Source organism: Lontra canadensis, unplaced genomic scaffold (genome assembly GCF_010015895.1).
Source record: "Lontra canadensis isolate GAN:19392208 unplaced genomic scaffold, GSC_riverotter_1.0 scaffold22, whole genome shotgun sequence".
Taxonomy (NCBI): domain Eukaryota; kingdom Metazoa; phylum Chordata; class Mammalia; order Carnivora; family Mustelidae; genus Lontra; species Lontra canadensis.
Genome location: NW_022631016.1, coordinates 14938924 through 15083102, shown reverse-complemented (window position 1 = coordinate 15083102; position 144179 = coordinate 14938924).

Here is a 144179-nt window from a genome sequence, read left to right as displayed (position 1 = left end):
TTGCTTTCGGGAGCTTTTGCCCCTGAGCGCTTTCCGTAGAGTCCGGAGGACGGGAATGAAGATGGCGGCCTCCCAGTCTCTGGCCCAGAGGAGCTGAGAGTTCGGGGTCCCGCTCCTCAGTGCTCCCTCAGAGAACAGCGCCCAATTACTCCCGTCTGCCTGGCCTCTGGTCGCGCTTGGAGGAAAGCGCTCAATCGCTCGCACTTGGAGAAAAGCGCCTGGTCACTTCCGTGTCTGTGGCCTCCGGCCACACTCCGAGCTCTCCCAGCCTGCGACCTGTTCAAGGTAACCCCGAGCTGAGAGCTCACTACTCGGCTCTGTCTCTGTAGCCGGCTTCCCTGCTCTAATACCTGCGAGCTCTGCAACACTCAGACACCCCCAGTCCTTTTGTGACCCCACGGGACCTGGGGTTACTCTTTCCCCACATGGGCTCCCTCCCGGTTTAGCCTCTGGAGCGATGTCCCTCAGTGGAACAGACTTTTAAAAGTCCTGATTTTGTGCTCCATTGCTCCGCTGCTTGCCGGGAGCCGGCCCCTCCCCCCACAGTCTATCTTCCCGTCACTTTTGAATTCACTTCTCCACAGGTCCTACCTTTCAGAAAGTGGTCGATTTTCTGTTTCTAGAATGGCTGTTCTTTTTCTCTTTGATTTCCCGTTGAATTTGTAGGTGTTCACAATGGTTAGATAAGCTATCTAGCTGATCTCCTGCTACCTTATGTCATCTCAGCCTGCTATTTCTCCGCCATCTTGACCTGTTCTGTCTGCAGTGAATTTTTATTAACATTTTCTATTACACACCCCATACTGGCATTTAATAATTGGATTCTATAAAATGCATGACTCTGCTTCTGTGTGTGTATGGAAATTACTTTTTCTGTTCTTTTCTCCTGAACTTCTCCTTCACACTCTCATTTTCATCAGTATCCTCAAACTGTCCTGAATTGTAAGATAATTTAATTCCTTCTTCAGTAGGGAAAGATACATCACATGGATGAGGGTGACTTGGTTTGAAAATTAAAAAAAAGAAGAAAGAACTTACCTTCTTCTTACCTTCCTCTCAGACACCAGCACTTTCTCCCCCCTAAATCCCAAGTAATGATCCATACCCCAGAGTTCACAATTTTAATCTTTAAATACATCAGTCATTTGTCAAACTACATTACCACTTGAATTGTATGTGTATTTAATTAGTTACGTAAATAGTTACGTGTCAACCTAGATGGTTTTATATACACATTTATATGGATATATATGAAATAGGAATAGTAGCATGCCTAACAAAATGATTATTTATTCAGTCTCGATTACTTGTTTTATTGCAGTCTCTTAAAGTTGTATGTGTAGCTGATAAGATCTGGAGTTTTAATAGCAAGTGTATCGACATGTGAAGTCTTTTGGTATGTTCCCCAGCCTCCTTGCCTCAAATCTGTATCATCCATAGAAGACTTTTCCTGAAGAAAGAATGGTGGGCATAGGGGGTTACATCCAAGCACCTTTGACATGTTCCCTGATTGAATCCTCTCATAAGAATGGCTTTGCTTCAGTTTTGAACTTGTTGAGCAGAAAAGGAGCAGAAAACATAGTTTTTCTTTGTCATATTTTTCCTCAAGCGATTCTTCCAGCTGGAGGCAGAGATCCACAGACCTCTCATATTTTGCAATGAGTTGTTTCAAGCAGCTTTTACATTTCATTTGATGTTATACCACATATCGCTACTTTCCTTTAGTGGTAGTATTTTCCCATACTTCCAACTATTCAGAAAGCTACTGATCTCACTGGGTAACACGAAAGATTTTCCACCAACTGTTGTCTTTGCTCTGCAGAAAGAATGGAAAGTTAATAACTGTTTGAAACCATATTACCTGACATTGTAGAAGTCAGTGTTTATATTAAATGATGCCTTTTCAAAGAGTGAATGCTACTTTGAATACCTGGTATTCTACTCACCTGCATGACACAGGGCTAGTTTCTAAATAATTCTGAATTTTAGTTTTCTCATCAGGAAAATGGAGTAACAGATCAATTGCAATTAGTGTAAATATTTGAGGGTATTCCTTTGAAGGGTCATTGAGAGTAGGGGACATACACATAGTGCTACCTGAAAACTCCTGCTCTTGGCTTCTTTAACCAATTCCAGGTGGAGCCCAGGCTGGGGGTAGAGCTGGGGGATATAGAACATGCAGTTGTTCTGCCTGTCTTTCCTCCTCTTACTTCTCTTTATGTTGTTGTGGTTTTGTGTTGTGCATTGTAATTTTTCTGGGTAAGGTTTTGTTGACCTTTCCAATTTTCTTGAATACACTTATTTTATTTTTATTATCTTACCCAGATACCTTTTTCTCGTGTACAATATATCCCCTCATTTTGCTCATTCAGCAAAAAAAAAAGCTCTCCCATAAAGATGTTATTTGTGGTATTTTAATATGTCTTAATAAGAAGGACAAAGAAAGATACTTCAAATATGGAAGAACTAAAAAACCGACTTATTGGGAAATAAAAGTCTAGTCAGTATAACAATAAATCAAAAAAGATCTTGAGAGAGGAAAAATAAGGCAAAAAAAGTGAATAAAAACTATACTATTTATAGTTAAACCTAAAGAAATTATATAATAATTTCAGCTGAAATCTAAGAACTATGAAAAAGAAGACAAATTAAAAACATGATTTTAGGGGGCGCCTGGGTGGCTCAGTGGGTTAAGCCGCTGCCTTCGGCTCAGGCCATGATCTCAGGGTCCTTGGATCGAGTCCCACATTGGGCTCTCTGCTCAGCAGGGAGCCTGCTTCCCTCTCTCTCTCTCTCTCTGCCTGCCTCTCTGTCTACTTGTGATCTCTCTCTGTCAAATAAATAAATAAAATCTTAAAAAAAATTAAAAAAACAACAACATGATTTTAGCTTACAAATAAAATCACTAGTTATTCTAACACATGAGATATTGTGACTTGGAGATGTAGAATTTCATAAAAGTATTTTCTTGACAGCCATGATTAGTATTTACTTTAGCATTTTGATTAAAAAAAAAAAATCTACCACATACTAGAAATGGAGGAAGTATAGACATTTTAGAATTACTTGCTGGATCAATAATAAAATAGGGTAAAATAATAGTAATAATAAGGAAAGCATATTAAATAGTAAACATACAAAAAATATTGAGTAGAATTGGGTTAAGAGGAATAGATCAGTGATAACCATGAATAGGTTTTGCTTTTGATTAAGTAACAATCAAAACCCTAAAAAACTGGGGTGCCTGGGTGGCTCAGTTGGTTAAGTGTCTGCCTTCAGCTCAGGTTGTGATCTCAGGGTGCAGGGATTGAGCCCCACATCAGGCTCTCTGCTCAGTAGTGAGCCCGCTTCCCCCTCTCCCTCTCTGCCTGCCTCTCTGCCTACTTGTGATCTCTGTCTGTCAAATAAATAAATAAAATATTAAAACAAAAGAAAAAACAAAAACCTAAAAAACAAAAACAAGATAGATGCCGTATAAAGCAAAATCTATGTTAAATAAAAATATAGTGAAACTATGCAATAGATGAAAATAAAGTAATAGTTGTATATAAGTATTTTGAAAAGGAATAATCACAAGATATCACATTCCTACTAGAAAGGCAATTAGTAGTTTTGCACTATTAGTATTTTGAAAAAAAAATACATATATATGTAGATAGACATTCACACATATAGACATTCATATAAAGTTAAATTTCAAGGCATATACATAAAAAATGCAAAAAATAAAAAGTTCTATATTGATATATCCTAAACTGTTTGCAGAAATAAAAGAGAGAAAATAATAAGGAGCCCCATTTTTTGTTCTAGACACAACTGTATTCTCATTTTTACAATGAATATGTAGGTGAATGTTACTTTCACATTTTCAAAAGTTTATTTAAAAAAAATAAGTAGAAAGTTAATTTAAACAAAAGAGACCTTTAGGGAATTTGTTAACTCTTAGAATTTATCGTTTAGGTTATGACCTTATCTAATAATGCACATTGATGTGATTGTAATATCATTTCAGTTTGGTTTGATATAATTTAAAATGATATGCAGAACAAAAGTAGAAGTTTACTATTCTCTACTTGTCCTTCTTGGTAGTTGTTAGTTTTGAGGAATAATCTGCGATCATGACCTGAGCTGAAGGCAGAGGCTTAACCCACTGAGCCACCCAGGTGCCCCGAGATCTTAAAAATACTACTAGTCCTGTCAAAAAGTCAAATTTGGTTTCTCCTTCCCCTTCCTCTGCCTCCTCCTCCTATTCCTTTTAGCTCCGCATTTTATTTTCTTCTATTTTCTTTAATTCTTTTCTAATAACATTTTCTATGTTCTAAGGTTAATTTGTTGCATTTTTTTTTAACTTCAGGACTTTTTATATTCAATATTTTCTTTTTTTTAAAGATTTTATTTATTTATTTGACAGAGAGAGAGAGAGAGAGACAGCAAGAGAGAGAACAAAAGCAGGGGGAGTGGGAGAGGGAGAAGCAGGCTTCCCACTGAGCAGGGAGCCTGATGGGGGCTGGATCCCAGGAGCCTGGGACCATGACCTGAGCCTATATTCTTATTTTTTAATTTCACATTTAAGAATAAATTATTTCCATCTACTGTTTTATTTACATAAGACTAGTTTTAGATATAGTGTTTTCATTACATTCATTTCAAAATATACAAAATGATATTACATTATTCATTTGTTTGTTGTTTAAAGAAAATTGTTTATTTTTTAATAATACATTGTACTCTCATGAATACCAGATGTTTCCAGAAATAGCATGTATGCCTCTGATAATGGGCTAAATAATTTCAAAATATCATGTAGTTTGTGTAGAGTTTCATGAATCACTTTATAGTGGCATATATTCAGTGATTTTTTATAAATACAATATAAAAAATATAGTTATACAATAAAAAGCAAGGTGATATATAGCAACGGAAAGGCACACAATGTCAGATGATACCATTTGTTAACTTATGTCCCTCTATTGTTTCTATATTTTTTAGTCTCATTGCGTTCTTTTTAAAGATTTTATTTATTTATTTGTCAGAGAGGTAGAGAGAGTACAGGCAGGCAGAGTGGCAGGTAGAGGCAGAGGGAGAAGCAGGCTCCCTGCGGAGCAAGGAGCCTGATGTTGGATTCGATCCCAGGACCCTGAGATCATGACCTGAGCTGAAGGCAGCCACTTAACCGACTGAGCCACCCAGACATCCCAGTCTCATTGCTTTCTTATCAAAAACTTGCATTTGACAATATTCCTCAGGTTTTAAGGAAAGATTAAATTAGATATTTTATGTAAAACTTTTCTCCAGCTATAAAGCATTATGAAGTTTTAATATAACAAAATGATGTGTTTCAGAAAGATGAAAAGCTTAAGGTCTTAGTAAGTACCATACTTTGGTGATGAATACTGAATTCTTGGTATCATGGCAAAATATAATCCTCCTGTTATATAATGTGGTTCACAAAGTATAGACTGAGACATAAACACAGCACAGGTCTTTACAAGAAGGAATTGCCAGAAACTGTGAAGGGTTTGAGGTTTTATCCAATTTGTAACCTGACAAGCCAGCTTCCCAGTTTCAAAGTGTTAGTGAAAAACACAAGGCACCTGGGTCTGAGACAAAGACTGGTACTACTCACAGAAAGCAGCAGCATCATGTTCCCATCAGCACCCCTTGCCCCAGCTCTCGATTTACTTGGGGCAATGTAGAGGACTCCAGCCGAATGCTACCCACACAATAGGGTTGGGTCACAGCTGAGGAACTCTATGTTCGGGAAAACCCCAATTTAGAGGTGGGCTATATGCAAACCTGCCCCGTATTTCCTGGAAGATAGCCATTATTTTGTATTATCCTCATCAGGAATCAAAAATATGTCCTCTTTTCCAGAAAGAGATGTCATATCCATGTTCCAATGTTATTTGCTAGACAAACATCCTTGAAATAAATAGTCTGGAACACAGACTATCTAGGCTGCTTCACAATATTTTCAGAAATACTAGAGATCCCTTAAGAATTGTCCCTCAATGAAAGTATTCAGTACACATCTGTGCCCATTAATAACACTCTGATCATTCTTACTAAAAATCTTATCTGTAATTTTTTTAGAAAGCATAAAGATTAATGCAAATTCTGTAAGGAATATTTGGGAACTAAGATTTTGACATTTATTTCTGTTTATTAGTAAGTATAACAATCTTGGATATGAATTAAATGACTAGAGAGTCAAGAAATAACCACATGATTCATAACAAACAATGACATTTATTTGTAATTTCTAAATGAAATGACATTCACCATTTCTCTTGCACTACCTTCTCATCTTAGAACAAGCTCACATCATCTATGACATTTCATCTCACAGAGATGGAATAAAAACAATCTAAATGAATGTCTTCTACTTGTAAAATCTGATAAGTAGTAAGTACCAGATAATATGAGTTACACATTTTCAAAAAAGACTTGATGGCTTAATAAGAGTGTTTTGGACATACTTAGTACATAAATGATTAATTCATGTTAAAATATAAACCACTGACAAAAGCTTGTCACCAGTCAGTATAATACTGCTAATTGCCCATTTCAAGGAATTACCAAGTGCAAGAATTTCCCTGACATTTTCCTCAGGCAAGGCAATTGAGAGAAATCTATTTAGTCTCTTTGCAATCTTCCTTTAATGTAAAAGAACTTCATTTATACCCTCTTTATGTAGTAATTCCACTGATCCTCAAACTGGCTTCCTTTCTTTAATATGCTGTTAGAAGTTCATAATTTCACTTTCAAGACCACTATCTAGTGATTCTATTTATTTTTATTCTGCTTGACTCCTATTTTTTTTTTCCATATGAACAAAGAGATCCAAAGAGAGTTACCAGAAGAAAGAATCTCTGATATGCTTGCAGAGTACAGCCGTGATTTATAGCAGATATGATTCTGAGCTTGACCTTGTGTGATGGCAAGTGTTTTAACTGAAAAGTAAATTAAGTGTTGCTTGCAAATTCAAACTTGAGTGGGTTGTAGACTTAAATTATTAGAAAAGGGGATTCATTTTAGACTAAAAGACTATGAAATATCCCATGACATGTAGATCACCCAAGGATTTAAGCCATAATTTGAATGACAGTATTAATGGGGGAAAGTTTTGAGAGATGTATCATGGGTGTAAACTGAATACAGATTAACATAATCTCAGATAATTCAATTTTGATGTAAATCTATAGCAATATTATTTATTAGGTGCATGTGGTTTGTTGTTGTTGTTGTTGTTTTTGTTTTGTTTTGTTTTTAACAAACCACCATGTTCAAGAACACCAAAAAGCTACCTCAGAAGTGATTTATGTAAAACAGACCTGGGACATTTACTTGACAGTAATAATATGAGCCAACAATGTGCTAAGAAACATAGCTTATCTCGTTAAAATTTACATATCACTATTAAAAGCATAATGTGATAATTTAAAAATATATATAATCTTTGATAAATCTTCAGGGGTTGCCAACTCTGGAAAACAGCATTGCCCTCAGTTCCCAAGATTGCAATTTTTCTTGAAAAAAGTATGCAAAACCAGTGTTACCTAGCTGAAGCCCAGAGTAAAGAGACGAGACTAGACTTAGTGTGAACTACCCTCCTGAGTAAAATGAGGAAGTTATAGAGAAGCAGTTTCCAATTAAAACTTAAAGAGACTTTTTATTCTAATGGTGAGAAATCCAAACATTAAAACAATGGATCGGATTGCTTACTGAGAAGTTACCATCAGCAGAGATATTTAATATACTCTAAATTACTGCTTGCCAGCATCTCGTGACCTCCCTTGCCAAAAATGGCCTTTTCAACACTGATATTCTATAGTTCTGTGGCAGTTGATATGTAGATTTTTAAAATTTCCTTCTTTTTATTTTTTTTCACTTCAACAGGAAAAATATAAAACAATATTTTTCGAAACAAAGCTGAAGATAATTGCAAATCGGAAGAGAAGGATATTATGATCAGTAGGATGGTTCAAAATAGGGTTATTAAATTAATTCACTTTTTGCATTTGGATTGATATTCTTATATGACACTAATATTACATTTAAATAGTCAAATTTCAGTCTGCCTTTTTTTTTAAGTTATCAAGAGAAAATTAAGTTTATGGAGGATAAAGTATTTTAACAATGAGTTTTATGTTTTGGTGAGTAATATTATTTATGACTAAAGATACTTTTAAAAGCTGGGATGTGTAAGGCTAAGCAAAGAGGTACATAATGCCTTGAATAGCAAGGTATGTTCTCAGGGAGTGATGTCCGCTGAGAGCATAAACTCTTCCACCTCTCTTACAGAGGCTAGTATCTTCATTTCTACATCACTGATTTTCTGTATGCACAGCTCTTGTTCCTATCAGATCAGTGCTACTTTGTCCAAATTTTCATAGACAGAACTTGCTATTTTACAGAGAGCTAGGATGTATATACTGAGAAAAACAGCAAGAAGCTAAATCAGAAGACTTTCTCTTTTATGACACTGGATTGATAAATCAAAAATATACTTGTTTCAATTGATGGTTTTATTACTTATTTACTGCTGTACATAAAAAAAAAATCTCACCTTTTAACAGTTTAAGAAAGCAAACACTTATTATCCCACAGTTTCTGAGGGTGAGAAATCCAGGTGTCACTTGGTTCCCTCTGGCTCAAAGTCTGTTACGGTTTTATAGTTATAGTGTTGGCAGGGGCTATGGACACATCTAAAAGCTCCACTGGAGGGAAATTGTCCACTTTTAAACTCACTTTCAGAACTGTTGGCTGGTTTTAGTCTCTTGTTACCTGGACATCTGCACAGAGTGATTCCATGACATGGAACGATCCTGCAACATGACAATTGGCTTCCACCAGGAAGAGAGAAAGAGGATCTGAAAGAGAGAAAGAGAGATAAACCAAGATGAAAACCTGAGTATCAGGAGGTAGGGATTACTGGTAGCCATCTGAGTGTCTTCTTACCACAGGCTTCTATCTTTTAATTTCTGGATTCCTACCTAAATTATTCAGGGTCTGCATACAGGAATACACACCTCTCTGTGGAATTTATGTTTTATTAGCAACAGATGAATCGCTATTCATGAGTTCTTTATCAAGGGGAGCATGACCTTATTACATTGCAATGCTCATCCAAGCTAATAGGTTCAACCATCTCTTATTAAGATACCCTGTGTTGTCATTGTCTGATATTATTCAACAGAACACCAAAATTTGCATTTGACAAATAAATATTTATTTTTAATAATATTTATTGTCATTATTATGCATGGGTGGGTGGCTCAGTAGATTAAGCCTCTGCCTTCAGCTCAAGTCATGATCTCAGGGTCTTGGGATCAAGCCCCACATCAGGCTCTAAGCTCAGCTAGCAGAGAGCTTCCCCCTCTCTCTGCATGACTCTCTGCCTACTTGTGATCTCTCTCATTGTCAAATAAATAAATAAATAAATATTGGGGGGAGGAGTCAAGATGGCGGAGAGGTAGCAGCTGAGACTACTTCAGGTAGCGAGAGATCAGCTAGATAGCTTATCTAAAGATTGCAAACACCTACAAATCCAACGGGAGATCAAAGAGAAGAAGAACAGCAATTCTAGAAACAGAAAATCAACCACTTTCTGAAAGGTAGGACTGGCGGAGAAGTGAATCCAAAGCGACGGGAAGATAGACCGCGGGGGGAGGGGCCGGCTCCCGGCAAGCGGCGGAGCAACGGACACAAAATCGGGACTTTTAAAAGTCTGTTCCGCTGAGGGACATCGCTCCAGAGGCTTAACCGGGGTGAAGCGCACGCGGGGTCAGCGTGGCCTCAGGTGCCGCAGGGTCACAGAAGGATCGGGGTGTCTGAGTGTCGCAGAGCTTACAGGTATTAGAACGGGGAAGCCAGCTACAGAGACAGAGCCGAGGAGTGACTCTCAGCTCGGGGTTACCTTGAACCGGTCACAGGCTCGGTCAGCTCGGAGCGCGGCCGGAGGCCAGGGTGACGGGAGCAATTGGGCGCTGTTCTCTGAGGGTGCACTGAGGAGTGGGGCCCCGGGCTCTCGGCTCCTCTGGGCCAGAGACTGGGAGGCCGCCATCTTCATTCCCGTCCTCCGGAACTCTATGGAAAGTGCTCAGGGAACAAAAGCTCCCGAAAGCAAACCCGAGCGGATTACTCAGCCCGGCCCCTGGTAAGGGCGGTGCGACTCCGCCTGGGGCAAAGACACTTGAAAATCACTACAACAGGCCCCTCCCCCAGAAGATCAACAAGAAACCCAGCCAGGACCAAGTTCACCTACCAAGGAGTGCAGTTTCAATACAAGGAGAGCAGCGGAATTCCAGAGGAGGAGAAAACAAAGCACGGAACTCATGGCTTTCTCCCCATGATTCTTTAGCCTTGCAGTTAATTTAATTTTTTTTTATTTTTCAATTTTTTTTTCTCTTCTTCTGCTAAATTTTTTTAACTTTTACCCTTTTCTTTTTTAACGTTTTTAAACTAGTTTATCTAATATATATATATATTTTTCCGTTTTAAATTTTTTCATTATTGGTTTTCTTTTTTTATTTGTTTCTTTCTTTTTTTTTTTTTTCTTTTTTTCCTTCTGAACCTCTTTATATCCCCTTACGCCCTGCCCTCCATGCTTTGGGATCTCGTCTGATTTGGCTAAAGCATATTTTCCTGGGGTTGTTGCCACGCTTTTAGTATTTTTTTGTTCCTTCATATACTCTTATCTGGACAAAATGACAAGGTGGAAAAATTCACCACAAAAAAAAAGAACAAGAGGCAGTACCAAAGGCTAGGGACCTAATCAATACAGACTTTGGTAATATGTCAGATCTAGAGTTCAGAATGACGATTCTCAAGGTTCTAGCTGGGTTCGAAAAAGGCATGGAAGATATTAGAGAAACCCTCTCAGGAGATATAAAAGCCCTTTCTGGAGAAATAAAAGAACTAAAATCTAATCAAGTTGAAATAAAAAAAGCTATTAATGAGGTGCAATAAAAAATGGAGGCTCTCACTGCTAGGATAAATGAGGCAGAAGAAAGAATTAGCGATATAGAAGACCAAATGACAGAGAATAAACACGCTGAGCAAAAGAGGGACAAACAGCTACTGGACCACGAGGGCAGAATTTGAGAGATAAGTGACACCATAAGATGAAACAACATTAGAATAATTGGGATTCCAGAAGAAGAAGAAAGAGAGAGGGGAGCAGAAGGTATATTGGAGAGAATTATTGGAGAGAATTTCCCCAATATGGCAAAGGGAACAAGCATCAAAATCCAGGAGGTTCAGAGAACCCCCCTCAAAATCAATAAGAATAGGTCCATACCCCATCACCTAATAGTAAAATTTACAAGTCTTAGTGACAAAGAGAAAATCCTGAAAGCAGCCCGGGAAAAGAAGTCTGTCACATACAATGGTAAAAATATTAGATTGGCAGCAGACTTAGGCAAAGAGACCTGGCAGGCCAGAAAGAGCTGGCATGATATATTCAGAGTACTAAATGAGAAAAACATGCAGCCAAGAATACTATATCCAGCTAGGCTATCATTGAAAATAGAAGGAGAGATTAAAAGCTTCCAGGACAAACAAAAACTGAAAGAATTTGCAAACACCAAACCAGCTCTACAGGAAATATTGAAATGGGTCCTCTAAGCAAAGAGAGACCCTAAAACTAGTAGATCAGAAAGGAACAGAAACAATATACAGTAACAGTCACCTTACAGGCAATACAATGGCACTAAATTCATATCTCTCAATAGTTACCCTGAATGTTAATGGGCTAAATGCCCCAATCAAATGACACAGGGTATCAGAATGGATAAAGAAAAACAAAACCCATCTATATGTTGCCTACAAGAAACTCATTTTAAACCCGAAGACACCTTCAGATTTAAAGTGAGGGGGTGGAAAAGAATTTACCATGCTAATGGACATCAGAAGAAAGCAGGAGTGGCAATCCTTATATCAGATCAATTAGATTTTAAGCCAAAGACTATAATAAGAGATGAAGAAGGACACTATATCATACTCAAAGGATCTGTCCAACAAGAAGATCTAACAATTTTAAATATCTATGCCCCTAACATGGGAGCAGCCGACTATATAAACCAATTAATAACAAAATCAAAGAAACACATCAACAATAATACAATAATAGTAGGGGACTTTAACACTCCCCTCACTGAAATGGACAGATCATCCAAGCAAGAGATCAACAAGGAAATAAAGGCCTTAAATGACACACTGGACCAGATGGATATCACATATCTATTCAGAACATTTCATCCCAAAGCAACAAAATACACATTCTTCTCTAATGCACATGGAACATTCTCCAGAATAGATCACATCCTCGGTCCTAAATCAGGTCTCAACTGGTATCAAAAGATTGGGATCATTCCCTGCATATTTTCAGACCACAGTGCTCTGAAGCTAGAACTCAATCACAAGAGGAAATTTGGAAAGAACCCAAATACATGGAGACTAAACAGCATCCTTCTAAAGAATGAATGGGTCAACCAGGAAATTAAAGAAGAATTGAAAAAATTAATGGAAACAAATGATAATGGAAACACAACAGTTCAAAATCTGTGGGACACAACAAAGGCAGTCCTGAGAGGAAAATATATAGCGGTACAAGCCTTTCTTAAGAAACAAGAAAGGTCTCAGGTACACAACCTAACCCTACACCTAAAGGAGCTGGAGAAAGAACAAGAAAGAAACCCTAAGCCCAGCAGGAGAATAGAAATCATAAAGATCAGAGCAGAAATCAATGAAATAGAAACCAAAAAAACAATAGAACAAATCAACAAAACTAGGAACTGGTTCTTTGAAAGAATTAATAAGATTGATAAACCCCTGGCCAGACTTATCAAAAAGAAAAGAGAAAGGACCCAAATAAATAAAATCATGAATGAAAGAGGAGAGATCACAACTAACACCAAAGAATACAGACAATCATAAGAACATATTATGAGCAACTCTATGCCAACAAATTTGACAATCTGGAAGAAATGGATGCATTCCTAGAGACATATAAACTACCACAACTGAACAAGGAAGAAATAGAAAGCCTGAACAGACCCATAACCAGTAAGGAGATTGAAACAGTCATCAAAAATCTCCAAACAAACAAAAGCCCAGGGCCAGATGGCTTCCCCGGGGGACTTCTACCAAACATTTAAAGAAGAACTAATTCCTATTCTCCTGAAACTGTTCCAAAAAATAGAAATGGAAGGAAAACTTCCAAACTCATTGTATGAGGCCAGCATCACCTTGATACCAAAACCAGACAAGGATCCCATCAAAAAAGAGAACTACAGACCAATATCCTTGATGAACACAGATGCAAAAATTCTCACCAAAATACTAGCCAATAGGATTCAACAGTACATTAAAAGGATTATTCACCACGACCAAGTGGGATTTACTCCAGGGCTGCAAGGTTGGTTCAACATCCGCAAATCAATCAATGTGATACAACACATTAATAAAAGAAAGAACAAGAACCATATGATACTCTCCATAGATGCTGAAAAAGCATTTGACAAAGTACAGCATCCCTTCCTGATCAAAAGTCTTCAAAGTGTAGGGATAGAGGGCACATACCTCAATATTATCAAAGCCATCTATGAAAAACCCACCGCAAATATCATTCTCAATGGAGAAAAATTGAAAGCTTTTCCGCTAAGGTCAGGAACACGGCAGGGATGTCCATTATCCCCGCTGCTATTCAACATAGTACTAGAAGTCCTAGCCTCAGCAATCAGACAACAAAAGGAAATTAAAGGCATCCAAATCAGCAAAGAAGAAGTCAAACTATCACTCTTTGCAGATGATATGATACTATATGTGGAAAACCCAAAAGACTCCACTCCAAAACTTCTAGAACTGGTACAGGAATTCAGTAAAGTGTCAGGATATAAAATCAATGCACAGAAATCAGTTGCATTTCTCTACACCAACAACAAGACAGAAGAAAGAGAAATTAAGGAGTCAATCCCATTTACAATTGCACCCAAAACTATAAGATACCTAGGAATAAACCTAACCAAAGAGACTAAGAATCTCTACACAGAAAACTATAAAGTACTCATGAAAGAAATTGAGGAAGACACAAAGAAATGGAAAAATGTTCCATGCTCCTGGATTGGAAGAATAAATATTGTGAAAATGCCTATGCTACCTAAAGCAATCTACACATTTAATTCAATTCCTATCAAAGTACCATCCATTTTTTTCAAAGAAATGGAACAAATAATCCTAAAATTTATATGGAACCAGAAAAGACCGCGAATAGCCAATGGAATATTGAAAAAGAAAGCCAAAGTTGGTGGCATCACAATTCCAGACTTCAAGCTCTACTACAAAGCTGTCGTCATCAAGACAGCATGGTACTGGCACAAAAACAGACACATAGATCAATGGAACAGAATAGAGAGCCCAGAAATAGACCCTCAACTCTATGGTCAACTAATCTTCAACAAAGCAGGAAAGAATGTCCAATGGAAAAAAGACAGCCTCTTCAATAAATGGTGTTGGGAAAATTGGACAGCCACATGCAGAAAAATGAAATTGGATCATTTCCTTACACCACACATGAAAATAGACTCAAAATGGATGGAGGACCTCAATGTGAGAAAGGAATCCATCAAAATCCTTGAGGAGAACACAGGCAGCAACCTCTTCGACCTCAGCCGCAGAACATCTTCCTAGGAACATCGCCAAATGCAAGGGAAGCAAGGGCAAAAATGACCTATTGGGATTTTTATCAAGATCAAAAGCTTTTGCACAGCAAAAGAAACAGTTAACAAAACCAAAAGGCAAGTGACAGAATGGGAGAAGATACTTGCAAACGACATATCAGATAAAGGGCTAGTGTCCAGAATCTATAAAGAACGTAGCAAACTCAACACCCAAAGAACAAATAATCCAATCAAGAAATGGGCAGAAGACATGAACAGACATTTCTGCAAAGAAGACATCCAGATGGCCAACAGACACATGAAAAAGTGCTCCATATCACTCGGCATCAGGGAAACACAAATCAAAACCACAATGAGATACCACCTCACACCAGTCAGAATGGCTAAAATGAACAAGTCAGGAAATGACAGATGCTGGCGAGGATGCGGAGAAAGGGGAACCCTCCTACACTGTTGGTGTGAATGCAAGCTGGTGCAACCACTCTGGAAAACAGCATGGAGGTTCCTCAAAATGTTGAAAATAGAACTACCCTATGACCCAGCAATTGCACTGCTGGGTATTTACCCTAAAGATACAACCGTAGTGATCTGAAGGGGCACGTGCACCCGAATGTTTTTAGCAGCAATGTCTACAATAGCCAAACTATGGAAAGAACCTAGATGTCCATCAACAGACGAATGGATAAAGAAGATGTGGTATATATACACAATGGAATACTATGCAGCCATCAAAAGAAATGAAATCTTGCCATTTGCGACGACGTGGATGGAACTAGAGGGTATCATGCTTAGCGAAATAAGTCAATCGGAGAAAGACAACTATCATATGATCTCCCTGATATGAGGGAGAGGAAATGCAACTTTGGGGTTAAGGTGGTAGGAGAAGAGTAAATGAAGCAAGATGGGATTGGGAGGGAGATAAACCATAAGTGACTCTTAATCTCACAAAACAAACTGAGGGTTGCTGGGGGGAGGGGGGTTGGGAGAGGGGGGGTGGGGTTATTATGGACATTGGGGAGGGTATGTGCTATGGTGAGTGCTGTGAAGTGTGTAAACCTGGCGATTCACAGACCTGTACCCCTGGGGAAAAAAAATATATGTTTATAAAAAAGAAAAAAAGAAAAAAAAAAGAAAAATAAATAAATATTTAAAAAATATATATATATATATTAGGGCCCCTGGGTGGCTCAGTTGGTTAAACAATTGCCTTTGGGTCAGGTCATGATCCCAAGGTCCTGGGATCAAGTCCTGAATCAGGCTCCCAGCTCAGCACAGAGTCTGCTTCTCCCTCTCCCTCTCCCTCTGCCCTTTCACCCATTTGTGCTCTCTCACACTTGCTCACTTTCTCTCAAATAAATAATAAAGCTTAAACAAACAAAAAAAAATATTAATCTATTTTCTTGAGTATCTATTTCTTTTTTTTTAAAGATTTTATTTATTTATTAGACAGAGAGATCACAAGTAGGCAGAGAGGCAGGCAGAGAGAGAGGCGGAAGTAGGCTCCCTGCTGAGCAGAGAGCCTGAGGTGGCACTCAATCCCAGGACCCTGAGATCATAACCCGAGCTGAAGGCAGAGGCTTAACTCACTGAGCCATCTAGGTGCCCCTTGAGTATCTATTTCTACTTATTTTCTATTTTCACACAACTGAAATACACTTAGTCCCATTTTTATTAATACGTTTACTCTCCTTTTCAGAGAAACTGGGAAATTTAACATTTATCACAGGATATCAGCTCTTAATAATAATAATAATAAATAAATGCATAATAATAATAATAAATATTATTAGAAATAAATATTTATTTGTCAAATGCAAATGCATTTTTAGTTTTGTTCTAATTCTCACTTCAGTTCCAACAAATTTGTCTCTTCATACCTTGTACTTCCTTGTAACCTATGTTCAGTATATGCTAACTTGTATAGTTTGTATTCCAAGTCTCTGACTAGATTTATTACCTGTTATTAATTTTTCAACTATGATTGGACTAAATTCCAATATTTTGCTTTAGAAACTGACATATTTATTATATATTCACCTTAGTAAATAGAATATTGTTGCCTGTTTAATATTGTTATTAATAATATCTGTAAATATTCTCATAATTTGCAAAGCTTTATTTAACACTGTCATATTTACTAATACAATAACATTTAGAATTACATATTTTCATTTTATGATTAAGTAAATTGACATCTGAGGTTAAGTGATATCTGTACTGTGCAGTTTTTTAAATGGTAAAGTCAATACTTAAATCTAGATTTTGTCTATTGGATACCTTAAAGTCTATGTAAGTAAATGACTACATTGCATAACATTAGAATAAGGAAAATTATAAAATAGTAAAGAAAAGTCACTTTCAAATGTTTTTTCTTCTTTTAATAAGCCAGGAACATCTAGGAGAAATTTGTTACAGAGAAAATTTGGTTTAAATAGGGTATCCAAAATGATACGCCATTATATTAATTTTGGTAGACATAGTTCTTACATTCTGTACTGCCAAATGCAAGGTACATAGTGTTCGTGGATATTCTGCTGAGTTTTGGAATGCTGGATCTCTCCAAGTGTTGGTAGAACTGTTTCTCATCACATTCTGTGCCAGGACTCTTAGTATGGTATCTACTTACGATACTGCTAGCAAGACCAAAGCTGAGGCAGGCGTCCCAGGATAAACATGAAGAAAACACACTGGCCTAGTGAGCAGTAGATGATTTAAATTGCTCTAATCAATTCAATAAAGTGGGTATTAGAATGTGGTATTTAAGCAATAAATAAATATTTTGAAATCGTGTTTTATATATACTTCTCAAATGAAATTCTTGGATACAGAGAGATAGTTCTGATTTATTTTATTTAGAACAGAAAAAATCTGTAACACCATTTTCACTTACTGATTTTATTTCTGAAGCTTCTATATACAAAATAACACTACCAAAATTTCAAGGTGCTAATTTCATTTCTTTGATTACATTGCATTAGGGTATTATACTTGGGGGAACATTGCTGAGGGAAATAAGGGATTCATTTATCTTCTAATATTCTCCCTTTTTCTCTCTCCTCTATGTGATTATTTTCAATAATAAAATATTAGAACTAGACAGTATTTCTGAAAAAAAAAGAAACAATTTAGCTTAATTTATTTCTATAAAATAATGAGAAGATTAACTTGTATTTAGGATCCACTCTTTGCCAAGAGTTCTACATGAGTTATCCTACATTTTTTTTTACAGTAGCTTTGCCGAGTAGATATATTTTATGTTAGAAAAATAAAATGTGCTTAAATAATTTATTTCTAACAAAGGTAATAATTAGTATAGCTGGGAGTTTGGTATCTTCCCTTAATTCTTCCTTACAGTTTTTAAGAGTATACCATAATAAGGAAGTGATGGTTGCCGTAAAGGGGTATCCATTGCTTCAGTTTTGTGGGAATTAGCTTGTTTGCTTTTTCCTAGTGAATAATACATTTTTAAATTTTGAATTTATCTATAAATTGGGCCATGCCAAAATAACAAATTAAGCAAAATGTTCAGGATGGAAAATTTGAGTTTAAAATTGAAAATGACATTATTTCCTGCCTTAAAATCTACTTATACGGTTGCTTGTGGCTGGTTGTGGCTAATGAGATAAATAAATTGAGTAGAAGTAAAATACTTACATATTACTAATATTTGAATAATACTTTGAATTCATACATTTATTCATCTCACATGAGATGTTTTATTCAGTCTTCCTTGGTCTCTAATGACCTTCCTCTCTGTACGCCTGCTTCTTCCACTCTTCCTTAGTTACTCTTACTAATGTGTCAAATCCTTGCATTATCAACTCTGAAAACTTTAATTCTCCTTTGGAGGCGGATCTGTTCTTTTTCTTCCATCTGTTTCATTACCAATAACAGTTATCTTCTCATCACCATGCCTCCAAAAAACAACAACAACAAACAAAAACAACAAACAAAACAACAATAAAAAACCCAAAAATTAAAAGGAAAAACAAAACAAAAAAACAAAACCTCCACATTTTTAGCAACATCCAGACTTGCCTATTTCTGTTTGTGGAAGTAGTCCTATATTGGATTTAGGCTAATCAATTTCTGCTCCATTATACCATCTTCTCTTCTTCCTTATGACTTACCCCCTCCTTTCCTTGAATTGCATCATTCTGGCTCTCTTCTATTGTATCAGAATTGCAAAATATAGTTAAAATGTAATTGATTCAAGTGCATCTCACTATGATCCCACTTTCTCTTCTTTCCTCTAGTACCAAGTTTCCAAAAGGGTGGCAGATCCTCACCACATAGTCATTCCTTCGATTACTCCAATCTGAAGATGATCTCCGCTGCTGCATGAAGGAATTCTAACCTAGATCACCAATAAATTCTTCATTGCTTAATCTTAATGCAACTTTCATTTCTCATATTAATGACAGCCTTTGCAACGTTTGACTTTTTTTTTTTACTATTCTTTCTCCTTGGTTTTCATATTTCATATTATACTTGATTTTTTTTCTATAGTATTTCTTCTCAAAGTTTCTGTTTTTGTGGATTTTGACTACCCCTATTTGTCAGAGTCTGAGTTCAAATAATGTAACACATTTTATTTAGGTTAAAGAGTTTATAATAGCAAATGTCTGTTTTCTTCTTTCAGTATTTGTAATTTTACTTTTATTTTTCTGCTTATGTGATATGTCCATAATACATTATTTCTTTTAATTTAGACGATTTTCCCATAGATTAAAAATAAGCAAGTATATATTTTATGTTTACCTTCTATTTTTTTAAAACCATTTTCAGCACTATTAACTTTAGCATAGTTCAAATTTCCATTTGTTTATCCTATTCCTTCTTCCTGAAGAACTATTGATAATATATTTGTAGTTTAGAGCAAGTCTCCTGCTAATGGATTCTCTTAGTCTTCCAAATATTATTTCATCTGAGAAGGTCTTTAATGTTCACTTTTAAAAAATACTATTCAGACATAAGTGGCATATAATAAATTACATATATTTAAATTTATAATATAATAACTTGACATGGTATCACCAATTAAATTATCATCACAAAAAAGCAAGCATATTCCTCACCCTCCTTTAATCAGGCAACCACTGTTCTTTTTCAAGGTATTACAGTTTCTTTTTTTAATATTGATAAAGTCCTACAAAGATTTCCATACAAATATATACACACACACATATAGTGAGATACACATGGAAATATATATACTAATATTTCCCATATATTATATATAATCTTTCCTATAAATATAATCTTCATATATATGTACATGCATGATTATAATCTTAGCTTTACATTTAGATCTACAGCCAATTTTAAGCTCATATTTATATGGCATAATCTCTGGATCAAAGCTTTCAGTATGGCATATGTATAGGTCTTTATTCCATCACCATTTGTTGAAATAATTATCCTTTCTCCACAGAATTGCCTTTAAACATTTATCAAAAATCTGATATATATATATATGGGACTTATTTTGGAGTTCTCCATTCTGTTTCCTTATTCTATTTATATTTGTACGAATACCACATTTTAAAAATAAGTCTAGAATTTTTAATAAGTCAGAGAATGTTATGGGCACTTGGGTGGCTCAGTCTGTCAAACGTCTGCCTTTGGCTCAGGTCATGATCCCAGTGTCCAGGGATCAAGTCCTGCATCAGGTTCTCTGCTCAGAGGGGAGTCTGCTACCCCTCTCCCCTTGCTCATGATCTCAGTCTATATCTCAAATAAATACATAAAACCTTTTTAAAAATGTCAGAAAATGTTGTTCCTCCAATTCTGTATTTTTCTTCTAAGTTGTGACTATTATAGGTCTTTTATAACCCACATGGATTTTAAAAATTGCTTGTCAGTTTAGTCCCCCACCAGAACAGTTAAAAGTATTTGATTTTGGGAAAAAAAGTATTTGATTTTGTATGGCATTGACTTGAATCTAAAGATTAATTAGGGAACAGTCAACATCTTAACAATATTGAATCTCAATATATCTCTCACTATATACATATTTTTTTAGGTCACTGATTTCTTTGCCAATAATGTATAATTTCAAAATACAATTTTCCCCATATTTTACCAGAATTTCTCCCAAATACTTAAAACTGTTGTTGCTATTGTAAATTATGTTGTCCAAAATTCAAATTTTGTTTCTTACTGGTATTTATAGTATAGCTGATTTTTGTACTCTGATATTTTACCCAACAACCTTGCTACATTTACTTATTACTTCTAGTAACTTTTTTTTCTTGTAAATACAATTAGGTTTCCTACAACGTTTATGTTATCTGTTAGTAAAAACAGTTTTGCTACTTTATTTCCATTATGGTTGCCTTTTACTTCTTTTTCATGTCTTATTGTACTGACTAGAATCTAATGTAATCTAATTAGGAATGGTAAGAAAGAACTTCCTGTCTTATCCCAGAGCATGGGGGTAGATGGGAAGCCTTCCCTCTTTCACCATTATGTGTGATATTATCTGTAGATTGTTTTAGATATTTTTCATCAGGCTGAGGAAGTTTCTTTCTATTCTTCTTTTGATTTTTTTTTTTTTCAGTGAAGCACGAACGTTGAATATTTTTCAAATGACTTTCTGCATCTGCAGTTAAGTAACCATATGGGTTTTGGAAAAGTTGTTTAAAATGGTGAATTGCATTGATTAATTTTTAGGTATTATATCAACTTTAATTCTCATAATAAACTGTATTCAGGCATGATGTATTATCGTTTTATATGTGATTGGATTTAATTAGATAAGTTTTTTCAAAAAAGCTTTCTTTTTGTTTTCATGAGGTATCCCTTGGTGGATGTACTGAATACAAAAGTAGAGTGGGAGGAACATAAATTGAGAGCACTTAAAAGAAGCAAAAATTAGACTAAAACAAATATATCCTTGAATTGACAGAATAGGATATTTGCTGTATACCTTGGCTCCATATAAATTATGTAATCAACACAAATATAAGAAAAATAAAATTAACATTCATTGATTGATTCATCAAAAATATTTTCCTGCTGAAAACCAAGTAATAGAATTATGAAAATATGCAGTATTGTAAAGGCTAAAATGATGTATATACCATAGTTAGAGGAAATGTTTGTTCTTTGCTCATATTAGAGCACTAATATAGAGCGCTTAATACTAATGAATCAAAGTGTTTTATAAAGATAAATTATAAAGTTAACCACTAGAAAATATGTCGCAAACTAAAAGTTAAAAAATGTATAAAAAAGAAAACTGCATAAAATCTTAAAGTGAGTTAAGATCAAACATACTGTAATAATCAATAAATTTAAAGGTTTTTAAACCATCCATTAAATTCCTGTTCAGGGGGTGTCTGCTTGGCTCATTTTGTTCATTAATCAACTCTTGATTTTGGCTCATGTCAAGATTTCAGGGTTGTGAGATCCAGCCCCACAGAAGGCTCTGTGATCTGCATAGAATCTGTTTGTCCCTCTCCCTCTGTTCCTCTTCCTTCCCCCTCCTCTCTTCTCTTTCTCTCCCTTCTTCTCTCTTAAATAAACAAAATCTTAAAAAAAGAAATTCTGTTCAGACTGAATAACATAACTAAACTGAAATTTGTGTCTTATGTAAGGGATGTACCTAAAACAAATTAATTCAGAAAATAATAAAATAAAAGAATGAGCAATGATATATTAAGTATAGACAAAATTATATTGGAAAAGGAAATTTAAAAAAGGAGGAATAGCAATTTTCATATCAGGTGTCAGGTCAGTGCACCTGAAATGACATATAATGTCAGGTGAATACAAACCACAAAACATAAATTAAAACAAAGAAGAATTACAATACTGACATTTTGCAGCATATACAAAAAACAAACTACTATGAACTTCTAAAAAGAATAAGGAAGCCCTTTGTGTAAGGTTTTTGAAATAATTCCAATATATGATTTTAAATGGAAAACATGTTAAAAAATGTATAGATAGCAGGCTGTCTTTGCTAAAATTTAGTAAATTCACCACATACACTTATTCTGTGATGGATATAATATTTTTTTCATAAAGGCTAGCATATTATATTTAGATTTACACCTGACTATTTTGTTTTTTAAGAATAGATTTTAAATGCATGTAATTTCATTTGGATTGAGGCATAATTTGAAATAATTTTAAGTACATAATCTATGTCCTATATTAAATATGTCCAAATTTGAAGTGAGCTTCAATTCATGAGAATCAGAAATTCCCTCTACAAGTAAATATAATTTTGTAGTTTGATATTTCAAAAACCATTTTTCATTTTGCTTTGAAATACCCATTCACTGTTATAAAAGCCAATATTCTTTCATATTTATCTATTTTTACAGCCATGGCATTTGTTTTTACTCAGTGGTTCTCGTCTGGCAGTTTAGTATATAAAGTATAGTAAGCCTTTATTCCAAATTGCTAACTTTTAGTTTTTATGCTGTCATATCTTCTTAAAAGAAAAATGGTGCCTGGGTAGCTCAGTCAGTTGGGCAGCTGCCTTCAGTTTAGGTCATGATCTCAGAGCCCTGGAACTGAGCCCCACATCAGGGTCCCCGCTCAGCCGGGAGTCTGCTTCTCCCTCTGATTCCCCCGTCTTGGGTTTTATCTCTCACTCTCAGTCTCTCTCTTTCAAATAAATGAATAAAAACCCTAAAAAAATTAAAGGAAAATTCATTTTTAATGTCTTTAAAGTAGCACTAAAGCAAAAAATATATTTGGTATTATTAAATTGTTTGATGTTTAACATCATATATATATTTCTTCAAGTAATTATTTAGTCAGTGTACATTATATTACTATTTTATTATCCAATGTATATTATTTATATTGTTTATGCTACTATAGTTAGAAGCAGAAGATATTGACAGGTTAATCTGTAAAATTAAAAAAAAAAAGTTGGAGGTCAAACATTATAGAATCCAGGAATTGTGCAGGATTTTAATTTTTAATCTTTGCATTCATTACTTAAATTTATGGGAGGCTGAAAGTTGAAAGGGTGACCTTTCTCTAATTTCACTTCTTTCAAAACTTTTGTGAATGTGACTGAATAAAGAAGGATTAAATTGTTTGTAAAATCCAATTTATTCCTCTCTAGCAGGTTCCCAGAAACACTAGGCCTGAGACTTTAAAGTCATTTAAGAGGCTTTGTAATTTGGATCTAACTACAGTTGAATAACCTTAAAGAAATTAGTAAAATTCTTAGAAAAAAAGAATATATGTGCCTGTGTGTCAAATGGAATCCTGGGCATTCTCAAACTATCTTCCTCCCACCCAGCTTTTGTCTGAATTCTGATTTATTGAATCCAACTAGTTCTTCCTGCCTCCTACCATCTTTCCCTTCTCCCTCTCTCTCTCTTCTTGCTATCTTTCCTTACTTCCTATTCTAGGCCCTAGACAATACATTGCTTTAAATTGTGAACAAGATGGAGATGGTCCTCATCTTACAGTTCCCCTTTTTTGTGAGCAGATTTAGGATCCGATCCACATCAATGTATGTATGAGTACGTATGTCTGTTTATATGTGTGTGTGAGTGTGAGTGTGTGTGTGTATGAAGAGAGAAACAGAAAGAGGAGAGAAAAAAGATTTGAGAATGAGATTTTTTTACTTTGATATTCTTTTTGCATGATATGACATATACTATAAAAAGCAATTTTACAAAACCTTTATCTCCAGCTAAAAGCAATCTACTTGGAGCGAAGTTAGTATTTTGTTTTCATTAAAAGAAATTAATAGATATGAGTCATTTTAAAAAGCGTGATGCTACTGATTTCACAAAGCATTTCCAAAGTTTCTTCTTTATTTTTTGAGGGCTCTATAAAAAATATGTTGAACATGGGGTGCCTGGGTGGCTCAGAGGGTAGAAGCCTCTGCCTTCAGCTCAGGTCATGATCCCAGGGTCCTGGGATTGAGCCGGGCTCTCTGCTCAGCAGGGAGCCTGCTTCCCTTCCTCTCTCTCTGCCTGACTCTCTGCCTACTTGTGATCTCTGTGTGTCAAATAAATAAATTAATTAATTTAAAAAAATATGTTGAAAATATAATCATATCCCATGCCTGTTTTTAAATGAAAACCATGATTCTGTTAAAAAGATTGTGATTGAGATCAGACAAATATGCATATAAGATATGATATTTTCCGAGTGTTAAAATAAATTATATAATTATAAATAAAAATTACATTAATCTATAGTTATAACATAAAACCAAAAAATGCTTAAGCTTGAATTATTCAACATACATTAGGTATTTTACCATAATAAATAAACTCTGCATCTCACTGGATTAAAAGAGATCCATTTTTTTCTTGCTCACACACTTCCATCAATATTAGATTGGGGCATCAAGGGAGTGGAGTTAGAGCGGAAGGGAACATTACTCCACCTTTCTTCGTGAAGTATCAAGCCTCAGGTGCCTGCCACTCCATGCATCCATGATTTCCTATGCAGGAGAATTAAATTAATGGCAATTCAACAGTGGCTTCTCAAGGTTCCATCTGGGAAATATATTAGCATTTCTGCTGACCTTTCATTTTTCAGGGCAAATCGTGATCACACCAAACTTCAAGAATTAAGTGAAGTACAATTTGACCATGCACATGGAAGATGGAAAGAATTATATTTTAAGAACAAAAATGACTATCAGAACAATGATATAATTGTAGACCTTGGAGTATCAAAGTTCAAGGTATGAGGGAGGCACATGTTGATAGCAGTAGATGCAGAATTCAGCTGAAGATAGTTAAAGATGACATATGGGCTGAGAAATTCCCATATATCCTGACTGCATTAATAGATTTTTGTCCAAATGACAAATCATATCTCATAGTCTCACCACCCTTTCCAAGTTCTAGCAGGTGTGGGCCAGGAGCCTTCAGTTTGGATAAAAATTGATAACCTCAAACTCATGAGTAGATAGCATTGTCTGGGCTTAGTCTTGGATCTTAAAACATGCATCTGGTGTCAGTACTCATCACATATGTCTTTATGAAGGAGCCTTTGCTATGACGATTATCACCCTGGGAAGCAGAATCATTACTAAATTCCAGTCTAGACCAATGAATTCTGTATCTCATAAGCATTTGATACATCTTTTTTCCCAAAACATTTTCCCTGCATCTAAACTTTAGTAACAGGCATGGTTATTACTTCAAATTGCACCCACGCCTATAAATGTCACCATCTTTCCCAAGGTTTGATTATCAAGAAAATATCCTATTATTGCCACAAAATGGGGTTTGTCCTATTTGTATCCTGATAAAGTCCAGTGGTTAAACTCGGTATTATTTTAATTAACTAATACTGTGTTGGCTATCTTCCATGGGACCCATTCCTTCAGGCTTGTATCTCTGAATCAAAGCTATTTCCAATTATTGCCTGAATTTGGTTTTTGTGGCTACTGTAACCAGTTAACACACATGGTTTAAAATGACAGAAATTTATCCTGTCAGAGGTATGGAGCATCACCGAGCAGAAATCAAGGTGTTGACAAAATTTGGGCACGTTTTCCAGGGCCTATACAAGAAATCCAGTTCCTCACAGACAACCATTTTATTTGCTAATGTCAGTTTTTAGTCTTTACCATGCACAGATTTATTTTTATATATTTACAATGTTTTCATAAAATTATTGCACATTTAACATTTAAACATCATAATGATGTGAAATCTATTGTATTATGGTCTTTTTTTTTTCTTCCTATGCCACTCAAGCCATTACAATTTTGGTAAATGGTGTTGAGACTTCTCTCTTGTTTCCTCTCTCATATGTATATATATGAATTTGGGAGTAAATATAGTATCATTCTATATTATTTTCTCTCATCTTATTTCTCACTTAATAAAATACTATGAAAATGCCTGTTGTGTGTAAATATACACCTTGTACACAGAATTTGTACATGTATTTTAATATATTTTCAAATGTATATTTACATATATGTGACTTATTTTTAATAGCAGCATGATATTCTCCATTAAAATGTATCATTTTTTACTTAACCTTTGCCTGTTAATCAATATTCCAGAAGTTCCCAGATTTCTACTATAAAAGATGCCAAAATAATCACTGTATAACTTTATATAGTGATGCTTTCATCTCTATAGATTTCTCATATAAAGTGGGATTTTTGACTGATGGATATATATTTTAATTTTAATTACTATTATCAGATTGCTTTTAAAAAGTACTTTACCAATGCACATTCATAACAGCAGTGTGTGAGAATGCCACATTTCTTATATTCCTACAAGCACTGGGTTTTATTATTTGTTTTTCTTAATGATAAGGAAATCCATTTCATTATTATTTTTATTCAATTTTTTTGACAACCTCTAAGATTATCTTTCCTTCAATCGACTGCCAGCTTTGGGATTCTCTTTGGATATCCTCTTTCATGAATTCAAATCCTTTGACAATTTTTTTTTAATCACACTGTATCTTTTTCTTAATTAGTAGCAGGTGTTTGGACAATATAACTATCAAAACTTTATCTCTGTTTAATACTTGCCATTTGCTTTGTTTTGAAGTTGTATAATGGAATAGGTTTAAATTTAGAAGTATAAAACTTTGCATCAGTGTTTTATATTTTTTTACCTCTGGATTACTTATCTCCCTTTGTGTATGCATTTATCCCACTAACATTCTATATTCTTGATTCTTTTTAAATATTTTATCTTTCATGCAATTTATATTGATCTCTCTATACTATGAAGCAAAACTACAAATATATTTGTCTAGATTCATGGCCTATTTTTTCAGCAAAATTATATATCCCATAGAGATGACATACCATCTTGTCATATATTAAATTTCTATACATACTAGAATCTAATTTTGGAAACTTCATTCTGTTTCTGTAAACTATTTTCTATTATCACTAAAATGTTACACTCTTTTTGCTAAAATTGCTTAGTGAGTTGGTTTAATATTTGATGATAAAAATCTTTTCTAACTATCCTACCTTTTTGGTACTTTTTAAAAAATATCCCTCACTTTTCTTTTACCACAAGACTATAAAATAGTTTTATCTAATTAAAAACAGTCAGTAAACATCTAGAGATATATACTCAAAATACGTGTGCTTATCTCAACTTTACTCTCAGCCTACAAATATTTTCTCCACAAAGTAAACTAAAAATATTTTTTAAATGGCTACCAAAATACCTATACTGTATAGCCTTCAACTTCCTCTTTAAAGATTGGGTTAATTTTGTGTGAATTCTTAGAGTGGACCAATACAATTTTTAACCATTACAAGTTAACAAATTTAACTATTATAACATGTTGTAAGAGCTCAGAAATCATTTATAAAACAATCCATTCCAATATTTTGTTACTCTCCTGTCATTCATTATATCAATGACTGTGAATTAGTTTTGCCATTCTCTATTTTGTGCTGCTTTTTCTATTCTGTTAATTCAGAAATCATCAATTTGTTCTTCCAGCTTACAATTTCTATTATATCTCTCAGACCTTGTAGTGCCTACTATTTTTTTCTGGAACAGACCATACTAAGATACCTTGGAATATATTGGAATTGAGATCAGGACACCAAGAGGTACAAAGCAAACAATGAGTTTCACAAACCTACTGTTCTTTTTCAACAGTAATACTTTACAATAGCCAGATCTTTTTCTGCATTGCTTCAGTCTTTTACCAAACGAAGAAAAGTTTAACTTTTTCTTAATTTTCTGAAAGTCCTTAAAGTTCAGAGCTATCCTTTAACAATGACCAAGATGATCATAGGAAAGGAGATAAGAGAAGGTAACTTTCAAGTCTAAACTGAATCCTTTTAGGGAACACTGGGTGACAATACCAAAATTTAAGGGAATTTCAGATCAGGTTATTACTTGTAATATGGCATCAGTTTTAAATTTATAAGATGGACATTCACAAAATCCTTTTGAGAAGCAAAAATGTAATTTTTTCTACAAATTCCCAAATATGAAAAAGAGTGAGCCAAGTGTTTTCCAAAACAAACAAACAAACAAACAAACAACAACAACAACAAAAACCAGACTTAAAGAAAAAAAAGAAAAAGAATCTCCAGATGTGATTCCTTAGAACAGATATGGAAAGAACAGTGTGCTTGGCATAATTTATTCCAGAACAATTATGACTGACAATAAAATGTAAGAATTTTATTTGACTTCAGGAAGTACATTAATTGGTTAGAAATAAGTATATTTTAGGATCTAAAAGAAATCACTTGCCTTCAAATATCAGAAATATTAACCAACATATGGAGCAACTTGCTATCAGCAAACTTTGGCACCAGCATCATGTATTTCAGTGTCAATTACAAAAACAGAATATGGTTCTTTTCTTGTGAAAGAAAATTCACCAACATTAAGTTTCATAATGCTGTACACAGTTTCTTAGTAAGCCAGACCATTCATCACAGTGTGGTGACATGTTAATATTATACACTGACAATAATTTCTAAAATGGCCCCTTGAAATATGAATTGGAAAGGAACCCCTGTGGAACTCTGAGAGACGGTACTTATGAGTTAACCGTTATTTTAACATTTCACAGTTCTAATCATTTCACCTTTATTGATGCCAGGGAGAAAGGGGACTCCTGAGAGCAGAGGAGCAGGAGACAATTATTAAGAGTCATGATTTACTAGTTCCCCTTGCTCTGCCCAAAGGAAAAAAAAAAATGGTACAGAGTGTCAGTACACATCTCGGGTCCCATGGATTTTCTACAGCAGGTACTTCGAGGTTGGAAAGATGATGTCGTACAGATAGAAGATTAGAACATTTGCGAACAAAGGTTATATTCAACAACTGTATTAATTAGAAAGTTTATTTGCAGATGCTCCCTGTTCAGCGATAACCACCCACACTCAACTACACCAATCATTCCAAGAGAAGCACACCACACACAGATACTCCCACACAGGAGACTGTCATAGTTGTGATTTCATCATCTGTGTTGCATTTCTTCCTTTATGTGGAGAATATAAGTTTTTTTAAACTTATCGATTTAAAAAACTGAGGTAGAAGTCAGAGTTTAGTGGTTTTGATGTGGGGAACAGGCAAAAGAATAATTAAATTTCATTACTACTTACAGCCCACTGACAGTTCATTGAAACAGGCAGAGTGACCTTGCCCCAGGAACTCAGCTCCCTCGATGTTGACACTTCGCTAAGAGCAAAAGGCAATCTTAACAGATAGCCCAGGATCCTGTGAGTCTACCTTTAACATATAAAAATTCCTTTGGAATCTTCCTTTATCTCTACCCCTCCCCCAAGATACATGTTGGCAGTCATCCCCCAAGCATATGACCCATCAATGTACATCTGAAGGGTCTCGTGGCCAAGGATTTTTAGAGAGTAATACATGACCTTTTCCTAACAATAGCTATTCCCCTCAAGGTCCTGGAAACCTTGTTCCAAAATCCCTTAGAGACTTAGACTATCTCTAATCCCTTCACAACTGGAAAGTATATCATGGGCCATTCCTCTTGACCCCGGTTCAGTCCTTTCTGCCCACAGGTCCTCTCCCTGTGCTTTAATAAAACCACCTTTTTGCATCAAAGACCTCAAGAATTCTTTCTTGGTGTCAGTTCTGAGCCCTAACATCTTTTCTATCTTTCTACATCAGTTTCATTTTCTGCCAGCTCTGTATTGATCACATCATATATCTTATTATGTGTTTTGTTATCTTCAGAAGACCAATCCTATGCTTAGTTTCACATATACTGTACTGTTTAGACATACTCTTACTACTTTCAATTTCTCCATGTGGACAGAATATAAAAAAAAAAGAATCTTTCTTTCTTTCTTTTCTTAAAGATTTTATTTATTTGCAAGAGAGAGAGAGAGTACAGTGCGAGAGTGAGAGGGAGAAGCAAACACCTCACTAAGCAGAGATCCTGATGCTGGGCTGGATCCCAGGACCCTGAGATCACACATCAGCGGAAGTCAGACACTTAACTAAATGAGCCACCCAGACTCCCAAAAAAATGTTTCTTAAACAGAGGTTTTCAAATTTTCATCAACTTTAACCATATATATACATAAGCACACATACACACATATATGTTTATATATTTATATGTGTGTATGTATATATATGATTTTATTTAAATTTAAGTTAGTTTATATATAGTGAATTATTAGTTTCAGTTGTAGAATTTAGTGACTCATCAGTTGCATATAACACCCAGTGCTCATTACATCACATACCCTCCTTAAGGCCCATCACCCACTCACCCCATCCCCCATAATCATCAGTTTGTTTCCTATAGTTAAGAGTCTCTTATGGTTTGCCTCCCCCTCTGTCTTAATCTTCTCTTATTTTTCCTTCCCTTCCCCTATGTTCATCAGTTTTGTTTCTTAAATTTAACAATCTACATGGCAAAATGCCTGAGTTCCTGTGTCAAATGTGTTGCCAGATTGCTTGGTCACAAAAGAAATTGCCAACATTTGCACCAGACAAGGTGCAGTGAGACAAGCTGCCCCCTCCTTCCGAGTGCTAAGCCCTTCCCTGCACCTCCTCTGGTTCCTTATTAAGGGGCTCTTACACTCAGTACCCTTGTGACTTTTTCTCTTCCTCTTCCCTTTAATAGTTGCTCTAAGGGAACCGAAATGAAAAAGAAGAGATAATTCATTTTCAGTGCAGGCATTTGCCCAAGAGCAGCATTTCATAGAACTCAGAGCCAAAAGTCCAGGTTAAAACACAGATTTGAAGCTGAAAATACTCTGAGGGAGTTAAAAAAAAAAAAAAAAAAAAAAAAAAAAAAAAAGTTTGCCTCTCCTCAGTTAAATGGAATGGAGGATTTTTTTTTTTTCTAAATTACAGGAAAATATCAGAATAGAGAATTTTGACATTAATTTTCTCTTCATTGGGTCTTGCATTTTAAAAGGCAACAATTTGTATAATATATGAGGATGGGCCTATTTTCTGTGCCTTTTTAATTAGTAGTTTCTTTGATTTACCAAGTATAAAGTATCATAATTATCCTCATAATGACCCCAAACTATGTTGCATTAACTTATTTTGGAACAAGTAAATAAAGCAGAAAATAATAACAAATATGCTCTAGCTTTACATCATGAGCTCCGAGCAGACTTCTCTACTGAGTCATAGACCTTGTCTACACATTTCCACTGACAGTGCCTGTGGGTATTTTCAATGTAACATTTCTAAAACGACTTCCATTGGTCATTTTCCTTTTTTTCTTTACTTCTAAAGCTCATTCAGAGGCTAGTATTGTCCAATTTTATTTTCTTCTTTCATCAATAGCTAAAAGCTAATCTTTTATAAAGGATCATCGATGTCTTAAGAAGGCAGACAGTTACATCTTCTCATTAAGGTTAACATTCCTTTAAAGAACGTACAGCCCAGGCAAATAGACCCCACAAATAGATACAAAAGAAGGGAGGTTATTGAAGGAGTCAAGGCCACGGGGCCCCATGCAGGCCTTTCTCATTTGCTTTTTCTCCCTTAGATGTTATTCTTGGACATCAAGTGTTTTTGAATGTTTTGAAATACGAGAGTTGCTACGTCAAATTTAGTCTTGAATAGTTCCGTCCAACAATACTCTTAGATTTGTATAGTTCTTAGGTTTAGAATTATTCCATGAGGTTTACAAGGTAGGCCTATTCACATGAATATCAGTGTGAGATCATTTTATGAGAAGTTACAGAGAAGAGAAGGTGCTGTCTCTGTCAGAGCATTTATGTACCTATAAATATTCCTGCAAATGTCCCTTTGAAAGTTCATTCAGTGGAGGTGGTAGCAGCTTGTTTACAAAAATCTTGCCTACATCCTGATAAACCGAATCTGCAGATGAACCAAATGGGGAATCAAATCCTCCTAGAAAGTATTAAATTACAGTGAAGAACTTATTACAGTACATCTAATCTCTATTTTGAAGATCGTCATTTCTTTAAAGCATAGCCGTAAACCAAATTAACTTGAACTGATGCTCCAAATGAGAAGCTGTGTGCATGTGCTTAGGCCTAGTAATGTCTTCAGCTCTGGGTGAAAACGCCCACTTAGGCTAACTCATTTCCACCTCTGCCTCCTCATGTAAGTTAATTATGTAACGAGGGTAAAACCTTGCAAGCGATCTGAGAATGTTTATATTAGTATACACAGCATCTTATAAATTCCTGCAGTCTTCTGATCTCCTATCATTTGTGTGCTAATGTAAAGCTTGCTACTCAGGTCTTCCAGTTAGTGTGATTTTTAAAAAAAAATTATAGAACTACTCTGATGCATTAGACAAAATTTGCAACTTACATTGTTTTCTGTTTTAAAACTTTTATTATTTGAATTATAAAATTGAGTCTTTCTTATTATAAAATTTGTGAGTTCAGAACCTTATTGGGAACAAAATCTAAAACTCTTACCCATCCTTTGAGAATTCTTTTATTATCAGTTGGTAGAGTCGTAAACTTTTCTTGTGATTTTCTCTTTAGAACTACCTACCTATCTCCTTCCCTCCCTTGATCCCAGCTTCTTTCACACTGTCTTCTTTCCTCCTACCCTCCCCCTCCAATCTCTCTCTCTCCTCTCTCTCCCTTCTCTCTGTCCTTCTGTCTCTCTCCTCTTGCTCTCTTTCATTTATCCTCATCTTATATACCTTTCTCTCACAATCTGTTTCTTTCTTGGACTCTCTTTAGTCATCTATCTCAGACTCATTTGTTAGTCCTCTTTCTCTTTGACTCTACACACATACTCATGCACATACATGCACATGCACAGTTATTTTTTGTATTGAAAAACTGCAGTTGCCTTCATAAGAATCCCTAACATTTCTTATTTGGGTTATATCTAGATTTTTTTTTTTTTTCAGTTGTTGCTTTTAAGGGGATATTTCTACCCAATATGTCTTCTGTGTTTTCTGATATACATGAAAACTACTGTTTCGTATATGCTTGTAGTTCTTACTTCTGTGTAATGCTCCTTACATTGGGTAAACTTAACAAAAGAAAACTAAGTATGTTGATAGTAAGGAAGTTTATTTGTTCTCAATTTCAAAGAGAGTGTTGGTTAGCATGGTCACCATGCTGAGGAATATTTGTTGTTTGCTTGGGGCAATTATGAGAAGCAAAGAAAGTAGCTTCTATTATTAATATATTGATTTGTTCACTTTGTTTTTTATAGATGTGGATTTGGGATTTTATTTGATATGTTTCAGAATTAATAAATCTCTTTGGAAATTTTTATTAGCTGTATGATAAACATGTTCTCCTAATTCTAGTAAAAATACCATTTGACTTTAGGTTACAATTCTTTTAGAAAATTCTGTTAAGCTGATTATTGTCCTATATAGGACTTTGCATAAATATTCCAAAGTTTTATTTGCATTTCTACTTTTTATTTCTGAAAATTTATAGTGTTCTATTTTTATTTTTATTAAATCAGGATTTACTAATATATAAAACATTCTGAAATACTTTTTTAAAAAATATTCTAAACTACGAATTTAAAGTACAAGAGAATTTTTCAGCAGAATACCATTTAAGTTGATACTCCCATGGTGTTTAAGACACCCTGTGATTCTCTGTTTAAATTAGGCTAATTAAACACACAAACAGACATGCACACACACATCTAAGGTAAAATGTATTTAAAATAGGTATTGAATGTGTTGTATTGATTGATATATATAATTATTTTTTCTTTTTAAATTTTGCTTTTACCAATGTTTGTTTTTTTCTCCTTCCCTGACTTTTTTTAGGTTGATCCAATTTCCTTTGTTCCTATTTTCCTTTTCAAAATTAGGCAATCTTTTCCTCCTCCCAACAACTGCAATTCATTAAATGCAATTTCATTAAAATATGTCTAGATACTAATATATTTCCCATCCTACCTAAGATTCATTTCTGTATTAAAATCTGGGAAGTTGTCCAGCATTTGTGTCTTTGAATAGTCCCTCTTGCCCATTTTCTGTTCTATCTTTCCATGTAAATGAGAGAGTTCCCAAGATGAAAGCTGGTCTTTTCTTTTCTTTTTTTTTTCCCGATTTCAGAAACATTAGCCCATCATTTCTATGGTGTTCTATTATGTAAAAGTTTGTCAAATAAGTCCAATCCCAACTCAAAGTATGACTATTACATAAGGACATGGATTATTTATAGATTTATCTATAAATAATTAACTTTATTATATTTGAAAAAATGTGAGTGAGCCACTTATTTCAGAGATAAACTCATATCATTAAATACTTTAGTTATTGTGGGCAGTCTCTCCAACCATCCCTAGTTTATCTGATCAAAATTTGTCATGATGTTTATCATAAAAGAAAAAAATAAATTTTAAGTATTTTTATTTATAATATAAGGTTTCGTAGGTGGCAAGTAAACCCTATAGCATAAATCATTCCTGTCGTGTCTTCGTCTTTTAACAAATCTGATCTCTCAAAGGCTGGGGAAGTTTATTATTCTTAGTAAATATCAGATATTCACCAAGGTATACTTATATTACTAAAAGTATTTGATTTACTTAATATGATATAATGCATTTCACTTGAGGTAGAGTAATTTATCTAGATTTTAGGGTTTTTTTTTAGTCAACTTTCCAGCCACACCCCCTCCTGCTCTCATTTTCAGAAAAAATAAGAAAAAGAACACAAAGCAGAAGCTGCTTGACAGTAACTTTCAGTTTTCAAAGAAAACCATAGACTAAAACTTTTGAGGGAAGGAATTTAGATGAGTTTAGTGCTGTATTTCCAGCGCAAAGAATATACAGGACAAGATTTGTTGGGCTATTAACTCAAATACAATATTTGAATGAGTGAAGGAATGGAAAAAGGTTTAGCAGACTCAGGAGGATGAAGAGAAAAGGTGGCGTGACCTCACACAGTGTGAATACATCTTGGATGTAGAGTGTGGACCCTGGGGTTCTGAACAATGATCATATCAGCAATAACGTTGTTTGTTTCAGTTAAAAATATTTCAGACTTCAACATTTTCCACAAAAGTTGGATAGAAATAAAACCCACAAAAAACTAACAAACAACCCCAAAAGCCTCATAATGACTGAGATTAAATTTTACTTAAGACTATTGAGACACTGACGTTGGTTGATTTTGTTTGGTTTATTTGTATGTTTAATTATTACTTTTTGCCACAACCTCTTAGCACTTTTGAGTTTTCGGTCCAGACACCACATATATTACGCACATTGGGTTTTATCCTAAATTGCTATGATTGCAAAGAATTATAGGCAGATTACCCAGTTGGTCATATAATGTTACTATATTTGGGGACAAGATCATGACCTTCTTTGACTTAAAAAAAAAAAAAGTACCGTTGTTAATAAATGTGTAGAATACTAAACATGTCCTTTTAAATGTATTTTTTTCAGATTTTATTTATTTATTTGACAGAGAGAAAGAGAGAGATCACAAGTAGGCAGACAGGCAGGTGGGGCCGGGGCGGGGGGAGGAGGCTCCCTGCTGAGCAGAGAGCCCAATGGGGGGCTTGATCCCAGGACTCTGGGATCATGACCTGAGGAGAAGGCAGAGGCTTAACCCACTGAACCACCCAGGCACCCATTTTAAATGTATTTGAGCCTATCTTTTGCTTATTCTTAATTGTGGATGGAATAAATACAAAATTAAGAAGGATATCATGATAAGAGTGTTTTAAGACTGTGAAAACTTGGGGCACCTGGGTGGCTGAGTGGGTTAAAGCCTCTGCCTTTGGCTCAGGTCATGATCCCAGGGTCCTGGGATCAAGCCCCACATTGGGTTCTCTGCTCAGCAGGGAGCCTGCTTCCACTTCTCTCTCTGCCTGCCTCTCTGCCTACTTGTGATCTCTGTCAAATAAATAAATAAAATCTTTAAAAAAAAAAAAAGACTGTGAAAACTTAGGTGGTTGGATAAATTCCCTATTACTGTTGTCACAAGTTACCACCAGTTTAATAGACCTTAATGTTCTGTGGGTTAGCAACCTCACTGGCCTAAAATCCAGTGCCACCTGGACTTTGTTTATTTTTGGAGGATTAAGGGGAGAAACCTTCTCCTTACCATTCCCAGCTTTCGGAGACAGCTTCCATTCCATCCTGTAATGCTCTTCCATCTTAAAGGCAACAAGGGAGGTTAGAGTCCTTCTCATATGGCATCCCTGTGACATCTGTTTCTGCCTTCATGTCTTTTCTGCCTCCCTCTCCACTATAGACTTTTATGGCTACATTGGGCCCACCTGAATAATCCATGATAATCTCCTTATTTCTTTTTTTTTAATCCAAAATAGAGTTTACCAGGGCAATGTGACATAATGGCATAAAGCACTAAGCCGTTTGACAGGACATCCTTTTCAAAAGCGGGCACCCGCATATAGTCATGTAGCTTTCCCACTAATTGAATCCTAAAGATTGAGTAAAATATTCTTTCTACAACATGCTCATTTTCATTTATTATAGAAGTTTTCCAAATACACAATTCACCTCCCCTTCACCACCTTCTGGCAGGAAGGACATTCCACCTGAAAACCTACAAATGGGGTCTTGTGCCTATTTGATGGTCAGCACCCCTCAGATATTAGTCTTACATCTGCCCCATGGCCATAGCACCAGATTCACTGACCAGACAGGGACACCAACCGCGTACCTGCCTGACAGTGCCTTCCTGGAAAGGCTCTGTTCTCAAGGATCCCTGCATTTTGTTTTTTTAAGATTTTATTTATTTACTTGAGAGAAAAAGAGAGTGAGAGAGAGAGCATGAGATGGGAGAGGGTCAGAGGAAGAAGCAGACTCCCCGCTGAGAAGGGAGCCTGATGTGGGACTCAATCCTGGGACCAGGATCATGACCTGAGCCAAAGGCAGTCGCTTAACCAACTGAACCACCCAGGTGCCCCCTCCGCATTCCCTTTTAAAAGCCATATAATCCCCCTATCCTATGCCCAGAATTTTGAGTGCGAGCTCATCTGGGTCTGCCAGCATAAAATAAACCCAAGTTCTCCTACTACTCCGAGTGTCACTTGGTCTCTTGCTGGTCTGATTTTTATTTTTCTGCAACAATACCACTCTAAACCCTTTGTATAAATTAACCAACTTCCTGTTCAAAATTATAAGGTAGGTATTGTGTTGTGCACTCATTTAGAATTACAGAAAGATCTGCTAATTTGTCAAAGTTCCTAAGGTTACTAAGCAGTAGATTCAGGATTTGAATCTGAGTCATTTGGACCTAGGAGTTTCACTCAAATATCTATGGGATAAAATCAAGCTTCATGGCCAGCAGAGAAGACCAAGGCATAGACAGGGTGAGGCAGTTTTCTCCACCCTAGAAGCAGAGTCAAACAGGACAACCTGTCTCTCCAATCCAAGCCCAAGTTGCATGTTCCAGAAAGGCCCAGGTTTTCCTCCTCTCTGCTTGCATTCTTCCTTGAGCCCATCTCCTGCCTTTACCAGCCCTTACTCTGGGCTGCTTTTCACTCCCTAGGCACTTCTACCCTATTCCCTTGAATTAGACAGTCCTGAATCAACCATTTCACAGAGCCTTACCGTCTGAAGGCCATCTGAGCCCTGTTGTCCCCAGACAAGGAGCACATCAGCTACCTCTCCCAAGCAATGGGTTTTTTCAGTATGCTGGGTTCTGATAAAGTATTAGCAACTTTCTCTAGCTTCACCTCCTATCATGCTACCACAAAGGCGACACTTCCATTCTCTGGTAGCACCTGCAAGCTATATCACTGTCACCATCCACCTTCCCACCAAAACAGAAGAGCACCTCACTCCCTTTGAGGCTGGATTTTGCATCTTGAGGGTTAGTCTGGTCCAGCTTTTCCACTCACCAGTCCAGATCCTGGACCAGCTGCTCTGCCTGTGATGAATTGGAAACAGTGGCCCAGAGAGGAATCCCTACACCCCTATAATATCCTTTTCTTTCCTTGTCTCCACAAATCCAAGACCATCTAATCTCTCTATTTTAAAGTTAGCTGATTAGCCATCTTATTTCCCCTTTGTCATGCAATCTAACATATTCACAGGTGCTGGGGATTACGACATGGACATTTGGGAGAGGGTGTCATTCTGCCTATCATCGTGGCATTAAGATAACTTTAGGTTAGGAGGCATTAGTCAAATGCTCCCATTTAATGAAAATATGCATTTATCAACATTGAATTTATATTATTTAAAATGAACATCTTATAATAATGATGTGACTTGAAAAACAACGTGAAGTAGTCATTTAAGGAAAGCTCCCTAAGGAAAGATGGGACCGAGAAAATATACAAAGACTCAGACTATTGTTAAAGAACAATGCATTTGAATCTCGAATATGTGTGCATGTTTGTGGGTATGTGAGAGAGAACATACAGGGAAAAAAGAAGAGAAAAATAAGAGCAAAGGAGAACGATGATACACTATTTCATGATATAATTTTCTATTTAAGATAATATTTGTTCCAGTGAAATCTCTCTGAGATTTCTTCAGGGAATATTTGTTTAGACATGCAATCATTCACACCATTCCTTAATGGCCAATTTCCTTTTACTTAAAAGCCACCTTTGCAAATTTCTAACTAAAGATGATGACAGTGTTGAAATTATATAACTCCCTTCTTTCATTTGCATTTTCTCTTTCCTGTATGTCGACACCAGTGCACCGTCACACTACAACCAATAATTTTCCTTTTCTAAAGTGTTTTCTTTCAAAAGAAAATCAACAGGAATTTTTTCATATTCTTACTTTCTTATTCAAATTGGTTTACTGTATTCCCTTTACATCTGTGTGTGCATGTGTGTGTGCGTGTGTGTGTGTTTTAATATAATGTACTTCATGATGCTGACCTAACTTGGAAGAAATTTCATTCACGTTTGTTCATAAGGCTTTGACTTTGATTCCTTCAACATTTATTCCTTTCCTCAGTTTTAGAAAGCTGGTCTATTAGTCATAGTCCTTTTTGAGCTAGAACTAGTGGCAATACGTCTCTGAACTTAACATGACAAGGCAGGTTTAATCATCTCTTGCCCTTCGTGTATCATACTTTCCACTTATCATGCTAAGGGAGCTGTACATGTCCTAAAATCCCTACATTATTAACAAGTCCCAGGGGCACTATGAATCAGTGCTGCCTTGACTCAACTTCCTGATATGGGTTTATGAACCCCTATTTGCAATTTTATCCCAATTTTCTACTACAAAACCTTCTAGAGTTCATCCAAGTTAGCTGTGACTTATTGTGTTGCCTCTTGTATTTTGTATGATAGTTAACATATTTATAACTTATTTTATAATTATTTTGATTAGTATCTTCCCTCCTGCTGAGACTGTGGACTCATAAAAAGACTGCATCTTTTGTCCAACCCTGTCTTCCAGGTTTTAGCCGCATGGCTGGAATAGAGAAAAGCTCAAAATATTTTGAAGGCTGACTCCTATTTCCCTTTGCCTGCTTACCTAGACTTTGAGTAGGCATTATGCAAGTAGAACTCAATAAACCTTTTTGTTTACTTATTATTATGTATTTTCTAGACCCTGTTAACCAGTATTTTCCAAAAATTATGGCGTGATTCTATGTATAAGCTCTAGTCCTATAAATTCAACTTAATTTTATGCCACAAGAAGGTAACAGAACTGGAAATAACACAAGTTTTGGACTCTGTGACACCTGAGTTGGAATCCTATCTCAGGTCAGTCTAATCATATGATGTTGAATACTGCACTTAACTGTTAGTAGCTCAATCTCATCCTCCTGTGTATAAGAAACTGAATTTTGTTTAGATACAAGATGATATAGCCCATATGTTGGATTTCTTTTCAATAAAAATATTTCTTCACATTTTTGGATATCTACCTCTTGAGTCAGATCTTTCTGTGTTGCTTAACTTACTGTTCATATTTATAAATGCTATTATTTTACTATTTTTTACATATTCCACACTAAACTTGTGTAAGTCTTTGCCAACATGTTTTAGATTTTTTAACTAAATCATTATCATATTTGTTGATTTTAGGGGCTATTTCTTTTCTTCTTTTGTTTTAGAAAAATGTCATTTACAAGCTCTTTTGAGTGGGAAGTTCCCTTTTGTTTATTTGTTTTTCCTTCTTTTTCCATCTCATGGTCGCCTCCAACAATTCCCATTTTGAAACATATTTTATGTTTGGAGATCTTGACCACCATTTCCAGGAACATTGCTGCTTGGCTGAGTTTCCAAGGACAACCGTTCAGCCACCCCAAGTAAAGATGTAGCTTTGTAATTATCAGCTGCAGCTAGGGGAGTGGTCTCAGTATTGGTCAGTCCCTTCTCAATGAATGGACTGTCACTAGGGTAGGCTTTAATCTGTAAGTTTCCTCTTATTCCATTGCACCTCACATCTTCCTAGAGAATCTAAACTCCTGGGCGTATGGATAGATTAATTTCTGGATTCAAAAAGGCCAAAAGGGTATGCCAGCAGGTGCTGCTCGTAACCCATAATTTCATTCTATTTAACCTCTGTAAAGATGTTCAATTTTTAAATATACTTCTACCTATTCTTCTCTTTATAGTAGTGGTGGTGATGCTGTTAGTGGTGGTAGGACACAGCACAATGATCTGAACAAAGAAGTCAATTAATATCATTTATTGAGATCCTCTTTTCCAACCAAGCATCATGCAGAAATGTCAAACTCACATTTGCACAAATATGAAAGCAATACATTTCCCCCTAAATTATGCAATTATTAGAGCAATTCATGTATCACTGCCTAGCATTATCATACTGAGTTATGGAGCCTGGAATCTTGAACTTGCCTTAAACATCTCTTTTTCCTTCTGCAATGCAGCAAAAATGTAACCAAGTACAGAAGATCATAAATCAGTTATTTGTTTTATTTATTTTTTAAAGATTTATTTATTTATTAGAGAGAGAGAGAGAGAGAGCGCGCATGTGAATGACTGGGGGGAGGGGCAGAGGGAGAGAGACTCCTCAAGCAGATTCCCCGCTGAGTGGGAAGCCCATTTTGGGGTTCTTGCCTAAGATCCTGAGATCATGCCCTGCGATGAAATCAAGAGTCATATGCTCAACCAACTGAGCCACCCAGACATCCCTGTTACTTGTTTTATATCAAAACATTTCTTAATTCTTTATTGCTGTTATCTAATTCAGGTTCTCCTCATATCTGATGTCATGCTGCAAGAGTTATTTACAAAGTAAGGCTATATATTGACTTCATGTCAGTATTTTAAAGTAGATAATATGGATCCACTGAATTTTTTGAGGAAGAAAATATTAGCTAAATCTCCTGGTTTTAGAATAGCATAAAAGATAGACAGCCTCTACTTATAATTCCCTCCAATGTCTACTTGCATGTTGTTTACATGCATTAGCAAGATAAACTTGCAATCCAGGAATGTGTGTTGACAGGCCCTCTAACTGTTCAGAATGGAGTGGGCAATAAATCATAACTGATTTTCCTATTACTTATCATTATAAAGATGGCAGACATATTTATTCTTGTGGACATAGGATACAACAGACTCTGTAAATGTTACAGACTACAAAGAGTGGGAAAAGACTAACAATTTTCAAATTGTTGTGAATTGAGTTCATCCTAGTGAACAATAGATAAGTAAGAGTATTTTTTAATCCAAATGCTGAAGATACACAAATATCAGTTTGGAGATCATATGTAATATTCTCCATAATAAATGTGTATACAAGATTTAAACTATGACTTCTCTAGCATTTGATACTGAGATGTTTGTCCAACAAAAATGCCACAATATACAGCAGTGCTCTTCAAAATGTCATGTGTCTGTATTTACATCTATATATTTTTATCTGTATCAGTACATGTGCATTGTGCGTGTGACCTTAATTTTCATAACCTTTGCTAAGGGCAAAAGCAAATCGATGGAGACATTTTTAGAGATGAAAAGCCTGAAGTAGAGAAGACACTTTCCACAGAAAACCGTGAGAAAATGTATTGTTGTTTCCTAAAACAGCAGCAACAGGATCTAAATTTTGACTGACAAGATACGCATAAACACACTCACACACAAGATTGTTAGTATGATTTGGTTTGAAGGAAAGTAGGTCTACATTTTTAGTGGTCAAGCAGCTAACCTTCAGGAACTATGGGTAACAGTCATTTCTTACATACTTCTTATTATACACCCAAAAAATAAATTTTAAAATTTTCACGTTGGTATAGCCAGTCTCTAAAATTAAAAACTATCCTCTCAAAAATTTCCCAAATACTGTAAGGTCTCTGAGGGGGTATATGGACTCATGTGAGTTGAGTAAATCCCGGAGCCTTTACTTCTATTTTTAAAAATTTCTACTTGGGTTATATAGTAAAACATAAATAATATTGAATAAGCAATAATCAAATGGTGGTGATTACTGTCAATGTTTCTACTGTTAAGCCAACAGTATCCAAGCAGATGGAGCCCACTGTTATTCAAATTTATATGCCATTTCTTATATAATGCCTCATAACTTATTTTTGAGCAGAATTATATCAAACCATTATAAAATTGGTCCAATTCAGTTGAATATAAAATGTCTCCCTCCAAAATGAGTCATAAAATTATTAAATCTGTTGTAAAACCTATAAGATGGAATTGAGGGAGGAGGTGATACTGAATTTTATGTGTGTGTGTGTCTGTGTGTGTGTGTGTGTGTGTATTGCATGTATATAGATTATATATATGCACAAATATAACATGTACATTATATACAAAGATATATATAGATGTAATATACATGTGTTGAATTTTAGAGTTTTAATATATGCATCCCTCTTCACATGCATACAAAATCTCTAAACTGCTTGTTGTGTATCTGGATTCAGGGAGAAGGATTTTAATATTCCTTTCACTTGATGAATCTTTGTTCTGGGAAACCAATAAAGATAGTCATAGTGATATACAATTTCAATATAAAGGCCTTTAAAAAATAGAGAAATTAGGGGCACCTGGGTGGCTCAGTGGGTTAAACCTCTGCCTTTGGCTCAGGTCATGATCCCAGGGTCCTGGGATGGAGCCCCGCATGGGGCTCTCTGCTCAGCAGGGAGCCTGCTTCCCTCTCTCTCTCTGCCTGCCTCCCTGCCTACTTGTGATCTCTATCTGTCAAATAGATAAAATCTTTAAAAAAATAAATAGAGATATTGGGGCACTGCATTCATTTTGGATAGTAATTTTTAAATTACCTAAGTTAAACTATGATCTAAGGTGAAGTATGGTTAGAACTTTTCATATTGGATTATTTTTGGTGAAAATGCACTTATTTCTAGGTAATGGGATAAGATATATAGAGGAAATAGCTATAATTCTGTGTCATGAGTTTTATTTCTGAATATACTTGAGTCCCTAAACAGAATGCATTATTTTTGTTGAGGTTTCTGTACACAGCTACTTCCAGGGAAGATTACGTTGTTTGAAAAAGCAGCACAAATGACCACCAGCGTATCTATACATTAAGACTGATTTCTGGGGGTGCCTGGGTGACTCAGTGGGTTAAGCCTCTGCCTTTGGCTCAGGTCATGATCTCAGGGGCCTGGGATCCAGCCCTGCATTGGGCTTTTTGCTCAGCAGGGAGCCTGCTTTACCCTTCCCCTCTGCCTGCCTCTCTGCCTACTTGTGATCTCTCTGTGTCAAATAAATAAAATCTTAAAAAAAAGAAAAGAAAAGACTGATTTTCTTTTCTGCCAAGAGGATCAGTATCTATTTAAAATGACATCTAATGTTATCCAATTAATTAATACTCATGGACTAGAAACCTAATGGCATTTGCCTGTTGATTTTTTTTTTTCTATCTCAACCCACTCAGAAATCTATAGAATTAAAGAACAAATTCAAAAGCTTGTTTTTGCTCTATGATATCTCCTGTGGGTATCCAGGAATTCAACTCATGTGGGGGTAGATGCTTGAAATACCTTGTGGCATTTTCTAAGAGATATTTTGACAGAGGTCCATTTAGAAATAAATACAGAGGGTGATTTTACTTGAAAGATCACTGGTGATTAAATAGGCCACAATGAGGGGCTCCTGGGTGGCTCACTCCATTAAGCATCTGCTTTTAGCTCAGGTCATGATCTCAGGGTCCTGGGATTGAGACCCACGTTGGGCTCCCTGTTCAGTTGGGGGTCTGCTTCTTCCTCATCCTTTGCCCCTCCCCACTGCTCCTGCTCTCTCTCTCTCTCAAATAAATAAATACATAAATAATATCTTTTAAAAATAAGTAAATGAGTAAATACGCAACAATGAAATGTCAATGTCAGGAAGAATTGTGCATCTGTTTGGGTGGTAAGTGGTGTTCCCAGACGTGAACATGAGTGGATGTACAGTACAGCTTCTATTTTCTACTTGTAGAATATAGCCTCAGATGGTGTGTAACTGTCTGCTGTCTGCCAGTTCTGACTCCATTTTTTTCAAAATCATCTTTTGGTACCTACTATCTTACTTCATTCCCATTTCTCTCCAGTGTAATCCAACATCTCCATCCCTTCACTTTCTTCAGCAAGTTTCTCTTGTTTAGCCTTAGTGAGAATGTGGGGGTGTGCAGGATTATTCTTTGCTTTACACTTTCTAGTTTTATTGTTAAGGTCTAATCCCTTCTCCTGATATCTCTGAGGACTTTAACTCTCTAGATTCAATGTTGTCAATCAGAGTCTCTTTTCATATCCTCATAATTCATATTTTAATTATTCTGGAGACTATATTTGTGCCTCTGAATGGTTAAGAGAAGATTATCACTAAGAGTTGAAAAGCAAAAAACCCAAAGCTTGATATTTCTAGCTCTATTACTTATAAATTATGTGTAAATTCTACACATATTTCTCAGAAAACAATCAAACTCCATGCAAATGATGACATTATTCAAGAGTGTATCTGATGGATAATATCTTATGTAGGTTAAAATTTTAATAATGCAATAACTTATTTAAGTGCTCTCTGGCTTATCTATGTATTACAAGTGCTCTCTGGCTTATCTATGTATTACTTTATGTAATTAATATTTATTAAGGACTTATTATATGCTAAGTCTTGTGGATATAGTAATAAAAAGACAATAAAGGAGTCTGTTCCCATGAAGCTTACTTTTGATTAAAGGAGACTTAAAAAATAAGTAAACAAAGATTATAAGTAGCTTCATTAGAGATAAGCATAATGGAGAAAATAAAAGAAAACAATAGAGGGTGACTGGAGGAAGGATCATTTGGATTATGTGATCAAAGAATTGAGGGTAAGCCACACTTGAGCTAGAATTTGAATGCAAGGGCATTCAATGCAAGGGCAGAGGAAATAGTAACCAAAATATCTTCAAGAAAAAATCAGTTTTGTTTGTGTACTAGCTTGCTACGACTGCCATAATAAAGTACCACACACTGGTGGGCGTAAATAATAGAAATGTAGTGGTTAACACTGTGAATGCTAGAAGTGTGAGAATGAAGTGCTGATAAGGGTTGCTTCCTTCTGAGAGCTCTGACCAAGAATCCATTCCAGGAATCTCCCTTAACTTCTGGTAATTTGCTAGCAATCTCTTGTGTTCCTTCACTTGTAGAAAACATAACTCATCTCAGCTTTCATCTTCACAGCACATTCTCCCTGTGTGCATGTCAATGTCCAAATTTCCCCCTTCATATAAGGACACCTGTCATATTGGATTGGGGACCCACTTATTCCACAATGATTTCATCCTAAGTAGTAATAACTGGAATGATTCTGTTTCCAAATAAGTTAATATTCTGAGGTTCGAGGAATTGGGATTTCAAGATATGGATTTTATGGAGACACAATTAAACCCACTAAAGATTGTATAAAGTAAGTTTTTGTTGTAAAACAAAACATCCCAAAACATAGTGGCCTTAAACAATAATGATTTATTTCTCCCATGAATTTATTTGTTGGCAGTTAGATCTAGAATCAGTTGGTGGCTAAACTACGTTCTTTCATGGATTTGTGTTCAGCTGGTGGTTTAGTGGAGCTGCTGTACTTCTACAGTTTGGCTAATTATCGGTTGATGTGGCAAGTGAAACTAGGCTGAATGTCTTTTATCATCCATCAGGGTTGCCCAGAGTTATTCACATGTTGACATCAGGTCCCAAGAGTAACAAAAGAGAATGTCCAGTGTGCAAGTGCTTTCCAAACCTCTGCTTGTTTTACACTTACTAATGTCTCCTTGGCCAAAGTAAGCCATGCCTAAGTCCAGTGTGTCGGGAACTGGATTTCAACTCTTGGGAAGACAATCTGCAACATGATATGACAAAGGTCATGATGCAAGAATATGACAAATTTGTGGCCATTTCTGTAATTCACCACAGCTTATCTAAAGACCAGAAATAAAATTTGTAGGGATTTCTATATATTTCAATGGAATCATTTTTAATTTGGTAATATAAAAAGAAATTTAATATTTTCATTGTGTATGTGAAAGAAGTGAAAACAGAAATGACAAAAAAAAAAAGCCAAAAATTAATTCCCCTATCCTCACTTCCATAACCCTTTCTCCCTGTGCCCGTGGGAGATGACTTCCATGATCTGTGTATTTTTCTTCATACAATGCACATAATTCATCTGGGATCAACCATTTTTCCAAGCCAAAAAAGAATCAAAAGTTTAAGATTCTAACTCTCAAGACCATGACAGAATTATAGATTTAATCAATACAGTGTCTCTCAGTACTATGGGCTCACATTTGAACAGGTTTTGGATATTGGATATTTATCTTTATCCTCTTTTAACTTCAGTGAATTACCACGAAAGCTTCTGCTTATAAATTTGCCCCTTTACTCTAAAGCTATTACATTAAGAGTTGAGGGTTATTTAATTGACTTAGTCTTTAATTTCAAAAAGAGGATTCAAATTCTTTTTACACGTAATGAAATCTTTTGCTTACCAATGACCCAGTATCTACCCATTCCTTCATATTTCTAAGAGTAGCCTGATTCCCTGCTGGAGAATTATATTTTCCCTTTTGAGGAGATTTTTGAATGCCCTCACATAAATAAAGGGTGAGAATTAAATTAGATCAATCTGACTCATTGCCCTGGGATTTTTAATCGTGAGATAAATGATTTAATGATGAAGCAAATAAAACAGAAGTTCATTACTTGTGGAAACTCCCTAATGGGATTATTGAGTAATTTCTTATGCATAGCTTTCAGAGCTTCCCAATGTTGCCTTTTGCTAATCCTGGTTCTCCAGTCTCTTTGATTCTACAAAATACCTGATATTTTTCTAACCAATTGTTTTTCTACTCAAGTTAACCAGGGTAAATTTCCATTACCTGTGTACTGTTACAAACTAAATGATTAGGGTTTACATATTAAGAAAATATAATGCCTTTGAAAATTCTACTGCTTCTGTCATGTTGAATAATATAAAATTATATTTAAATAGTGATTAATTTTTATTGAAAGCATACTCATTATATAAAATGTAAACATCATCTGGTCTTGTTTTTACTTCCAGTTACATGAAAAGCCTTACTGATTTCTTTTAAAATTTCAGCTATCATGATTAAAAATTTCCATAAGAATATAAAATATAATTTAAAACTTATTTCTATTTCTTGTCACATTGTCTATATTGTATACTCTTTACACTGAATAATGTAGTTAGGTTGAATATTTGAGCAACTAATGGAAATGATTTGAGAATGAGTATGCTGTAGGCAGAGGGAATGGATGCAAATAGAAGAAGTTATATTCTATATGAAAAAGTCTAAGTTATGAAATAGGGGAAAAGTTTTTATTGGAAAGTGATATAGCTGAGAAATAACTTTGATTCAAAGATTTTTTGATGTTTAACTAATAGTGACCAGGAAATCAAGTACATATGTTAATACTCTATCACAATGTCAAAATAAATAATTGTAAAAAAAAGTCCTCAATTTAAAAATAATTTTAAGATAACAATAAAGGAAAAATCTACAAATATATTTAATTGTTTTGCTATGTTATTTTTGTCTACATTTGACTTCTTGATTTCTCTATTTCTTTCTTTCTTTCTTTTTTTTAGATTGAGATTGAGCACAAACTTGTATACAACCTGGAGAGTAATGGAAGAGGCAGAGGGAGAGGAAAGAAATAATCTTAAACAGGATCCATGCCCAGGGTAGAACCCAATGTAAGCTCAATCTCATAGCTCTGAGATCATGTCCTGAGCCAAAATCAAGAGTCCAACACAACCAACTAAGCCTCCCAGGAGCCCCTTGACCTCTCTATTTCTAAAATGTTGTATGTGTAGCAAATAGTTATATGATGTTTATTCAATAAACGTGCATGTAGCCAGCATTGAAGGGGTACTACTCAGGTGCTATTGGTCTTTAGCATGTTTGTCATTGCACTGATTTCAAATGCTAGCGTGTGTGTCTCTTCATTGAAGCCTTCACTTAGTGGCAGAAATCTGCATACAGCAGGTCAGAGCAGAAACCCACGCATACAACAGGTCAGAAATATCAGAAAAAAAATTTTTTGAACATGCCTTAACCTATGATCAGTGGAGAAATATCCTTACTTTCTTCACCCACTGGATGGAGAAACTCCAAGGCACATATTTTGGTTTTTCCACAGGATTAAGCTCCAGTCATTCATGGTGCTAATTTCCTTGGTACCACGTTGTTAACTACCTGTACCTCTCTTTTCACTTTATGTGTCCCCTACTTTTTTCTTGGAATGACTTCCAAAATAAACTAATTGTACCTGAATCTTTCTCTCAAGATCTGCTCCTGAGCAAAACTAAATTCAGATGAAAAGAAAATGTTTTGTACTATTTGATTTAATCTTGCCAATAATTGTTTGCCATACACAGTAGAAATATGTTTAACATTTATTTAGTATATTATAATTTATACACAGCATTCCTTATATTGTGACATTTGATACTAATTTCTTCATTACTCCTCTTTGTAATACATACACTTATAAAACTAATTTGCCCTGTAATTTTCCAAAATTGCAATTTCATCCTCCTATATTTTTATGATTTACTGTGATGTGAATATTCATCTCTGTTCTGTTCAGACCCAAACTTCAGTCATCCATTATGATTTTATTCAGGTAGAAGTGGATTACTAATCCATTTTTTCAGTACTTGTTGGTGTGTGAATGTACTGAAATACCTTGTAGTTAATTCAAATTAAAGGGAAAGTATAATTTATATATATATATTTTTTTTAATTACATCTAGCAGATTCTAGGTCAATAAGTCAATATTTCTAAGGCAATATTCTAAGTCAAGTCAATAATTTCAAGTGGGCAACACTTCAGTTCGTGAGTTCACTATTAGAGTTTTGATTTGTGAACTTTATTTATCTGTTTTTTTAAAGATTTTATTTATTTATTTGACAGACAGAGATCACAAGTAGGCAGAGAGGCAGGCAGAGAGAGAGGGGGAAGCAGGCTCCCTGCTGAGCAGAGAGCCTGATGTGGGGTTCGATCCCAGGACCCTGAGATCATGACCTGAACCAAAGGCAGAGGCTTTAACCCACTGAGCCACCCAGGTGCCCATGAACTTTATTTTTAATACTTTAAGTTTATTTATTTTTATTGTCCATTCTCATAGGATTTTCAGTCCTATTATAGCACAGATCAGATATTGTTGTAAAGACTGTTTATGCACATTGCATAGTTGGTAGATGAAAGCTTCTAAAGAACAAAGACCACAAAAAGTGTAAAAAATAGAAATTAAGAGTTTTATTGTCTATATGCTTGACTCTAGAAAATCTGGTACTATATATTTTATAAAGAAGTCAGGGATGTCAAGAAACAGATTGGAATATGTAGCTTGGGAACTTGGAATAAAATTTAGAAGATTGGGCTCAATTTCCATATAATTTAAAAACAGTGTCTTCTAAACAGCCACAATATAAAATGCCAAACTTTAATGCCAGACTTAGTGACTACAGATTTTTATTAGGACCAGTTACTATTTCATATATATTTTGAAAATATTTATAATGAACATAAAAACCAGATATTAGTACATAATTCAGACAACTCTAAATGACTAAAGTAGTTTTCAATGAATTTAATATAACTATATTTTAGAGTTATATATATAAGGACCAGTAACTCAAAATTGAAAGAATACTCTTTCTTTCTGACATTTTCTTAAGTGGCCCCTCTTGTTTATACTGGTAGTCAGTTTTACCTGATCACCTTAGCAGTAGTAATAGCTGTTTGCTGAGCAGTGGTAGAAACAATAAAATTGTCTATTTTAAATCAAAATAATTACTTAGAAGACTGGGTCATTTGTACATGTGGTTCAGTGCACCTTAATGCCTGGCCAAGGTGTAAAATAATTACGGGCAAATTCCAGTCCAACATTGGCCCTTGTATGAGCCCTATCAGAAAGGGGTACTCTTTTCAATTAGTGCAAGTTTTCTTTGTTTTCCATTCTTTCCATAACTCACTCTCTTTCTCTATGTATGTATGTGTGTGTGTATATATATATACATATATATATTTAATTTGCAGGAAGGTATAATAAATAATATAGAAGCAGGGGTCACTTCAGGAGATATTTAAGAATGAGTCAACATTTTGTAAGGAAATCTAAAAATAAAGCTGAAGAGAAATTCTGCCTACTATAAGGAAATATGTGGATTTACAATGTCAAATATCTGCAAGGCAGAGAAACTAAGGCTTCAATTTTGAATGGAACATATATTATCGAACATCTCTAACAGACAAATATAAAACACTTTAAAAATTACATCAGTTGGGGCTGATGTACCTGGGTGGTTCAGTGGGTTAAAGCCTCTGCCTTCGGCTCAGGTCATGGTCCCAGGGTCTTGGGATCGAGCCCCGCGTCGGGCTCTCTGCTCAGCAGGGAGCCTGCTTCCCTTCCTCTCTCTCTGCCTGCCTCTGCCTACTTGTGATCTCTGTCTGTCAAATATATAAATAAAATCTTAAAAAAAAAAATAAAAATAAAAATTACATCAGTTCCTGAAATTAAAGATAAGAGAAACCATAATATAAGAAAATGAAAACATTTTCTAACTAGGTCTAAGTTCCTCATCTTAAGGCCAAGCAAAAAGAAATGAGTGCAATGAAGTGAGACTCTGATGAAAAGTTAGGTTATTACTTCTTTCAAAGCTTCAAGATATTTATAATAAAAAAACACATCTACTTGGAGATTAAAAAAAAAAAGAAAAGAGATCAGTCAACCATGTACTCAGGAAGAGAGAGAAGTGCTGTTCTGTTTAAGATATTCTTAATGATGTGGAAAACTGATATAAAAATTTTCTGATTTGCATGTATTATTAATTTGTTCTAATATGTTCCTTTTTGGTAACCTATAGATGGGTTTATTTTATGTTTAGATCTCCTACAACATTGTTCATACGTTTTTTTTGTGAGCTATACTTAATTTTTAACTTAATCAAAAGCCAATAATATTTTTAAAAATATAAAAAAATACATATAAAATAGGGGCACCTGGCTAGCTCAGTTAGAAGAACATACAATCCTTGATCTTGGGGTCATGGGTTCTAGCCCATGTTGGATATAGAGATTACTTAAAGTAAAAAATTAAATTAAATTTAAGGAAAAAACCTTTAAAATTTTTAAAAAATAATGTAAAATATAAGATGTCTGAAGATATTGTTAAACCAACACTTCTGCTAGTTTCTAAGGCTCACTTTTAGAACACTAACTTGAAAAAGTTTCTGCTGAGAACTAAAAGGCATTTTTCAATCACTTCTCATTTAAGTCGCTATTAAACATATGCTAACACTGGAGGAATTTTACATTGGGTTGAAAATTAATAAATGGTGAAACAGGATAAACCTATTTTTCTTTACTAAAAAGCATATCATCCTGCATTTAAAAGCTACTTCAAAAAAAATCTTAGTATTCCAACTACATGATAACTACAAATTGAAATAGGAAAAACAAAAAACAAAAGAAAACTAGAGATATGCGTTTTGACCAGCCATTTTTTTTTTAATATTTTATTTTTTGTCAGAGAGATAGAAAGAACACAAACCAGGAAAGTGGCAGGCAGAGGGAGAAGCAGCAGGGAGAGAAGCAGACTCCCCACCAAGCAGAAGCCTGACTCAAATTTGATCCCAGTACCCTGGGATTATGACCTGAGCTGAAGGCAGATGCTTAACCAACTGACTGAGCTACCCAGGTGTTCTGACCAGCCATTTTTTACTTACTTGTAATATTTAGATACATCTTATCCTTAATAATACCACCTTCCTAAATTTCCCATGTTGAACATTAGAGTCCATTATGTTTTATCTTATAATTGATCATAATTCATAGAAACTAAATATTTACCAAAAAGGTAGAAAAGTTATTAAAAGTCCTTGTAGGAACTCATCACCAAAAATATAACTTCTCTACTGTTAAAAGCAAGACAACGGGTCCAAACTGGAGTCGCTTATACTAAACCCCATTATCACCAATCCAAAACCACTTAATTGTGGTTTCTATTCTCCCAGAAATGCTATCTTAAACCAGTCAATCTCGGGAATTGCCTGGACAGTAATTAGGTCATCTGCCTTATAGATCACCGCCAGTCTCTAAAAGAAAATAACCTTGCAACAACCAACCTGCTTTTTGCCTAGTATAAATTCCTTGCCCCAAAGTTTTCTGTTTATGTCTTTCATTTTGTTCAGCCCCTCAGAGCTTCTCTTTATCTACTAGATGGAATACTGCCTGAATTGAAATGATTTTTGCTCAATAAATTAATATTTTTAATATACCTCAGCTTATCTTTTTTAAAAGATTTTATTTATTTATTTGACAGAGAGAGAGATCACAAGTAAGCAGAGCAACAGGCAGAGAGAGATGGGGGAAGCAGGCTCCCTGCTGAGCAGAGAGCCCAATGCAGGGCTCCATCCCAGGACCCTGAGATCATGACCTAAGCCGAAGGCAGAGCCTTACCCCACTGAGCCACCCAGGTGCTCCTCTCAGTTTATCTTTAAACACAAAATGAAACTGACCTAGATTGAGCAATATTTTCCCGTTATTCATTAAGAGGTACTATAAAATGAGTACACCATGAGTTAGAATTTAATCAATATGGAGCTATAGACATTGCCTTTGCATTTACCTGGGGAGGTAATGCAAAAAATGATACAGGGTGAAACAAAGATCTGTTGCCTACAAACTAAATCACCACCACCACCAACAAAATGATTGAAAATAAAACTTTTGAGATATAATTTTAAGCGTTGGAAAAATGTTTAATAAATGGATATTAAAACATTGAGAGTAGAAACACAAGTAAAAATAAAAGGTCATATGCTATAAAAGCTGGAAGAGACCATGCACTTTGAAGGTGTATTTGTAGGAGAGGTTCATACTAGTTGGCATAATCAGAAAAAAACTCCATGAAGAAATTGAGATTTGTTTTAAATTTGGAAGAATGGATAACAATAAAAGATCTTAGAAAAATAAAAGAAAAAAGAGGATCTGTGAATTATGAGTCCTGGAATTGGAGTGATTGGGGATTTTGTTTCAGAGTGAGGAGGAGCCACCACAAACAGAAGGTGAGTTATTTACCTTCCTTCCCCTAAAAGTCAACAGCGAAAGATACCCAGAGTCAAATCTAACCACACAGAAGGCCAGAAGCTATTAGCAAATAAAAAAGAGGAAAGTCCAATTAATAGTAATTCAAAAGTGTAATACGACCAATGTAAAAAAAAAAAAAAAAGTTATTTCAAACTAAATTCAGGGAAAGTGAAACACCACAAAATTATAGTAAAGGAAATGAAAAAAGAATAATTTAAGTTAAATATAATATTTTAAAAGAGGTAAAAAATAAACAAACATAGATAAATGAATTAAGTATTTGAAAATGTTACAATTTTTAAAATAAAAAAAATTATTGTGGGATACTCTGGTTTAAAAAAATACACTTCTTGGAGATTCACAGACTTGTACCCCTGGGGGAAAAAAAAATATATGTTTATAAAAAAATACACTTCTAACTAATAAATTTGCTGGCAAAAGAGCAAAAGATTATGGACAGGAATTTTACAGAGGGGGATAAAACATTTTAGAGAACAATTTGGCCATACCTAGTGAAACTGAAGATGTACATTGCACACAGATGTTAGGTATTAGAATAATCATAGCAACTTTGTTTATAAAAACAAAGTACTTGAACCAAAAACACTGTCCCTTGTCATTTGAATAGATAAATTATGGATATTCATAATATACTGAATGTATTAGTGCAAAAACATGTTAAGTGGAAAATACAAGTAATCAAGGAGACAAGCAAACTTATCCATATGAATTTTTACAGCACTGTAAATTATATGACATAAAGCTTAAGGATAGATACATATTTGGTGAAAGAGAAAAAGGTCTGATTAATAGAGAATAAAGTGGTTATTACTGAGGGTGGGAAAATGTAATCAGATGATGCCAAACTAGATATTTCAAAATTATTAGTAATGATTCTTTCCTTATTCTGAGTTGTGGATATGATGTATTTGATTAATAAAGAAAATCTGGAGCTGTAAAAAGAGGAAATAAACTTTGATTACACATTTAATATACATCAAGAGGCATCTAAAATAAAAATAATGAATTGAAAATATATAAGGTGTATGATGATTATAAAATGTTATGCAAACTAAATGAAAAAGGGAATTATAGAATAGGAAATTTATAGTCAAATAAATCAAATATCTAATGATCAGGAGAAACTTGCCCATATTCCTAAATCTGAAAAAAAATGGAACAATGAGATGTATTTCCTTACCTATCAGAATAGCAAAAAATGAAAAATAAGATACTGACTTCTTTCAACAATATAGGAAAAAGAGGAAGAAATATGAAATATGAAAGTAATTTGAGAAAGCCATTTAGCACTATTTCATTTAATTATACACCCACCAAATATGAGAGTCAGTATTATCACTCCTGGGAATCAAATATGAAGAAAAAAATTTGCTGAGTTATAATGAAAATGAGATACAGGACATTGTGTTGTGTTTTTTTTTTGTTTATTTGTTTGTTTTGTTTTGTACAGTTTCTGGAATCCATTACTTGCTATTTGTGCTTGGAAAATTTACTTACCCTCTGTGTTTCTCAGTTTCTTTATCCGTTAAATAATTGTAGTACTTTTTGAAATGATTATAGTATGTCATTTTAATGTTAATTGAGAAGAATATCTATGAGGATATCATATATATACACGAGGTTGTTAATATTGAACCTAGAGATGGGAAGTTTATCTGTAAATGTGGGTGTTAATGATGTTTAGAAAACACAGTAACTGTGAATATGTAGCATCAGTACATGTGAATATGTAGCATTCACAAATGTTATATATTTCAGTATGATCTGTACTTATGTAGACCTGTGAAGTAATGAATAAAGGGATTGTCACTAAGAAAGAACAAGGTAAAAATCATTAACAAGCTTAAAACAAAGTAAAGAAATAAAAGTTTAAAATTTTAAGATGTGGAAGACTATCCAAGATATTCAGAAAATATCAACACAGATCTGCTTTGTTGAGTGATGTGTTTGTGTTTTATATATATATATATATATATACACATATATATATATATTAATTTTCTTTAAGTTGCTACTTTCTTTTCATTTACTCTACAGTTTACTAATAGTCCCCCCCACCCCTGATAGCCTCTTAACACCTCTCAGTCTAGTCAAGTAAACACATCATTTAAGTGCTCCTTACATTACCTTCTTCAGAAAGACTTCTCTTTTTCATGCAATGTTTTTTTTCTTCATTTTTATGACATACTTTTTAGAAGAAATTTTCAAAACTATTATTAATAAATAAACTAATAAAAATTGCTATTACCAAACAAGTGGTAATCCACTAAATTGTGCTAGAATGGACTCATAATGCTTTATGAGGCATTAAATCTTCAAGATTTCATGTTGGTAGTTTGAAGTCAGTCATATAGAGTGTATTTGTTTTCTAAGGCTGGTGTAACAGGGAGCAACAAACAACAGGAATGTATTGTGTCACAATTCTGTAGGCTAGAAGTCTGAACTGGAGTGGTTGGTAGGGCTTTCTTCTGAAAGTGCTGGGGAAGAATTTAGTCCAGGCCACTCACCTAGGCTCTGGTAGTACCTTGGCTTGTGGCAGCATAATTCTAATTGTCACATTTCTCTCTGTGTACATATTTGCCTCTGTGTTGAAGATTAAAGCCATTTTGAAAAGTCACTCATCAACGTTTCATTAAATTATAAGTCTGTCATCTGGTCACTCGGTTTTTGTCCCAGATGCACCAAAGATTTGGAGACCAGAGACCAGAATGGGGAATTAGAGTTTATTGAGTAGGTAAGTTCAGGACACTTTCAAGAGTGAAAGTGGTCCACTACCTGAGCAAGAGTGGCAATGGCCCCAAGTAGCTCTGGCTTGATCCTTTTAAGTCTGCTTTTTGTACCTGTAAATGTGGTTTTGATTGACAGCTGGTGAATATATAACATCGGGGCTCTGCACATGCATCCCTCTAACATGCATTCTGTTATAATTGTATTTATCCATGCATTGTATATTTATAAGTGTCTAATGAGCTTCTGTTGTGACCTTAAATGTAGTCAAGGACAAGTTGCACCTTTTGTGCACATGTTCAGATCTTAGACGTCCCCTTGTGGCTTTAGAGCTAGTTTTGTGATTAAGTTTTTCCTGATCTATTAGCCCTTGGAGGTGGTTCTGAAAGTATCGCTGTTAGCCCTAAGGGGTGGCCAGCATCTGCTTTATCCCTCCTCACTCATGCTTAGCTGCCTAACCAATCCACTAAACATAAGACTGTAATCTCATTCTTGGGAATCAAGTTTTCTGATGAATACCATATATATTGGTAGGATCCACCCTAGTGATGTCATTTTTAGGGGCACCTTGGTGGCTCAGAGGGTTAAAGCCTCTGGCTTTGGCTCAGGTCATCATCTCAGGATCCTGGGATTGAGCCCCACATCAGGCTCTCTGCTCAGCGGTGGGGGCTGCTTCCTCCTCTCTCTCTGCCTGCCTCTCTGCCTACTTATGATCTCTGTCTGTCAAGTAAATAAATAAAATCTTTTAAAAAATGATCTCATTTTAACTTGATTACCTCTGCAAATAATCTATCTCAAAAAAAAGGTCACATTCTGACATCCTTGAGGTAAGGACTTCAGCATATCTTTTGGGGAACACACAATTCAGTCTTTAACAATGAGAATATTTACACCAGGGAAATTGGCAAACATTACACATAATGGCTTCTTTCCTATAGCCAACTATATTTACTGGCATGCTACAGCTATATGTGTTATATGTAATAAATAGACTATATGAAGCTTTTGCTTTTCTCTTGGGAAGATAGCATGAGAAACAGAATGAAGTAAGTATTAAGAATTCAAAGCCACTGAACTCCCCTGATAATAGTTAATGGTATTATTATCATTATATTTTTGTGGTATACCTGGGGCATCAGATCTTCCTTACTTAGAAAATTTTCAAACAATTCCTTTGAACCTATGATCTTCTATTCTAATTTTAAGATAATTGTTTTATTTTTAAATATTAATTGTTCCTGAATTTTAAGAATTTAGTTACCTGTTTTGTTGCTGTTGTTGTCATTTGTTTTGTTTTGTTGTTCTAACCATCTTAAGCTTTAGAGACAGAGTCCAGTGAAGTTTATTAAGCTTGGAGTTAATAATGATGGGTTAATGTAATAGAATAAAATAGAATTAGCATAAGTCAGCATAGCAATAAAGTATGCCATTACTAATTAGATTTATATTTGTATTGCTACTCATTTTGAATTAACATAAATTTTTAACTAAATGCTTACCAAATAAGTTGTTGATATGTTAGAATCAACACAATCCTCCTTTCCCCAAAAAGGCACTATTTCCAGGTCATTACTTGAATAGATGTCATGTTCCTTTACTTCTTTCAAATTATGTAGCAGTGGAAAAGTTTAAACCTTTTAACATTGATCATACTCAAAAAGATTGCATTTTCTAGACTTCTTTTTGAAATATACATATGAAGTAGTTAAGCTGGAGGAATACTTTATGAAAATATTGCTTATACACTGTTTCTAAAGCCTCCAACTAAGGAGTGATTGACACAAAATCCATTGTTTGTTGAACTATAAGAAGGAAGGAAGACAAGGAATAAAATATATATTCTCCTATGGAGAATGAAATTAAGTATGACTGCCAGTTTCCTATGGGCAGAAAATAAAAAGAATTTCCTGGTATGTGTGTGTCTCCTTTTCCATTTCATTTCTTCACACCCATCTTTCAATTGATAGGAACTTGTTTTTCTTTTATTTGTGGAGAAACCTATATTTTGAAATGAATCCCCTAAAAGTGAGAGTATATAAAAATGTGTTAGCAAATTTACAAATAGGACAAATAATTTATTCATCTAATAAATACTGAAAAAGCATCTTCTGTTTGCTAGTCCCTGTGCTAGTTCTGCACATACCAAAATAAATTAGATCATCTTGTCTGTGAGAAACATACCATCAATCTATAAAAATAGAAAACCAAATAATTATAATATTACATATAAAGAAATAAATGGAATCAGATACAATAAGTTTTATAATTTTCATAAATTAAATGAAACCAAGGATTCAAAAGAAAGCAAAGAAATTAAAAACTAGATAAGTCTCTTAACTAATCAAAAACGAAGTCTTAAGGCAAATACCATGGTGTGGGTCATGGTGGCATTCATTCTTCTGAAAAACATTTTAATAAGTGATATCCTATTAAAATTATTTACCTTAAATACCATTTTAATTCACTTGGGCTTCTCAGTTTTGTACTCTAAAAATGCAGACACAATGGAAAATATTTCATAAAATCATGTTTTTCGTTTTTTGTTTTCTAGTAAGACATCTCTTTTCTCAACTGCAAGAAACAAAGATGGACTCAAGGAGTATAAAGTAAAAGTGTTTTATAGTAAGTGTATCCGTAAAAGGAAACTGGAAAGCCATAATCAGAAGACACCATCTCTGGGAAATAGGTGACTGCTCATTCTTGTTCTCTCCTTTGTCTCTCGCCTTCTCCCTCCTTTTCATTTTTATGAGATTATCAATAGTTCTCTACTGAAATTGCAATTTCTCCCCACACTCCTACTTAGTTGTCCTTTATTTACTCAGCCTCCCTGATACCCATTGTCTGTTCTTCTTGCTACCTATAGTTTACACACACCTATAAGGGCTGCTCTGGCCTCTCAATCAATCGAGACCATCCATCTCCATCTCACTGCCAGAACATGTCCCCATTATATCATAGGTCAGATTTCAGGAAAGAGAACAGGATTTATCCAAGTTCAAGTACTCTGACCCTTTTCAGTATTTCATCATGCTTCTGGACTAAACAGCCTTCATTAGCATGGAACGAAGTTCTGAGAACTAGTAGATACATTCTGAATACATTGCAGTATGATCTTACCTTAGAAATATGAGAATATCTATAATACTATCAGCATAAACTTAATTTTTTACATTCCAAGGTATGTTTGGGGAACTTCAAAGAAGTCGTATTTGAGAGAGCATGCATTCTTATATATAAAAGTTTCTACTAGACCATAAAATCTGTATGAGTGGACCTAGTTTTATAATTTATCCCAAAACTCACTGAGAACACATGTTCCTTACACTAGTTTAGTTAGATATAGAGAATATAAAGGAAGCAAAGTGACTCAGAGAAAAAGGGTTACACTGGAATGCCCCACAACATATTAAGCATACTTTCCCAGGCACTTTATATCCTACCGGTCCCCTCTCATCAAAAAGACAAACCTGAAGCAAGTGCAGACCTCTTCAGCTTAGGGAAGTCCATTATAGACTTCTTTATGTACCATGGTTTTCACATATTCCCTATGGGTCCATGTGCCAAGGCCAAATTTGCCAGCACATGCTGAGTCTGGAGGTCAAACTTCAGACAATAACTAAGTACCTGAACAGGTTTAAAAAAAAACAAAAAACAGCCAAAATCACTAAATCCAGGACTTCTATATTGATGCATGGATAGATTTCATGGATTTTTCGAACCCCTTAAAAAAATACTTGTACAAAGGTCTGAGCATATATCCATTTATCTGGGTTTGAAAAGATAAAAACTTCCATCAAACTTTCACGGTACAAAGAAAAAAAAAAACAGAATCTACATTACATGTTGCAGGAGTTGACTTAAGGGTTTGTTTTAGACAGCCCTAAAGGAGCCAAGAATGAATTCAGAAGCCCACAGAGCTTATTAGACATTGCTTTCTGGAAGAAACACAGGCCAAGGTAATAACTAGCCAACACTTCTTATTTCACAGATGCTAGTGATCAAAATGGATCAAAATCCATCTAGAGTTAACACTGCTGTGTTCAATATTAATGTAATTTAATTGTACATTAGAAGTATTTGCCTATGTTGTAGACTTTTTACTTCCATAAATCTGCCTTTTTCCTCTGAAGGTAATGTCTTCTTGACAGTAAATTAATCCCTTATTCACAAAAGGCTCATTAATATTTACTTCTATGCTCATATTGAAGCATCATTTAATAATGATGTTTATATCTTTAGAATTCTCTACTCTCCTGTCAAAAAAAAATAATGTCTATCATGTTGATTTGTTTCTAACATCCACAGGTTAATGATCAGAGGCAACATAGGCCATACAACTTCTAGTTGTTGAAACTATGAAACTATTTTCACTGAGGACTATAAAGCAACATAGATTTTGTCTGTTTGAGTTGCCTGTAAATATATAACTCATTATTCTTCAATTGATTAAACTCATTTGGGAAAATTTTCGGACATGAAGCCTGACAAAAATGATTGATTACATTTTTTCATAGAAGACATATTGATGCATTTCAAGAAGAGAGGACATGTGTATTACATTGAGCATGTTTGTTATTTAGGATTTTTTTTTTTAAATTTTTAATGGATTAACATATTTTAATTAAACATAAATTATTAATAGCTATCAAAGCCTTGACAGCTACTTATATATCCAAAGTTCATAGCATTTTTGGGGGGCGGGGGGCACCTGGGTAGCTCAGTCATAAAGCATCTGTCTTCAGCTCAGGTCATGATCCCAAGATCCTGGGATTGAGCTCCATATCAGGCTTCCTGCTCAGTGGGGAGTCAGCTTTTCCCTCTCCTTCTGCCCCTCCCCCCATGCTGGTGCTTGCATGCCAGCGCTCTCTCTCTCTTTCTCTCTCATTTGCTCTCAAATAAATAAAATAAAATAGAATAATTTTAAAGACTTTATTTTATTTATTTGAAAGGGAGGAAAGAGAAAGAGAGAGAGAGAGAACATGAACAGGCAGGGGGAGAAGCAGACTCCTCACTGAGCAGGAAGGCTGACCTGGGGCTCGATCCCATGACCTGGAGATCATGACTGGAGCTGAAGACAGACACTTAAAGGACAGAGCCATGCACGTGCCTCAATAAAATCTCCATCTAAATAGACATGTTGAGAGTCTAAATTAGAGCATTCTATATTTTTGTATAAGTTTTATTTCAAATAGGTGTGTATATATGAGTGTTTTAACAAATTATAATTCATTGAGTAATTTCTCCAGAAAGAGTGCTCTTACTATGTCATTTGACCAAAATTTGGAAGTAGAGTTTTCTTAAACTTATAAATGACAAATTAGAAAACACATTCACAAAAAATGTATTCAACATGCATATGGCAGTGTCCTTAGGATGTGATTTGGTTATTTTATAAATCAATGAATTTTTTATTAACATATAATGTATTATTTGCTTCAGGGGTACAAGTCTGTGATTCATCAGTCTTATACAATTCAGAGCACTCACCATAGCACATACCCTCCCTAAAGTCCATCACCCAGCCACCCCATCCCTCACATCCCCCTCCCTCCAGCAAATCAATGTATTATTTATTTATTTGAGAGAGAGAGTGAGCAGAGGTAGAGAGTGGGGCAGTGGGAGAGGTAGGGGGAATATCAAGTATCAAGAATTCCTGCTGCGCTCAGAGCTGGATGTAGGGCTTGATCCCAGGACCATGAGATCATGACACAAGCCAAAACCAAGAGTCAGACCCTCAACAAACTGAGCCATCCAGATGTCCCTAAATCAATGTATTTTTTTAATTTATTTTTTTAAGATTTTTACTTGAGAGAGAGAGATTATGCACAAGTATGGGGAGGGGTAGAAGGAGAGGGAGAAGCAGACTCCCCGCTGAACAAAGGGCCTGATGGGGGGCTTAATCACAGGGCTCTGAGATCATGACCTGAGTTGAAGGCAGCTGCTTAGCCAACTGAACCACCCAGGTACCCCCATTTTTACAATTCTTAAAATCCATAGCCATTTCCTAAAATTTGATGTTTGTAATATATGCAATACCAGACATTACAGCATAGAATAGTTGATTATATTTAATATAAATAAATTTAAAATTAAATTAATTTTCAATATTTCATGTGCCAAGCACTGTGCTACTGTGCAATATAATGCCAGGCCCAAGAAGAAACTGTACAATACGGGCTCTCTCCAGACTTAACACACCTTCTTTACAATGGTGCTTTCATATCACTTATTCTGATGACCACAAATTTTACATACATTTAACTTAACATTAAAAACCAAAACCAAAACAAAACAAAACAAACAAAAAAGTAACTGAACAGGCCAACCAGAGACTCAGCTTATTGGGATCAACAAGGGTCAAGGCTGAGATTCACTGGAAACACGGGCTTTCATGATCACAGAGGAGGAAGTAAAAGAACACAGTGACCAACAAGCTGATTCATTAAATTTCTGTCCAGAGGGGGTATATTTTATTGACATATATATTGCATTGACTAAGACAAAATAGTCTATTTTGGATAAATTACTTCAGAAAATACTAAGAGTCCTTCTATTTAATTAAAATAATTAGCTTTTCTTTCCCCATTACTGAGAAAAGATAGCAGTAGTGATTTCCGTGAATGTCTACCTATAGTAAAGAATATGAACAGAGCCACAAAATGGACTATTAAGATTATTGCATTTCATTCATAATTCTCTAGTTTGGGTCATAATTTATAGATATTACATAATTTTAGAAACCTGACTTAAATTCTATAGTTTTTGGTTTTCTTACCTCTCAAATGGTACTACTTGTATCTGTCGCATAGCGCTGTTGGGAAAACCCCATGAAATGATGTGTGCAAAGCTGGAAACTCTAAAGATGCAGAAATTTCAGGGATGGTGATAAATATTATGATTCAGATGTTATATGTCTGTTCTTGTAAGAACAAGACCAACTTAACTTGAGAAATTTGATAATATTTAGCTGAATCTTACCAGAAAGAAAAAAAAATTCACTTCCAGCTGAAATATGTATATATATATGTATACATATATATATACACACACAAAAAAGATTATTTGGTCTGCAATGTAGAGATGATGTGGCCCATAAATGATTGTGTGATGTCGTAGGAAGGCATAACCGGCCATTATTCTACCAGCTTGTTTCTCTACAGAGACTAAAATCCTAGTGAAAGAAGTATTCAGAGTTCCATAATGGAATGATCGGAAACCCAAAAGACTTAGAATGGCACTGAATGATAAAGACCTAAAAAAATGACTGAGGCAATGAAGAAAGTGCTTCTGAGAATAGATGTAATATTTCTTCATGTCACCTGGTAATCACTTCACCGAGATGCATCACTTTCATTCCAGTGGAAATTCTAGGAATGACAGTGAGGAAAAAATGAATCCTATAAAAACATTTTCAGGCATATAGTATCAGAGAGACTAGCTAGCTTTATTGTCAGAGTCAGAATAATCAATTTTTTTAAACTGTTGCAAAGTTCTTTGGGCATGGAACTACAGATAATATTAGATGTGTGAGACCCAGTCACTGCCATTAGAGATTTTTAACCCTACAGATGGAAATAAAGTTTAAATATGTCCAATTATAATTTTTAATACTTGCCAGCTTCTAGTTGAGTTATGTATATTAATAGTACACATTCATATGTGAAAGATATCACTGTGTAAGAGAGGACTTTTCAATCAGGCATTACTTCAACAAATATTTTTGCATATCTACTACCTAAATGTTTTAGACTTTAGGATCACAGTGATAAGAGCAGCCCATGTCTTCACAGAACATGTAGAGTGATGGGTCAGACAATTAAAATAAGAAATACACAAATACATAAAATAATTATAAGTATGGGTAAGAGCTACACCTGAAACAAACAAAAAGATACAAGTTAATATGAAAACAAAACAAAACAAAAAGAATCATTAAACGGAGTGGCCAATAAGAAAGCTTTATCTGCAGTAACAGCCTATGTTGTTGCACTCAGATTTTTCTCTCATGAGCTTGTAAATTGGCAGTTACTTGGTTGGGAGTATAACCCAGAAGACTGAGCCAATCAGGGTTGGATTAGAAGTATAGCCAAGAAGATAGAGCCTATCAGTCTTCTTTAGGATTTTGGCTCTGATCCATTTTGAACAATGGAAATATTTATTGGGGTGCTACACTAAGGTAATCAAGTATCTTAACAAACAGCATAGTAGCCATTCTTTTGAATTCATTTTTTTCCTGAGTCTTAGTCTTATCCTGAGCCTTATCAGGTCTGTGTAAATAATAGCACTTTTTCAAAAATTTTTTACACATAATTACGAGTAGCAGTTCATTTATCTAATCCTATAAATTCCATAATTTCCAGGCTCTCTACTTCCCTTTTAATCCTTTCTTGCTCATAGGCCAGTGTTAAGTGTGTATGTATGCACTCATATTTTTTGTAGTATTTTATCATAGAAAGCTAATCAACCAACACTCATTGCCAACATTTTATTAATTTCCAGGCTTAGTAGATATAATAGTTTGGATGTTATAGCCAAAGTTGAGTCCCGGTAAAAATTTCTCTTTGGTCAGATTTGGTAAGTCAAAGAAACTACTAATTAAAAGAGAGAACAGTGAAACTAGGGACACCCTAAGCTTAACTAGGGTGCCATATTAGGTGAGCCCATGGAAACCAGTCATGTTTAATGAGTACTCATGAAGCACTTATTCCCTTGGTATTCCCTGAGCTGGTGCTAGATTTTACTATGAAAACTGTCTAGTCGACACTGCTTTCCATGTTTCTGACTCTCCTGTATGGCAGTAATGTCTTCATGGAAATATACTTTATTTGTCCACAAAATATTAATATAAATGGCCTGGAGGTAGCTAGCTTCACTTAGTGGTCTAGAGCTCTTTTGGACAGACAACAGTTGGCCAAATTTGTACCTAAGCCCTTCTACTTCTTAACCTTTTATAAATTCTTTTTTAGGGGCACCTGGGTGGCTCAATGGGTCAAACCTCTGCCTTCAGCTCAGCTCCTGATCTCAGGGTCCTGGAATTGAGCCCTACATTGGGCTCTCTGTTCAGCAGGGAGCCTGCTTCCCCCCTCTCTCTGCCTGCCTCTCTGCCTACTTGTGATCTTTGTCTGTCAAATAAATAAAAATCTTTTAAAAAATAAAATTCCTTTTGTAAAAAAAATATTATTCAAAATACAAAGGAGGAGATATGCTTGGGTGTTTCAGTCAGTTAAGTGTCTGCCTTCAGCTCAGGTCATGATCCCAGTGTTCTGTGGTCAAGTCCTACATCAGGCTCAGCAGGGAGCCTGATTCTCCCCCTACTAGCTCTCTCTCTCTCTCTCTGACAAATAAATAAAATCTTAAAAAAAATACAAAGGAGGGGAAGGTAAGGTAAACTTTAATAAAAATTTTAAAAGCAAAATTTTAACCTTATTATTAATAACACAAAGTTGATATTACTAAGAAGTAATTTCATACCATGATAAATGTGGGATATACTGGTTTTTCTTTAAAATATTGACTTTGAAGGATGTTCATTACAATACTGAGAAGTCTGAATTTGACTTTTTTTTTTAAGATTTTATTTATTTATTTGACAGACAGAAATCACAAGTAGGCAGAGAGGCAGGCAGAGAAAGAGAGAGGAGGAAGCAGGCTCCCTGCTAAGCAGAGAGCCCGATCCGGAACTCGATCCCAGGACCCTGAGATCATGACCTGAGCCAAAGGCAGAGGCTTTAACCCACTGAGCCACACAGGCACCCTGAATTTGACTTTTTAACCATTGAGTAATTCCTGAGAAATATTTAGATCTTACACCTCAAACTGACAGAGACTATGTCTTATATACTTTTGTGTTTATATTTAGTACCACGTACCTAGTACAGTGCTCGGCCCTATCAAACAACTGTGGATTGGTTGGACAATAAAGGATTTACTCTGGAAGGAAGACAGCACAGCCATGTGCTTCTGAATGTTTTGAACAACTTTAAAATCCCCTACACCCTTCATCTTGGCAGAGTTATGTTGAAAACTCTCAGGGCCCTTGTACAAAAGACAACAGACAGGTGCTGTCCAGCGCTTATGCCTTTAGCAATGCTCCTTACATAACTTGTCCTGAGACTTTTACTGCATGCTATTTGGAGCTGGTGAGCTGGGAAGCTGGGGTGCAGGACTTTCAATGTCATGGCTTTGAGCAAAGTCTTGGGTCCCTGAAAGTCATGTTCGCATCCCAGTTTTGTCTCTCATTACCTGAGGACCTCAGGCCACTTATTCTTAGCTCCCGTATCTCTGACCCTCAGTTTTCCTAACTGTGAAAGGTGGATAATCACATCTACTTCATAGGATTATAAGGATTAAATGCCTCAGACCTTTTATACGTCTTCTCTTGTGTTTTTCTTGTCCCCATTGACTTACATATTTATTTATGGAGGACAGGGGGAGCAGGAGAGAAAACAGAGGTTTTTGAAGTGCGAAAGGAATGAGTTTCTTCATCTGAAGAAGAGTCATTACTGAACAACCCCCACGGGCTGACTCATCACTTTTCTTGGGGTGCCCACCTTCCAGAGCCGTGGGGAGACTTCAGATACTTGGTAGAGCTAATATCTAGGGAGAAAAAGGCATCCACTGCAGTGTCAGCCACTCCAGCCTTATTTCTAATCCTGCATAGATTTCATAATCCATCATCTCAAAAATGTCTTTCCAAAGGGGCTCACCCCCCTCAGCTACATAATGGTCACTGTGTTCTTCCATTAGATGCTATAGTGAAGCCAGATTGCTTCCTGAAAGAGCAGGTCTGCTGTATGGTCAACTACAGCTGAGGTATACTCTCCAACAGCTCCAGTGCTGATCAGAAACCAAACTAGAAGATCACACCTGTGCCTGCTAGCTGAGGCTGGTTTTCCTGAGGGTGTTTTACTTGGTGGCTGGAACTGGCTTGGAGAGTGGTCTGGGGGCAGTGAAGAGTCATTGAGAAGGCTCAGGTAGACTATCAAACTCATATCCTTCTTTTCAGGTGAAGTAGGCACTGCTGATCATGTGCCAAAACTTCAAACATGGTATGCTTGGCTTTGATATAGTCCACAAATGATTCAGTGACTTCCACTGTCATCAGACTTCAGGAATTCAAGACCTTCCATAATCTAGCCAATGTACTTTCATTTTCTATGAAAAATAAAGCTCCTTAAAGGAAGGGGCTTCTTATCTTTTCATCATTCTAACTCAATTGCCTACATTAGTATATGGGATACTATAGGTAATCAATCAGTATTTTTAAAAATGAGAAAAAGGAGAAGGAAAGAAATAAAGAAAAAAGCAGAAAGAAAAATTTAAAGAAAAAACAAATACATCATTGAATTAAACCATTTCAAAGTGTATATGGAAAAATAGGTTAAAACATTTTAACACTTGAAAATACTATTTTCAAAAAGTAAATCTAGATTGAATTTTCCATGGTTAGTGCATATTACATAAGTATAATTGAATTGATATGGAATAAGCTAAAAGCTAAACATGTGAACAGCCAAAGAGTTGAGAAATCCCAAAATAACATTGTATAATGCTTATAATAAAAGAAACCATATGAATGTATATAAAAAACATTTCTGTTTTTAATGGACAAGAAGACAAGAATGACTCAAAAAAATAATCAAAAGAACTAAAATTTCTATGCTTGTATTCTGCCGAATTTCTATCTTAAAGAAGATTGTTTGGGGTGGGGCAGAGAGAATCTGGAAAATCTTCTGGAGTCTCACTGCAGAAGAGTGGAAAAATTTCCCAACTATACAAGCATGGCTATAAAATATATCTTCCTTTTCTGACCAAAATGTGTATTAGGAAGAAAAAGAAGGGGGGGGAACCCAAAGAAGGGGGGAAAAAAATCCAAAATTGAACAAATATAGAAATGCTACCCTGAAACTTTAAGTGTATAAATAATTTTTCATGCTTTCTCTAGTATGATAATTATATATAAAATAAATTACATGCATTGTGGATTTTTTTAGTTTCTATCAATTGAATAATATTTCTACAAATCCAATACATTTTAAAATATATGGCTTTAGATGTTCAATTTAAAAGAAAATATATTTGAAGAATAGTATTTGAATGAATTAAAACCTAAAGAAAAAAGAAACTGATGGAAAGACTAGTAGAGACCTTGTACATAAGACTGTGAATTGACATTCCAGGTTTAATCTTGTTTTGATAGTTTTATCTTTACATTAAAAGTCATTCTAATTTCCTTGGTTGAGAAGACAGCCAAAAGGCAACTGAGCCACAAACTTCCCAATTCAATTGTCTTAATCATTGTTTTTAATTTAAATTAAACTGAATGGTTGGAATAGAGATTTGTAATGAAATTTGTCTGATCATGGGCACCGCTCTTTCTAATCCTATAAAAAGAAAGAATGAGACTAATTTCTCTTAATATAGCCATGAGATAAAGACTTATGCTTCTTTTAACTGTATTACTGCACAGAAAGGATTCAAATTTTGACTTAAAACTTGTCTATTGCATACTATTAATTAGGACTTAATGTGCAGGTTCATTAAAGATATGCAGCCACTGGATTTATTTTGGCTTTTATTTTAATTGCAGTAGCTATAATATAAAATCTATTATCCTGCTTTTTTTTTTAAGTACAATATATCTTTATGTAGTTTGAGTTAAAAAATGATTGGGAATGCACGTAATATTCCAATTGGTCATGACTGGTTATGCAAATCCACTTTTATCTCAAATATTCTTAAAAGTAGGATCATATTTTAGATCTCATTAAATTAAAAATTAAAAGGCACAAAACTATCAACCAAGAAAAATGGTTTTTATTCTCTAGTTTCATCTTGATAATAGACATTTATTATTCACTTTCTGTTTTAAATTATAGCGTGCTGACTTGAATCTGACAATAGGCTTTATTTAATTTGGTATGTGTTTCTGGAGGTAACTATAACATTCTTTAATACCTACTGAGATAGTTTCTCATATGACGAAACCCTTATTCCTAGATCTGTACACTATGAACCAGGTGCTGATGTGGAGATTTTAAAAGTGGAAATTAAAAAAAAAAATCTTGATTGGAATTCAGGTAAAGTCATCCTGCACAATTCTAACAGCATACAAACAGGCAAGATTATAAATGCATTGTAATTGCAGCAAAGTGGGATAATTATATCAAGAAAGACTGTTCTCCTGTTGTATTGATTCCTATCAAATTTGTCACTGGATATTAAACTTTAAGGGGTGGTCATTGTCAGTCACTTTAATTCCCAGTTTAAATAAGTGCCTGCATTATAATTTTCAATTACATTGACATTATTCATTGTCTGGGATATCTTCAGAGGAGAATAAACCTGTATCTCTAATATTCCTTTCCTGGAATTCAGGAAGTGGAGTCAGGTCATAAGAGGTGTTCTACCAACACCACTGGGAATAGGGCACAAACCTGAGGATTACTAATTATAGATGAAATTTCAAGAACTCCTTGGAGTTGAAAAATTTTAATTATTTTTGCTGTTTCATCAGTTGTTTTAACTCAAAACTGAGGAAAAAACAAAATAATAATGAGACCATTAACACTAAGCATAGTGTTCTCAACTGCCAAAATAAAATAAGGGAAACTTTTAAAATATATTAATATAAGAAAATAAACTTGGTGTATGATAGAAAAATGATTATCTAAAATAAACTTTAACAGAAACAAACATCATTTAAAAAGCAATCCTTTTTAAGGGACTTTCAAAGAAAATCTAACTATCTCATTTCCTACATGGTAAAAGCTCAGAATTTAAGAGGTACCTGGCTGGCTCAGTTTGTTGAGTATGTGGCTCTTGATTTCAGGGTGTGAGTTTGTGCCCCATGTTTGGTCTAGAGATTACTTAAAAATAAAATCTTAAAAAAAAAAAGCTGAATACCATCTCCTTGGTAAACGATATCAGCTTACAATGTTTTCTTTGAATGTCTATCAAGTTTGTGTAAATAATTTTGGGCAGATTAAATAATGCATAATAGATTATGGAGATATATATATATCCATATTTAATATCTCCATCTTTATATGTCTATTTACAGTAATAAATTCTATTTACTACTTACAAAATTCTTCTGCTGGTCCTTAAGCTTGAAGGAATGATAATTACTTTTAACTTGTTGTGAAGTAGAATTTTAGATAGATTGACCTGGACAAAAATTTGGTTATTCTTATAACTAAAAATGTAAAAATGACCAAACAAATTCAGAATCTACTCAAGATATATTTAAGAGTTGGGGAAAGAGTAAGACATGGGGCAAATTAGAAGGCAGTGATTAGAGAAAACTAAGCCTGTTTACATATTGTCCTGCCCTTGATACATTCTCTACACTACTTATATTTCTATAGAAAATCTTAGATAACTGGAAATTAGATTATTTTTTGAAAGCTTCCATATGGTTACTCTTGTTTGGTAAGTTAATGTCCCTAAGGAAGAAATAGACATTTGTCTCAGTTCTCATTTTACAGGGAAGCATTTTCACCTACACTACTATAAGTTATTAACTCTTATAATTACCCATTTTTCTTGAATATTAAAGATTAATATGCAATCTTCTAAGAGAGAAAAAGTGCAAAAAAGTTCAAGATGCCCAGAGGCTAAACTTCCTTTTCAGTTGGAGTCTTGTGAGATGGTATTAAAGAAGGGAAGAAAAGCATTTTTCCTCTCTCTGGTTCCTTCCCCTGTTAAGAAAAATGCTTCTTCTTCTAGGGACAACTGGGTGGCTCAGCCTGTGAAAGTGGCTGACTCTTGATTTCAGCTCTGGTCATGATCCAGATCTTGATTCAGCTCTGGTCCTGGGACTGAGACCCCATTTGAGCTCCACCTTCAGCTGGGAGTCTGTTTGAGGATTTTCTCTCACTCTTTGTCTGACCCTCCCCAACAATGCATACACACGCTATCTCTTTTTCTCAAAAAAAAAAAAAAAAAAAAAAGTTTCTTCTTCTGAGGAAGTATCCCTGGAGCATTTTTCCAGTGTGGAAATTGCTGTTTTGATGGCTCAAATTAAATGGTCTTTATTTCATTCAGCTTTGAGTTATCTTCAGCAGGTATAACTCTTCCATACCAATTGTTCTGATTCCAGTAAGCAAGTCCCTATCTTCATTTGCGTAAGTCGTTGCAGAAGCTGTACTCAAAGAATCATATTGTTTGGATTATTTTGGTTTTCAGTTGGTTGCTCCAGGCAAGCTTCTGGAGACTGATACTTTAAGAATCCAGATCACGATAATCTGAGCAATTTCCTTCATGTCAGATTTGTGCTGTTTTCTCAATAAAACTCTACTTTTATGTGGATGAAATAAATAAGTAGATTTTGTGTTAAAAGTATCACACTTACAACTTCTATAATTATATATACATTCTATATGGCTTTCTTTGCTAACATGTAGCCAGATCGTGAGTTGAATTTAACTTAATTTAAATTAATGCAATTTTTTTTTTTTTTTTTAAGCGACTGAGCCACCCAGGTGTGCCTGGATAAGTCTTTTAATAGAAAAACACACGTGAAACAGTAGCAACATAATCTCTTGGCAATCCAGATGGCCAGGGGTTCAGTTCTTCACCTTGGGAGGTGGCCTGTACACACTCACCACCAGGGCGTGGTCTCTCTCATACTGCTCTAAGGTCAGCTGCTCCTGGGGCTTCATGTTCTCCTGCTGCATTTTCTTCACTTCAGAGGCAAACACAGCCTCAGCAGAGGCTGTGGAGTCAATGCAATTTTTTCAAGGTTTGAAATAAGATTTTTTAAATTCATATGTGACACAATAAAAAATTATCTCAGATAATCAGTCTCAGAAGTTGCAAATGTGCTCTGATGGATAAAATATGTTTATGTTTGAATGCCTTGTGTACTGAAGTGCTGTTTCCAATAATTTCTATGGATTTATACTTTCTTTGATTGTTCAATTTTATATGTGAAAATAACCTCATAAAGACCCTAAATTTTGCAAATTTTGATATAATCCCACTTTATTAACCTATTGGAAAAGATTAACAAAAACAATTCTGTAAACAACTGATCATCTACAATGCCATCCTCTTTACTGTTTCAAGTTTTCTATTTTCCTCTGTAGTTAATCTAAGCTAGGCACCCACAAGTTTCCTTTATAATCAATGTCTCTTCCTATGGAGAATTTTTTTTATCTTTTCTACATACCTGCATTATATTTTTTTCCACATAATCCCACTCTTTGCTAAACATATTTAATTGGATGTATTAAAATCCCGAATTAACATTTTGGGCACCTGGGTGGCTCTGTTGGTTGAGCGCCTGCCTTAGGCTCAGGTCACGATCCCAGAATCCTGGGATCGAGCCCCACATCAGTCTCCCTGCTGGGCGGGAGTCAGGAGTCTGCTTCTCCCTTTCCTCCCCACTTGTGCTCTCTCTCGATATCTCTGTGTATGTGTCTGTCTCAAATAAGTAAATACAATCTTAAAAAAATCCCAAATTAACATTAAATAAAAAAAATTTTCTTACTTGTTAATATATTGCTTCATTCAAATTAAAATAGACAACCTATTGCTTCAGGCAGTGTGGTGGACAACATATCAAAAGGAACCTGACATTATACACTGTGTCAGATTCACTCTGGCAATGGGACTGTTTTACATGTATGGTGATTTTACTTAAAACCACAGACCCATGTGTTGTATAATCACAGCTCCACAGATAATACAATCTGGTCAGTTTGACTCATCTCCATAATGTATTAACACTGGGTTATGAAGGCCATATTCTATACTTACACCTATAATAATTTAAACAAAGTGCTACATTTACAATTAGAGATTAAGATACACTGTGATCACTCGTAGCTTTTGCTCTTACATAGAGAAACAAGGAATTTGAAGAAGACAATTTGTATCACAAAATTATAATTAAATCTGCAAAATATATCACATAAATTTTGAAGTATATTAATGTAAGTGTTTTCATAAGTTTTTTTTTCTTTCCTTTTTTACATATAATTAGTGGCTTTGGAAATTTTTCATTTTTTTATTAATATTTTTATAAACATATAATGTATTTTTTGCCCCAGGGATACAGGTCTGTGAATCGTCAGGCTTACACACTTCACAGCACTCACCATATCACATATCCTCCCTGATGCCCATAACCCAACCATGCTCTCCATACCCCCTCCCCCCAGCAATCCTCAGGTTTTTTTGAGAGATTAAGAGTCTCTTATGGTATGTCTACCTCCCGAACCCATCTTGTATCATTTTTTCCTTCCAACCCCCCAAATCCCCCACTCTGCCATTTAAATTCCTCATATCAGGGAAATCATATGATAATTGTCTTTCTCTGATTGACTTATTTCACTCAGCATAATATCCTCTAGTTCCATGCACATCATTGCAAATGGCAAGTTTTCATTTCTTTTGATGGCTGTACAGTATTTCATTGTATATATATACCACCTCTTCTTTATCCATTCATCTGTTGATGGACATCTAGGTTCCTTCCATAGTTTGGCTACTGTGGACATTGCTGCTATAAACATTTGGGTCTATGTTCCCCTTCGAATCACTACATTTGTATCTTTAGGATAAAAACCCAGTAGTGTGATTTCTGGGTCATAGGGTAGCTCTATTTTCAACTTTTTGAGGAACCTCCATGCTGTTTTCCAGAGTGGCTTCACCACCTTGCATTCCCACCAACAGTGTAGGAGGGTTCCCCTTTCTCCACATCCTCTCCAACATCTTTGGTCTGGATGTTTTCTCTGCAGAAATGTCTGTTCATGCCCTCTGCCTCCTCTCTCTCTGCCTGCCTCTCTGCCTACTTGTGATCTCTGTCTGTTGAATAAATAAATAAAATCTTAAAAAAAAAAAAGAAAAAAGAAAAAGAAAACCTTTTATAATTTCTAAAAAAGGAATTGATAATACAAGTTGTTTGGATAAAGAAGAAAAAAAAAGAAAAAAAGGAGAGAATGTGCTCAGGCTGGAGACTAGAACAAAGCTCCGTGCTAGATTTAGGGTATATTTTGATTTATTAGAAGAAATTGTATCCCAAATTAAAACAAAACAAAACAAAACCTATATGTATACAAAAAATAAGGTTAATTACAATGAAGGATAAAATATCACTATAATAATGAAGGTTTAAAAAGATTTTTTTAGAAAGGTATTGTTAAGATATACTAGTTAAAAAACGTTAAAAGAGGAAAGAGGAAAAATTAAAAAAAAATAGAATAAGAAAAAAATAAAATTAAAAAATTAATTTAACTTTGCAAGACTAAAGGATCATGGGGAGAAAGCCATGAATTCCATGCATTGCTTTCCCCTAGCTAGTTTCACTGTTCTCCTTGATCGGTGAGCTTGGTCTTGGCTGGATGCTCTTGCTGATCTTCTGGGGAGGGGCCTGTTGCAGTGATTCTCAAATGTCTTTGCTGGAGATGGAATTGCACTGCCCTTGTCACGGAATAGGCTAAGAAATCTGCTTGGATTTGCTCTCAGAGTTTTTGTTCCCTCAGTGCTTTCAGTATAGCTTTGGAGGATGGGAATGAAAATGGCAGCCTCCCAATCAATGGCCTGAAGGAGCCAAGAGCTTGGGGTTCCACTCCTCAGTGCACCCTCAGAGAAAAGGGGTACATCACTCCCATCTCCCTGGTCTCCAGCCATGCTTTGGGCTCACCCAGCCTATGACCAAGCATTTCTGTCTCTGGCACACAGCCCTGTTTGGAGTCTCCAAATCCAGCAGATTTCTGCTGTGCTGCTCCCCCAGAGAAGGAAGATGAGTCTCCGTGGATCTGCCACTTCTGGGTCCCTGCTTAAAGATCAGTCGCCCGGGTGTGCCGTGGATCATGGTTTAAGGTGACCTCAAACTGAGAGCTCACTTCTCAGCACTGTCTCTGTAGTCACCTTCTCCAGTCTGATACCTGGGTGCTCTGCCACACTCAGACACCTCCGGTCTTTCAGTGACCCTGCAGGTCCTGAGACCACACTGTCCCTGAGAGGGCTCCACCCCCACTTAGCCTCTGGAGCAATGTCCATCTGTGGAACAGACTTCTTAAAGTTTTGATTTTTTTTGCTCTGCTGCTCCACCACTTGCCAGGAGCTGTCCCTTCGCTCCATGTCACTTTGGATTCACTTCGCATGTCCTACCTTTCAGAAAGAGGTTGATTTTCTGTTTCTAGAATTACTGCTCTTCTTCTCTTTGATCTCCTTTTGAGTTTGTAGGTGTTTAGAATGGTTTGATAACTACCTAGCTGAACTCCTGAGACTTGGTGTCATTTCAGTCCACAATTCCTCTGCTCTCGTGCCTCTCTGCCATGTTCCACTATTTCTAAACACCTCTTTTTTTTTCCAGATTCTATTTAATTTGGCAGAGAGAACAAGAGAATATAAGAAGGGGGAACAGCAGAGGGAGAGGGGAAAAGCAGGCTCACCTCTGAGCAGGAAGCCTGATATGGGGCTGGATCCCAAGACCCTAGGATCATGACCTGAGTTGAAGGCAGATGCTTAACCAACAGAGTCACCCAGGCTTCCTGCTTTTGGATTATTTGGAACATTCACAATTATTTTTGGAAGCCAAATTCACATTTTTACACTATTTAAAGCATCATTTTATTTTTTTTTATATATCATGTTTTTTAATCTCTGTATCTGTGTAAGTTTGTGTCTGGGTGGGTCTGTACTTGTGCTTGCATGTCTGGATATGTGTTTGTGTGTCTGTGTGTGTATTAGAATTACTTAAAATACATACCCAAAAAGAATATACATAGTCAATTACTAAAAGAAAAAAAAAAAACACTTAATGATGAAAGCTAAAGTAGTGTTCAAAAATAAATTTTAAAATGTTTAAAAATATTTGTACTCTCAGTTTCCTTTGTAAAAAACATTCCCAGAGTAACTATTTTCCCTTTTCTGTGACTGTTGTATATTTCTTGGCAGAACCAGTAATCTATGTTGAGAGTTCTTTTAATTTAAACTAGAATATGTCAAATAATAATTTCTTCATAATCATTTGGAAAGCCAACATGCAATATAAGTACTTTATGAATATCACCACCCCATTATGCTTTTCCTTCAATCTGAACTTTCTTTCAACTTGAATTTTGTGTGCAAACTAAAAGACTGAAAACTAATGGGATTTGCACTGTGGTTGGTACCTCAGAGCACTGCTTTTAGAACTGGCATTCTGTGGAAAATGATGTAAAAACTTATTATGCAACAAATTATACAATTTAAATAAAGTAGCAGCTGGCCATCACAAGGATTTTATATGAGAATCATAGCAAATATTGCATAACTTTAAGGAATCAGATTTCCAATGGATTTGTTATCAGCTATGGAAGATTCACTGTGGCGACTCAATTACCACTACTTAATTTAATTGGCATTATTCAATGATTCATAGATCAGGCAGTATTCCATCTAGCAAATAAAAAGGAGCTCCACCAAGCTGTAGAAAAGGAAAAGTTTTTAAAGATAGAAAGAAGGTTAAAAAAAGAGGAAATGATTAGCAAGAAATGCATTGTTTTAAGCATGGTCATTTTCCAAAGGAGAATGGAAGGGTCTATCAGGGGATTACCTGCTAGTATTGACCAGGTAATTCCAGGTTGACTGGTTAAAAATTCCTGGGAGAAGCTGAAACTGCAATTAGGTTAAGCATTAAGCCTTGGTTTGCTGATGTGGGGCTTAGTGCAACTGACTCCATTTTGAGATTGTTATCTGCTTTTTAACATCATGCACAGATGATCAGAAAATGGTCTTGGAGAAGTCAAATAGTGTAGTCCTCAGAAAAACTGTGTATTATCAGTTTAGAGCTTGAAAGGGTGACATTCTAAAGAAAAATATTATTAATCCAAAGCCTCAGAAGTAACAAATAATTACTTCACTCAAAGCAATCTGGACTAACTAAAGTAAGGTAAAGGAGAAAGACAACACCAGAAGGGAAAGAAGGAAACATAACCTGAAGAGTACTGCACATTGTGGTAAAGTGCTTAGATTCTACTCTTAGAACTGGGAACTGCAAAGCTTAGTCACTTCTTTAGATTGAGAAGTTTTACAGGATCTTTGTTCCTTTAAAATTTTTCAATCTGATCTCCTACTCTTTAAGGGAGCAAGATAGGCAATAATTCCAGTCTCATAAGGCCTTCCATCTCTGAAAACTATTTTCTTCAATTTTTGCACAGAAACTAGCCAACTCATGTCTGCACTCATCTCTATCTTGTAATAACCAATAATAGTCACTACACACTATTATTTTCAGGTTTTGAAATCACTTCACCAGTGTCCAGAGGCTTCAGTTTTACCTTTTTTTTTTTTTTTTTTTCAATTTCCTAACATGAATCTCCAAGTTTTCAAAATTCAATTTCATTTTTTTGGTCTCCCATCTCCCAAATACCATGCCATATATTTTAAGTTTTTGTCAATGGGTGAACCCAATAGTATGCTGGCAAATATTTAACAACCAGATATCCATAAAATAAACATAAAAACCTTGATTTGGGGGCACCTGGGTGGCTCAGTCGTTAAGCATCTGCCTTCAGCTCAGATCATGATCCCAGAGTCCTGGGATCCAGGCTTTTGTCAGACTCCCTGCTAGGTGGAAAGCCTGTTTATCCCTCTTCCACTCCCCCTGCTTCTGTTCCCTCTCTTGCTGTGTCTCTCTCTGTCAAATAAATAAATAAAATCTTTGGGGGGGGGGAAATGAAAAGCCTTGCTTTGTAGCACCTGAATATTTCTTTGGTGTTAATGCTTCTACTATGGATATTTGAGGCAATGATCCATCTACCAATGAATGCAGAGTTGAGTTCTCTTGACTTATCAGTAGAAGGCCCAATATGAGACACACTTTCTGTACATATATATATTTATTTTTACAACTTTCTGTATTAGCAAAGGTAATAACAATAGATACAATTCTAATCCAGGTTGTATTTGCTGTTTGAAATGGTCCTATTAGTTTTATATCTTTTAAAATTTAACTTTGCAGTTCCTCTGGGTGTATTTCTTAATATTTTAAACTTACTTCTTTGACCAAGAGAATGTGCCAGTTCTCAGCCTCTGTCTCAAGCATCATTGTACACTTTTATTCTCTACTTTATGCCTATGCCTTCACTTTGAGAGCAAGCTCAGACCAGCAAGCTGAGGGATTTTAGAAACATGAGGAAGTCAGTTGAGTCATCAGCCAAGAATAAGCATGGTCCACAGCTCTCAGAACCCACTACCCAGAAACAATAGCAAGCCTAGCTGGGACCAAATTGACCAAATTGAGCCCAGATCGGTTGAACCACACCATCTCTGTATAGACCAACTATTTGACCCATTAAGGATTGCCAACAATCCCAAATGTGATATCCACATCATGCACTACAATGGTCTAGAACTGAAGCTTGTTTTTTTTTTTTTTTTTTCCTCTCTTTCTGTAAACACACACACATACACACCTCAAGCACTTTCTTGATAATTTGAGGAAGTTTATATTTGTTAAAAGTTACTATCATCAAATCTTATTATTTAAAGCATTTGAACAATATTCCTACCAGATTTTTTTTTCTTCTACTGACTGTTAACTGAAGTAATAGATTAATTTCTCAACATCAACTTGGCTCCTTTCATTGTCTTGCCATTTTCTTCTCATAACTTTGTCCTAAACTTATTTGGTGGCATTCAAATGATCTTCCCAAATAAGAAGAATGTTTATTAATGGAAACGCCTCTTCTCAAGTACCCATTCAGGTTCAGTGTGCAGATGCTCAGTGAAGAAACAAAACATAAACAAATTAAAAACAAAACAAAACAAAACAAAAACAAAACTCCTTTCCAAAGAAGTTTACCTTTTACAACATAGCTATAGATAGACATGGGTTTTTGTCTTTGCAAAATTTCACCAGATTTCCTTGCTCTTTAAAGCAAAGCACATAATTTTCATTAAAAACCACTACAGATATGCCAACAGGTTTGTAAATAAAGACAATGGTAAGAACTACAAAAACTCTTGGCAGGAAAGATTTGGTCAAAACCCCCATTCCTACACTAAGAGACTTGACCAAAGGAGCACAGCTTCTAACAACCCAAGGCTGTGTCCCTAGGACAACTCAGCCTCCCTTGAGTTCCTGCTTGGGAAACTTTAAGGCTGCTGAAATAGTTCACTGTTTATTATAGTCAACCCCTGACTATATAGTCTATATAGACTAAATAGTCCTCAGACATATTTCTTAGAACATTTACTCTAGAATATCTACACTTGCAATCCTTTTTCTCTTCCTTAATGATGTATAAGTATACACAGCAATGCGAGAATGTCTTCCCTAAGGATCTGGAAGCTATCTCTTATAAAGATAATTATCAATAAAGATAGTTTCTTATTTCCCAGTCTCTATGGGAGGGTAGGAACTTACCATGGGAAAAGTGCCAGTTAGACAGCACAGATGGTCTTATTACTTTGAACAACCCTTCTACCTCTTTTTTGTAATCTTCACTTTCTGGACTCATTCTGCTGACTTGATCCCCTCCCTAATCCCTCATCTTCCCTTGAAAACACCCAGTCACCTCTGCACAGGTTAGAGCTGAGCTCAGTTGCACTCAAGTTTCTTCCCTTCTCCAGAAATACTGAGTAAAATCTGTCTTTCATCCTTAACTACTGTCTGGTTTTATTTTTCTTTGAGAGTAAATAGTGAATATATGAAGTCACAACTTAGTAGGAACAGGAAGAAAATGGATACAATAACGTAGCCATAAGATAGTCACACTTGTATCTATCCATGCCCTGTTTACCTATTTTTGTAGATGTTTTCACTTCTTGTTCTCTTTAAAATATCATTGTTTTTGAATATCTTAATAATATGACAATGACTGTCACAAACCTGGTCATCTCTAAGAATGACTACAGAAAGGTAAATGGAGAACAGAAATGTTGCTGATTCAAGGATTTCAATCAATATTGAAATTTCAATCCACTTCACTGGGATATTTCGAGTGCAAGTGGATTATTCTTTATATTTAATCAGTCCAGTTTTCCATCTGAGTACCACACAGCTTAGTAAATTAGATGCATTTAGTATCTGAGACCTACTGGTTGCTTAGAAATAATTTTCATATCAAAAACTAAACTTAAAAAAAAGTTTTCTACTAAAGTTCCTTAAATAATAAATAATTCCCTAAAAATAATCTTATATGGAACACTAATATTTGAAAATTGTGAAATGTCTCAAGAGTTTGCATTAGGGAATGTGGTGATCAGACACCCAAGGTGACTCCCAATAATCCTTGCCTTTGGTAGTAGCACTTTTGTGGGATTCCTTCTCGCTGAGTGTGAGCCAGATCTGTGACTTACTTATAACCAACAGTATAAGCAAACAAGATGGCATGACACTGCCTTCACTTCTTGATGGTAAAGGTGATAGGAAGTAACTCCCATTATTAACTTTTATAAGGCTCAAACTTGCTAGTAATTTATCTATTATATCTATCTATCTCTATCATCTATCTATCTATCCATCTGTCTGTCAGCTGTGGGAGAGTCTGCATTGTATGAATGGAGGTCTTTGTCTTTGGATTCCCCCAACAGAAGATTTACATGGGGATCTGTGCTCCTATGAAGACAGACAGAAGGAAAGTAGTAAGTACAAAGCAGTTTATTAAAGCAAAAGTACACTCTCAATGTGGGAGAGTGGGCAGGTGCTGGCTGATGGAACCAGACCCTAGGTTATTTTGGGATTGGATATTATTGGGTCTCTCTGGGCTGGGAGGACCTCTGACACACAGTAGGGCAGTCTCAAATGGAGGCTGTTTCCAATTATTTGGGAAACTCCCACACATTGGGAAGGGGAGTGTTTGGCCCAACAAGGTTTGTAACCTAACCTTCCTGACAGCCTTTCTCCCTCTGCCTGGGAAGGCTGCGCATGCAATGCAAATGCATTCAAATGAGTGTAGGGGTTATCCTGGGACAGAGGTGGAAGAGCAGAGCACAAGTTGTGCACCTGAGCTCTTTGGTCTGTCAGCTCCAAGGTCTCTGAAACCACAAGGTCAGGATATTATGCCTGTAAGGACCTATTTAGCAAGAGGCTTCCATTAAAGTTAAACTGTCCCTGCTTCCCTTCCCCCAGGGGATTCACTTAAAAAACAAGTCCCAGAAACCAGCTTCAGGTAACAAAAGCCCAGACATAAGGGTGGGTCAGGCCAGGTGGAGACATCCGATCAGTAGGGGGTTGCTACCAAGGAGTAGGGGGCCCCCACGCTTTGGGAACCCTTTTTGGCACCAATCCTAATCAAGGTGTAATAGGCTGGTTCAAATGTCTACTAGGGTAAATTGTAATTCAATTGGTCACCTAGCATCACTATGGAGTTTCCTGTGTGTGTTACAATCTCATTGGTCACCTGTGTGTGGCCAGGCCCAACCGCATGGTCTTTGCCCTTAAAAGCTAGACTGTGAAACAGAGAAGGGTCGCCCTCTCTTGTAAGAGGTGCAGCCCTGAACATTTGGTTAGATTCTTGATGCTTGGTGCAAAATAAAGCTTTGCTTGACCTTCGCTTTGTATCAGTCTCGCTCCTTTAATCACGGACCCATTATTGGGGCATAACAATGCCCTCAGTCTTTAATAGGTAGCTTATTTATCAACTTTCTTGCCTCTAATTCACATTTCTGTCATTACCATCCAAAGACTTAGGGCTCTGCATCTGGGCATTCTTGCATTCTTTCAACTGTTCTTATCTTTTTTCTTATTTTTCTTCTTATTTCTTATCTTTCTTCTACATGGCTTATCTATCATCGATTTATCTTCTATCTATCATCTACCTATCTATCTATAACTTCTCTTAATATCTTTGAAGAAGCAACCTGCCATGAATGTTACAACCACAAGCTACTGAATGTTGCAAAATCATCAGAACAAGAAAGAAGATCATTCATTAGTAGATCTTTAAAACAGAAGCTTCAATTCTGGTTAACACATTCATAGCAGCATAGTGAGAACCTAGCTAATATGCCTGGATTTCTAACCCATTATAAGTTTGAGAAAATAAATGGGATTGTTTGAAACTGCTAAGTTTGAGGTAATTAGTTATGAAGCATAGAGAACTAATTATAGCATGTCTCCTCCCAGAGAGAAAGAACATATTTTAGTTAACTTTGAGGATGTCTGGAAAACTATTATCTTACCATCACCCTTTTTAACAAACCCACATCGTCATAACTTTCTGCAGCTTCTTTAATCATATTGATTTAATTAGGTTTTCAAAGACTGTTTTTTCTTCATATTTCTGATATTTCAAATATTTTGTTTTGCTTATTAAAAGTTTATACAAGCTTACTATTTTTTTTCAGATTCATTTGGTAATAAGATATTTTATGATCGATAGTTTTACTAGTAAATGCATGAAAAGCAAATGACAATTTATAAATTGTAACTCTAAATTAGATTTCCAATTTAAAAATCAGAAATTGATTGATACAGTAAAGTTGCATTTTGGGGGGTAAACAATATTGTTTCATTTCTAATTTCCTGGTCATATAGTTCGTATAAATCTCTTAACTGGCCATTAAATATTAAATGTGTGTGTGTATAAATAGCAGAGCTAGAGTGAACCTATGTCTGACTCTAAAACCCATGGTCTTAGACATTAGTACTATTTTATCATCCTTATATTTATATTCTTTGTCATGAGTATGATAGAATTAATGTTATTTATTAATATTAATAAAATTTGTATTCAATTATTTTAATTAAAAACAATTATGGTTATTTATTTAAATAATAGTTATTGAGCAGTAATATTTATTTATTCTTTTATTTGGAGGGGTGGTGAGGAAGAGAGAGAAAGAGCATGTGCAAGTGGGGGGGGGGCAGAGGGAAATAATTTTCAAGCAGAGTCTTTGCTGAGCTGGAAGCCAGATGTGGGGCAGATCCCACAACCCATGAGATAATGACCTGAGCTGAAGCCAAGAGCCAACGCTCAAGTGAATAAGCCACTGAGGCTCTGAAGAATTATTATATTTAAAGTGCTATGTTAATACGTGCTGGGGATGGAAAAATAAGCAAAAAAGATTGGTTTCCTGCTCTTACAAAAGTTAACATTGTATGGGGATCAAAGATAGCCACATTAATCAAATAGTCATTCTAAAAATTGGTTTACAAATTGGTATATAAAAGCTAAAGGGAAACATCTGTGGCTCATTGATAAACTATGCATTGTTTAAACTACATTCCTCTGAGTTCTCTGATTTTGGTTCAAAGAGGATCCTGGGCTTTCTTTGTTTTTGAGCCACTTTGTGGTTACTCAAGTGGTAGATAACTGATGTACTTGCAAATAAATGTCTGTAGACATGCAAATAAATTCTTCCCAGAGGAGAGACTACACTTTACTCCCCACTCCTCTGTTCTACTTCCTCACCTGAGGGAAAAATGGCAGTCAGCCATTAACAAAATTTTTCCAGTAAACTTTGTTTGGCAAACTGTTTTACCAAGCCCTCCATGTGATTCTGATGAACAGATATGTTTGGGATCCTTTTCATAGGTAATGGAGGCTATTGGTGAATTTCACACTAATTGTTTTGATGGAATTTGAAAATTAGACCCAAATTGTACTGCAAAGAAGACCTAGTGACGAATGATAACATGGCTGTCAGGAATAAAAACAATTGGAACTTTTCTGGCTTAAAAGAAGGGGAGATAAGATAAGGGAAGGGAGGGAATATCTAGTTAAGGATTAGTTGCTTGATGATTGTTGTTGTTTTAAATAAGAGCTATTTAAGGATAGTTAAAGGCAATAGGAAATGATCTAGTCTGAAGAAAACGACTGAATATAAAATAAAATAAATGTATTATAACTTAAAATTATTCTTAAGAAGATTGAAGAAGATGAAGTCCAAAGTAAATTTTCAAGTTGACCATTAGGTGAGAATCGCCATTTGCTTTTAGTGAAGATTTGGCAAACTTTTTCTGTAAAGTGTAAATATTTTAGGCCTTGAGGAACAGTCTTTGTTAAAACTTTGCCATTTCATCATGAAAGCAGACATCAATAGGTAAGAGAATGGACATTGTTGTGCTTCAATAAAACTCTACTTGCCAAAGTAGGTACTCATTTTGGGCCCATGATCTAAGTTTCCAGCCATTACTGGAACAAGGAATAGAAGATATTGAGCTATAGGAATGCTCCTGTGTTGGTATATTTGTAAAATAAAGATGGAAGGGTTGGTGTTCTCTGATTGTTACTGTAACATCTGTAATTTAGATGACAAAAGCTATTGATCTTGTATTTAGGAGGCATAATTACAGGAGAACTGGACATGTTTTAAAGTAATTTCAAAGCATGAGTTGATCTGGAAAAATCAGTAGAATTTCTTGGTGAGTTGAGGGCAATCTGAAATGTGCAATCAAACCTTCACCAGCTCTGTTGAAACTTTCTTTAATAACTATGATCTGCAAAAACATAGAAAGTTGAGTTCAGCAGAGTTAAGACTATTGCAAGTGAAGTGAAAACAAAACAAAACAAAAGATGAAAAGGGGAAAATGGATTTTTGCAGTATTTTCAATGCTGTTATTGAGCTTGTGATCTATAAAGTCTATGCTAGACAGGGAAAGAAGGAATTCCAACTGAATTAAGAGGTATAGAATAGCAATGGACTTAATGTGTCCATAAAGTAGAAAAACAATTCTAGTGGTATAAAACTGAATTAAAACAAACAAACAAACAAAAAACCACCTCATTTACAGTGGAGTCAGAGAAAAAAAAAAAATAGTGAAATCAGGAGGAAGAAAGGGGGCTGTTATGCCCTACAAATCCTTATTAACTGCAACCCCGTAAAGGAAGAGACATTTCATTCCCAACAGCAAAAAGCCTGCTTCACTATTCTAGTAAGAAGGAAGAATTTCTTCTAGCTCAGCAACAAATTAGCTCAGCCAATTAGAAAATTAGCAACAAATTAGCTTAGCCAGTTAGAAAATTCCATAACTCAGCCAATGAGAAACCATTACTACCCAGAACTCTCACATTCCCCCGTGGACTTTCGTTCAAAGCAGCCCCTCCCATCCTTCTCCTTTTCTTTATAATGCAGCAGTTCCTCTCTTTTGATCTCAGGGCTCACCCATGGTTTGTGGTAGCATTCATGTCCTAAACTGCAATTCTTCTGCTCTTCCTCAGTAAACATATTCTACTGATAAAATTACTGGCTATCTTACTTTTAAGGTTGACAGTGGTAAACACTGTGAAAAAGTGAGAAAGGTGTGAATTCCGGATAAATAATTCCAGGGAAGCCTGCAACTGGTCTATGAATATTTTAATTTAATTTATTTTTACTTGGAGGATAATTTAAATTTTATTTTTACTGTATTTTATGTGATTTAGGTAACCTTTTTTATTTTATTTATTTTTTTAAAGATCTTATTTATTTGAGAGAGAGAATGAGTGAGAGAGAGAGCATAAGCTGGCGGTGGGGGAGAGACTCAGGGAGAAGCAGACTTCCTGCTGAGCAGGGAGCCTATACAGGACTTAATTCCAGGACCCTGGGAATGACCTGAGCCAAAGCAGGCACTTAATCTACTGAGCCTCCCATGTGCTCTAGTAACTGTCTTTTAACCAAATATTGCCAAGCTATTTTTGTATCCTTTGATACATGTTTATGATTATGTTGGACACCTTCAAATAGCAGTGCTAATAGGAAAAGAATCAGTCAGACTTAAATCATGAATGAAGCTTTTGTTCTGAGTGAAATACAAGTGGTGAGAGGTCATACTGTACTAATGAAAGTTTCATGGAAGTTTCATTAGAGAAAAGAAGTGAAAAATTAAGAAATCACACATTGACTAGGCTCCATTTACTCAAAATAACCTGAAACTTAATGATTTATCTTTGATTAAGCAACATAAGCATTATGTTAAATTTTAATTTAAAATGCATTATTTTTGTAGATTAGTCTGTATTTGTATGATTATGTGTTAATATGACAATGTTCTGATGGTTATGTGGTTAAAAATTGTTACTATTTGGTTACACATATCTCAGTGATGTAATTAAAATGATTTAACTAAAAAAGAGGGTCAAGTTTGAGCAATGATGTTACAGGTGATATAAACATTTTAGGTAATTTAAATATAACAAATATTAGTTCAGATGATAATTATGGGTCATAGGGTGAATATGCACATTTTTATGTAAATTAGGAAAAATAAACCCTAAAATAATTCAAGCGTGCTTCTTTTGGTACATACTACCATTCTTGGCTACATTCAAATCCCTTTGGAATGCAAAAAGCCCTAATGAAAGCTATGATTAACTAGTTACATAGTTCATAACTGAGGTCTAATTATAAGTTTAGACATTTCCTTGCCTAACAAAGAAAAAGTCATAGCTGCTGACAGCTGCACAAGTTATAAAAGCTGGGAAATGTCTAAGTAAGGGAATTTAAAACATCTGTGACATTGTCAGGGTAAAACCCTGCCGTTCCTCTTAGGTGAGGTGAGAGAAGATGTATCATTAAGTACACAACAAGACACATCTTTATGTGCGAATTCACCAATTCTCATAGGTTGTAAAATTATAACTGCCAATTTTTTAAACAAAGCCTACAACTCTTGGAGTTTTAAATAGAAAGTAATGTATTGCAATCACAAAACATTCACAAAACTTTTCTGGGGAAAAACTGTCTTCATACTGTTTTTTATTTCTTTGTATGATATAACTAGACTCCTCCAGTTTGCAAAGACAGCCACATTAAAGAGCGAAATTTAGACGTTTCTCTGTGACAGTTTGATAAGGTAAAAATATTTTACTTTAAACATTAGGTGTTAAATTTCCAAACTTTTGATTGAAAGACATAGAGTGAAATTTAATAAAATTTTATGTTTTTATATACAATTATCTATGTATCTATACACACACACACACACACGATGTTATATAGATATAATTGTATATTTTATAGTCAGATATAGCCAGTCAAAATATGTTTTATGATCAAATGTATATATATATGATAGTACTCATATATAAAACTATATATTATATATATTAATATATATATTAATATATTATATTTACTATATATATTAATTGACTATTATGTACAACATGTGATTACTTAACAATATTTGACTATACAATATAATCATAAAATTAAATATATGAAGAGAGATAATGAGAACTTTGCTACTTGGTTTTCATGTTAAGTTTTTATCACTAAAAAAAAAACAAATTATCTGAGCAGGGAGAAGCCCTAAGATTGAAATGGTTTCACTTTAGAGCTTTTGATAAATTCACTCTGTACAATAAATTAGCAATTTGTAGAGGTTTCCACTATGTGGCTTGATTTATACATCCATTCAAGAAATGAATATGTAACAGTTAATATGCAGCAGGCACTACTTTAGGCCTGTTGTTCACGGTTAGGAACAAAATAGATAAAACCTCATGAGCCTTTCAGTCCAGAGGAAGTGTTCATTGGCCAATGAAAAATGTCAACCAATGATACCCTTTATTTTACTAATCCTAAAATGCATCTTTTTGGTTTTGTTTTGCATTTTAATATCTCTGAACTTAGGATTCATTGTTAGTTTAATAGTACTTTTCTGTTACTACGGTCCAGGAAGCCATTTTTTAGTAGTAGAAATAGAAGTAATTATCACTGTCTACGGGCGCCTTTAGTCAGGCAGTTCATATGGGGCTATGTTAGTGGAGTCATCTTTTGCATGACAAAATTTCTCAGTCCTTAGGGGAAAGGAATTTGCAAACATAGCAGTGCCTCTCATATTAATTAATGTTTTTAATTAGGCTAATTAAGTAACATAAAGGAAAGGGGATTTCCTTCCAACTTATAAATATGGTCAAGGGATGCATGCAGGGATCTGGGGAAGACAGCAGGACTGGAATTGGCTTAAGTTGACAGGAAGTAAAAATAATGAGGCAGTCCTTTTTGGTGTAGACATTGGTACCTATAATGAAAGAATAAGCTCATGTAAGAGCATGTGTAGCTGTTACTGCTGGTGGTAGATCTTGAAAGGTAACCCCACAGACATTTCTGTATACAAGATATTCAGGATTATTTAAAGAAGGAATAGGAATCCTGATTATTGATCACTTCCGCTGAAGTTAAGAAAGCACCAACACCAAACTTGCAAAATGTGTGCCAGCGGTTTCATTTGAAATCCAGGAAACAATGATTCAAAACAAACAAACAAAAAAAAACTTTGGAAAAATAAAAAATGTCTTTTTTTCTTCCGCATTTGTCAATTCTCTAAAAACATCCCATAGAAAAAATGGACGTCAATAACTGAATAAAAAGACAAAAAGTTGGACTGTGAATTCAAAGAAGACTTAGGGATACCTACACCAATTTATTTTGCTTACAGTTACCATTTTTTATATGTACAAAAGTCATAAATGTTGAAAAAAATTCAAACTGTTCTTTTAGAAAGTTCAAAATTAAAATTATGAGCTATACAAAAACAATAATTCATAGTTTGAAAAAGTTGCTGCTTTCCTAGCAATATATAGAATAATTCCTGGCATTCCAGTCAGATAGAAACATAATGGGGTGTCTGGATGGCTCAGGGGGTTAAAGCCTCTGCCTTCGGCTCAGGTCATGATCTCAGGGTCCTGGGACCAAGCCCCACATCTCTCTCTTCAGCAGGGATCCTGCTTCCTCCTCTCTCTCTGCCTGTCTCTCTGCCTACTTGTGATCTCTGTCTGTTAAATAAATACAATCTTAAAAAAAAGAAAGAAACATAATGAAACACGTGATAATTAAAACATCTGCTTAAAGGAAACAAAGTACGGGATAAAACTCTGTAAATAAGGGAATACTTTGTAAAGATTGTCAGGCAACATTTCTGATGAAGTGACATTTATTTTGAGATTTGAGAAATTGAATAGTTTGCTTTGCAAATACATGTTTACTATAGAATTTATCCAAATTGAGCCATTTCTGAAGGAAAAGGGGCACTTTTAGTAATTATGCTGGGATTGTATACACAGAACCAGTGAGTATGGTCGCAGTAAACAAAGCAGGAGGAACAGAGGCAAGGCAGAAGAAAATGTAAAATAATGAGGAAAAGGTTGGCATGTAAGAGTACCTTAAGAATGTTTTGGGCTGAGCTATAATAGAATTGGAGTACATGCTGCTGAGATAAGATATAAATGATAAATGGGACAAAATGAAACAGACTCTATTAGCCTAAGGTGGAGTCCATATTTTATTCCAAATGCAGTTACAATGTATTTAAGTTGAGGATAATATTGTCTGATTTAAATATACAAATATATCTCAGGGTATGAATTAGGAGACTACTGTGGTAACCTGTTTATGAGAATGACCAAGGTAGTGACAATGGAAAGAAGGTAAAATGAACATATTGTAGATTAAAAAAATAAAATAACTACTTTTTAAATATGTAGGAAGTAGTGAGTCTTGGATATAATGGCTGAGGGAGAGAAAGAAGTGCAAAGTGGCTCTAACTTTTTCTTGCCTGAATAATTGGATGAATTCAGACATAATTTTCTGATACATGATTAGTTTAAGGAGGAACAGGCTTGGATAGAGAAGTCAGAATTTCTACACAGTTATGTTTGCAATGCATGGGAAACAGCCATGTGGAGACAGCAAATAGGTTAGATAAAGGGGAATGAAGCTCAAAGAAAAAGTCTAGATGAAAGAGGTAAACTTACAAAACAGCATATTGTGTTGACTAAAGCAATATGATGTTTATTTCGCTTAAGGAGATGGTATGAAAAGATAAGAAAACCAAGATCTGAGATACACCGATGAGATATGGAACTGAAGAAAAGGGTCTGGCAAAGTAAGATGAACTGCACTATCAGTAGCAAACTGAAAAACACCCTGTCAGGGCACCCAACAGAGGTTACTGTGAACTGCTGTTGTAACATTGAATAAGATCAGGTGAGAGGAATTGCTGCCAATGGGGATTTAACAGTAATTATTGAAAAAATAAATATGGTAGAAGCTGCCTCCAGCCAGTTGTGGACAGATAAGTAAAAGGCAGATTCAGAAGTTGAAAGACCGTAGGTTGTGATTCTTCCAAGAAGTATGCCTATGAAGGGAAGGAGAGAAATAAGGGGGAAGATGGAAAGCAACTCAAGATTCAAGAGGGAGAATTACATTTATTGTTGCTATTATTTTATTTTAATGATAATGTCCCAGGAAGAATCTATATTCTTGTGTAGGAGCTGGAAAGATGCATTAGGGAGAACTTGATTTAACATATAATAGCAAGAGGCAAAGCTCTTGAGAAAGTGACAAAATTCAGGTATAAAAACGGGGATTAAAAAAAATGGGGACTGCTTTCAGATTGCTGAGATCTTTTGTGGTATCTGAGAGTGAGATATTACCTTGCAGACCTCCAGCTGCCAAAACTATGATTGAACAACTGGGTGGTAAGGACAGGATTAGAAAGCAAAAGGAAAGAGAGAGAGAGAGAGAGCAAGAAAGAAGAAAGGAAGGAAACAGAAGGAGGGAAAGAATGGAGGGAGGGAGTGAGGGAGGGAGGAAGGGTGTTTGGGGGGTGGGAGTTAGGACGTAAATGTAAAATTTCAAAAAAAATTGTCAGCATCAATAATACATGAATTCTAGGAACTGGAGGTTGCTGGAGACTGAACATATAAAAGCTTTAAAGTTTTTGAGAAGTTAATCAATGAGAGAAATTAATGTTATTAATCAAAACAATAAGATTTCAGGTGTCCCGAAATATTGGAAGACTGATTTTCAAAAGACATGAATGTATGCCTCTACAGGTAGCCATGGTGATGGTGGTGGTGGTGGCGGTGGTGGTGGTGGTGGTGGTGGATGGGAGCTATCGGTAAAAGTCAATCTAAGTAACAGATTGCAACTCAAACTGATTATGCTGGCCTCTGGCTTTTCCAGGGACAATATAGACTTGTTCTGCATTGACTTACCCATCACCCTACCACTGCCCTGGCCCCTCAGTGAGGGAAGAAGATACAGGAATTAACCATCTATCTTGCTTTTACAAATTGAAGGAATCTCTCCCATAGCTTATCACAGTCATGTTAGGAAAGAAAATGAATGTCAAGTATATAGAAGCCAATTAGCATCTAAAACTATTAACATCAGGTGTTGCAATGTACTTGGCAGAACAATCACCCATGGGAATGAGAGGTAAACAAGAGGGTAAGTACTTTAGAATGTTTTCCAAGAAATTCTGTTATAGCCTCACCTCTCATCCATGGAGAACTTACCTCATTTTTAGTAATTGAGCTCATTCATAGAAGGCAATAATGCTTTCTTACAAAAAAAATTTGATTGTTACTATCAAATAAACAATATTCAAATATTGCACTCAAATGGGTTAATAGTATATTCAACCCAGTTGTATTTTCTATCTTCCTCTAGGGTAGAAAATCATCGCATTTTCAAATTTTATATTTCTATTACATAAAGAAGCATACTAATCTAGTATGGCACAGCTAAAACTTTCGTTGAATGGTAAAAGTAACCCTTTCTTGATGATGCCAAGTTATTCTTTTAGCTATAGTAATAGCTACCTGTCACAAATTGATTGCATCAATACAGACTGGATCTGATTCACTGGTTAAGAGTGAAATTACCAGAAAACTACAAAGTCAGTTTAATTATTTTAACAATCTTAGTCACTAAATTGCATTGCACTAAATTATTTAGGTTAAGAATGATCTATTTCAAAACAGTTGCTATTATTTTTTCTTGAGATGGAAATTAATCATTCGTGGAAGCTCATCATACAGCTCTTTTGAATTTAATCTGGTATTGTTCAAAATCAATTATTGACTTTTCTGATTTAGAAAGTTGAAGAGTTGAAGAGTGATAGGCAAACACTATAGGTTTTTAGAAATGTTATTTTTCCCCCTATGGTTAATATTCAGGAAAATATTCAGAGAATCTGGTTATGTAGAAAGGTTCTCCGAGTGTCTATTGTCTGGAAATAAGACAGTAATGCAGAAAGATATCTTTCCTGCTGTTTTTAATCAGGATCCTCTCAGTATTGTAATAAAAATAAGACAGTAATGTTTGTTATGTATACAAATAAAACCCCTTAGATTGTAATCATGGAAATGAATATTGACTTGTCAAACCATAGCCCATGCTACCATATATGACAGTGGGAGACTGTGGAGTTTACAATGTACCATGACTAAGTGAAATTCAATTTAATTGGAAATATGTGTAAATTTTATTATATTTTATGAATATTTGAACTGATAATGATGAAGCCTTTTGACCTAACCAGAATTAAATTATAACAATTGTAATATCTCAATCCCACCCCATGTCAAATGAACCAAACACTTAGAACATCTGTTCTGCCATAAAAGAAGGCTAATTGCTGCAATCTCAATGACATTCGAGTAGAATTGCCAGATTCCAACAGAGAGCAAAGAAAGGATAAGCAAGTTGGAAGAATTAGTATTCACTAAAGTAAAAGCCTTCATTTTTTTTCTAAAAGAAAAGTGTTCAAGAATTCTGCAGTGAACTACTTTATAATTTTAAGGTGGTTAAACATAGCTGGAGTATTTATTTTCTAAATAAGTATATAAATGAATGAATAAATAAAAGACACAGCATGGCTTCTGGCATTTCTTAAGGAGAATTACAGGGTTGGGGCACAAACCCCCATCTAAATACAAACATATAGACATTAGGACAAATTCTGCTCTATTTTTGACTCTTGCCACAAATCCCATTTTTGATATGTAGATTTTCACTGGGTCACTCTTCCCCTTGCCACTCACTAGCCTTGAGGAAAAGTGAATAATCCGCAGTTCAGCATAGAAGATACTTCACAATCTAACTTAAGCTGTTCATTCCAGACGGTTGGCATCTCCTCACATTCCAAAGCATGGATTCTTAGATTTTGGATAGATAGATAATAATAGTATATAATAATAATAATAATAATAATGATAATGATAATGATAGATTCCTATCATTATTCTGTATGCATCGTACTTTCTCTGCCTCATGACTTCTTCTAGAGTTTGTCTAGTTCCTACCCATAACTCTCATAACACTTTCTACTAAAATAATTCTCCTCAAACCTTTTCCCCACAGCCTAATTATGGTCATTTATATAGTCTATCCCATGTATATATGCCTAAAGTTCCTATATATGCCTACAACTTTCTATTGTAATTATACACAATAATTACTTCTGTCTCTCCTGGTTGATTTTAATCTTCTCTTGAGCAGAAACTGTCGTATTCCATTGTATAACCTTAGCACCTAGCACAAAAACATACATTCAATGGACAAATATTTGTTTATTACATGAATGACTTCAGTTCTGAAGGATCTGTGTGTGCTAGGAAAAGCATACATAGTTTGGTGTTATATCATCTTAAATTAAATTTTCCACTCTATCAGTGATCAGTTCTGCTACATTAGATAAGAAAGGTAGTTTCTGATTCACAGGTATTGATTCATCTCCAAACCTGGATAAATAATGAGTGGATCTTGGTAGATGGCTGGAAGTTGGGATAATGTTATTTAATGTAACATACTGACTCAAGCATAAGGAAAATAAGTAAACATTATTTTTCCTCTATATCCATTACTAATGTCAACTTGGACTACAAATGGAAAAAAAAAAAAAAAAAGAACGTTAAAGGGAAATTTGACCTCTCAAAAATGAATGAGAAAATTAAGTGATGAGTATTCCTCTCCAGTTGCCTTAACTTGTGATTATTCAATCACTACTTTGGGATCTGTTAAAAAGATAGTTATAAAATCCTCATTTAGTAGAAATAAGATATTTATAAAGTAAGACAGTTTTAAAGTTTCCAATAGTAAAAGATTAAAATGCCGTTAAACTTATGGACATTGAAAACAAATCTCTAGGCTCTTTTGGTTTATATACTACTTCAAAAGCCTCTTTAATATATCAATGATAATGTACAAAAAAATAGTATGTGATATAATGAGATTGATTTTATTAGGAAAAAAAATTAACCTCTACATTGAGTTTGATAAGAATTGATTAATAATGTAAAATTTTTGCCACACTAATACTTTTGCAAGACTTTTAAAGTCAGAGGCAACACAGAACTTTGGCCTGGCATATGATGCGGCTGTTTATAAATAATTTTCCTCACTGTTGGGTGCCAATAGACTCAGGACCACTCAGCCAAAAAATTACAAAATTACTACCTTTTGTGATCATTTTTGTCATTTAGGTTTTTAGAGAACCTGCAGCAAGTACAAATGCTATTTTGACAAAGAATGTGTGTTTGGCAGAAGCCACCATCTTGGATTTGAAATGCAGTTTTTGAATTGATTCTTTAATTTTTTTTTTTTTTTAATTTCCAAAATAGGTCCTGATTTCTGTGGATGATTGAAAAGGTTCTAAGAAGTTTCTTGGAAAAGAAAATATTTTGCAGATTTTTTTGGAAAGTGGTTTTGTTTTTCTGTAATTTTTGTGGAAAGAAAATTCACTGATAAAAATGTATTTCTATGTTAAATATAAAGTTACCATATACATCAGCAATTCCACTCCTAGATATTTACTCAAGAGAAATAAAAATACCTGTCAACATAAAAGTCATACACAAAGGCCCATAGCAGTATTATTCATAATTTTCAAGTAATGGAAACAACCCAAATGTTCATCAGTTGATGAATGTATAAAAAGAATGTGATGTATACATACAATAGAATATTATTTGTAATAGAAAGAAACGGAATACTGATACATGCTACAAAATTATGGTATGTGAAGGGAGCCAGTCACAAAAGACTACGTAAAATTCTATTCACATAAAATTCCCCTATTTTGTTTACATAAAATTGACAATTCTATGGAGACAAAATGTAAAGTTATAGTTGCCAGGGATTAGAGATTAGTGAGGAGAGAAAGGAATGACTGATAACAGTTATGTAATTTCTTTTTGGTGTGTTGGAAATCTTCTAAATTAGATTGTGTTAATGGCTACACAACTCTAAATATACCAAAAAGCACTGAATTGTGTACTTAAAAGAGGTGAATTACATTATGCAAATTGCATCTCAATAAAGTTGTTTAAATATATATATATATATCTTTCAAAGTGTAAAGGGGTTTAGTATGCTGAGTAGTAAAACTGTTTTATATTTTAACAAAAATCTTGAAAAATTAATATTAGCTTTGAAAGATAACAGTAAGTCATCGGGTTAGACATCTTTATTCTAAAATATTCAAGTTTTAATATTTTTCATGAGTCTATCCTTATGAATATTAAAATATAACCTCTGCAAATAAAAACTGGTGACTAATTTGAAAGATACAGAAGTTTAAAAGCTTTAAATTTTATTCAAATATTCCTATAAACTACTTAAGGTTTTTTTTTTTTAAATACATAATGAGGTTATTTCTAAGTAGGTTTTTGCTTCATTGGAGTAATTGTTAAAATAAGCAAATGAAATTCAAAGAAATAAAATTGGCTATCAAAAAAAAAAGTTTGCAGGCCAATAGAATCTATATCCAACCACATTTCTTTAAAGATTTTTTTTTTTGGTCTGGCCTCACTCTTTTACTCTTTATTCTATGGCAAACTGGCTTTGTTCCTATACATCACTAAAGTTTATGGGTGTATAATCACGGACAGTTTACTAGATCCATTCAAGACCAAATCTTTTCAGTTTTTGCTGGAGACATATTGGCATCATCTCTGTCAGGAACTCTGATGTATTTTATTTTCTAGGAGGTCATTTTTATGGTTTCTGCTAGTCCTAATTGTCAGTTATTTGAAGAAAGCTCAATTTGAAGACCCTGGGTTTGTCTGCTCATTCAGTTTGGACCCTGAGTGTGTGGTGTTTCTCTGGTCTTGTAGGTGTTAACCCCATAGGAGAGTCTTTCCTCCCTAATGATGATCATTAACCTGAATTTACTTTACTTTTATTTCCATACAACCAAATTATGTGTTCCTGTGACATTCTTTCTACTGCTGGCTTCCTACCCGATCACTTTTTTTGTTCCTAACAACTTATCCACCTTTCATCTTTTCTAGTTTAAAATTTATTTTATGAGCAGTCATTCTCACACCAGAATTACTAATGGTTGAAATATCCTGAGACATGGCACATAGGACTCCCAGGTTATGATAACCGGTGAACTTGAAAAAGAAAGTTTTCTTTCAACAGAATCTATGTATAAATTTTGATCCAATAAAATTCCTCTGAGCTTTCAAGAGAAAGGACTCTGTGGTGTAAAAGTTGACTTATTGTGACTACTCTGGCTAAGCTCTCTATGGGTTTTCTCATAGAATGAGTTATTAAGTAAAAATAAACAAATGTATATACATATTTGTTTTAAGTATCATGTCAATAATTTCTGTGGAACTGGTAGCACAGTGTTTTGAAAACTGTCTCACCCAGGCAAGAGAGATGCATTTCTCCCTCTCTTCAGGTCAAGCATGTTAATGATGTTAATGCATCAGTGGAGAAAAAGAGTGGTCTCTTTGGAGTTTATGCTGCATAGCAAGGAAAGGTTGGTGCATAGCTACAGTGTTTAAACAGGAGCCAGATTAGGGAAAGCTTTAGGTAATAAACGATTAGGCATTCAAGCAAAATAATACTTTCAGAATTTCATAAAGGAATTGAAAGGTAGGTTTTTATTTATTTATTTATTTTTATTTTTATAAACTTTATTTATTTGAGAGAGAAAGAGAACATACAGCAGGGGTGGAGAGGTAGAGGGAGAGGGAGAAGTAGAGGTGAAGGAACATTCTTAACCAACCAAGCTACCCAGGCACCCCATGAAGGTGGGTTTTTGTTTTTGTTTTTTAATTTTTTTAATTTATTTTCAGTGTAACAGTATTCATTGTTTTGAAGGTGGGTTTTTAAAAAGACCTCAAGACCCAGAGTCAGAAACCTACTCTTCCAAGTGTAATTTTTGTTCTCTGTTTAAACCCAAAGGCTGGTATGAGCAGGGGTTCATAAAGAATCCACAGAAACTCCACTTTCACCCATGAAAACTGCATTATCTGCTGTAATCTCAAATTGGGAGTCTCTCCACTCCCTTGCCCAACACAAGTGACAGTGAGTTTGTTTTTTTTTGTTGTTGTTGTTGTTGTTGTTTAGATTTTATTTATTTATTTGTCAGAGAGAGAGGAACGAGAGTGAGCACAGGCAGACAGAGTGGCAGGCAGAGGCAGAGGGAGAAGCAGACTCCCCGTCAAGCAAGGAACCCGATGTGGGACTCGATCCCAGGATACCGGGATCATGACCCGAGCCAAAGGCAGCTGCTTAACCAACCGAGCCACCCAGGCGTCCCACACAGTGAGTTTTAATAGCATTCTTTTAGCCTCTTTCAAAGCGCGAAATGTCTCTCTTTCCCTCTCTCTTTCCTTTTATTTATAGCATCTGGTAACAAAACAAAATTCAGGTACTCTTCTTTGGCAAGATTTTATGATCTCTTGGTCACCATGACTCACTTGCTTAGGTTTTGAAAACTGACCTTCTCTCTACCTAAACGACACACAGTCTTGCATTTGTGCTCCAGTGATTATTTGGATGATTTATCTGTTTTAATCATTTCTTAGGGAAGCAACAACCTCCAAATCACAGTTACAAAACACAGCTTCTTTGGTTTTCTTTGTTGGTTTTGAGATCGCAGGTGAGCTATAGCTTTTCTGCAATCTTCTCCTCTCTAAGGAGTTTTGTACTTTAACGCAGACCAAAAGGCTGCGCACACCTGAGTTGTGCTGTTCTGGTCCTAGTGCAGGAACAAAATGAAACAGAACCAAATCATGTCAGTTCATTGAATACTTTGGTACGTATCTGGAGAAAATTATGTCTGCTTGCATACCATTGGTCAAACTGTGTATGGATGGTTAAGCACAAGTCCGTAACATATACGCAGTCTCCAAGAAAGCGTGGCACAGGTTGGAAGAGAACAAAGAACCGAACAGTTAATACATTCTACCATAATTCTACCCCTTTGGCCAAAACATCTGCTTTCTCTTAGTGCAATTAAACCCATCCTTTCTGAAAGATGCCAAGTGCCTCATTATTGTAATCAGACTTAAAATTTGGAGCTGATGATACGCCTCAGGTCAGGATGCAGTTTTACTTGATCCAACATCTGTGAGCTGAAAAATAAGATAGTGCTTTTTCACATCACACACACGCACACATGACACATGCTCACACCACAGAACAGTGAAACAGTAATAAGACAATGACAATAAATTATCACATCTGGAAAAGAGGAAAGAATAGACACCTAAAATTCACTGGTCAATAGCAGTTCAGAAGACCAGGCAAACGTTGTGAAGTCCCCCTAGTCTTGAAATATGGAATATCCCTCGATGACCTTCTTGTTTACCCTAGGAGGCACTCCCTGAGGCATTGTTCTCCATGGCTCTGATCTGTGGAAAGGCATTCCTTTTTTATAAGCCTCCTGGGACACTTTTGAAGAGGAAAGAAGACTATTTACTTTTAGGGGATGATGCAGTATTCTAAGCATGCTTCTTGTACCTAGGAATTTTGGAAGACAAAGGTCATATCTTCTCAAACAGTCACAATTTTCCTTAATCTAGACTGGTAGGATTTTAGGTAATACGACAGACTCAATTTTTTAAAAAATATCTTATTAGTTGATTCCAGTCAGCTCCAAATGTTTATAGATAGATGTCTCTCTGTATCTGATTAGAAATATCTTGAAATATTAGAAATATCTAGAAATATTAGAAATATCTAGAAATATCTTGAATTAGAAATATCTTAAAATCTAGAAATATTAGAAATATCTTGATTAGAAATATCTTGAGTTTCTTAGGCTCCCATGAGATAATATCCTATAGCCATTCTGTCTAACTGAACAGAATTTCCAAGTGCAGGGGTGCCTGGGTGCCTGGGTGGTTCAGTTGTTAAGCATCTGCCTTTGACTCAAGTCGTGCTCCCAGGGTCCCAGGATTGAGCCCTGCATCAGGCTCCTTGTTCAGCCAAAAGCCTGTCTCCCCAACTCTCCTTGCTTGTGTTCCCTCTCTCCCTGTCTCTTTCTGTCAAATAAATAAATAAAATCTTAAAAAAAAATTTCCAAGTGCAAAATTATTCTATTTATTTCAACAAAGGTTATGATGACTTTATATCCTTGACTTTATATTTATTTTTAAAAATATTTTTATCAATCCTTCCACTGGCTGGAATTGAGGAGTTGTTTCTTCAAATCCTCATAGTCCGGATATTTTCTCATTTTCTTTTTTAAATTCTGCTTGTAAGCAGAGCTTTCTTTTCCTGCCAACCTAACTCTTCCAGGGTTTATCTAATGCAGCTAATATTAAGAAATTCATACCAGCCATATTCTCTCTGGGACTAAACTTCATTTCCCAAAGTAATAAATTTATTTGACAATCCTTTCTGTCTTGCAAGTTACTATAGGTGATAGTCATACCTAATGTTTTTCTTATGCATAGTGTGGTTGCAAACTTCAATAGCATTTTTCTCATGAATTGGTATCTAGAACAAAAGCTTATGTCATCTATTTCAGGTGTTCGCTGTTGCAGCTTGCTGTTTTTTTATTTTTTTTTTTTTTTTTTTTTTTTTTTTTAGTCAGCTCTTACTTTAGAAACAAACAACACTAGTATTTTAGGACTTACAGAGACAAGTATGTTGTTATTGTTTACATTAACTGATGGCTACAGACGAGATGTTCCTTCGCTGGCTTCTGCAGATGATGCGTGGCCTCACTGGCCTTCTCATTCCAGAATTTATGCTGAAGGAGAAATCCTTATTTAGGACCTGTTGGATACATGGCAGAGGGCAGAATTTCAAGATGCACCAGTAAATAGCATGTACCATATCTCATTGTCTACCATCCGCTGGTCAGTGAAGTCTTGTGCTTAAAGTCAACTGGCAATATACTTTACTTATAGGGAAACATGGCATAATGTAGAGAAAAATATTTGTGAATAACAATTTAATATCTCTCACCATTTCTTAGGGGTTGAATTGTGTTCCCCCAAAATTCATATGTTGAATTCTTAATCCCCAGTACCTCAGAATGTGATAGTATTTGGAGATAAGGCCTTGAAAGAGAAAATTAAGTTAAAATGAAATCATTAGGGTGGGCCCGAATCCAATATCACTGATACTCTCATAAGAACAGGGAATTTAAACAGAGACATGCCTACAGGGAGAATGTCATGTATCAGTCTGCTCAAGCTGCTATAACAAAATGCCATAGACCAATGGCTTAAACCATAAAAATGTGTCCTATCAAAGTTCTGAAGGTGGGGAGACCCAGATCAAAGCACTAGATGATTCAGTCTTTCTGGGTGGCTGTCATCTGCCTTCTTGCTCAGGCCACACATGATCTTTTTGCTTCTCACCAGCCCTGCCTTGTGACCTCATTTAACCTTAAAAATTTTATCCATAAAGTCCACATCTGTAATGACAGTCACACTGGTATCTAGGACCTCAACATGAGTGGAGCTGAGGGCCACAGTCCAATCCATATCATTCAGCATAATGATGTACACAGAAGACAGACATCTATCAGCCAGACATCAACATCTACAGACATCTACAGAGAGGCCTCTGTGACAGGTCTCTACCATCTCCATCTCATATGTTGAGCCTCCAAAACTGTGAGAAAATACTTCTGTGTTGTTTAAGCCACCTAGTCTGTGGTACTTTGCTATGGAAGCCCTTGCAGACTCATAAACCACCCAAAGCCACCTCATCCTCCCCTGCCTCAGTCATCATTCCATAGAGACTACCCCCGTATGCAAAGACAGGATATTCTCATTGCAGGACCCAGCTCAAATCAGAAATTCCACATTTCAATACACAGCCTCTAACAATATATTTATGTTCCTCCAGCTCTGTTTCTCTGTTACTTTCATCACATGGTACCTGCAGAACATTGATTATTTTGTATCGTATATGAAACACTGAATGTTCATCTATTAACTTTCTTTCCTAATTAAGCAAATTTCTTTAATGCAACATGAATCTCAACACAAGGAAACACCGGAGCCTTCCTCCCTTGCCCTTCCACTGCACTTTAATATTCTTAATATGACCAACATGGTTTAGTTATAGTGATATTTGTAAGACTAGAATTCTACTTAAATTGCTTTAAATAAAGGTAGATGATTAAAAGAAATCTCATTAGAATGTAAGAAGTAGAGTACCACCTTCCTCAGACTGAGTGGAGATCTAGCCACCTGAACTGGAGTTATCGTATGCTCCCCATTAACACATCCTCCTCTTTTCATTTGTTTTCTCTTAGCCCTGTTAAATTAATTAAACAAGGAACCCATTACACTGAGGTAGTTCTAATGCTGAGGTGGCCTACATCAGCAAACCAAAACCAAAGCCTGTAAGTGCCTCAAGGTCACAAAACCCTTAGAACAACCAATCACAGACAGCCAACTAGACTTTGAGTTACAGCCAATCAATCATTTCCTCACTCTGCTTTCATCTTTTCTCCCTGTCTTTCCCAAGTCCTGTCAGTGGAGCTTGTCTAACCACTTGCAGCTTGGCACTACCCTTGTCAAGTTGTTTTTTGCTCAGATAAGTTCTTAAAATTTTAATATGTCTAAGTTCGTCTTTTAAAAGCCCATATTAGCATATACGATTCAAATATGAGACTGATCAAGGCACAGTTTTGTCAGTTCCATTTACTGTTGTTTTCCTATTTCTAAAACTCCATGAGGAATTTGTAGGTGCTAAATATAAGTGAATACAATGCCCAAAGTAGAGTGCAGGGATAGCCACAGACATGGTCCATGACAAATATAACTGTAAGTTTCCAGTTGAAAGAAAAAGTCAGTGCTGACTATTGACCAAGATCAGACAGCCTAAAGCCATCTTGCTGGCTGACCTACTAGGTAATAGCTTTTTATTTCACTGTGTTGTTCCTTGCCCTTGCCTTGAAGTTAAAAGCTAAATGAGGAGGACAAATATGAAGGTATAGAGAGAGAACATTTACTCATCTCTCCCTACTACAAGGGGCCAGTATATAGTGTTGGGGAAATATAAATTAAAACAAAATCTCCTCTCCAAGCCAGAAAGCTTTCTCACAAAAATAGAAAAGAAATGAAACGGTTTTATTATTGAAAAATACTTAGACTAGAATACAGTGCATATCATAGTCAAGTTGCCAAAAGATTGCAAAGATCAAATAAAATCATACCCACTTATGCAATTAAGCAGATGTAACACATTACGTACATGTTATAAGGACTTGGCAGACCATTTGTCACACAGAAATCATCCTAAATTCACATGTTAGTTGAAGTGATCACCTGTTAGCTATCTGGCATTATACAAAGGAAGCACAAACTTTTCATATTTTAATGACAGGAAGTATGTTTTCAATCTGGAGTTAGTTGCCTACACAATTTAGACTCCTGCTCTTCCACAGAAACTGGGAAATAGGGACACTGTCTTCCTTGATAATGACATTTCAAGGGATTGACTCCCAGGTCATTTCAAAGACATTCCTGTGTCCCAAAGTTGAGGCTTACTTAGCTTTTTAAAAGATTTACATATATGTGCCCCTTCGAATCACTATATTTGTATCCTTTGGATAAGTACCTAGGAATGCAATTGTTGTATCATTGGATAGTTCTCTTTCTAACTTTTTGAGGAACGTCTGTACAGTTTTCCAGAGTGGCTGCATTCCCATCAAGAGTATAAGAGGTTTGCATTCCCACCAACAGTGTTAGGAGGGGTCCACTTTCTCTGCATCCTCATCAACATCTGTTGTTTCCTAACTTGTTAATTTTAACCATTCTGCCTGGTGTGAGGTCATCTCATTGTGGTTTTGATTTGCATTTCCCTGATGCCAAGAGAAATTGAACATCTTTTCATGTGCCATTTCTATGTCTTCTTTGGAGAAATGTCTATTTATGTCTTCTTCCCATTCCTTCATTAGGTTATTTATTTTTTAGGTGTTGAGTTTGATAAGTTCCTTATAGATTTTGGACACTAGCCCTTTATCTGATAAGACATTTGCAAATATCTTCTCCCATCCTCTAGGCTGCCTTTTAGTTTTGTCAACTGTTTGCTGTGCAAAAGGTTTTATCTTGATTAACTTCCCGTTTCATGTTTGCTTTTGTTTCCTTTGTCTTTTTAATAGTGTAAATCTTGAAGAAGAATCCCTGAGCCAAAGCCCCAGTGGTTCCTGTTGGCTGCAAACGTTGCTTTGACTCAGAGCAGACCCAGATTTGAGAGATGGTGATAATCCTTGATCTGTTCCATTCTAAATATATGAATTAGGGCATGTCATTTCCCTTTATTCTTTGTTTTTGATAACAAAGATTTTGCTTCTCCAGTTCTGACTAATTTTCAGAATAAAAAAGAACTGGGAGTTAAAAAAAAACAAAAAAACAAAAACAGATTTACATACAATCCTGATAGTTTATTTTTGCTTTTTTATCCCCTTGCCTTGGGGATTTATCTAGTAAGCCATTGCTCTAGCTGATGTCGAAAAGGTTACTGCCTTTGTTCTTTAGGATTCTGATGGTTTTCTATTTCACATTTGCATCTTTTATCCATTTTGTATTTATTTTTGTGTATGGTGTAAGAAAGTGGTTCAGTTTCATTCTTTTGCATGTAATATCCTTTTTTCCCCAACACCATTTGTTGAAAACACTGTTTTTTTTTTCCCATTGTATACTTTTTCCTGCTTTATCAAAGATTGATTGCCCATATAGTTGTGAGTTCATTTCTGAATTATCTATTCCATTCATTGATCTATGTGTCTGTTTTTGTGCCAGTACTATACTATACTGATTATAACAACATTGTGATTTAACTTAAGTCCGGAATTGTGAGACAGGAAGCCATCAAAATCCTAGAGGAGAACATAGGCAGTAACCTTTTTGACATTAGCCTTAGCAACTTCTTATCAATAAGATACACACACACACACACACACACACACACACACACACACACAGGAGTACTACTCAGCCATAAAAAGGAAGGAAATCTTGCCATGTGTAATGACAAGGATGGAGCTAGAGAGGATTATGCTTAGTGAAATAAGTTAGAAAGACAAACACCATGTGATTTCATTCATATGTGGAATTTAAGAAACAAAACATAGGGGAAAAAATACAGAGCAAAATACGGAAAAAAAAATACAAAAAAAAAAACCAGAAAAAAATACAGAGAAACAGACCCAATTATAGAGAACAAACTGAGGGTTGCTGGAAGGGAGGTTCTTGGGAGGAGTGGGTTAAATGGGTGATGGAGATTAAGGAGAGCGCTTATGATGTACTGTATGTTAACTAATTGGAGTTTAAGTAAAAACATGAAAAAAAGAAATGAAATAAAATAAAGTAGGATTGAAAAGAAAAGATTTACATACAATTTAAAGAGGCAAAGAAAGAGCTTACATTACAATTTCCCGAAGAAAAATGCTCCAAAAAAAGGAGGGGAGAAGTGTTTTCCCATACTTTCAACAGGGCTAATTAAGCTTCTTATTTTTAATTTGTATTGACCATTAAGGCTAACAGACTCAAGTTGTAGAAAGGGTTGAGTGGTTATATTAGGGCAAATTTAAAAGGTCACAGCTCTGAATTGATGACGTGGCACTGGTCACTTTTGGTTAATGTGTTTATGACCTAAATTACTACATAACATTTTATTTCTTATTAAAAATTCAGTAGGGAAGGAAAAAATGAAACAAGATGGGATCAGGAGGGAGAAAAACCATAAGATACTCTTCATCTCACAAAACAGACTGAGGGTTGTGGGGGACACAGAGAGTAGGGGGAGTGTGGTCGGGTTATAAACATTGGGAGGGTATGTGATATGGTGAGTGCTATGAAGTGTGTAAGCCTGATGATTCACAGACCTGTACCCCTGGGGCTAATAAGACATTATATGTTAATAAAAAATTTAAAATTAAAAAAATGTGAAAAAAATTTCAGGAAATCATGAAGCTTGCAGGAGTTTTCATGTGGGAATAGTGGAAAATGTATAGCAAAAGAATAGAGTTGAGGGACAGTGAGTAAAAAAAGATACTTTTAACATTATACTTTTTATATGCTTTTATAATTATATTAACTATAGTGCCTATGTGTGCATGTGTACACACACACCACACACACACCCCATTTCAAAACATATTGTCAAGACCTAATGAAGAGTGTGCACCCAGGGCAAACTGGTTTTTATATTTTTAACTGCTTAATGTTTTACCAAATGCAGCCAAATTATGTTATTGAAAAATGGGTTAAGTATGTAAAACTATGAGGACAAAGAAGAAATAATGTGCATTATTAGTAAACCCCATGTTAACTATTTTTTCTTCAAAGATAGGGAGAATGAATCTTTTATTTTTTCTTCTAAAAGGCAGGCACTATATTTGCATCCTATCCTGCTCTCCTTGTTGATGCCACCCTACAGAACAAGACACTTATCCCTACTTAAAGAGAAAAATCAGAGGTCATCAATGTGACAGTCACTCTTCATATCTTCACATTATGGACTCCAATATACTTATTTTAAGGCCCTATGATATTTCTATGCAATTACATGGAAGTGTACACACACACATACACACACACACACACACACACACACACACACTGAGTTATACTATGATGCTTTTCATCATCATATTGTCTCTATGGGACAAAGCCACACTGGATATGAAGTGGTCTCCATTGAGAGGCTCTATAGAGTGACTGTTCATCCAAATAGAAAAGTAGAAACTGATCTTTGGGATCGTAATAATACTTTCCAAAACCACAATACACTGGTGGCTCTGATTGGAAGTCAGATAACTCCATACTTCTTTGCAGTGGAAGTTGGTGATAGGCATATAAGAAATGCTTAAGGCAAATGAGGAAGTGAGAAACTCCTAGTTCCATTTAATTTTAAAATGTTAATTTACCTTAGAAAAGAGACACAGACTCACTTGACTGAAACAGGGGTCACAGTTATCATTTTTGTCACAAGTCAGCTCCAACATTCAAGCTCAAGAATACGATTCTTGTATTTTATTTCTACATGCAGTTTCCTGATTGTGTTAGTCCTCAAACTCTCAGTTGTTTTGCCCTCCAACTGATTCTGTAACAATGATAATTCCACATGAAACAGGTGCATCAATAAGAAAGCAACACTTTTGAACACAATTTTCTTTAATTACTAGAATATTATCTCTCCTACCAAGGACAATTTTATTTGCATGAGCATGTCTTGAAATTATCAGAAATGATAGCAATCACCTTCTACAATGAAGTTCTTCTCCAGCTTCTAACTATTCCCAACACAGGAAAAATCTCTAAACCTCAAAACCTCCTTTATCTAGAGATTGCTTTGGGTTTCAGCATAAAGATGATTTACTTTGGGAAGTTTTCACTGACTCCTCAAGGCTAACTTATGAACCCCTCTTAAGTACTATCTGCTATATTTCTTTAGTAAAATCCTGATTTACAAGTGGCTTTTTCTTTCAGTGTTGCCTGCTAGACTGATTTCAGATTTTATAAATAAGAACATTTGTTGATCTTGCTCTTTATGATAGTCTGCTTCCAGAACAATGTCCCCCCCTATAATAGATGATTAGTAAATATTTTGACTTGGTGAATGAATAGTACTATAACCTCAACTATGACAAATTTTTTTGAAGATAGTGTTTTTATTTAAATTTCAGTTGGTTAACACAGTGCAATTTTAGTTTCAGGTGTACAATATAGTGATTCAACATTTCCATACAATACATGATGCTCATCGCAGTAAGTGTTCTCCTTAATCCCCATCACCTATTTCACCCATCCCCCCACCCACCTCCCTTCTTGTAACTATCAGTTTGTTCTCAAGCTGTTTCTTGTTTTGCCTCTCCTTTATTTCTCTATGTTTATTTGTTCTATTTCTTAAATTCCACATGTGAGTATAATAATGCGGTACTCGTCTTTGGCTGACTTACTTCACTTTGCATAATACTCTCTAGCTCCACTCATGTCATTGCAAATAGCAAGATTTCATTATTTTTTATGGCTGGGTAATATTTCTGTGTGTGTGTGTGTGTGTGTGTGTGTGTGTGTGTGTTTACCACATCTTCCTTATTCATTTGTCAGTCAATGGACACATGGGCAGTTTCCATAATTTGGCTTTTACAGATTATGCTGCTATAAACATAGGCGTGCATGTATTCCTTTGAATTAGTAGTTTTGTATCCTTTGGATAAATACCTAGAAGTGCAATTGCTGGGTTGTAGAGGACTTCTATTTTTGACTTTTTGAGGAACCTCCATATTATTTTCCAGAATGGCTGCACCAGTTTGCATTCCCACCAACAGTAAGAGGGTTCCTTTTTCTCCACATCCTCGCCAACATATCTTGTTTCTTGTGTTGTTAATTTAAGCCATTCCGAATGGTGTAAGGGGGTATCTCATTGGTAGTTTTGAAACTCACTTTCCTGATGATGAGTGATGTTTGGCATCTTTTCATGTGTCTGTTGACCATCTCTATGTCTTCTTTGGAGAAATGTCTGTTCATGATTTCTGTACTTATTTAATTGGATTACTCATATTTTCAGTGTTGAATTTTATAAGTTCTTAATATATTTTTGATACTAACCTTTTTATTGGATATGTCATTTGCAAATATTTTCTCCCATTCTGTAGGTAGCCTTTTAGTTTTTTTGATTGTTCCTTTTGCTGTGTAGAAGCCTTTTATTTTGATGAAGTGCCAACAGTTCATTTTTGCTTTTGTTTCCCTTGCCTCAAGGGACATATCTAAAAAAAAGTTGCTATGGCCGATGTCAAAGAGGTCACCACTTGTGTTCTTTACTAGGATTTATATGGTGTCAGGTCTCACATTTAGGTATTTAATTAATTTTGAATTTACCTATGTGTAAGGTGTAAGAAAGTATTCCAGTTTCATTATTTTGCATTTTGCTGTCTAGTTTTCCCGATATCATTTGTTGAAGAAACTCTTTCCCATTGGATAGTCTTCCCAGCTTTGCTGAAGATTAATTGACTGTATAATTGTGGGTTCATTTCTGGGTTTTCTATTCTAGTCTATTGATCTATGTGAATGTTTTTGTTCCAGTACCATGCTGTTTTGATTGCTACAGCTTTGTAATAAAACTTGAAGTCAAAGAAGTCTAGAATTGTAATGTTTCTAGCTTTGTTTTCCTTTTTCAGGATTGCTCTGGCTATTCAGGGTCTTTTGTGTTTCCATAAAAAGCTTAGGATTGTTTTTTCTAGTTCTATAAAAAATGCTGTTGGTATTTTTATAAGGATTGCATTAAATTTGTAGATTGCTTTGAATAGTATAGACATTTTAAAAATATTTTTTTCTTCTAATCTATGAGCATGGAAAATTTTTACATTTCTTTATGTCATCATCTAGTTCTTTCATCAGTGTTATATAGTTTTCAGATTACAGGTCTTTCACATCTTTAGTGAGGTTTATTCCTAGGTATCTTATGGTTTTTGATGCAATTGTAAATGAGATTGATTCCTTATTTTTTTCTTTCTGTTGCTCAATTGTTGGTGTATAGAAATGCAACAGATTTCTACATTGATTTTGTATCCTACGACTTTACTGTGTTCATATATCAGATATTATGTCTCCTTAGCCACTAGATTTTGAAAGATAAATCATCTCCTGGCAAAGTATTTTGTATGACACATAAGAGCTTTAGCAGTTCTCAAAGTAGCCCAAATTTCAATGAAGAAAACATACATCATTGATTTTTTTTAAATTTTCTGTGAATTTTTAATAGCTGTTGTTTTATGTATGTTTTAATGTATTTTTTGTGACCATGGAGTGAATTAAGGGATGATAAGGAAAGTCTCTTAGAGTTTTTCAGCTTGGAAGTGTTTTGTTCTTTAAAACAACAAATGGATGGTCAAAGAAAGACTTCACATTGCTTAATTACTGTTTATTTATTTTTGTTATTATTACTTTTAGAGAGGGATAGAGAGAAAGAAAGAGACAGGAGGGACAGAGTGAGAGTGTGAGAAGGAATCTTAAGCACATTAGGTATGGAGCCCAATGTGGAGCTGGATCTAACATCTTTGAGATCATGACCTGATGTGAAATCAAGAGTCAGATGTTTAACTCACTGAGCCCCTCAGGTGCTCCACTAAGTTACTATTTAAAACAAAACATTTTTTTAAAGATTATTTTAGACAGAAAGACAGAGAGAGCATGCTTAAGCAGGGGGAGGAGCGGAGGGAGAAGGAGAGAATCTGAAGCAGACACACCACTGAGTGTGTAGCCCAATGCAGGGCTTTGATCAATTTGAGCCAAAATCAAGATCTGGATGCTTAACTGACTAAGCCACCAGGCACCCTTAAAACAAAATATTAAAAACCAACTGCATTACACAGTGCCTAGTATGCATTCATTGTAATAGCTCTTTCCTTCATATATCTATCTGACTGTGTTAAGCTAAAATAATCACATAAGTTATTTCTTGTTTTTAATAACATAATAAGAACTTTAAAAAAAATGAAGAGCCCCTGGGTGGCTTAGTCAGTTAGGTGTCTGCCTTTGGCTCAGGCCATGATCTCAGGGTTCTGGAATTGAGCCTGGAGTCAGACTCCCCGCTTGGTGGGAAGTCTGCTTCTCTCCCTGCCCCCTCTCTCCTGGTCATTTTCTTTCTCTCTCTCAAATAAATAAATAATATTTAAAAAAATAAAGAAATAAAAGTAAATGATGTAACATTGAGCACACCACATGCTGACATTATGGTTTGCATTACCATTCTTCAATGAAAGGAACTAGTGCTTCTTAGAGTAAGATCTAGTTCTAAGACTGGTGCTAGAATATACAAGACGAATAAAAAAAATTTTATAATGATTATAAGGAAGTGCTTGAATACACACACACACACACACACACACACACACACACACACTAAAGGAGATATGTCAGAAAGACAGAGATGCCAACTCAGAATTTCTAGTGGCAAAAGAAGGAAAAATTTGAACAGGAAAACTTATAAATATCATATTGGGTTAAGCTAATGTATAAAACAAACATTCCTAAGTCTGTATTGTTATAAATGGATGAATAGACAAATAGAGAATAGATTAATCTCCTGTGCAGAGAATCACAACCAATTTATGACAATCATCCTCAGGGTGGTGGCACCTTACTCCCTACTCTTGAAGTGTGACCTGTGCAAAGTGGTTTCCTTCCTAATAATACAATATGGAAAGGGAGAAAAAAAATCTAACTACAGTGGAGAAACCCAACAAACACCACCTCAGCAAGGCAATAATGGTTAACGTTGGTCATGATCATTCTTGTTGATAATATACTACCCTTGAGATGATGTGATAAGATTGGCATTTTCCTCCCTCCCAAATCCCATAACCACAGTCTAATGATAAAAAGAACATCAGACAAATCCCAGTTGAAGGACATTCTACAAAATAACTGACTGGTAGACTTTAAAACATAAAGTTATCAAAAACAAGCAACATCTGGGGAACTATCATAGCCAAGATGGACCTAAGGAGACATGACTAACCATGTTGTGGTATCCTGGATGGGATCCTGGAAGAGAGAATGAACATTAGATTAATGGTAAGAAAACAGGAATAAAGTATGGACTTTAGTTCATAAAAATATATTAATATTGATTCATGAATTGTGATATACATTCCTATTAATGTAAAATGTTAACAATAGAAGAAACTGGGTATGTAGGATCTGGGAACTTTCTATACTATCTTTACCATTTTTGTGTGGATCTAAAACCCTAAAATAAAATGTTTATAAAAATATAAATGATGAGATGACATTTAGAATTATACATTATGTGTTGAGCTCATAAGATTGGTTACTGTGGGCTAAGAAAAATAGGAATGTTCAATATGACATAATATTTTGGGTTTATTTAGACTTAAAATTATTAATAGAACAAAACAAAATGTTCAAAATGATTTTTGAGTATACTAAAGATAAAACATGTAATAACAAGAAAAAAATTTAAGATAAAAAAAGAGATTTTTTTTTACAGCCATTTTCAAAATGAAAATAGGAGACAGACATGATACACCTGGGCAAAGAGGTATATAACAGATTAAATGGCAAGACCCAAGCTGGATTTAGTAATACTGGTTTGTGAAAAATGTCAATACTTTATCCACCCCGGACTGAAGATGAGACAGAGTATATATAGACCTACTAACATTATAACATCATAAATAGAAGTTTTATAAACTTGGGAAGTAAAAGAAGATCCACATTTCAGCATGAAAATTACGGAAAAGTCATTTTTTTAATTGTCAATTTTTTAAATGAGAATTTATATCACCCTGATGCAACAAATTAACTTGAAGTCAAATTGATCTCTTTTTGACAATGAATTCTACTCTCATATCTAAGCTCTGTCTCCAGTAAAAATAGGAAAAGATAGTGTTCCATAGTATTTTGTGAGAATTCATAGTGCCTGACACAGTAAGAGTTAATAAACACATACATCCTTGGATGAGACTAATTGAAAAGCAAAGAAGCAGTGCCCAGAAAACTGGGCCCCCTTTAAGGTTTCTGGGCTGAAAACAGTCAGATCCGTATTGCGGTTCAAGGCACTCATCCAGGAAGCAAATGCTTGACTTAGGGGAGACATTTATCTTCGGAATCCAAGCACTTCACTCTACGCACTCTCTGCCTGCACGGCCATCACAAACACAGCTTGTTCTATTCACAGGATACCGCCTAGACCACTGTCCTGATTATTACAGTTCATATCCCTTCTGGTTTTTCTTATTCCTCTGTTGTACTGTTAACATTCACAATAAATGTGGAGGCAGAGTCTGGCTTGGGACCTTTCACCACTAGAGCCTCTGGGCCCCAGACCCTCTTCTTTCTCCTGCTGGAGTAGGAGTAAGCTTTTCATTCTCCATCTCAGAGTTTGCTGGCCAAACCTGAGAGTATTTGAAGTTGATCCCAGAGAAGAGTAACCACAATCCTTCTGAACCTTGGCACAATTAGTGAGTTTACATATACTCCCTTATGGAGATTTAATGAAGGTCATTGTATGTATTTGGAAGGAAACATTATATCATAAAAATTTAGAAATAAAAGCTTATTGCATAGTTACACCTTGTGCTTTGGTTGTGGAAATAGATCGCACGTAGTAAAATTTGACATTAAGGCTATGTGTTTTACTTGCATGTCCTGCATAAAGTGAGAAAAAAAAATACACACTCCTGCTATGTAGCTAGTCATTACACCTTGCTATTATAAATATACTTTTATCTACTTTATTCAGAAGTGTGGGTAACTACTTTACAGAGACTGAGAAAAATCTCAATTATTTGGTTTTTGCTTTCCTGAGAACTAGTTTTCTCTTTTACTGGGATTCTCTTATGGCACAAAGGAAGGTGGGGTTGATTATTTTGTGACAAAGGGAACTAGCATAGTGACCAACATAGTGACCCAATCAAACTGTCAAGGGCTCTTTCTATAGACTATTTCCCACTGTTTATGAGAATACACACACACACACACAATATACATATACATATATTTATATATATTCACATATATACATTTGTATATACATACATATATGTAAAATGTATTATATATATATATATATTTTTTTTTAACAGAGAGATACACTTAAATATATGGCACTAACATAAATGAGTACTTAATGTAGAGGGCTGAACTGGTCTTTATCATATTCACTTTATGACCCCTTTTATGTCTTATCATTTATTGAATAATTTGTAACATTTGATATGAGTCCCAGGATAACAAAATTAGAAGTAGGTTTAAGGAAAATATAATTGACCTCTGTCTGTGCTAAGAATCAGAGGATAGCAGCCATCTTCCACTCTTTTGAAGAAGACGACAGTCAAGGAAGGTAGAAGTGTTCACGTAGAAAATGGAGAAGAACTGTCTTCCTACGAGGTAACATTAAACCAGGACAATTACAAAGGAAAAGCCACTAAACATCCTACGGTATTTGTTCAGTGGGTCCTCAGTTTTTATTGGAAGCCCGGAGATTATTTTTTGTGTACCTCTCCCTGCAGGTCTTAGAGGCTCTCATCATGGTTTCCACTCATCTGGTTTGCATGCATAGAATAATCCTTTCCTCTTTTATTTTATTTTTTTTAAGATTTTTATTTACTTATTTGAGAGAGAGAGAGAGCGAGAGCAAGAGAGAGCACAAGCAGGGGGCCAGGGAAGAAGGAGAAATAGGCTCCCCGCTGAGCAGGTTGCCTGACCTAGGGCTTGATCCCAAGACACTGGGATCATGACCTGAGTTGAAAGTAGATGCTTAAGCAACTGAGCCACCCAGGCACCCCAGTCCTTTTCTTTAGTGAAAACTGGGGGAAAAAAAAAAAAAATATATATATATATGTGTGTGTGTGTGTGTGTGTGTGTATACATATATATTGCTTCCCTTTTAAGCTTTTGAGCTAAGTGTGAATTTTTTTTTAATTTCTATTTAAACATCTTTTAGGTGACCTTTGAATAATGTTTGGCTCATTTATGATCTAATAAGTTTCTTGCTAGTTTAGGATTCTAAATATACTGCTTCCACTTTTAAGTTTTTGCCACCTAGACTTACTCTATGGAATAATTTCATTTTTTATCTATTAATTTAAATTGCATGGATTTTTGTTATTATTTAAGCAATTTGACCAAATTAGCAATTTCATACGGTCCAGCTAAAATTTCCAATTACTCAAGTGTCCCATCTTTTTTTTTTCTTCCCAAAGTCCCACATCTGATAGACAGTTAAATACTACCCCATGCATTCTGAGTTAATTAATCTTGGTCTTTATTGAGAGAACCTCAAGAACCTAAACTTTGTTGAATCAGCTTGAAAGAGTACTTCTCTCTCAGAAAGGTTTATGGTGACTTTTAGTAATTGAGGGGAGGAGCAGAGAAGGCATGTAGACATCACTTACCTGTCCTTAGTTCCTGCCTAGGTATTTTGACTAGAGATAAACACATGTGTTTGCGAACCCATGCAATCTCAAGCTATCCCTTTTATACCATTTTCATTTTGTAAAAACCTATTTTACAAAGTACGACCATAATAACAGAACACAAACTGAGCAGGATGAGACCCCACTCCTGAAAAGTAAGATATTGTGTTAACTTGATCTAGCCTAGGAAAAAGAAAAACAGAACATTAATTATTTTTACAGAGATGTGTAGTTAAAATATTAATGGCGAAAGAGGGGTAACAGAGAAGTATAGGCAGAACAGCTCAGTTTATGATCCTGATAGAAAGCAGTAGTGTCTTCTGGACTGACTACAGTTCAGGTTCAGAGATAAGTTGTAGTGGTCCACACAAAAGGGAAGTAACATGGAGAAACAGAAGATCAGACAAGAAGCGTGGAACCTTCATACTGTTCTAAAATTCTTCTTGCTCCAAATGTTATCAAGGTCATCCTAAATTCTTAAGAAATAAATACTACAATCTCAACATTTAAAACAAACTTCACCTTGTCTAGAATTCTGCATGCAGATGGGAGCTCAGAGTATGGAGATTTCTGCTGAGGACTGTCTGCTTGTTTTTCTGTTTTCTCTCAATGATATGAGGTAACTGATGAAAGAAGAAAGAAGAGAGAAAGAGAGGAAGGGAGGGAATGAAGGAAGGAAAAGAAAGAAAGAAAGAAAGAAAGAAAGAAAGAAAGAAAGAAAGAAAGAAAGAAAGAGAAAAAGAACAAAACTGTTGTAAATTTAATTTGAGGTTTTTATGGTGACAAGTCTGGGGCACCAGACTCTAATGCTGTTGAAGAAGAAAAGAGTGCATAGTAATGATCAAATATTTTGGGAAGTGCAGCAAGAGTCCAAATGGGCATCAGCTCAATTCTAGACCAGTAGTTCAAAAAAGGGGGGATATGAGGAAATTTTGGGAGAAACAGAAAGTAAGGCACATCTCCATTAATCTCAAGGTGACCCTTGGGAAGTGTAGAAGATATAAATAAAGTTATTTAAAAAGTGTTTAAACCCAACAAGGTTTATAAACTTAGAAATATAGAAAGAGTAAATATTTCTCAGAGGCTTTCTGGCTTTTTATTAAAATAAGAAAGAGAAGGAAGAATAAGAAACATGACTGAATATGAATAATATTCATAATATTATTATATAATATATAATAATATAATAATAATATGAATAAGAATTTCATTCACTGCCATAAGGAAGAAATTACATTTAATGTATTAGAGAAGTTTATTCCTTGTGTTGAAACTTCTAGAATTAATTCCTGTTAGAATATCTCTTCTGCATAACCTTAATACATTAGTTGAAATCTCTGATACTGTAACTGGAGAAAAGAACAAGCACTAAAAGTACATAGCTCTCCCAAATAGTTATAAAAGAGTTAATATTTCTGTTTGCTCATCTGTCTTCTGTACATTGTGTCATTGACTTAATGCACATTTTATTTACTGTTGAACAAATCTTATCTTACCAACTACATGTACACCTTTTAAGAGCAACAATTGAACCTTATATTTCTTCCACAGTTTTTTGAACATAAGAGAACCTTGTTAAACTTTTCTGAAAAGCAACTCATTTTATCTCTATAATGCTTTCTATAAATAACAAGTAGGTTACTGCTAAATAATACAATGTTGACATCAATTATAGCAAGAAGTTTACTTTATCTTATTAATAAATAGTTACAAGGTTCTTAAAAATGAAGTAACAGATTGGAGTGCTCTTCAAGGGACTTGAACATTGGTATAAACATTTAGCAAGATTTTTGGAATTCTAATGCTTTCCAGATCATTTATCTTCATCCTAATCCATGAAAATTATGCATCAAGATGATTATAGGTACTAGAGCCAATTACATGTGTCTAACCTATTAAGAGTACTCTAAATTCCACATAAATTAAGTCTCTTTCAAAGTGTTAATTAACTAAATGTATGAAAACTTGATTATAATTTGGCCTCTGGCATTTTGAAAATTATTAATCCCCTTAAATTATCTTCCCTTATTGCTTCCATTTTACTGAAATCCTCTAAATGCAGTAAAATTATAATTCATATCACCAAAAAAAAGACAGTTTGCTTCTCTTGGATTTGGAAATTACACAGTTACTTTCAACTAACTGTACTTCTCATCGATGAAAATCAGTTAATGCCCAAAGCCAAATTTTAGGAAAACAGTGGATGATACTTTTAAAATGGAACTTCTTTTCACAAAAAGGGAAGCATTTGTTCCCAAATTCACAATTATGAATTTTAGTCATATATTTTGCTTTGAAAAAATTTCCCTAGGAAGGAATGTGAGAAGCTTTAACCAATTGCAACTTGCAGGAACATCTTTTCTCTTTTATAAAAGGAGATTCTGGGGAAATAAACCCTATGATTCTCTCCATTACAGCTCTTCAATTTATGAGCAAGTCCATATACTTATCGCCCACTTAAGTAAGGGTATATTAAATAAGGATTATATAAGGGGGGGTTATAGTTTCTTTTCTATTCTTTTTTTTTTTTTGAGTGCTTGAATGATTTTCACCTGACAATTTAGATTAATTGTATATTTGGTATATTTCTATCTCTATTCATAATTAAAAGCATAATGTAACTTTAACAAGTCAGTTACATATGATTAAAGAATCATATTCAGGGGTGCCTGGGTGGCTCAGTTGGTTAAGCATCCAACTCTTGCTTTTGGCTCAGGCTGTCACAGTTGTGGGATCAAGCCCAGTATCAGACTTCACACTCAGTGTGGAGTCTGCTTGAGATTCTCTCTCTCCCCCTCCCCCTCCCCTCACTCACATGCTTTCTCTCTCTCTCTCTCAAAATAAATAAACCTTAGAAAATATTATATTCAAATCATATTATATGATCCCTTTAAATTTGCTTCAATTTTTTATGGGATGCCTGAGTGGCTCAGTTGGTTAAGTGGCTGCCTTCGGCCCAGGTCATGATCCCAGCATCCTGGGATCGAGTCCCACATCAGGCTCCTTGCTCAGCAGGAAGCCTGCTTCTCCCTCTGCCTCTGCCTGCCACTCTATCTGCCTGTGCTCACTCTCTCCGACAAAAAAAAACACAAAAAACAAAAAACTTGCTTCTATTTTTTAAAGATTTTATTTATTTATTTGACACAGACAGAAAGAACAGAGGGAGAAACAGACTCCCCACTGAGCAGGAAGCCTGTTGTGGGACTCAATCCCAGGACCCTGTGATCATGACCTGAGCCAAAGGCAGATGCTTACTCAACTGATTCACACAGGAGCCCCTTAAATTTGGTTTTAAATGCCCATTTTAATTCTTACATTAATTTATATTCATTGTAGACATTTGGGAAATCATGCGAGGTCCAAATAAGAATACAGGATACCCATAACTCCATGACCCAGAAATAACACTTGTAACAACTGTTGTTAGTTAAATGTCTTCCCTGAAAAGAGCTATTGAAGTCTTCACTCTCAATACCTGTGAATGTGACCATATTTAGACATAGGGTTTTTGCAGGTGTCATTAACATGAGGTCATTTTGGATTACGGGGGTCCCCAGGCACAGAGGAGGGCATCCTCTGAGGATGAAGACAGAAATTGGAGTGACACATCTATGAGCCCATGAACTCCATGAATTTCTAGCAACCACCAGAAGCTAGGAAGAGGTCAGGAAGGATTCTTCCTTGGGATTCAGAGGGGTATGGGCCTGTAGACCCTTTAATTTCAGCCTTCTAACCTCCAGAACAATGAGAGAATAAATTTCTGTTGTCTAAGACTTCTAGTTTATGGTACTTTGTAACAAAGCTCTAAGAAGCTAATACTTCGTGCATGTCCTTCTAAACATTTATGGACATTATTATCAATGCTATTTCATACTTTGATGTATTTATACCTTGCTACAGACAGAATGTTTGTGTCCCAAATGTTGAAATATAATCCCAGTGTGATGGCACTTGGTGGTTGGAACTTTATGAGTTATAGGGTCATCATGGTAAAGCCCTCATGAATGGGATTAGTGACTTAAAAAAGGGACCCCAGAGAGCTCCCTTTCCCTTCTTCCATGTGAGGACCACATACCGGGTACGAAATCTGCTAGTGCCTTAACTTGGACTTTTCAGCTTCCAGAATGAGAAAAATAAATTTTTGTTTTTTGTACATCACCCAGCTATGGTACTCTGTTATAGCAGTGGAATGGACTAACACATATGTTTATCATAAATACTAGTTGATGTCATCAAGTATTTTTATCTAATTATTCATGATGACTAGTTTTAAATAAAGAGGTCATCTTGTAGTTATATGGGCATTATGCATTCATAGAATTTTAAGATTTTTTTTCTTTTGCACAGTACTTTATTAAGTGTATGTATGATATTAAAGAATGAGTCTCAGGGGCACCTGGCTGGCTCAGTGGGTTAAGCCTCTGCCTTCAGCTCGGGTCATGGTCTCAGGGTCCTGGAATCGAGCCCTGCATTGGGCTCTCTGCTCAGTGGGGAGCCAGCTTCTCCCTGCCCACCGCCTGCCTCTCTGCCTACTTGTGGTCTCTGTCTGTCAAATAAATAAATAAAATCTTTAAAAAAATTAGTCAATATTTGGAGAACTACTTAAAGCTGAATTAAATTGAAAAATATTTCATTATTGACAAGTACATTTGGCTTTGGAATTAAATTTAGCCATAGTAGCATGGCCAATTTTATTGTAGCTAATTAATTATACGTTTTTTGAATATTTTTATTTATATTTATTTATATTTATTTCTAATATATTTTTATATTATATATAATATATATTCATATATATTATATTTATATTTATTATCCCCTTTTAAGCATTTTCTATGTAGTTTTATGTATATATGATGCAATGCATATCTCCTTTCTAAGTTGTGCTTTATATAATTTTAAGTTATATAACATCTATCTTGGACACATTTTTTTCTTTTATTTCTTATGCTTTCTTTAGCATTTCATTTTTAAAATTTACTGTAAATAATATAAAAATGAGACATTTTACAAACTATTTGACATGGGTGCCCAAGTGGCTCAGTCAGGTAAGTGTGTGCCTTTGGTTCAGGTCATGATCTTGGGGTCCTGGGATCAAGCCCTGCATTGTTCTCTCTGTTCAACAGGGAACTGGTTCTTCCTCTACCTGCTACTCTGCCTACTTATACTTAAAATCTTAAAAAAAAAAAAAAAAAGCCTATCTGACATAACTTTTTTAGGAGATTTTAACAAATAGTAATTATATCTTATGTAACCTTATTGTTTTTTTTTTGCTTACTTTAGGTTTATTATTTATTTTATATTGTTGTCTTCTCCTGTTATATCCTATTATTGCTGATTTGATCAACTTGATATTTATCTCATCATATATATATATGTATATATATGTCTATACACACACATAAAGAAATGTATATTTTTCTAATTTGCATACTTTCTTTCCCAATGGTCATAATGAAATATGTATTTCTACATTATTATAGGCAAAAAGAGACCTAACATCTTCCCCTAACTTCACTTTCCACAGCACACCCCAAACCACCACATAAAATGTACTATTTCTTTTTTTTTATATGTACTATTTCAAATGCTTCTCTTCAACACCTATTTACAAAGTGATTTTTAAGTTAATTTTTCTTTCTCTTTTTTCTTTTCCCATATCCCATAACTCTAAGGTTTGGCTACAATACTATGTAACACAATTACCTCTCAGCCTTAACTAGGCTTTGTCTGAAGATACGTCTCCTCCATTTCATCTGTTAATTTGTTAGTTACACAATTCTATTCTTCCTAGCACTGCCCATTTACAATATCTTTATTGTTATGGATTGAATGTTTGTATCCTTCTAGCCAAATTCCTATGTTGAAGCTCTAAGCCCCCATGTGACTGTCTTTAGATATGAGGATAAAATAGTTAAATGGGGTACTAAGACTGGACCTTGATTGGACAGATTTAGTGCCCTTATAAAAGAACATACCTGGGGTACCTGGGTGGCTCAGTTGGTTAAACTCTTGATTTCAGTTCCAGTTATGACCTCAGAATCCTGAGATGGAGTCCTGTGTTGGCTTTGTGCTGGATGTTGCCTATGGAGCCTGCTTAAGATTTTCTCTCCCTGTCCCTCCATGCTTCCCCAGAAGACACATCTGACAGTTCTCTTTCCACAACCAACAGTACACAAAGAAAGGCAATTTGAAAACAAGCAATAAGGTGGCTGTTTGAACTCAGAAAAAAAGCTCTCATCAGAAACTGGCCTTACTAGACCTAGATCTGAGGCCCAATAACCTTTAGAACTGTGAGAAAATAAGTTTCTGTTGCTTAAGCTACCAAGTTTGTGTATTTTTTTTTTAATTTTTGAATTTGTTTTTATTTATTTATTTTTATGGCAGCCCTAGGAAACTAACACATCTATATTACACGTTCTGTTAAAAAAAAAAAAAAATGAAAGGACTGCTAGCTAGGCACAGGATTCTTCCCATTCAATTCTTTATCCTTTTTATTTCTAAGGTTTAAGATGTTCTGCTTTCAAATTTCCATTGTTATTAATAAAGCTAATCTGCATATGCAGGTCTATTTTGAGAGAAAAATTTTCTTCTAATATTAGAGCCAACTCAATTCTACTTTCTGGAATACTTATTATTAAAGTTTCCTGATTCTGGTTTCCAAAATTCTAATATTTTGTTTTTTCTTCAGAACTCTTCTGCCTTTAATATATTCACTCATTGCTCATTTAGTTCAGGATCTGATAATCTACAGCTCAAGGGTCAAATATGGCTCCCTGCCTGTTTGTGTCAATAAAGCTTTATTAGAACATAATCATGCTCATTCATTCTTGTCTTATCTATGGCTTCCTCAGGGTTGTGTAGTCATGAGAGACCTTATCACCAGGAAGTCCTAAAATATTTGTTATTTGGCTTTTTACTGAGACTTTTTCCAACCTCTGATTAAAATCACTAATTAAATTGTGTTCAGTGCAAGCAGAATAATCCTTAGGAAATGAATTTCCAAAGCTCTCAGAAAGCTCTTATTATTTTAATTTAAGGTGGTTGTTGTTTTTCATCTGGCCCTGTTTCACCAGGTGCTAATATTATTGGCTGAAGATCCACTTGTAATTTCTTTCTTAGTCTGCTAGCTTCTGAAATGTATCATCTTTTTTTTTTTTTTTTTTTTTTGCCTGCCCATGATTCTAGTCAACCTTAAGGTTCAGATGAAATTGGTTAGGTAGCTTTACTGGCAATAGACATTGAAGTAGATGGGGATATTGCATGCTCCAACTGGTGGTGATATGTTAGATGGTCAGACAAAAGGAGGACTTCTAAACGGACCTAAGATAGGTGAAAAATTAGTAGTAGGATATACAGTTTCAGGAATTCATAATTTGTGGTCATAAAGGGCAATTGTGGAAGTCAAAACGGGCTTTACTTTCTCTTTCATGAACATGGTGTTAACTGTAGTCCCCTTCCTTCTTTTATTTCTGAAGTTTCTTTGAAAATCTGGAATGTTATGTTGATTTTTTATAGAATATTACATATAAGGCTTTGGACTTTCTTCCTTCATTACAACTGGTCAGATCATTCCTTGATGCATTGCCACAACATATAAGATGGACAGTGTCCATAGAAAACAGTAGCATACTTTTTAAATCAAGATATGTTTGATCAGGTTTTACAGAGTGAAAAACAGGTGTAAGCAGAAGTGGGATATCATTAAAAATATGAGAACTGACACATTGAAGAGGAAGAGGTGGTTCTGTAGGGATGATTATCCCACTTTGATGTCTCTCTCCCTAACTTCTATCTATGAGTCAACTACAGAATTCCTGACTAGTAGAGAAGCTGTTGGGAACAGGTGGAAATAAAGGATTGGTCCAAATTGGACTGAGTATTGGACAAAGTGAGTGCATTTTCTTTGGTGTGAATGTAGAACTGGACCAGATATCCTTGGTGCAATGATCAGAATCTCACAATTCCTAAAAAGCACTTGACATAAAGAATTCCATGGATCCTAGATAAAGAAGGTACACCAATCTGTGTGTGTGTACTTATACATCAACCTCCTCATGATCTCCAGGCTCCCAAAGTATCTTCAGGATCCTGTTAAACCATGGTTCAAATTCCACCTTAACCTTAGCCTGGGTTAGTGTAAGAGATTGAAAAAAATATTGTATCGTATGTATATATTGTAAAAACGATGTTAAGTTAGCTTTATGCTAAACACCAGGGATCCAAAAGAAAAGTAAAATTTAAAAAGATAAAAATGTGACCTACAGAAACCACAGGGAAATTATATACATCTAGAGTCACAATTCAATGTCCTGTGATATGTGCTGCAGTAAATGTTTGCTTAGGTGTTATCAGAACATCGACTCAGAACTTGATTAGGTCAGTAACTTTGCTGAGAAAAAAAAAAAAAGAAAAAGAAAATATAAATCCAGTGGTTTTGAAGGTGATATTTTATTTTATTATTTTATTATTTTTGTCTAGGTTTAAACACCATGATAAATTCTCAACTACACGGGGGAGGAGTCAAGATGTCGGAGAAGTAGCAGGCTGAGACTACTTCAGGTAGCAGGAGATCAGCTAGATAGCTTATCTAAAGATTGCAAACACCTATATCCAACGGGAGATTGAAGACAAGAAGAACAGCAATTCTAGAAACAGAAAATCAACCAATTTCTGAAAGGTAGGACTGGCGGAGAAGTGAATCCAAAGCGACGGGAAGATAGACCGCGGGGGGAGGGGCTGGCTCCCGGCAAGTGGTTGAGCCACGGAGCACAAAATCAGGACTTTTAAAAGTCTGTTCCACTGAGGGACATTGCTCCAGAGGCTTAACCGGGGTGAAGCCCACGCGGGGTCAGCGTGGCCTCAGGTCCCGCAGGGTCACAGAAGGATCAGGGGTGTCTGAGTGTCGCAGAGCTTGCAGGTATTAGAACGGGGAAGCCGGCTACAGAGACAGAGCTGAGGAGTGACTCTCAGCTCGGGGTTACCTTGAACTGGTCACAGGTTCGGTCAGCTCGGTTCGGAGGCCAGGGTGACGGGAGCAATTGGGCGCTGTTCTCTGAGGGCGCACTGAGGAGTGGGGCCCCGAGCTCTCGGCTCCTCTGGGCCAGAGACTGGGCGGCCCCCATCTTCATTCCCGTCCTCCGGACTCTACGGAAAGCGCTCAGGGAACAAAAGCCCCCAAAAGCAAACCTGAGCGGATTACTCAGCCTGGCCCCCGGTAAGGGCAGTGCAACTCCACCTGGGGCAAAGACACTTGAGAATCACTACAACAGGCCCCTCCCCCAGAAGATCAACAAGAAACCCAGCCAGGACCAAGTTCACCTACCAAGGAATGCAGGTTCAATATCAAGGAGAGCAGCGGAATTCCAGAGGAGGAGAAAGCAAAGCACGGAACACATGGCTTTCTCCCCATGATTCTTTAGCCTTGCAGTTAATTTATTTATTTATTTTATTTTTCAATTTTTTTCCCCTTCTTCTGCTAAATTTTTTTTTAACATTTACCCTTTTCTTTTTTAACACTTTTTAACTAGTTTATCTAATATATATATATTTTTTTTCCTTTTTATATTTTTTCATTATTGGTTTTCTTTTTATGTTTCTTTTTATTTATTTTTTTTTCTTTCTGAACCTCTTTTTATCCCCTTCCCCCACCCTCACGATTTGGGATCTCTTCTGATTTGGCTAAAGCATATTTTCCTGGGGTTGTTGCCACCCTTTTAGTGTTTTACTTGTTCCTTCATATACTCTTATCTGGACAAAATGACAAGGCGGAAAAATTCACCACAAAAAAAAGAACAAGAGGCAGTACCAAAAGGTAGGGACCTAATCAATACAGACATTGGTAATATGTCAGATCTAGAGTTCAGAATGACGATTCTCAAGGTTCTAGCCGGGCACGAAAAAGGCATGGAAGATATTAGAGAAACCCTCTGAGGAGATATAAAAGCCCTTTCTGGAGAAATAAAAGAACTAAAATCTAATCAAGTTGAAATAAAAAAAGCTATTAATGAGGTGCAATAAAAAATGGAGGCTCTCACTGCTAGGATAAATGAGGCAGAAGAAAGAATTAGCGATATAGAAGACCAAATGACAGAGAATAAAGACACTGCGCAAAAGAGGGACAAACAGCTCCTGGACCACGAGGGCAGAATTCGAGAGATAAGTGACAGCATAAGATGAAACAACATTAGAATAATTGGGATTCCAGAAGAAGAAGAAAGAGAGAGGGGAGCAGAAGGTATATTGGAGAGAATTATTGGAGAGGATTTCCCCAATATGGCAAAGGGAACAAGCATCAAAATCCAGGAGGTTCAGAGAACCCCCCTCAAAATCAATAAGAATAGGTCCACACCCCGTCACCTAATAGTAAAATTTACAAGTCTTAGTGACAAAGAGAAAATCCTGAAAGCAGCCCGGGAAAAGAAGTCTGTCACATACAATGGTAAAAATATTAGATTGGCAGCAGACTTATTCACAGAGACCTGGCAGGCCAGAAAGAGGAGGCATGATATATTCAGAGTACTAAATGAGAAAAACATGTAGCCAAGAATACTATATCCAGCTAGGCTATCACTGAAAATAGAAGGAGAGATTAAAAGCTTCCAGGACAAACAAAAACTGAAAGAATTTGCAAACACCAAGCCAGCTCTACAGGAAATATTGAAAGGGGTCCTCTAAGCAAAGAGAGAGCCTAAAAGTAGTAGATCAGAAAGGAACAGAAACAATATACAATAACAGTTACCCTACAGGCAATACAATGGCACTAAATTCATATCTCTCAATAGTTACCCTGAATGTTAATGGGCTAAATGCCCCAATCAAAAGACACAGGGTATCAGAATGGATAAAAAAACAAAACCCATCTATATGTTGCCTACAAGAAACCCATTTTAAACCCGAAGACACCTTCAGATTTAAAGTGAGGGGGTGGAAAAGAATTTACCATGCTAATGGACATCAGAAGAAAGCAGGAGTGGCAATCCTTATATCAGATCAAATAGATTTTAAGCCAAAGACTATAATAAGAGATGAGGAAGGACACTATATCAGACTCAAAGGATCTGTCCAACAAGAAGATCTAACAATTTTAAATATCTATGCCCCTAACGTGGGAGCAGCCAACTATATAAACCAATTAATAACAAAATCAAAGAAACACATCAACAATAATACAATAATAGTAGGGGACTTTAACACTCCCCTCACTGAAATGGACAGATCATCTAAGCAAAAGATCAACAAGGAAATAAAGGCCTTAAATGACACACTGGACCAGATGGATATCACAGATCTATTCAGAACATTTCATCCCAAAGCAACAGAATACACATTCTTCTCTAGTGCACATGGAACATTCTCCAGAATAGATCGCATCCTCGGTCCTAAATCAGGTCTCAACCGGTATCAAAAGATTGGGATCATTCCCTGCATATTTTCAGACCACAATGCTCTGAAGCTAGAACTCAATCACAAGAGGAAATTTGGAAAGAACCCAAATACATGGAGACTAAACAGCATCCTTCTAAAGAATGAATGGGTCAACCAGGAAATTAAAGAAGAATTGAAGGAATTCATGGAAACAAATGATAATGAAAATACAACGGTTCAAAATCTGTGGGACACAACAAAGGGAGTCCTGGGAGGAAAATATATAGCGGTACAAGCCTTTCTCAAGAAACAAGAAAGGTCTCAGGTACACAACCTAACCCTATACCTAAAGGAGCTGGAGAAAGAACAAGAAAGAAACCCTAAACCCAGCAGGAGAAGAGAAATCATAAAGATCAGAGCAGAAATCAATGAAATAGAAACCAAAAAAACAATAGAACAAATCAACAAAACTAGGAGCTGTTTCTTTGAAAGAATTAATCAGATTGATAAACCCCTGGCCAGACTTATCAAAAAGAAAAGAGAAAGGACCCAAATAAATAAAATCATGAATGAAAGAGGAGAGATCACAACTAACACCAAAGAATACAGACAATTAAAAGAACATACTATGAGCAACTCTATGCCAACAAATTTGACAATCTGGAAGAAATGGATGCATTCCTAGAGACATATAAACTACCACAACTGAACCAGGAAGAAATAGAAAGCCTGAACAGACCCATAACCAGTAAGGAGATTGAAACAGTCATCAAAAATCTCCAAACAAACAAAAGCCCAGGGCTAGACGGCTTCCCGGGGGACTTCTACCAAACATTTAAAGAAGAACTAATTCCTATTCTCCTGAAACTGTTCCAAAAAATAGAAATGGAAGGAAAACTTCCAAACTCATTTTATGAGGCCAGCATCACCTTGATCCCAAAACCAGACAAGGATCCCATCAAAAAAGAGAACTACAGACCAATATCCTTGATGAACACAGATGAGAAAATTCTCACCAAAATACTAGCCAATAGGATTCAACAGTACATTAAAAGGATTACTCACCACGACCAAGTGGGATTTATTCCAGGGCTGCAAGGTTGGTTCAACATCTGCAAATCAATCCATGTGATAGAACACATTAATAAAAGAAAGAACAAGAACCATATGATACTCGCCATAGATGCTGAAAAAGCATTTGACAAAGTACAGCATCCCTTCCTGATCAAAACTCTTCAAAGTGTAGGGATAGAGGGCACATACCTCAATATTATCAAAGCCATCTATGAAAAACCCATCGCAATAACATTCTCAATGGAGAAAAATTGAAAGCTTTTCCGCTAAGGTCAGGAACATGGCAGTGATGTTCGTTATCACCACTGCTCTTCAACATAGTACTAGAAGTCCTAGCCTCAGCAATCAGACAACAAAAAGAAATTAAAGGCATCCAAATCGGCAAAGAAGACGTCAAACTATCACTCTTCGCAAATGATATGATACTCTATGTGGAAAACCCAAAAGACTCCACTCCAAAACTGCTAGAACTTGTACAGGAATTCAGTAAAGTGTCAGGATATAAAATCAATGCACAGAAATCAGTTGCATTTCTCTACACCAACAACAAGACAGAAGAAAGAAATTAAGGAGTCAATCCCATTTATAATCGCACCCAAAACTATAAGATACCGAGGAATAAACCTAACCAAAGAGACTAAGAATCTATACACAGAAAACTATAAAGTACTTATGAAAGAAACTGAGGAAGACACAAAGAAATGGAAAAATGTTCCATGCTCCTGGATTGGAAGAATAAATATCGTGAAAATGTCTATGCTACCTAAAGCAATCTACACATTTAATGCAATTCCTATTAAAGTACCATCCATTTTTTTCAAAGAAATGGAACAAATAGTCCTAAAATTTATATGGAACCAGAAAAGACCGCGAATAGCCAAAGGAATATTAAAAGAAAGCCAAAGTTGGTGGCATCACAATTCCATACTTCAAGCTGTATTACCAAGCTGTCATCATCAAGACAGCATGGTACTGGCACAAAAACAGACACATAGATCAATGGAACAGAATAGAGAGCGCAGAAATAGACCCTCAACTCTATGGTCAACTAATCTTCGACAAAGCAGGAAAGAATGTCCAATGGAAAAAAGACAGCCTCTTCAATAAATGGTGTTGGGAAAATTGGATAGCCACTTGCAGAAAAATGAAATTGGATCATTTCCTTACACCACACATGAAAATAGACTCAAAATGGATGAAGGACCTCAATGTGAGAAAGGAATCCATCAAAATCCTTGAGGAGAACACAGGCAGCAACCTCTTCGACCTCAGCCGCAGCAACATCTTCCTAGGAACATCGCCAAAGGCAAGGGAAGCAAGGGCAAAAATGAACTATTGGGATTTCATCAAGATCAAAAGCTTTTGCACAGCAAAGGAAACAGTTAACAAAACCAAAAGACAGCTGACAGAATGGGAGAAGATATTTGCAAACGACATATCAGATAAAGGGCTAGTGTCCAGAATCTATAAAGAGCTTAGCAAAGTCAACACCCAAAGAACAAATAATCCAATCAAGAAATGGGCAGAAGACATGAACAGACATTTCTGCAAAGAAGACATCCAGATGGCCAACAGACACATGAAAAAGTGCTCCATATCACTCGGCATCAGGGAAATACAAATCAAAACCACAATGAGATACCACCTCACACCAGTCAGAATGGCTAAAATGAACAAGTCAGGAAATGACAGATGCTGGCGAGGATGCGGAGAAATGGGAACCCTCCTACACTGTTGGTGTGAATGCAAGCTGGTGCAACCACTCTGGAAAACAGCATGGAGGTTCCTCAAAATGTTGAAAATAGAACTACCCTATGACCCAGCAATTGCACTGCTGGGTATTTACCCTAAAGATACAAACGTAGTGATCCGAAGGGGCATGTGCACCCGAATGTTTATAGCAGCAATGTCTACAATAGCCAAACTATGGAAAGAACCTAGATGCCCATCAACAGACAAATGGATAGAAGATGTGGTATATATACACAATGGAATACTATGCAGCCATCAAAAGAAATGAAATCTTACCATTTGCAACAACATGGATGGAACTAGAGGGTATCATGCTTAGCGAAATAAGTCAATCGAAAAAGACAACTATCATATGATCTCCCTGATATGAGGAGAGGAGATGCAACATGGGGTGTTAAGGGGGTAGGAGAAGAGTAAATGAAGCAAGATGGGATTGGGAGGGAGATAAACCATAAGTGACTCTTAATCTCACAAAACAAACTGAGGGTTGCTGGGGGGAGGGAGGTTGGGAGGGAGCGTGGGGTTATGGACATTGGGGAGGGTATGTGCTATGGTGAGTGCTGTGAAGTGTGTAAACCTGGCGATTCACAGACCTGTACCCCTGGGGAAAAAAATATATGTTTATAAAAAATAAAATTAAAAAAAAATTCTCAACTACACAAAGTCTATCTTTCTAATAGAATAGCATTTAAAATCTGTCACCATATATCATCCAAGATTTTATGTATTTTTCTTTTTATTTGATCTTGATAGCAAATTTCTGAGGGAAACGTCATATCCTGCAATCTTTACTATCACCTCCAAAAATGAACAGATCAATATATCAATTATAATTCACTAAGTTATTTATAAATCAGCCCTGAATAAAGAATCCAGTAAAGTTAGCTTTCGTAGTATTAGAGTAATTGTGGGCAAAAATAAAAAGGAAATTTCTATGACTGTCTGGAAAGCCAGACTTTTATTTAACTTTATGTTAATGGATGAGACAGATCACATTTACTCTTTTAAGTAAATTAAATTCTCATGTCTTGATTTGTACAAACTAACAGAAAAAAAGATGGGATTATTTTGATGGCTTTTTTTTTTTTTCCTGCCTAGAAGGAATGAATCATTGAAAGTGTGAGATCAAAAAGAAATATTGCAAATAGAATTTGTAAAGAATAGAAATAATAGGGCCATTGTTTCCATAAACTAGTGGAAAACACTCTTTTTGAATGTTGTGAAGTTCTCAGTAGTTTTAAAAATAAAGTGAAAACTAAATCACATTGACTGCATAGCCTGCAGTGGAAACACACTGAGCCTTAAATATTAACATTCTTGTCCTATTAATGTTACAATGAAGACCAACTTCAACTAATCTGTCATCACACAGTTCAATTTTACAGTATAATTCCAGACAAATGGGCTAAAATAAACTAAATATCTGTACACCAACTTCTTCTCAGGAATGATTTATTTCTCTAATAAAAAGTAACCAGTATTCTCTATTTTGAACAAATATGATATAAATAACAGAAGGTACAAAAAATGAAAAAAAGGAAAAAGGCCAACATATTGTGTATAGGAAATGATTTTGGTATCATAGGTCTAAGAATCTGAGGGACTGAAGAGTTCATTTCAATCTACAATTGCGTGAATTGGCCCAAGAACCCTGGGGGTAAAACAAAAACGTATTACTAGAAAATGGAATTGGCTTCACTATTTCATTTTAGTGAGAATTTGTTAGACATGATAAAGTATGCACCATAAACGATTGTGTTATCCTGATTATCAAGACTGTAGTTCTGGTTCTTTAAAATTGTAAAACAACAGAATTGTATGTTCTTTCTATTCAATAATATTTCTATTATAAAAATCATATTAAATTTGAATTATATTGTTTTTCATTCTCATGCATTTTAATTGTCACATAAATATGAGCAAAATAGGAATAAGATGTTTGTCAGTTTATTTCAGTACCAGTATTCATATTCTAATTAATATTTTTCTCTCTCTACCACTTAGTATAACATATGCAAAACATGTTCATACAAATAACCTAATATAGGTGTATTAGTTTTCTATTGTTGCCATAACAAACAGGCTCAAACTTGCCTAAAACAATGGTATTTATTACCTCATATTTCTGACACAGTATTAGCAGCTAAAATCTAGAATGCAGGGCCGCATTCCTTCTGGAACCCTCTATTTAGATTCTTATTTCCTTGATGGCTGTCAAGTGAGAGTACTTCTCAGCTCCTAGAAGCCACCAACATTGCTCAACTTGTGACATCCATCTTCATCTTCAAACACACAATGGTGAGTTGAATCCTTCTCTCACTTCAAATATCTCCTGCCTCTTCTTCCATCTTTGTATTTTATGACTCTTCTCCATCCCTCTTCCATTTTTATGAGCTCATGAGATTACTTATATTAAACCCATGCAAGAAATCAAGGATAATCACCTGCCTTAATTCTATTTGCAAAGTTAATTGTGTCATTTCAAGTAACATATTCACGGATTCCAGGGATTAGGGTGTGGACATATGAGAGAGGGGCATTATTTTGCATACCACAACAACTTTCTGGATGTTTTTAAGACTTTTTGAGAACCTACTTTAGTTTAAAGAAATGAAAGTTTTTCTTTAAATCACGCTCTTTTAACAAGCAATTTGGGCAAATTACTTACTTTTCCAGAGGCTCAATTTGTATACTGATACAGGTATATAGTCTAACTCATAATGTAGGTTTGGATATGTTAAGTACTTGCAAAGTCCTAAGCACAAAATGGCAGCACAGAAGGAAAAAATCATTTTCTCCATCCCACTTAGTCTCAATCTCTTTTTTTCTCATTTCTTAATGTGTTTTGTCCCCGGAGGGGGGGGAGAATTTTCCTCTTTTTTTTTTCTTATTCTAGCAAATTTTTCTGTCTAAATTCATTAATTCACAAAGCTGGCTGACCTTTACTAAATGGCACGCAATTAGGAGCAATTTGATATCAAGCTGAACACATAATTCAACCTCCATCTTCCACAACTATCTATCTCTTGCATTTGATGCTTAGTGAATGACATTCATCCCATGACCAAAGCTATCCTTGACATTTTCCCCTCCATCACCAGCATCAACCAGTTGTTGAATTTCAATAGATGCTACCAAATAAGCTCTTTTTAATCTGTGCATTTTTAGGATTGTTGTCTTCTATTGGACTTTATCCTGGTTGTCTAAACTCTTATTATTACTGCTTACTAACACAAATAAATTTAAATGATGTTTTTTAGTACTTGGATTGTTTGACTTCTCAGGATTACTCAAAATTTTTGACCATTCTGTCCTCCAAACACTCACTCTTGGCCTCTATGTACCAAGATATCCTGCTTCTTCATCTATCTTGCTATAATCTTGTGGCTGTTATTTTATATGTCAACTTGGCTACATTATGATGCCAAGATTTTGGTAAAACATTATTCTAGGTGTGCTGTAAAGGCTTTTTTTAAAAATGTAATTAACATTGACAACCAGTTGACTTTGAGTAAAGCATATTACTCTCCCCAGTATGAGTGAGCATCCTCCAAAACAAGGAAAGTTTCCCAAAGAAAAAGCAATTCTGTTTTCAGTCTTCAAACTAAGAGTGCAAAATCCATTCTGACCTGAATCTCCAACCCGTTGGCCATAATGCAGATTTTAAACATGCTAACTTGCAAAATTTGCTTGTATCATATTTTAATTAGTCACTTTATTTTATTTTAGTTTAGTTTTATATCAGACTTTTGAATATATTTGCTTGGGTATAGTTTTTTTAAATCTATCTATCTACCTCTCTATGTCTATCAACCTATCCAAAAAAATCTAAATACAGAAATATATATTGTTATAAATAAGATACATAATTTCTCCAAGTAGGAAAAGATACAAAGCTGACTATACCTTCTAGACACAAATAAATATAGTCTTGAAAGTTAAAAATATTTTTTTTCTCATTTTTTAATCTCATTTCAATCACCAGTTCCCCTTCCTGTTGATTTGAACACCCAAAATATCTAAAAATTCTTTACTTCTTCTATCACTTCTGACATAGTCATTGTTTATCCTAGTCCAAGCTTTTAACAACTTGTTCTACATTCATTCATTTTCTCCTTTAATTTATCTTTCCTTTTATAGTGTCTCTTTGACTTCAGGGAAAATTTTAAATCCTTTCCAGCCTATTTCTTCCGGCTTGTTCCTCACTGTTTCTCCTGTCCCATTCTACTAATTCAGTCATTGTTCTTTGTCCTCTTCTTTGCTTATGCTTTACCCTTTGCCTGCGACAGTCTTTTTCCCCCACTCCACTTAGTTCACTTCTACTGAAATTTGTATTTCATTGTACAATTATTTTATATGTTTACATCAATCTTTAGATTATTTTGTCATGCTTATTGTATTAATTTTAGCATTCATCAAACTTCACCTTACTAATTCAGTATTTCTCTGCACTTCTAGACTACAAACTTGACAAGGCCAAGCCTGAGTTTGCCTTATTGTCACCTGTATTCCTGTGGCTATCACAGATAGCTACATATGTTTGGTGCTCAGTGCATATTTGTTCAAGAATGAGATAACACATGCATGAATGTGCTTCTCTTTATTTCTACTATGTTGATTCTTTTGAATTCTGTCTTTGCTCTGTTATTAGAATCACTGTCCTTGACTATAAAATTTAACTTACCAATTCCTTTATTATTCTATCATTCTATGACTCTCCATCAATTTATTTTTTAACATTTATGTATTTATTTACTTGGAAGAGAGAAAGAGAGCAAGAGAGAGCATGAGCAGGAAGAGGGGCAGATAGAGAGGGAGAAGCAGGCTCTCCACGGAGCAGGGGGCCTGATGTGTTTGATCCTAGGACCCCATATCATGACCCGAGCTAAAGGCAGACACTTAACTGACTAAGCCACCCATGTGCCCCTCTCCATTAATTTGAGAATAAAGTTTGCATAGCTTACTATGGCACATTTGGTCTTCATGGTTTAACTTAGGAGAAGAAATACATATTTAAATAATAAGGAGCCCTACAGCTTCATTAAAAAAAAATAACTTTAAGATTTATTTATTTATTTTAGAGGGCGAGAGAGAGAGAGAAAGAGCAGAGGGGCAGAGGAGAGGGAGAAAAAGAAAGGCAGGGCTGAGCAAGGAGCCCGAACTAGGACTTTTAATAAAATAAGATATCCTTCCTAGTTTATAAAACTTGCATTCTAGTATCATGCATAAATATCTTACCTGGACAGTATTTTTTAATAAGATACAATTTTCCCAATTCTGTATGGGTAACCCAGTACATCTTCAAAACTCAGCTTAAACATCATCTCTCATGGGTATCTTACACATCTGTTCTTTCAATCTGATGCAGAGCATTATTACAATACATAATATGCAGAATTGTAATTACTGAATTACCTTTCCATCCAAGACTATGATCCTTCTGTGTGAAGATTTTGTCATCATCACCATCATATCTATAAGCTCCATGCCTGCCTCAGATGAAGTTTTTTCTTGAAATTATAGACAACACTAAATGATCTTTAAGTTCTACATTTATTCCTGATCATGGTCATGGGGGAAAGAGAGTGGTACCGATAGCTTGGGTAATGAACTACTAAGGGAAATGTTAAAAGTGTGTGTGTGTGTGTGTGTGTGTGTGTGTGTGTGTGTGTGTGTTTGAGGGATAATTGTAATAGAACTGTCATTAATAAGACTGAAGCATGTTTTTTTAATCGACCTAATTTTTTTTAATAGACCTAATTTGAACAGACCTTAATTTGAGACTATAAAGAAGAAGGATTTTCCTTTTACCCCTCAGCTCTCTGGTTGGATGTTGTTGTGGTCAAAGAATTTTTTTTTTGTTTTTTCTTTCCCCTATGGATGCTTATGTTGGTACTTTTATCATAGACTATTAGTTCTTATTATAGACTTGTAGACATAATAGTTGTGATTTCTTACTGTGTTTGAAGGCTGAATGAAAGACTAACTCCCTAGACATTTCCTAATGAGCAGGGAGATATATACATAAAATTCTCCTTTAGCTGACTCAGTTTTGTAAGTTCACATCTTCATTTTATGGTCTCATCTAGCAGATTAAGGTATAAATCAGCATAACAGAGTAGGCAGAAGGGGATGGGTAATTTCAGGAGGGTTTCACTTTTATCTTCCCCAAGGGTAGAATTAATCCATTCATCACCAGCTGAATTTTCTATGTCTACTATCAAAATATGGTTCAACTGGTCAACCCAAATAATGACATACATATTTCAGAATATGGCAAAATTTTGTGGAGTTTAAGTGTAAGAACCAACTCACTTTAGCTCGGCAATATCCATGGTTGAGACCATTTTTTTTTCTACCTGTTTTGTGTAAAATAAACAAATATAAATGGTCAACTAGTTTCCCACCACCTAGTGAAAGTAAACTAAAGTCATTAGTGCTTTGCCCTAGCGATTATCCATTTTAAAGTAAAAACATAGTTGAGTAACAAAGTTGACATGTTGATACTAAGAACATACCTACATCACAAAAGTCAAATTGACTGGGTCCAAATCCTGGCTTCACCCCATATAGACTGTGTGATTTTGCATACATCACTGAGTCTCCTTGGGCTTAGTTTTTTCACCTATAAAATTATGAGATTGATGAAAACTCTATGATAGAATAAAGTGAGGATTAAATGAAATAATTGATGGGAAGTTTATAGCACAGTGCTAGTAACAGAACAATGCACAATAAATATAGAACTTTATAGTGTAAGCTATGAATATTAAAACCAAATTGAACTTGTCCATTGGGCCTAATCTAATATATACTGGCGAAGTGACATCTTCTTTAAAATGTCCATCATTTCCAGGACCCAATAATTTTTTATATTAAATGTCTGTATGACATCTTTTAGAAGAAAAAAAAACAAATCTCATTGATGGTGATATAACCTATTTATATATACTTATACATTCTGGTCTATCAAAAGCAATCTAGATTAATGTCTGTTTCCATGGTAGAATAATTAATTGTATCTTTTTACATTCTAAATATGATTTTATTTGGGTGACAAATTATATGGTCACACTAATTCTAAAAGACATAGAATCATATTAACATTCTCTAAGCTCTCAATTAATTTTCCTTTTGCTCTAGCATCTGTTCCACAGATAGGTTTAAATAAACTATAAGAAATATCTGTTTACTAATGAACATTTCAATTGGTCGAGTGACTATTTAGGTGGGATTTCCTACAAATTATGACCTATTACATTATTATTTGTAGTCTAATTTCCATAAGGAGATTCCAATCAGGTATTCAGAGTCAACATATTTCCAACTCATGAGCCCACAACCCACAACAAAAATTTCATTAATGCCATCCCACTAATAGGGGAAGTATTTTTGTTTGTTTGCTTTAATAATAGTGACCTGGATAAAAGGAGTCATTTCAGAATTACATTTCTATGGTAATGAGGCTAACATATTAGTGTCAAAAGCCCCGTATCTAGGATTTTAAATTCATGGATTATGCTGCTATTGTTATTAATGAAATCTTCATGTTTTCTGAAGAAAATCAAATGATTGTATTATGTATTTTTGTGCATAAACACACATGGTTCATATTTTAAACTGGAGAGTTAGAAGACTATAATCTATTTTGGGAGGCAATTCTCCATGGTTCTCATGCATTTCTGCATATCATACAACCAAAGACACTGATTGACTTTTTCTAGGCTACGTTTTCTTGGATGTTTGTATAATGAATAGCTTTATAAGACAGAGATAGTGTTTTGCTCTAGAGTGGAGAACAAATATGTTAAAGTTTAATAAAGACAATGTCTACCCTCTGGCAAAGTTTAGAAAGATTTGACAGCATTTCATTAAAAGTTTGGTGTGTCTTAACTTCAGGGTTTCTTGACTGTGATGCAAATAATATTTGAAGCATCCATCTACACCAACCTGCGTAGCTTCCATGGGATTTGTGGCGCTTGGAGAACAACATGAATATGAAGCTCAGGTTGCCTCCTCTAATATAGTAATACAGTCCTTTGTCTCTGACCAGGAGTCTCGAATTTTGGAAACTGCAGCAATTGATTAGCTTACAAATCAGTAAATTTCTCTCCATTGAATCATTATAAGAAACATATTAATATTATGTATGTGATATTTAAATTTTTATGACAGGTGCATTTATATATTCCTAGGGATACACATAATACAAACATATGTTGTGTGTATTTACAATACATTCTTTCAAGTAAGTTATATTATTTAAAAATGAGTTCTACTCCACAACTATAGAAAATGGGAATTATGATCTTGTACAAATATAATAAGAAGAAATAATTTTGATTAGTTAATAGTTTTTTTTCTTTAAGGTCTAACACAGATACAATTTACTAACAGCATTCTGAATAATTTCCTGTAATAAGCTTAAAAAAGAAAATCCAGATATCCTTTCCATGAATTTATCACCACTGTTATTAATAGAGAAATTTCATGAAGCTATTTTAAAGAAAATCAGAAAAGTCTATAAACTAAATAATATATATTTGTTAGAGACATTTAAAAAAGAAACATGAAAGTTAAATCTTTAATTTCCACAAGGATATTTAATTGTCCTTATTAAATTTTCCCTTACATTATATACTCTGACACTTGTACTACTAACAGTTGTCATTTCTTTATGAATGCCTGTACCATTAGTCTGTACCAATTATTGAGCTAATATATACCCTAGTATGCTTTTAACTCTGAAATGTTACTTCAAATTTTGGCAGACATACCTCTCTAGTATGTTAATATAAAATTATAATTCCAAAAATTGGGTTTAACCTTTACATAAGATTTAATGAATAAAAGAAAGAAGGAAAAGAAAGAAGGAAAAAAGAAAGAAAGAAAATTGTTGAAACAAGTTCTTTCGCAAACTCAAAGTACTGGGTTAGCTTTTAATCTTTGTTTAGAACCAGAAAACATTGGAAAAAGCTTGAGAATCTAGAAATTATTTATATAACACCATAAAAGTAAAATTACCCTAACATGTTCTGAATCTCCTCATCAAAATTAAATTGATTATTACTGATTAAATTGTATAAAGTTCTCCTGCTTATTCAGAATTTTCAATAATAGCTTTATTCTAAGAATTATCTGATAATTCCTTCCAACAACTCTGGGTTTTACTTCCTTTCCTAGCAATGTAACAGCCCTCAACCAACAGAAAGGATCTAAAAGGATCCTCTGTAACTTCTGGAGCTGAGTCTTAAGAGAGCTGCATCCTCTGATCTCAGCTTTCTTGGAATGCTCCATTTTAAAAACTCCACCATGCTATGAGGAAGCCCAAATAGCAAATAGAGAAGTCTTAAAAGCCCATGGAAAGCCTTCTCAATTGAGAGTCACCAGGCCTTTCAGCTGGAAGATCCAGTTGAGGTAATAAAACCAAGATTAAGAACTGATTGCTGGTCACGTGATTCAGGCCATTTAGGACTTTCCAGACCACTGTAGTCACTCCAGCCAAAACCATGTGAAGCAGTGAGGAGCCATCCCTGTCAGGCCCTGTATGAACTATAAAATAATGACAAATGCTTGTAGACACTTGGGGTCAGTGGTTACCAAATGTTTATGAACAGGTATATACATAAGCCACTTTTGACCTTTGTTGCATATTTCCTTTTTTTTTTTTTCTTTTATAATCCTTTAAAAAATGTAAAACTTCTCTTCACTTAGAGGTGAAGAACCTATAAACAGAGTATGACCCATGGGTCATAGTTTGCCATCCCCTGGTAAGCCACTAAATTTTAGGGTCATTTGTTATGCAGCAATACACAACCCAGACAGACTATACCATGAAATCTTTGAAATATTTATGTTCTAAATGATGCATTTGTTAAAATGTTTCTCGTAGAAAATTGGTTGTATTCACCTGAAGATCTAAATTGAGTTTCATAGCAGGTTCAATATTCTCACCCACTTCAATTAAATCACTCCCACTTTTTCCTCATTTCACCCAATAAAAATACTAAAACAATGTAAATACTTTTACAAGTTAAAGATGTTTATCCTTTCAACAAAAAATTGTTGAAATTATTAAATAAGAAAATAAATAAGCATTATATAAATAAGAAAAATAACTCATTATTCTAATAGATTTATTTTAACCCTAATGCTGCATTTCATATAATACAGCATTTTCTCTTTTGATTTTAATCATTTAGATATGAATATTTTTAAACTATTATCAGTAGATGCTCACTACATTTGCTTGTCCTCTTTTGTATGCTATCTCTGTTAATGACATCACCATCCCTGATTTTTCTTGATCTAGAAACACAAGGGTTATTTATCCTCAACACTTCCCTCTTACTTCATACAGTCAAGTGATTTTCTTTTAGTTAGATATGGTTTATAATTCTTTATCATCCCAGCTGCCATGGACTTTCATTTAATCCTTCATTATCTGTGAGCGGAATTTTTTATATATATTATGTCTGGCCACCAATGTAGATGTAACACAGAAATTCATGGGAACTTGCCTTAAAATTCTTAACATTAACTAATGGAAATTCCAGTTCTTGTTTATTAGACATGTTTAACACCAACTAAGCATTGATTAGACTCAGTATATCTTGCATGCAGAAAACTCTTCTTCCCTTTCCTTTTTTAAAAAATATTTATTTATTTATTATTTGAGAGAGAGGAAAAGAGGGAGAGAGATTGAGAGAATGAGTGGGAGGAGAGGCAGGGGGAGAAGTAGTCTCCCTGTGCAGCAGGGAGCCCAGTGTGGGACTTGATCCCAGGATGCTGGGAACATGACCTGAACTGAAGGCAGATGCTTAACTGACTGAGCCCCGAGGCACCCTTTTCTTCCTTTTTCTTTTCCTTTTTCCTTGTTATAATTTGAAAGTCTGTTTATCAGCTCTTCACTTTTACTCACCATCTCTCTCATATCATCCAGGAAGCCTTAGGTATTAGGCAATGACAACCATTTTTTTTTTCTTTACTTAACTTTTTCTAGATAAAATTATAAATACCTACTACTTTTTATTTTCTCCCAATCTGTAAATCCATTACCTTTAAAATAACTCCAATGCTAATTAATCGCCTTTTTGGTGTACAGATGTTATACAGCGACCACAAATCCCTGTTGCCTAAGGTATAAAATCTTACTCTATAGCTCAAACTGCATGCTTTTTATTGAATTGCCCCCAATGTAGCTTAACAATTAAAGCTATTATTAGTCTTTTCTGATTGATTCCTAAACATCAACCATAATTACCTCTTTAATATACCTCAACTAAGACATTTTCTTTCAATCTAATAGCTTTTGCACAAACTGATTCATTTCTCTATACTCTCCCCACACCCCTTTTTCCACTTACCCAATCCTAACAATTCCATCTAAATTTCACCTCCTTTTATAAACCGTAAGGACACATATGACTGGAATTAGTTGTTCTGTTAGCTTTGTTTCCACAATATTCTTTGCATTTCTTATATAAACTCTATATTCTGATTAGATTTTTATTTCCTCAGGGAAAATGGCAGTGCACTATTTACAGATCTTTGCACTGGTATTATTCACAGGTTCTCTTTCTTAGTGGAAGAACCAACATAGGTTTTTTTTTCCCCTTAAATATTGACTTGCTTTGGTCAAGTTGTTAAAAAAGAACACCGCATTCTTACTGATGTCCTATAAAAGTGGAGATAATAAATAAAATAAACCCCTTTCTACATTAAAGTCAAAAGTAAAATAAAATATATGGTGAAATAATCACGGATTCTTTCCTCATAAAGACTCTGTGTTTATACTAACGAATGTGAGATTTTCCTCAAACTTGATCAAATTTTACCTGACATCACTGGCTACCTCTGTTGTACCTGTTATTATAAGGTAATTTTAAGAAATTACAAAATCACTGCAAATCAAAAATCTCTATGCTGTTGTAGGGAGAATCCTAAAATGTTCCCTGGATTTCTTTCCCCTGATGATACACCATATAATCCTCTCCTCTTCATTGTGGGTGGGAACTGTGACCCGCTTCTAACAATAGAATATGGCAAAGTGTTTGGGTTTCTTGCCTGTGATTAAGTCTTAACAGTACATAAAACTCTATGTTAGCAGAATAGAGACAGGAGTCTCCTGTTGACCTGGAAGAAGTAATCCAGCATGCTGTGAATTGTCTATGAAGAGGACCACATAGCAAGGAACTACAGTTGACCTTTACTTTTATTTATTTATTATTTATTTATTTATTAAAAAGCATGTACGTGCTAGGAGGGTGGGGGGAGAGGCAGAGAGAGAGGGAGAGAGAGAATCTAAAGCAGGTTCCAGGCTCAATAAGGAGCTTGAGGCAGCGTTGATCCCATGACCCTGAGATCATGACCTGTGTTGTAAATCAAGTTGGACACTTAACCAGCTAAGCCACCCAGGTAACCCCACTTTTGACCGTTAGATGTGGAGGGCCACAGTCTACAGTCACAAGGGAATGAATTTTGCCAACAACCTGAGTGGAACTGGAAACAGATTGTTTTCCAGTTGAGCTTGCAGATGAGAAGGCAGCTCAGTTGGCCACTTTATGACAACCATGTGTGACCCGAAGCAAAAAACCAGCTAAGCTGTTCCTGGATTCCTTACCCACACATAGTGTGAGATGATAGATGTATATTGTTTTAGTGCACTGCAGTTATAGCAATTTTTTTATGCAGCTTTAGAAAACTAAGAGCAGTAATAGGATTCTAATACATATATTCCTGGATGCTAACATCAGGTGAAATGTCCTCCTTTAGATTTCACCTAAACTAGATTTTTTTTAATGCTGCAGTTTAAGAACTTCAGGATACATAGAATCTCAGAGACTATTCAAGGATTACTTAAATGACCTTTCATTCCCACTCAAAATATTACTTAAATAAATTCATATTTTACTACATTCCTTTCAGTTTCCTGCTTATAAGATTTCTCCGCTTTTCTGTGGTCTTATGCTTTTGACTCTACATTGCTGAAGCTTATTTACTCTAAAGCTAAGTGATCTTAGCCATAGATTCACATAAACATGTTCTTTATACAATACGCAAGAGTAATTTTAGTCACAATTGTTTAAGAATGGTGTCTCCTGTAGCTTTGGCCACTAGACTGAACAGTCCCCTCTTGGTGATTTTGAAATGGCCATAGTTATTTTGGGGATCAGCTGTGGGGAGATGATTTGGGGCACAGTTACTCTTCAGCTTGATATATTTATAGTCAGAGTAGCTTCCATATATATTAAAGTTCTTTTCAAAGTTCCTTATGTTGAAATGTCTTCCAGAAACATTTTTATGGCCTGGACTTCTGACTCATAGAGAGTGGTGAATCCAAAGGTTTGTACAATAGAGGTTTATACCACTCATTCTCTTAATCCTATCAGAGAAGAAGCTGCTTTCACAATATCTAAATTTGTTGGCACTTGCTACCTTGTACTTTTTAATATATTTTTATTTCAAGTTCATGTAGCTGCCAATTTGGATTTTTTAAAAGTGTAATGAGATTATCTGCCCACTGTAAAGCTGTTCAGGGTTTGAAATATGGGAGTAAAACCACTTTAAGCATTCTAAAACATATTTTCAAAATCTGAGAGGTGAAACCCACACAAATGAAATGCTAAAGTTTACTCCAAACATTGCTATGGTTCAAATACATCTTTCAACTGCAATTCCAAAAGACATCTTGTAATCTTTAATAAAATACATAAGAAATAATAGATGAATGATTTGGACACTTTATAAAAGGTATCTCTTTTGTTGGCTTAATATTTGTTATTGAAGAACAGAAAAATTTAGGTTAAAAATAAATGGAATATGAAATGATAAATATAAGCAGAAAATAGGAAATATTTTGATATTAAGATGTAAATTATAAAAGAAATAAGTAATATTAAATACAGTAATTCATTAAGAAGAGATAAATTTCAAAACCAATTAATAAATAAGGTCTGGATTTTGAGAATCCATTTATCTAAAATGATTAATCATTTAACAAAATTTTAAATGCATTGTTGACTTGGCATAGGATACCAACACCAATGGCAGTAACATAAAACTTATAAAATGTTATCCCCATAAAAATATTAAAGACAAAGTAATGAATGAATACTTAAAATTATTCACTGAGGAATAAATTATAAAATACCCTGAAATCTTACAGTTCATAAATCAAAAATGTTTGATAGTTTTCCCCAAGTTTAACAACTCTAAAAAATTATATGACATAAGAATTATTTGAGACCCAAAGCTAGTTTTCCAAGGAATCAATAATATTAACAATAAAAAATATCAAATATACTAAAGGAAAGACTTTTCTCTTTCCTTTAAAAAAATAAAATATTTTCATATTAGGAGGTAATCATAGTGTGTAGCTAACAATATTATAGAAAAAGTAGTATAGAGGCATGTCATGACAGTTAATAAAAATATGCTATTTTTTCTAACTTTTGAATGTATGAGCCTCTTAAAATTTTAATGTGTTGTGATTTTCTTCTCATATAAAATATGTAGTCACTTTCATAATACTTGTGTAGATCTTTCTTAAAATAGTCCTCTTATATACCCTAGAATCGATAACAACTTTGGTGTAGAAAGTGAAACCAAATGTTTTCCTAATAACCACATGTTTTCTTCTGGTAGGAGGCATTGAATGTTTTTATGTTCAGACTTTGAGCAAATACAGTTAGCAGTAAGGACATCCAGTCAGGAATTCATTCCCTCCTTCCAAGGCAGGCCAACTGTTTTCCCGCAATCACTTTACACAAACACAGGGACAATTTTTGAATAGAGGGCTCTGAAGGGAACTTCACAAGTTTTTAATGTTCCATCTGTTGCAAGAATGTGAAAGAGAATGGATGACAGGTTGAGACAATGATTTACTTGAGCATAATACTTCACAGTCATTATTGGGGTTATTTTTCTTTCTCTTTCTCTCTCTCTTGTCTCTTTCTTCTCTTCTTCTTTCTAAAAGAGGAGAGTAAGTAAACTTCTGGTGAATGCCAGGGAAGCTTCATGTCTCTGAGGTGAATTTTGCAAAAATTCTCTTGAATCATTGATACCCTTAATTTAGTGCTAAGGGATATGCTAGAGAATTCTGTAAAACATGCCATCAGAAAAGTCATCCCAATTTTTGCAGCAGCTATGGATGCATGAATTCTTGAAGAAATAGAGAAGGCAACAGGTTTTTTTAGTGTTAACTAATCTCATGGTATTCATTAGTTTCAGTCAGATTTAGATTTAGAAGGGAACATTTACAATGATTTTTTAGGCATTTTCATTAGTATATAGTTTACATGCAATAAAGTCTTCTCCTGCTGGCA